This window comes from Hippoglossus hippoglossus, chromosome 6 (genome assembly GCF_009819705.1).
Source record: "Hippoglossus hippoglossus isolate fHipHip1 chromosome 6, fHipHip1.pri, whole genome shotgun sequence".
In the NCBI taxonomy this organism is placed as follows: Eukaryota; Metazoa; Chordata; class Actinopteri; order Pleuronectiformes; family Pleuronectidae; genus Hippoglossus; species Hippoglossus hippoglossus.
The window spans coordinates 19,971,153-20,115,331 of record NC_047156.1 but is presented as its reverse complement, the minus strand read 5'-3'; the positions used below and the strand labels follow the sequence as shown (position 1 = coordinate 20,115,331).

Sequence of the window (144,179 nt, the reverse complement as noted above, 5' to 3'; positions counted from 1 at the left end):
TTTTCTGTGTGTTTGGCTCAGACACACACCCATAGAAGAAGAGAGGAGAGAGAATGAAAGAGGAAAGCCACTGACTAGCTGCTGGCGAGCAATCTTAATAGCCTGTCGGTTTTGCTGGTTTCTTCCCTTTTTGCAGCAGCTGTATGCAGCCCAGCTGGCAAGCATGCAGATCTCACAAGGAGCCAAGATGACTCCCCTCCCACAAGCTCCCAACTCCTCCGGTCCCCTCTCCCCCTCTGCACTGAAGAGTGAGAGGCGAGCGTCCAGTCCCATCACTCAGATTAAGGTAAGCCCATTATTGTAAATGATTTTGAAGAATGGTTCATGTGTAGTAACAGAATTGTTTAAAGTGTCCAAGTTATGCTTTTCAGGGTTTCCCCTTTCCTTTAGTGTGTCACAGGTATTTCTGTAATAAGTTACAATGGTTAAGTTGGCACCATAGTGTGTCCTTCTCTCCCAAAGAAACCTTGTTTACATTCCTGACTTTTTTTCATCAAGTGTCAATAGCACCAAGTTAACATCACTTAACCTACCCACGTGACAGGTAGATTGAACTGACGCCATCGTAACCATGGTTACAGCTGTGTTTACAGCTGTGACCATGGTTACAGCTGTAAAAACAGCATACAGTGCATATTGACAGCATGTAAACCTGTTCAGGTAGATCCCCTGTAAACAGCCAAAGTATGTGATTGACATATGTATGGAGGATATGCAAAAGCAAGGTGGACACAGTTTTGCATTTCAGGTGATGGGTTTATGTTCTGATGAGATTTAAGATAACAGCACATGGAGAAACTCTGACCACAATGAAGAAAACGAAAAAATCACTCAAAGATGACAATGTAAAAATGTAAAATCGAGAGGTTGGACATTTTGTCTTTGAAACATCAATCTGTTCACGGCCCTGCACTCCTCACCGTTCATTAAAGAACTGCTTATTTAAAAGTCACACACTGATACACACACACACACACATGCAAATACACAAACTGACACTGGCGCTGGCTGCTGTTTGGCAGGAGCCCAGATCCCCTCACTGAGAGCACACGCCTCGCCTTTGCTCGACGATGAGGCAGTAATGGAAGCCATATGTGTGCATGGGGCACAGCTGCAACCGGCGTCACAATAGACCGGCGTCAGAGCTCACCACACTCAAACAGTAGTGCTGTGCCCTCCAATCTACCCCCAACCCCCCCTCCACACATATGGTTAGCCCCCCCCACCCCCAATTCTGCATGCCACCCGCAGCCTAAGCCCTCTTCCCTCCTTCTACCAAGCCCGTCCTGAACTCCTCAACACCTCCCTCAGCACAAACCAGCTCCACGTTCAGTGAGCGTTTGCCGTCAGCGGAGGAGCCCCAGACAGGCTGTGTTGATGTGCAGGAGTAAACTTCTTTTCAAGGTTTCCTTACATGAATCAGTGTGGTCATGAACCTTTGATTAGAAATACTGTAGAGGTCTCGCAGAAACAAAGGTGCCATTGTTAAGAGGAGAAGGTAGGTTACAGGTTTTTTTTTCTCCTGTCAAGTTCACAGAAGTAAAGCTGTGTAATTCATTTGTCGAAGGGCAGAAACCCGATAGGGATGACTGATCACTAAAGTACTGACAGCTCTTCATATTTTGGACAATAATTAAATCCAGGGGTTGTGGTCAACTTGAATCCAGTCAGTTCAAATTGCACTTGTAACACATTTTCACAGCAGACACATAGTGTTGTGAAAATATAACTTTATACACAATATCTGCATCACAACGGATACGATGAAAACCTTTAAAGAAAGTAGTCACAGTTGTTGCTGCAACGCTACATTTCTTGGCACGTCACTATCACTGCATGACAGTCGCTGGAGGAGCATGAAACTCTTTATACGACTGTGTATCATTCACAGACGGATACAACGCTCATGTATGTACGACTCTTGAAACCATAACGCCACCAGTGGCCAAATCCACAGGGTATAGTTCTGAGTGACTCTGAATCGTAAACATCGCAACGTAATTAATGCCAGACCCGAAAAATGCATTGAGTGATTGAAAAGGCTTATTTCACTACCTCTTTCTTGGGGGGGGGGGGGTTAACCCGCTAAAAAAGGGCGATTGACTCCTTTCCCATTGCCATTAAAGGAGTTTTTTTCCCTGGTGAGTCATGTTCAAATTTTCATCACTTTACCGATCAGAGCCGGAACTAATAAAAACCAGTGTCTTCTGCAGAATCATTGAACCAGAGACTGAATGACAATTGTATCAGTTCCCATTGCAGACAAAAGCCGGATGTTTGTGGGTGTTGATTGGTTTTTTGAGCAGTGGAAAAAGAGCTTTCCACTTAGATATTAAAGACTGTTGCATCTGTTCCACTAATAGGAGGAAGGATCCACGCAGCCATTGAACCTCTCAGCCAGACCTAAGACAGCTGAGGGTCTTCGCTCCTCAACGTCCCCAACACAAGGTCTGTTCTGTGGAAACAAGAACAGCCCCACAGGCATGGGCAAGGGCCGCATCCCCAGTCCTACCCCCATCATGGGCAGGAACTCTCTTGGTAAGTAACATCCACGTATGTGCACTTTAACACCAGTGATTCCTTTACCAATAGGGTGGACAGCATGGCCAAGAGGAGGTACAACAGCACAGGCTTCACTGACTTGTTCAATAGGAATCACAGGGCATTGACGATGCTTTGCCAGCCAAGACATAAATCTTTGGGGAAACACTGGACACATACATAATGTCTCACACACAAACACACACTCCTACTCTTTCCTACATCAGCGTATTGTTTCGCATCTGTACTGTACATTCGGAGTAAATACGTCCTCGCTCCAGTGTAAAACGTGATCTTCCCCCTCAACCGGAAAAACAAAACCATCAGCCACCCAAACACCTCCCTCCTCCCCGCCACACACAGACAAACCAAGCAGCGCTGCATGCGGCTGATAGGCTGCAGACACCTCAGCTTCATGGGCAGACCTGTGTGTGAGTGTTTGTGTGTGTGTGTGTGTGTTTGCGTTTTACAGGAGTCCAAAGCCCTGTATTTAGCCCCAATGAAAACCCCAGCAGCGGAAGCAGTGAAACCCAGCACACGTTATTTGGTTTTTTAAGAGCTTCCTCACATCATTGTCTGCCTGCGCTAGACCTTTTATGCCCCTACCTCTGCTATCTGTTATTAAGGCCAATCTAAACCCTCTCATTATATCCCTCCAGAAAACAATTTCACCAGCTCCTCTGGAGTGGCTTTGAGGACGCGTCGCTTGTGTTCCCTGCAAAGTTATTTTTTGCCCATTTTAACGGCCACCCAAGCATGCAGTGCTTCCTACTTGTGTGCTAATTAAACGAGGAGGGCAACGGAAACTTTGCATCCTTTTATTTCTTCTCTTTTTTTTCTTCTTCAAATGTGCACCAGCTTAAAAAACAAATGCGAAACAATTAAACAAAGGGAGGAGATTCTGTCGTGTTTACTGGAAAACAACTTTAGCAACATTTGTGTCTGATAAGATATTTTCATCAATTTCTTTTAGATGTTAAAATTTAAATTATAACAGGAAATGTGCATTACTATGATGTATTTTTTGGTTTTCTTTGTTTTTAAAGATTGTGTAACATATATTAAGGGTCACAAAATCACAGACAAGCACACAACTGGGTTTAAACAAAAAAAAAAACTGGTTTATTGATGCTGATAAATAAAATAAAAAGATGCTGGAGAATGAAAACATAATTCAAATACCAATCTATTTTATCATTGTGCCTTATAGTGTAAAATCTTAGGAACAATATTCTGATACCTGTTTTCAAAACTGCATATATATTCATAAAGAAGTTTTTAAGCTCAGTGGAAAGGGGGCTATACATTGTGAAGAGTTTCCTTCCAGGACATGAAAAAGTTTGGTTATGTCACATACGAGATCTCCCAATTTGTTCGGGGCTCCTCAGAAAAAACAAGTTATGACCCATCAGAATACCGCAACATTTGAGTCAGAATACGATGACAGTTGAAAAGTTTTTGCTTCTGCTGCCAGGCTATCGTCAGTCAAACCTGACAAAACCACTTATTCTGACTTTACTGTCATGCCAGACGAACTGACACTCAGTTTCCCCTCTCTCCTATCCTGTCCTGCCCTACCAAAGACATCCTGTCCAGCCTGAACCCCACAGCGCTGTTTGGGGACCAGGACGCAGTGATGAAGGCCATCCAAGAGGCGAGGAACATGAGGGAGCAGATCCAGCGCGAGCAGCTCCACCAGCAGCAGCAGCATGCAGGACATCAGAGTCTGGAGGCCAAACTGTCCGCCCTCAGCGGCATGACCCTCAACAACGGCAACAAGGTTAGTGGCACAGACAGCCAGGTCACATGTGACAACATAAGAGGACAAACTGATAAGATCTATAAGAATCACACAGTTTCAATGCAGTGTGTATTTCCTCATCCTTTTTAAGTATCTCAAGAATTCACAAACTTCAATCTGTAAATTTGTGAAAAAAAGGCAAACCAACCAGGAGTAATCTGCCACATTAGGAGGGATTGGTGAGACCTTTAACAACAATAATACAGCCCATCATTTGGAAAAGAGATTTTATACCTCGACTTAATTGGGGCGCTGCTTCACAAAATCCATCTATTTCACATTTTATATGGTAAATGTCTTCCTCTAACTGTTGGAAAAGGATGAGTTGCAAAATTTGCAGCGCAAGGGGAAAAGCTACAGGCTTATTGTTCTTGCCCATTTTTGTGAAATTTGTAATAGAAAAAAAATAAAATAGAATAAAATAGAACTATACAGGACGTATAAATAAATAGTGACACAAAAAGTACAGCAGTGCACAGAAATCAGGGCAGTAGGTACATCCACTAGTGATGTGCTTGAGCTATAGTGTAAACCATCTTTGCATTATGAGATAAAATTCCAAAATGCTATTTTACATATTAGCATCTCTAATAACGATTAAGAACTGTCAATGTCATACTTTCCGAGATAGGGCTTCCATCAGGGCTTTTATTTATTTTAAAGTAAGACACATCTCCGACGCAGAAAATTCAACAGTTATACAACAACAAAAAATAAGTTATATTCAACTTCAGCCAAATTTAACACTTAGGTTAAACATTCAAAAAGACTATACTATTTGGAAGTACACTCTTACATTCTACTTATTATTGCACTGATTATGGCCTTTACTAGTAAACAAGTAAACAAGTATTTTTACAATGTGGTATCACAACTTCTCCTTCAGTAAAACATGTGGACACTTCATCAGAGCATGCAGACTAATGTGGTGAGGAGAGAAGGGTGGGGGTTAGCATTTTTATTCATACATGGCATAAAGATCCATGTAATATCACACACACACACACACACACACACACACACACACACACACACACACACACACACACACACACACACACACCTCAGTACGTAGATCTCCTTGCTCCTTCGTGCGTCACATTTTGTCCAGTATTTCATTTGCTGGCTCCTCAAGGTTTCTTCTCAGCTCCTACACAAATCTTAAGAATATTCATGGATGAGATTTGGTGTCGTTTGGCTCGAGCTGCAGTTTTTTCGAAAACTTCTCTTTTCTCCTCTCATCTCTGTGGCCACCCAGAAGCTAACTGCTTTGAAGAGGGAGCAGCTGGGCCAATGACAAGTGATGGTTTTGGCGTGTGAGCATGTTTGTGTGTCTGCCTTCACTGAGACCGAGTGGGTGTTTTTTCGGAGGGGAGATGGTGTTAGCTTCAGAGTGTGTGTGTGTGTGTTTGCGTGTGTGTGCACGTGTATAATAGAGTCCGGCTCTCTTCTCTTGTCCTGGAAGGGGGGATCCCGGCCTCAGGGTTTTAGTCCAATTAATGGGCCTTTCTTAGGGAAAGGACCTCTCCCCTCCACATTCACCTCGTCATCCCCAGCCCATCTCCCCCTTGGGCTGAAGGAGACAGGGCCTTTGTACCAGGATCTTATATCCAGAGGGAAATCCATATTCCAAAACATCTTCAATCAGTCTGATCGGCCAATCACACATTCGAAGGATCAGAATTTCAGTAAAACGGGGAACATGATTAGACGGGCTTTCCTGCCCAATTGATCCCACGTTACTTGCGAGGCTGAGGAGACGGAGGAGGAGAGGAACTCATGAATATTTTAGGGGTGGAGTCTTTGAACCCACCAACCCCAAGTAGGTCATGACTGGTGCACTCCAAGGATAGGCTGTTTTTGAATTTTTTGGGACTTGTTTGCATCTTCAGGAGGAAAACATCCACAAATATGGGAAAATATATATCTCTGCTGCACTTATCCTCAGTCCCAAGTTGATGTTTTTACAAGTCATACTGAGAAGCTCATAAATATAAATTATACAACTGCCTATACTAATAATTTGTTGATTAAAATTTAATGTGACTTGTCTGCTGCAGGTCCGGCAAAAAAATCAGAGCAATGTTTCCAAACAAGTTTGTGCTTAAAAGAGCTTTTTTACAAAAAGTGGATTCTGAAATGATCACAGATTAAGGTGAGTGTATTGCAGGGAGAGCCCGACACTCTTCTCAAGCTCTATACTTTCCAACTATAGGAACAAAACCAAAGCAATGCAGTAATTTGGTTTATAGCTCCATGTCTCCTAATAAAAAGCTCATTTGGAAAGTCTCAAAGTAATTGTTTCCGGTTCGAAGATGACAGCAGGCCTCGGTGTTTGTTGTCAGTTTGTTATTCGTTCCCTAACAACAGCAGCTCAAAGACTCTTTCTTTTAGCTTTAAATACATAAATTTGTTTTTGGGATGGAGAAGGGTTTTTTTTTTTGCACGTGTGTCTCTTTTTTTCTGAAGCTCTCAAAGGCTTTGCTCTGTCTTAAACAATTCATGGATGGAACTTGCTGGATACTGTGAGTGTGACTCACCCGTTCCACCTCGGGAGGCAGCGAGACCGGCGCTTTCTCTTTACCTTGGATTTCGGTGTTGTTTTCTGCTCATTGCATATATTTGTTACTCACATCTTCCCCTTTGAAACTTTAAAGCTGTGCCCAGGTCTTCTAGTTGTACTAACACAGCGTATTCAGATTCTTTGGAATGAGACAACTGCTGTAAACAGTATCTTTGAGAACATTGGGCTATTTATTGCCTGCGCTGATCTGACTCAAAGAGAGTCGTCGCTGTGTCGTGTGTGTATGTGTTTATTTCGCTTTCTGTTTGTGTATTTTTGTCCCACAGCATTCATTTCAGGCATAGACGACATAGACATTTCTCTGAGAGCTGAAACAGAACCCGGACTCCCTTGTGTGTGTGTGTGTGTGTGTGTGTGTGTGTGTGTGTGTGTGTGTGTGTGTGTGTGTGTGTGTGTGTGTGTGTGTGTGTGTGTGTGTGTGTGTGTGTGTGTGTGTGTGTGTGTGTGTGTGTGTGTGTGTGTGTGTGTGTGTGTGCGTGCGTGCGTGCGTGTGTGTACTGGCTCTGTACTGGCCTTGGCCATGTTAATGTCATTATAGCCGGTGTACACACAAAAGACCTGGCCAGTTAGTGGCATTGTTGAGTATCACCTTACGCTTACGTTGCTTCCAGCTGGCCTGCGGCTGCCAAAGCTCACTGAAATAGCCACTGTGTATAACTGTGTGGGTGTGTGCATGTATGTTTTTGTCTGTTTGCCTTCATGTGTGTGTGCAAAAGGCCGAGGACTTTTTTTCTGAACACCCACAAAACACTCCCGAAGACCACTTGAAGGAAAACATTAAGTTTTGGAGAGGTTGGCACAAAATTCACTTTTCATGTCTGGAATAAAAACTCCAAAATGTGCCATGTGTCCCCGGTAAATTCTTTATAATAGAATAGAGTCCAGCTCAGATTATAGTGTGATAGTGTAGGGCTATGCATTACAATGGAAATACACTGCTTTGAATAAGGAGGGACTACTATTCCTGTTTCCGTGAGCTGAACATTGGGGGTTATGGCAGACGGAGCTTAGGTAAATCTACAGGCCACATAACAAGGTTTTTTGTTTTGCTTTTTCCACAATGGTCCTGCACACAATCACTAGTACAGTATGATGAGGACACACACATTGTTCTCATAACTTTAGTCGACCAAAGAATTGATCTGCAAAACTGTAATCAGCTGCACAGAGATGAGGCTGAAGTTTGGACAGGTTGAAATGTGAAACGTGAAATTTAAAAAATAAAACAGACAACATAAAATTGTATCACTAAACCTGACATGTTTCATCCTTCTTTAAGTATGTATTTGTTTTTATATAATTCACTTATTTATTCATCAATTAACTTTTAAGTTACTTTCAATAAGTTTACAATCAGGAAGATTGTCTTCTTAACCTTTGTATTCTTAAGTTTTGAACTTTGCCAGATCTCTCAAATTTTGATCATCTTTATTTTATTTTGTCCCGTGTCTTTTGTCTGTATCCTGTTAAATGAAGTCGGTCAGCACGCTTGCAGTTTCTGTTGGTGTAGCGGAAGACGTCTGGAAGGAGGAGGGGAGGGAGGAAATGGTTGTATAGACGTTTATATTGGCTGCGCAGGCGAGTTTGGTCTTTGTAGGAAGCGAGCTTGTGAACCCGACAGCTCAGACGGTTCCAAGTCTTGATTAAAGGTCGACGTAATGTTGCTGTATTTGAGGGCTGAATGATATATGTACACTACAAAGCTGAGTCTGGCACCTGCAAATAGACTGTTGAGTGTCTACTTCTTGTGGGATTGGAGCCTCAAAGGGTGGAGGGTTGGTGTTGGGGTGTTAAGGGCTATGAAGAAGAGGAATGGTGAAAAGTAGATGGAGGGGAGAAAAAAAAACAAAAAAAAACTGCCGGGGCTGACTGACAGCTCTATCGACACACAGCGAAGTCTGGAGAAGGAAATAGAGAAAGAAAGATGAAGAAAATGAGAGGAGAGAGGGAAAGCTGGGAGCAGGGAGGGGGGTACAGACAAGGTTGCCAAACTTGATTGGTCCGGGAGGAGACAGTAAACGGTTGCGGGTCAGTTGGAGGCAGGCCGTGCTGGCGGTAGGCGAGTTGTAACTGTGGTAATGAGCTCAATACGTTGTGGATTAAAAAAATACAGTGAAGTTTAGAGTGTCGCCCTAGCAACAGTAGAGAAGCAAATGCCAAAGCGAGGAGAGACCAGGCGGAACAAAAAGAGTCGAGTGTCTCTTAAATTTAGAAATATACATTCAGCAGCAATATTAAGCTCCGGACCCAGTGAAAGGAATAGTGTGTTTAAAAATACTCGAGCAGCGCAGATGTGATTTGTTTCTGCAGTACTTGTTTGTACTGATTAAAGGGAATGCTCCTCTTTACTTCTGTTTTTTAATTTAACTTGATGTTTTTTAATTTATCTTCTCCTTGGTTTTCATTCATCTCTGCTCATGCTCGTGTCCCTCATTGTGTTTAATTAATTATGTCCTTGGTTAGTCAGCTTCCAAGTTAAGTGCTCGCTAATTCAGACCTGGCTTAAATAATAATAGAATATCAAACGTGCCGTGGGTGAGTTTGACTGTGCCAAAGCCAAAGTGGTGCCAGGCGAAAGTTTCCCCTGTAAGCAGTGTTAAAGAAGTGGAGCCTTATTCAATAGTGCAGACAATACAAATGGAGTTTAAAAAGCTGCTCTGTAATGTTGGTCCAAAAGGCAACTGTCCAGTATCAGACCAGCAGGCAACATGAGCCAGACCTTTTCCCATTTTGCCTTAACAAAGCAAAGACAGATCCTTATTGCATATGCCACCAGGACTTTCAAGTAGACCAAAGTCGACCCACCGCAGAGAATATTTGCAAATTGTGACCCAGGTCTGCTGTTAATCTGCAGTTTGGATCGGTCCACCTCCAATGAAGCTGTCCTGGTTCATTTTTCCAAAGTCCTGACTTTATACTCTGCATTGGTTTTCCGTCGGCCTCCTCCCATTCACCAGCAACCGTCTCAAAACTTATTATAGGTTTGAAAAGGATGTTTTGTGGTGCGACGGAGATTCTATGCACAATTTGGTCATTTTGGTTAACATCATTTTTTAAGCTAAATTAATTCATAATCTAATTTAACGGAGAGAACCAAAGCTAGACTCACTTCCAGAAGTCAGACAGCATCATCATGAGGGGACATCTCTTTCCACAAGCTATTGTTTAGCACTACAAGCGTTTAAAGGACTTCTCATTCGACTCCGAACCCTATTCTTGTCTCTGGACTATAGTTTTCCATTCCACTCCTCTTTCTTTTTTTCTTTTGCTCCGCTCTCTCCATCTCATTCTGTCATTCCCTCTTTCTCTCGTTTCTTTAGTCCTTTGTTAGGCGGTTGCTTCCTGCGGTGAGCATGGCACTGCCCAGGCACATGTTCTGTGGTGGGCCTGATTACAGCCCTGCCGTAGTGCTGACATTGGCCCGCGCCGACTCCTCATCTATAAACACAGACACACACGCGCGCACACACACACTCACATACACACCAGCGCTTAAGTTCCACCAACCCTGCCAGCGGCTACCGTGGCATGACTTCATCCGGCAACCATTCCTTGCGTCAAACAAAATGCCTCTGTCACCAGAAAAAGGAGGAGAGCTGAGGGGGAGGGAGGGAGGGGGGGGGGGGGGGGGGGGGGGGGGGGCAGAGGAGAAGACGGGGGGAGAGGAGAGCAGAGGAGGAGCGTGGATGTGCGGTGGCTGTGCGGAGGGTTCGATGTTTTCCACCACAGTTTGGGAGTGTGGTGGGGTAATTTTAGCTGGAAGGCCCTGAGGCAGGCTGCTGGTAGAAGTTATTTGTCTCTGAAGCGAAGTGGCAGGCAAGAAGACAGAGACACAGGGAGGTTCGGGAAGACGCTGATGATTAGCACAGCTTTGAAGCAGCTATGACTTTTCTATTAGCTAATGGCATAACCAACATCATTACTCATTTAGCTCAGATACAGTAACAAAAAATGTCCTCCATGCCAATTCAAACCAGCGATTAGTTATATTGTCATCGCGTTTAAAGTAGTCCGGGGTCACCCAGATGAACAGATGCCAGACATGTTGATCCAGACACTAAATATTAAGAAACTGATTGAAAATGAAAACTTCATAAAAATGTATTTCTGGGGGACATTTATCAAGCACTCGTTTCAGATTCTCAGCTTGCTTGTGCTAACCCCTGGAACCTCTTCTTGATTTGCAGGAGCGGCTGCACTATGAGACGCTGAGCCAGCACCTGGGGAAGCTCGGAGAGGATGCTGGGAAGATGGTCCACCGGGTCATCGACCTGACGAGACCAGAAGATCTGGATGGTGAGCCCTTCTGCTGCCCATCTGTGTTTTTATTGCCCTTCCCTTTTATCCTCATCAGGGTTTTTTTTTTTTTTGTGGACATTTCTCTGTCTCTTGCATTTTTGTTCCTTACAATCTCGGTAATTTAGAATTATAAAAAGCAGGACAGATAATGGAAGCCTAGAGGGAAACGAGTTGCTGGAGTATTGAGGAGCCTAGTTAGAAGCAGTCGCATCCTGTTCAGACTAAATTAATACCAGTGACCCTTAACTCAGTGGGCCCCTTAGAGAAGAGGCCCTACTTCTAGTGACTTTGTATCATGGAGCTTCGATGACGACGAAGAGCCAGAACATACAGGTATTTAGCAAGTACAAATATTTATTGTGCTCCTCAGGATGCTAGGAGGGACAGGAAGGTGAAGGACACCCTCCACAGCTAAACAGAGTGCTCAATGTCAACATTTTACGCTCTTGACATTTTTTTTTTACACTGTTATTATTCCTTCGAGTACACAAGAGGCTGAATTCTCCTCCTTTTCTCCACAGCTAGTGTTTGTGACACAAGATCCCACCCGGTACAAATATGCAAACAAAAGCAGGTGAAGACAGGCGAGTCTGTAATGGTCAAGAGAGTTTAGTGCAAATAAGAACTATGTCACTATGTCTTTCACTGAAAGTGGTGTGAGGACACTGACTGTTTCCCTCCACCCATCTGTTTCTCATAAAGCACCACTGTTTACAGGGTTGAGGAGTGCTCATCGTGGTTTAGTTTAGAGTCAGACAAGTAAATATGGGAGCATAGGCATTGAGATACCGTCTGTTTGTGCAAACATGTTGAGGGCATCCCGACAAGACCCCCATCAGACTTTTATTATACATCCTCCTGCAAGGAGGCAGAAAGGGGCCTCAGGAGGGAAGAGACAAACAGGAAGAGCTCATCCTTATCACTGCTGCATTGAACATTTAAAGTGTGAAAGTATGTGACGATGACAAACATGTAGAAAATGACATTTCTTTGTGTCCCACAGGGAATAATGTCACAGAGGCCCGAGTATTCAGGGAGGCGCGAGGCAGGAACACCGCCGAGCCCCACATCAAGAGGCCCATGAACGCCTTCATGGTTTGGGCCAAAGACGAGAGGAGGAAGATCCTGCAGACTTTCCCCGACATGCACAACTCTAACATCAGCAAGATCCTCGGTGAGATTTTATATCTTTATAAGAAAGAGCATCATCAGGAAATTTCTCTGCGGCGTTTCCCACAGAATTATTTCAACCTATGGTGGTACGGGGGGTGCACGTGCACACGCACAAATGACGCTCTCACACGCAACAGATTCTGGGTGATAGGTTCACAGACCAAAGAGTGAAAGACAAGTTATCACGTGACAGAGACATGTACGTGAACAACTGCAGCTGAAACTTTGAGCTGGATACACACACACCTTTTAAGATGATAGTGCAACAGAACACACAGCAAATAGGAAGGCACACAGCTTAACAATGTAGCAGCAGTGCAAAGCAGCAAGCTAGAGATCTGTTATGTTATAATGAGAAGTGTCAAAATTGTTTTGGTTCATTATGAAACTGTGGCAGGACAAATTAGAACATGGTGGGCTGCCACAGTCTAGATAATTAATGGGAAACACTGCTGTGACATGGGATAGGGGATTAGCCCTGGTGGAGGTTTGTGCTCTCAGAGCTTCTAACTCATTTGTACATGGGGTAAAGTAATTGTGCTTTGAGCTTAAAGTGTTCCTTTTGGTTATTAAAGTAATTAAATCTGTAATTTAGTTGTTTTTTACTTACAAGAAGAACAAGGGGACAAAATCAACACCCCATTCGTATTATCCTCCCCTGTGTGCTCCAACATTTTGCCACTTGATGCATTTTCTGAGCTGCTCCAATGGGAGTGGAGCTGAAGCATTTTTTATTAACATCCAAGATGGCGGCCTGATGTGGAGAGGTCTGTCGAATCCACCATCAAGAGAGACCCATTTGCAAATGTGAATGAATGATGCCAGACAAATTGAAACACTTTTTGGATAAAAACAAGAAACAATGTTGTCACACGCTGCACACCTCACAGATGCACTCTCACAAACACTTAATGAACAAAAATCGTTGGGCCACAGAAGTGCTTTTGCATCCTTCCATTATCTTGTTCAATGACAGTGCTTCTGGCCGCTGACGTCCCCTCGAATCTGTGAATTTCTTTCAAGGTCGGCCTCTCTGCTCATTAGCTCACTCTGCCACTATTTTCTACAGTTCACAGGGTTTTCTCACCAATATTCTGCGCACTATAAGAAGCACCAGTGTTTTTCGACCTGGAACACTCCGCACACAGAGCTCCACTGTGTCGGCCTGACTAGTGTGATGGATGCATTCAGTTAAAAAGCAGCCGTGTTGATACTAACCTCCTCGACACAGATAGCCATTCACACGGTGCGGAGCGTAACGTTTCTTCATGAAACGCTCCTAAGGCTTCCACTGTCCGGCGCAGGGCTCCAGTGAACTTGGGGGTGGCTGAATGTAAATGCTCCTCCTGAGCAACGTTAACAAAGTGCTTTTTCTTAGGTGGGTCTGTCGTACTGACTTACAGCTTCGAACGGGCTCTGATAAGGGAAGGTTTGTGTCGTGTTACAAAAAAAGCTTTTTCTAATTTATAGATATCCAAGGATATATCAGTGACAGGATTCAAATTCAAATGCGATATGTCAACTCCTTCGTTAGTGAAATGATTTGTTTAATAGCCGTGATTACAGTCAAATACGAACAAGGAGCTCCCGCTGGTATGAAACACTGATCATTTTCTAGATATTCATCAAGCGTCTGTGGCAACACTGGAACAAAAAGCTGAACTCAAAGTGCAAAATTGTGTACTTGAACATCGCTGCATGTGTGTGTGCACAATGTACGTCTTTCCAACATAATAACACAGCTGGATGTCCGGGAGTGGTTCGCTTAAAAAAAAACACCTCCCTGTTTCCTGTGTCAGAAAAGTACAAGAGCAGTTTTTGATAAACCTTGATAAACAGAGGAGCGAGGCAGCGTGTATAATGACTTGCCGGAGTGCTTCGCAGATGTCCTGCATTCCTGCAGTAATGGCCCTGTCCACTTGTTCTGAAGGTGCTCTCACCAAGGAAAATAACAAGTACACAATGAATCATTCTTCTTAGGCGAAGAGGGAGCAGAGTGTAATCCACTCCTGACTTTAAACAGCCTCCTTGGTTTGAGAGTCTGTTCACATGATAATTTTCCACCTTAATAAACCAGGAGAAACGCTGGCTTTTGTGTCTCTACCAGGGCCTCTGTTGAATGATTGAAGTAATGTGCAGCTGAAATGACAGTGTGTTAGTACTGCCGGATCACTGTTTCAGGGGCCATTTCATCTATTTCACCGCAAACTCACATTCACAGAAACTGTTTACAAAAGCTTGTCAAAACCTTTTTCAACACTCAAAACTCAAAGTCAACTTTTCTGTCAATTCTGCCATATGGACAGGGCATGGATAGGGTTGAAATGTCATTTCTCCTTGAAACCCAGTGTAAACATTTTAGCAGACATATAAGTACACAACATATGTGTAACGCAATTTATAAGTACACAACTATTATTGCACAGGGTAGATATGAACTGCAGTGTATCATTTAAGAGCAAACCGGAATACTATAAAATCGATTAAGCAGTGCAATACTTAATGACTAATATGCAGTTAATATACAGATCATATTGTTTTTGTTAATGTGCATAAAGTGTATTTCTTAACACACAGATATAGCATGTTTTAACAGCATAGCTATTCAAAGTAAAACAACACCAGAGACTAAATGAACATTTCAATCCCTTGCTCCAGGCTCTCGCTGGAAATCCATGACCAACCAGGAGAAACAGCCGTACTATGAGGAGCAGGCCCGTCTGAGCAAGATCCACTTGGAGAAATACCCCAACTACAAGTACAAGCCGCGGCCCAAGAGGACCTGCATCATCGACGGCAAGAAGCTGCGCATCGGAGAGTACAAACAGATGATGAGGTCACGACGTCAGGAGATGAGGCAGTTCTTTGTGGGGTGAGTAGCAGTGGGAGACGCTGTCCCTGAACATCAGGTAGCTTTTTATATAAGTGCTCACACTAGTTTGACAAGAAGCTGCAGTTTTTTTCCCCCTTTGTGTGGTTTTAAAATTGAATTTTAAACAAGGCTAATTTACATGGTTGGGACCTTCAAATGGCAGCGGAGTGTAATAATTTCGGTTGTTTGATTTATATCCCAGAAATAAGAAGCCACTCATTGAGCATATTTCTTCACTCCTGGTGACTGACTTGCTGAGGATATATATAGAACCGAATTACAGCACAGTATCCTGTTAACAACTGAATTCTCTGTATTACATCAGTATTTTTTTTAATACAAGGTCTATTTTCTCAGACGTAGCTTGTCCAGCACACGTTGTCCATCACTGCAGTATATGCATAAGAAATTTGCCCATTTCACAGACCATTGTGCATTGACAGACACGAGCCTTGGATCACAGACTGGCTTTGTGTGTTGCTCAAGAAGACCATGGCTCTCTTACTGCACCTGTGACCTCTCAGTGCGGTCGTCTCTTTAATAAACAGACCTTCCTGTCAGCCTCCTTGGCCTGAATAGGGCTATTTCAGAAGAAAAAAAAAAGAAAGAATTGCTTCAGATAAAATATGAAGCACCAACATGTATTTAACAATGTATTTTCCATTTTTTTTTATTCTGAGATTTTGCTGGGTATTGCCCTGTTCCTTCAATTTTTGTTACTTATACATTTGTTGGAGGCTTGTGGACTGACTATCAGGGTTTATGGAGCCTTTATGAAAGGTTTTTCTCTGAGCCTCCTGTGGTTCTATCTGCAAAACCCTTTAAACGTTTTCTGAAGAGCTTTACATTTTTTCGAGTGTAGCGAGCGCGGCGAGGGGAATAACAGTGGCATTGTCTTAATGGGAACCAGCCATGGATGTGTTTAAAGCCATCACAGTGGCCTGTGTTTGAGATGGATTTACCAGAGGCCACGGCTTTGAATAGGAGCGATTTTTAATAGCTTGTCATTTATTAAATTAGGACAATGCCGGGCGCTTGCGGGCAGTGAAATTGGACACAGACAGACATAGTGGAATATGAAATGTAAGCAGATGTTTGAGAGGGAACAAGAGCGAGGCAGACGTCACAAGCTAAATGCCACATTTACTGTGTGTGGTCAAGTAAATGCAAGAAAAACTGGGCTTATGATTCTTTAGGCCTGGACATTCAATCAAAGTTAAATCACCCAGCGTCTAGGAGCCAGTACACAGCAAGGCTCTGGCGCATTCCATACAAGTAATCCAGTGTTGTTTTAATGTGCAAATGGGTCTGTCAGGCCGTGCGGCGGTAATTGTTTCGGGAGACAGAGGAGGGAGAAGTGTGAGGTGAGAAAAGTGACAGCAATCTTCCTGCTTTATGCGTCTCATTTGAGTAGCCAGAGGGCCTGTTTGAGTGATGTACGTTCACCCTCACTCCGTCCGTATCTTAACAGGTTATTTAGCTCCATGCTGCTGCGAGCCGGCAGAAAGAGCTCTGTGTCGGGACATGCCCGACCAGATGAGAAGCGTCGCTGTTAACTTAAGTGGCCTCAGAATTAATATTTTGTTGAAAGGGCTTTGCTCAAAGGTTAGAAAAAAGACTCGTGAATCACAGTCCGATCAGTCAGAAGCTGTCAGCCTTGTAGCACCATTAGCAACCGATCTGTTAAATGCTACTATGTCTCTGTATGCACCGAAATAATATAAACCTAAAAAAATCATTCCAATGTGTAACACACAAATGAATTGAATTTATTAAACCTAAATTTAGAAAATGCAATTGTTAAATTTGTTTGAAAGAACTTAATTGATTTGTGTGTAACCTATTATTTTGAGTGAAGTCATTTTTGTCCCCCCTTTTTGCAATGCTCACAGTATGACTGTGGAGATGGCAGTGTTGGTCAGTCAGTGCAAACTGACACATCTGTCAGATATCACATTGATTGACATGAAATTATATACAGAAATTCAAGTTCCCCTGAGGATGTGTATACTTTTTTTATTTATATTTTTTTATTTTTAATTAAATATAATTATTTTTGTCTAATACCTTCTTCTTTTTCTTACATCCTTCCTTTTCTCACTTCCCTTGTTTCCCAGGCCTCAGCCACAAATTCCTCTTGGCAACAGCCCAGGAGTGGTAGGACTTTACCCCGGTGCCATAACCATGGCGACGACAGCCACGCCATCCCCACACCTGACCTCAGACTGCTCCAGCAACTCAGCCAGCCCTGAACCGGCCATCCCCGTCATTCAGAGCACATACGTGGTAAAGTCCGAGCCAGTTGGAGGCAGCAATGGCGGCGGAGTCAGAGCCTTGGCTCTGCCCAGAGATCCCGCCAATGGAGACGAGGAGATGGACATGTACGAAGACTTTGATGATGAGCCGAAGTCAGACTATAGCAGTGACCGTGAGACGCGGGAGGTCATCAGTGCCAACTGAGTGTTCTCAGGGTGTGAGTTGTAAAAAGAGAAAAATTAAAAACTCCCGTTATACTCAGAAACACTTTTTAAGAAAACATAGTTTATTACAGAGACCTTCAGGCAAACATTTAGGACACGCTGCGTCATGCGCTGAGCGTGCCCAGACAGGACGCACACTCAGCGGACATGCTCAGAAAGTTATGGACAGTTTATTGATGGATGTCAAGTTGAAGAACAGGGCTGAAGAATGTGACCCGGAACACAAGCCGAAGAGACACTCAGACATCCAGCTGACGACGAACTTCAGTTTTCCTACACGCCGACAATCTTAACAGGAGTAAACAAGAGCTAGGAGAGCGAGAGTGAGAGAGAATGGGACACAGAACAAATGAACGACAAACACATTGCTGTGTGGTTTGTAAAGAGCATGCATGGATTTTGAAGCATCAGGAATTGGTCTTCAAACGCTATTTGGTCTTAAATGTTTAAGGAGTGAATTAGTTGTTATCATTATGTATTTACATTTTTGTGTTTTCTGTTGTTTTTTTTTTCCTTTTTGTTTTTGTTCAATAGACTTTTTTTCTGACAGGTCACTGCCTGTACAAACTCTGGACTGTCGGAACTTGAAATTTGAAAAGTTTAATATAAATCCTAGCTCTCGTAATCTTATAGTCTTACTTTTGTTTTCTTACATTTACAGTGCATCGACATCTTGTTTCTGACAAACTGCTTACATAACTGTTAGATCTTTTTTTTTTAAATATCCCAGCTCAGGTATGATGTGCCAGCTTGTGAATGTGTTTTTGTTTTGTTTTGTTTTGTTTGTTTTCATATAAAAAGAGTGGTAGGACTTCTTAGACTGTCAAGAAATATGGGGAGCAACATCCCTTATATATCTATTATTATTATTATTATTATTATTATTATTATTATTATTATTATTATTAGTACCCAGACATTGTACGGATTTAATTCAAATGTGCCAAACCTCCATTCACATTCACTCTGGATGTCGTAGTCTTAACTTCCAATGCTGCAAAAAAGTCTTATACAATCAGCTGTCTCTATCTGATGAGATGAGTTCCTGCTTGGTACCTGCTGGCTTCCCTCCTCAGGGAAGATTTGTTTTCATCGCACTGTCTCAGTCATTCACACACATGCACACATTTCGTGTCACTCAGTGGCAGACCCTCCGGCTTTTAGAAGAGTAGCATTGTATGAGTCTGTTCCTCTATTCCATTGTATTAGTGCTTTCAAGAACCACATTGCCCATAGTTCCTCGAGGCCAAACACTTACCACGATGTGCAACAAATGCAGCGCAGTATGGTGTACTGAAGCCCCACTTTGATCATATGTCAAGTCATGCTATGGTTTGATTTCTACCTTAATATACACTTAATATATAATAATAATTCAGTCTTAAAAGTGAACCTTCAGCATCATAACGAAGGGGAAGAAGCAGCCCCACGAAGAACATATACTGTAGGATAAGAGTTATTAACTGTGTTTTCAATCGGTACAAAGATGTGCATAATGTTAATATTTGTATTAGTTTGTTAATATTTTTTTAACGTCTTCTCTGCATCATGTGGGAAAGATACACCAAATAGTTTTTAAAAAAAATTATATAGTTGCAAATAAATGGTACTAATAGGTCTGTTATTTCGAAAAGGGTACCTTTTTCTACACCGCATGTATATTTTGAAGACAAATAAATTATTAAGAGAAGAATGGAGGAAAAAATGGTGCATCATTTTCTCTCAGTCGCAACCTTTGGTCGGATCACACAAGTTTTCCACAGTCTGGAGCGAGATGTTCCTCTCTCGTCGTGGCGAGGCCCAGTGGTCAGCACCACGCTGGGTTTGAACGGTTTTTTCCTCCATTTTACTCAGATGTCACATTCTTTCTCTAAAACGTCATTTTTTTCTTTCTTTTTCTTTTGTCTATTTTCACCACCCTCTCTGCAATTTGAACACGTTTCCATTTTGGACACCTGTGACCTCAGGTGGTTTCCGGGTGCTGTGTTCAGCTGCATTCTGACTCCATATAACTCTTTGTGACCATATTTGGCAATTTTTACATTGGTTTTTGCTCACGGGGAAAAGCTCTCATACATATAGATTTCAGTTAGTGTCATACACATCCTAAGCACTGGATATAAATAGTATGTTGTTTTTTTTTCTTTTTCTTTTCTTTCCAGTATTGACTAATGTGAAGTTGTTGTTTGATTTTCAACATGCTAAATTAGAACAGTCAAAAGTCTCTTTTGAGGAAGCCTCGTACATGCCAGGCACCAGTATAATGCCATTTTCTCTAGAAGCATTTCATTTATTTAAACAAACGTTGTTGCCTAAAGTGGTCCCATCACCTCTGATCTCTTTCAGGTAACCTCATGCTCTTGTCAGTTGTGACCAGCAGAAGCAGATGACGTCTTTTGGTCACACACACATTTTTATGTTTTTGTGATGAGTATTGTATTTGAAATTCAATTGTGCGTTTTAACATTTCATTGTATTTATTAGCCAGCTTTGGCTCTAAAAAGTGTCAGTACAAACTTGGTGAGAAAGACAATCAAAAAAATAATAATAAATAAATAAAAAGTTAAGGCGACATTTTCTTTACTAAAGTGCTTCTTTGACTTTTGTGCAACATTGAGAAATGAACATGTCATGAAACCGATTATTTGTGTGTGAAACACTTGTGTCTTTTGTGTGTGAAAGTGCCGTGCACACGTTTCAGGTAACTCTGCATGAATTCTTATTTCCATTACTCTAGATAATGCCCTCACTTTCCAAGGATCTAATAATTTCCAACACAAGGATTTCTGTTTTTAATATTGAGCTGTTCCATTTGGTCTTTATATTTTGGTGGCCCATTACCGTAAATGTGGCCTATTGTTCCATTGTGTGTGTGTGTGTGTGTGTGAGGTAACGCCACACATTCTGACTGTGCTGTGGTGTATACGCCATGGCGCCGGCACTCGCTGCAGCCAATCCCAGTATTTTCAGAGAGAGAAACAGAGAGCTCAGCCATATGCAGCCACATCATAAATCTAATTGTAATTCCCAAATCAACTGTAGCGTCACCCTGTGAGGGGCGCCTGCAAGTTTGTCACACACTCCTTTTATTTGGGAGGGGTGCTTAAAATCATATTTGTGCTGTTGCAACGTTAATCTCATTAAATAAGTCATCATAATTTACATTTCCTTTTCCCTTTCTGCAGGATGAACATTTAGCTGTTTGCAAGTTGACAGAATGTTTCTGTGTGTGCTTGGTTGTGTCCGCACATGCAAAGCTTTCAGCACCTTAAACTAGTTCACTGCAGGGCAGTAGTGCTTTCATTGCTTGATACTCACATCCATATGTATAGTATGAGCTGCACATACAAACTTCATTAATCTCCGAAAGAAACTGATGTAATCCTCAAGTTCCACTTAGTTTCCCGGTTGTTAAAGCTACTGGCAGCTACATACAGTTTAGGTGTCAGAACAGCAGAATAGTCATGTTGACCTAATGTCATAACTGTGGCTTCAACACATTTTGGTTAACATTCCATTGAGCTTGTTTTGACACATAAACAAAGTACTATGGGTTTTCCACCAAAAAGTTGAATTACTTTGTTAAAAATGGAAAATAAAACATATATTATAAATTTTCCCTGGTTAAAAAAGTTTATATACACAGGTTTCAAACTTCCACATCCCACTTTTGTAAGTTGCATATTGGACTCAAACCTGAGCACAGAGAAACATTCCCCCCTCAGCCGATGAATGTGAAAATAGTCTACATGAGTCAAAGTGCACACAAGTCATTCTGCAGAGTCAAGTTCAAACATCCATCTAACAATAAGCAGAACATTTTTGAGGGAATTAGAACTTTAAAGAAGATGCGACCCTGTACTTATCATCATTGGACCAGACTTGTCTTGTTTATGTAACTGGACATCAAGACAACAAGACATTGCCATTTTACACAGACATCTTAAAGGGATAGTTCACCCAAAATACGGCCAAATCAAAAACAATTGTTGTAAATGGCGACCCCTTCTTCAAACATTAACAATCAACAGGACAAAAACATTGCAGCCTCCACACTGCTCCTGTGGTGTCATCCCAGTGTCCGTAAGCCCCAACATTCAAATCCGACTCCAAACAGCACCATTTACACCATGTTTTTAGCCTTTCTGTGCAGCTTTCTGGAGTTCTCACGTTAGCTACAGCAGTAACTAGGAGGATATCAGAGGTTTAGACTAAAAACATGGTGTAAATGAAGCCGTTTCAAGTCAAATATGAATGCCGGGGCTTACGGACACTTGGATGACACCACAGGAGCAGTATGGAGGCATTTTAAATTTTTTTCCTGTTGATTTTTTACGTTTGAAGAAGTGGTACCCATTTACTTCAATAGTATTGGATTTGTCTGCAACGCAGTTTACCCCTGAAACTCCAAAAGGCTTTTGAGGACTCACACACTTCAGCCACTCCACAATCAGCATAGTGGTGATTAGATAATGAGTGAATTTTCATTTTTTCATTCTTTAATGGGGCTGTTGCTCTAACCTGAAAGAAGGGCAACCATAGCTCCATGTGCCTGATGACCTAAAATATATATATATTTTTAAATATTGTTTGGTTACATATCGGCCTCTACTACCCTCACTTGTACCCGTTTGATGTGTCTGATGCTCATCATGCTCTCCATCACAATCTGGCCTGGAGCCTTGTGGTTGTCTCTCATTTTGAATTGAATTATTAGAATCAGAATTCATACCAAATGTCAACAGCTTTTTTAATTCAAAATTGCCTGCACACTGTAGAACTTAAATCTTAAACAGGAGGTACCTCATATACACTTTTTGTATTCAACAATTCCCATCCTTTAGATTCTAATCATCGAGTTGACTCATAAATTTGTATCTCTAACAAAAAAAGGGCAATCGCAGGTGACGCCCAGGAATTGGACAGAAATTGGCTGTGGTTTTATATATAAAAAATATGTACTACAATATAGAACTATTACAATACATCATATAAGATTTAACATATTTTCTTGCAATATCATCATATCCCACTACTAAACAGAGAACTTCCAACATATAATTTAAAATAAATAAATAATTTCAATATTCCCTGGGATTAAATATATAAAGGGCAACTTTCTGATAAGAAAAGTCACCAATTTATGAGATCTTGTGCATCAGTAACTACAACTGTAACTGGTTACATCTACGGAAAATTCTAATAGGATTTATAACTTTCTCTAGAGCAGTTTTCAGACATGACCTACGGGTAAAATCTGGAGAATTGGCTACGGAGTTCACCCAGAGTTTGCATTTCACACATCGCACAACAAAGCGGGAGGTTCTCTGCACAGACGTGTTCACAACAGCATCAGATCCTCTGCGTTATTCAGGTGAGAGGTGGAGCAGCCGGTTGCGGGGGATCCCCTACTGGATTCACACTTTGACTTCTCCTGGATTTCTACAGACGATATACTAGGAGGTCTGGCGGATGAAGTCCAGTGCGTGTCTGAAAGGAGCTTAGGTAACCTTTATTTCCTTTAGCTTGAGGGCCACCTCATGTTTGTCTGCTCGACTCTCGACTCCACTGGTTCTCTTGCCGTCTGGCCAGTGATACAGTCCCGCTCACAGCTCAGCTTTCTTTGGCTCCATCTTGCAAACCGCTGTTCCAGTTTTGCCTTCAGCCTCCGCCTGCCAGAACCCTCATCTCTACAATCAATCTTGAATTAATCACTTGTACACACCAAGCATTAGCGGCACAGGGAAAATTTGGGTTCAGTAACTTGCTGAAGAGTATCCTTGGATCCTTTGGCAGCTCAGCAGGTCAATGGGGTGTCGCCGTGGGCAACTTGAGCGCAGCCTTGTGCAGGTCTTTGCTGAGACCAGACGAACAAATAAAAGAAAAAGGTTCAAACTAGATATTGGAGGATAAAGAGAGAGGGTTTGCCTTGTTATCAGGATAATAGTTTTTTCTCAAGTGAGGAAGACATTGACATTAGTGATTAATTGAGCTGTAATTACAAAGGCTTTGATTTCACCTTTCTTTTCTCACAGGTTTCTGGCATGTGTGGAGATGATGAGGCGTAATGACATGCTTTCTTCATGAAAGCCCGGTTTTAGATGGAAGCCCCAGGCAAATTCCCTTTTTGACTTCTAAAAATCATCTTGAAGAGTAGAGAGAACAAAATCTTCTTTTCTCTTCTTACCGATCAGGCCTCTAGATCAAGAGAATCACAATTTGCTATTACAAAGGAGGAGCCCTCTTCAAACGTGTTGGGCAGGCTCCATCTATGAGGCATCAAAGCCACACTGTTTATGATCATGGAGGCTCCACTAGTCATTAAATCGCACTGACTGGTCACAGTCATCCTCTTTGAGCTGAGAGCTGATGATGCTTAATCATTCAAATGATCTTTATTCAAAAAGGGAATAATTGCCCTTGCATTTGCCTGGAGCAGATAAATGTGTCAGGATGAGCACTGTGTGTTTGATTTTACAGGTAAAGAGTAGAAGTTTGCATTCATTTATCTAGGCTAAGTGGTGTGATTGATGGATCACACCAGTTCATACTGTACCAAGCATCGTTCTCGAGTGGATCTTTACTGCAAAATGACCCCAAACCTTACGAAAATGAGGTTGAAACAATTCAACCAAAGGTGGAACATGAATGCAAAAATCCTAAATCATTAAGCTATAATTAATTAAAAATATCCTTCAGTGAAATCCAGCCAATATCACTCAAACCCGCAAATATCCTCCTCCTGGTGTTGCTCAAGGATAGATCAGGTAAAGACTAAAGTGAGTATCTTCTGGGGACTATGAAGATCTGCAAATTAAATAAATAAATACACAGCTATAAATCTAATAGGTATTGAGATATGGATCACATCGGACTGACAGGCAAACACACTGGCATCGCCTTAAAGGTAGGGTTGCAAAATTGCATCTGAAACACTAATAATAACTTCATTTGGACCGGATGAAATAATAGGTCAGCATACTTGTCTGTCAATACCCGACCTGCCTGCCCACATTCTCACTGTGCGTGGCCAGAGTCTTTACAGTCATATATGTCGATATGTTACAGCATCTAACGAAATTATGAATAAAAAAATCCCCCATGCTAACATGCTAGTTTCAGTACTAACGATTGGTTAGGTTCATTATGATAGAGTTAAATGTTTTCTTAGAGGTGATTCACACACGGTGTAGTTGATGTCAAGCTCCTCTTTGCTCTCTCTCCTCAAGCCGGTCTCTAGCAGTGGTCAGTCAGTGCACGTTCATGTTTTTCGGGGGCATAGCTATTACAAGAGGCCTGATCAAAGTGCAGCCTGCTTTGGCTAGCTTTTCCAGTATTACAAACCCTAGCTCTAAAGATAAATACTTACTTCAAGTAATTGCTTCAGACAAGTAGTAGAAGTTCAAACCTACCTGCCTTTGTGTGTCGTGATTGGTGGTTGTCTGAAGCCATGTTATCCACTGGCAACCTGAATGAGATGTACCCCGCTTCTTGCCCAATGTCAGCTGGCCGTGGCGCTCAAGGATAAGCATTATAATTAAGGGATTGATAAAGCATGTGTTTATTGTATCCCTGAAATTATACAGTGTGACCAAAATATTTCTCCTCATATACTTGCACTGCTAAACTTATTACTTTATTTTTGAGAAACACTATACTTTATGTTAGCTGTATTGTAAAACCTCCCCTTGAATGCATTGTTGGACAATTCTTAGCTAATGAAAATTGACAAAGATTGTAAATTGGGATGGGGTTCATGAAAATCCCTAGGGTCAGTAGCCTTGGGAGGCCTTCAACAATAACTAAAAAGCTAAATGAAACACCTGAATAAAAGGAAATCGTTGAAAAAAAAAAAAAACTCTTTGAAAGGAGTTGCTTCAGCTGTGTCTGTGTTTCCCAGTCTTTGAAACATTGCATAAAGGACTATACTTCTTCTTTTAATGCAGTTAGAAATGAAAAAATAAAAACCTACAGCCCTTATTCAGGAAAATGGGCAACGGACAAAAGGCCAATTTTTTTCCTTTTTGAGGCAAAGTCCTTGTCATTTTAAGTGCATTAGTCCGCAAATTAAATATTATGTGTTTAACGAAAAATGCCACTTTGAAAGCAGTTGGATTGTTTGACTCAAAGACACGGCTGCAGCCTTGATGAGTGGAACTGTGTGCGACCATGAAGAGGTAAAGAACGCCATTGTTGCTAGTGCGCCCCTCATTTGACCTGCTGTCATCCTTTTGTGCTTTCCTCAAAGATGAAGACACTAGACACAGTCACGCAGAGGAGGAAACTTAGACATTTCAGAGCATGTTGCATTCATTTTGCATGCTCTAATGTGTTTATTTCATTGACTAGACATCAACGTATTGTTCATTATTCTAAATGGTGTCAAGCACTACAGGCTACCAGTTTGTAGACAATCTCAACAACCTTGGATTATGTATGTTACATCAACCCTGAATCTCTCTCCCCTGACAACAACAGCATTTAAACACACTATATTTTCAGTTTATATTAGCTGTTTGCGTTATTTCATCCTTTTCTCTAACGAAAATCAATGCTTTTAACCCCTAAACCTTTACTGCTACTATTTCTCAAGCGATTATGTAGAGGCTTTATACTTGGAATGTGAATGTTCGAAGCAAAGTTCGAAATCTGGTCCAATCAGGTCTGTGTCTCCCGGCTGGGTTCAAGATGTGTAACCATGGGTTGGGTTCGGGTGGAACATTTCGGGGTCTTTTCAGGTTTGGGCACCAATTTCTGAAGCCTTGGTGAACTCGTGGACAGACATATGCAACTGTAACGTCAGACTGTGAGGGAGGCTCAATTAAAATGGTGACACATTTTCTCTACTCACATCCTGATTATTCAACAATATGACCCCAGTCCTGCAGTTGAACTGTGGCACTCTGACAGCCTCAAAAGCCAAAGACCTTGTGGAGCACCGACCTGAGAGGGAAGTTGTATTTACAATGAAATTTAAGTCGTGGTAGGTTGTGTATATTATGCAGCACTGCTAGCTCACAGCCAGAGCAATTTTCAACACTTTGACATGCGGGCGAGAGGGTGGGATGTAACAGTTGCACATTTTCAAAGTGAACTCTTTGAATGTACTCGTTGAATCAATTGAAACACTTGATGTTCTTTAACCTTTTTGTTTTCAGTAAATCTCAGTCTCTTTTGAAAGGTAACTTTACAACAAAAAAAAACTGGATAATTATAAGAGATAACAAACCAAAGTCACACTGACACAAACATGGTAGAAATGAGATGGTTTTAATGATCATCTTAGTATCAAGATACTCAGAACTATTATTCATGTCTGGTGATAAGGTTGTCTTCATCTAAAATCCCATTGCAAATGGGCAAACTCCATCCTCTGATGAAGAATGTCATATGATATGATCAAAAGCTCTAGAAGAGCTACTAAACCTTGAACTGTGTGGGGAGTTTTTGTCAACTTCTTTTTCCATAGTTAAGAGTGAACTTTCATGTGCCGTTTTACTGTCTAACGTTTTCATTTGTTTTCCTTAAAGTATCCGCTGTTGGCAACTAAAGCCTGATTAAGGGCTTCATGATTATGTTTAGGCAACTGAAAGCACTTGGTTAAGGTTCAGGAAACATTGTGGTTATGACAAATATATCACAAGGTTAGGCAACCAAAGCACTTTGTTGAATGTAGAGAAGGGTTATGGTCTTGGTAGAATATTGAAAAAGTCAGCGGTGATTTGAAGGATTAGACTGTCGAACTAATGAGCTTTGTACCGTCTGCATCCACTCTGCCTTCCTCCCCACAAAGTTTCACTGGAGTATAACATCACTGTGTCCTGCACAAGAGCAAAACCCTACATAATCCAGGTGGCATTACATTTCCTACTGAACGTCGTATGAAAAACAAGTTTGAGTATGATTCATAATCGACAGGATTTTAATGCGAACTTCACACAACACAGCAGGTTTGACGACTATGTTAAAGGACATATATTGCTCATATTTTGTTGATGTGCTCGGTTACAAGTGGCAACTATTCCACTTCTGTCCATCCTGGGAGAGGGATCCCTCCCTTGTTTGGGCTTTCTGTGTTTTTTAACACGTTTTGTTTTCTGGTAGATTTTCCTCACCCTAGTCAAGGTTTAAAGACGGAGGATGTCAGACCTCGTCCAGATTGTTAAGCCCTATTAGGCAAATTGTGATTTGCGAATATGTTTTTTAGATCAAATCGTAAAGTTTAAATGGTATTAGGATTCATCATTTTAATTTGGGTTATTACTTGAAAAGGTCTACATGCTCTTATGTTCAGAAGACACATCACTGTCCTCATACTGTCTAGTGCTGCAGCCCCTCTTTACATCCTCTGTCTGAAATGCCTTGTTTTAGCTCCTGTTTCTTTAAGACCCCCCTTCCTCTAAAAGCCCAGTCTGGTCTGATTGGCCAGCTTGCCCACTCTGTTGTGATTGGTCAAAAATATTCCAGTGCATGTAGGAAATGCCTCACTTTACCTGGCTTTGTCAGACTAGATACTAATTGTGAAAATGTAGGGGATTGTGATGTCACATGACGTCATGATGATGCTGATGTATCATACATGTTGTTTCAGGAGCTTCAGAACTTGTGTTTTCTAATGGGGAGAGGAGCTCTCACTTTTATTATAGCCTTAGATCACCAAGTTAAAAGTAAAATTTGACAGATGTGAAACCTATTAATTACACTGCTCACTTCTGTCTTTTAATGTCCTTTTATCTGTAATCGCTCAATTTGACGTAGGTCTGAAGAAGAGGAAAAAGAGTTATGTTGCAGTGTCCACTTTGTCATTGTTTCAAATGATGAGCACTTGAATCTATATTTGAAAAATAAGAAGCATATATTGTGACACAGTATTTAAGTCGTCAGTTTATTTATCACACTTAGTTTCATACTTGAGTAAAATATCAACACTTACACACTTGGCCTTGGAGTTGATGTCTCGTGTAGGCTACACATATTGTTCCAGCTTTCAGTTCGCAGAAGTTACTGTCAGCCATATACTGCCTGGAGCAACTGACATTTTCTTTAATTTGTCATGCTATGTTAGCACACTGCACAGATAAGAGAAATGTAAATAGATGAATGAGTGTAACGAAGCATTGACATGTGAGTTCCTCTTAGGTGAAAACCAGACAATCGAGGGGATTCAGGAACACACACAGTCCAGCCTCCTCTGCCATCAGTCTAAACATGCAAAACCTTTCCAGCCATTATAGATGCATGACTCAATCATTAGCCTTTCAGTTACACACTGAGCTGAATGTTTTTTCAGTTTGGGGGCCCGTTATACATGCCCGCTCTTTTAAAAAACCTAAATGAACCTTACTGGTGCCATCACTAATATTATAAAAGATTCCTGTACTATTCCTGCAATAACCCAAACCCCAAGTCTAAGTATTTGCCATATAACAGGCTTCCTGCACTGTAAATCCTCTATATCTGGTTTCTCAATTAACTCAACTTAAAGAATTAGTTCAAGGTCTTCTTATACGTCAAAGTTAGTAAATTAATTTAACTTGAAAAAACAAGCTCTATAAACTCAAGCTAACGTGAATCAATAACTGTTCAATCAGACTGAAAAACGTTAAAGATAGCTTTGGTTTCTGTTTGGCTCAAAGAGTCTCCAGCTGTTGCTGCTGTTGGACCCACTAACAGTCCACAGAGAACAAACACGACATGCTAGGCTGCCTCCAGTCACCTTATTAAATTTAAAACAAACTGCTTAGACGATTTATATACACACCATTATATACACACCAGCTTAAACTAGTCAAACACTGTTTTTTAAACACTCTTTTGAATAATGGTTGATACATTTGTAAAAGATTTCAAAATGTACAATTTATTGCGTGCTTAATGATCATCTCATGAGGTACCAAGAAAACAGCCTCATAACAATTTGTTAGGACAGAGACAGAACTAAAATAGAAATTCAATTAAATGAAAACTTGTTTTCCATCAGAATTGTCACAGGCACCGAACAAGGCAGAAAATAACCCTGTCATTGGTTTTATGATCAGGATCAGTATGTGTGGCTTTGTGCGATCCGACTAAATGTGGGAACAATTAATGTGTGTCTGGCGTGAGCTTCATCTCAATTTGCCAAATATCCTTATTGGTATACCGACTGTGGTAAACAAATATTTTAAAAATCACAATGATAGCAAAACATATTAAGTCACGCTGCAGCCTGAAACAACAAACAATGGGGAGCACTTTTATAAGCTCAGTCTGCGCCTTTTCATTCTGCAGTGGATATTGTACAATGCATCAAAGATGGACGGGGTTCACATCAATGAAATCTACCCTTGGATTAACAGAAAAGGTAATGCTGAAATGTACTGGTGCCTCTGGTTTCCGTTCCTAGCTCGCTGTCAGTCCAAAATATTCCTCTTTCTTCTCAAAGTAGAAGGTGAGTCGTGCCGTGGCATATCTGGCAGGACAGCAGAGGACAGAAGAACGTGATGAGAGAACATGGTCATCCTCCACATTTGCACTTTGTAAATATTGCGACATCCACAAAAGTAATCGGTCCTAAAGAAGGCACCATTTTAAGTGTCTTATTTATTATACTTTACACTCTCATAGTAATTACTAGCTTGTTACTTTATACAACAAAAATATGAGTCAATCAAATGGCAAGAATAATGTGTATCAAGAAACATTCCTTTATATTTAATTTGATACATCATATAAAATAATGTCCATTATCAAATGCAATCCACACAATATTGCAATAACATTCAATATATACAACAACATTAGAATTTAAGTAAATTGATCTTTCTTGGAACTTTAAAATGCATGATCACATGTGTCTCAATACTTCACACATATGAAACATATTGAAATACTAAATGTTAAATGGGTAGAATAAATTTAATGTGTATTTCATGTTTGTTGCACTAGTTGAAAATCTCTCTGACAGCCTCATCTTGCAACTAACAGCTTTCAGAACATTCATTGAGCCTTGATGGGTTTTTCTAGTGTTCTCCACAGGTCACACAGGAGTCCCAGCTCACAGCACAAGGTGCTGCTGTGTTTGTTGTTCGCAAAACCTGAAAAACATAGCATCAACTCGCTCTTAAATAAAGCACGTGTGTCTGACTGCTCTGCCAAAGCCTCAGCGCATTTCAGAGCTTAACTGCAAAAAAAAAGTGATTTTGTATTTTTTTTCCCAACCATATTATTAATGCTTCAATAAATCTGATGTCTGAGTATGCTGTTGCCCTTGGCTATTATACTCTACCCTTTGAAATTAAGTGAAGTTTCAAAAGCACAGAAAATGGAGGTACAGAGAGGAGTTTGTCCTTTAATCAGTGCTTTCATTGAACTCCTCAATGCAGAATCCGTTTTCTCTCACTTATTGCTCAGTGAGACAAAAAATATAATTCAGACACATGCCATTTAGCTACTTGTGTTCCATCACTCTGTTCCTCACCTGTGTCTCTGGGTAAAACTGCTCTCTAATTATTGTGTCAGAGTCTGGCTTCTCTTGTCTGCTGTATGCAGTTTCTCTAAGGAGTCGTTCCTTTCTTGTGCTTTCTTCACTTACGGGTCATGTTGATAGAGATATGTTGTACAGTGTGTGTCTCCCTTCATCCCAGTCCCCTAGAAATTTTGTTTTTATTCAGTTACACATGTTGAGAACATTTTAGAGGGGTAAAAATCCCTGGTGGTAGCCGTGCAGAACCAGCACACAGTTTTCACCTCGCTCATTGTGGCTTGGCAAACTGAGATACGTGTTTTCTCTGGACAGTCGTGATTCTAAGTAAACCTTGTGCTGCAGTGGATGATTGACAGCTGAGTCCTGACTGGACAAAAGCAGCACCTGTTGGGCCGTCGCTGAGGAGGGTTCACTGCAAGTGTTCTGCTAAGAACATCACTTTTCTCCACGACGATTTTCAGTCTCTTATTATTAGTCAAAAGACTGGAAGAACCAGTATCTACTAAAATAAACTCAATCAAATGCTGATCCTGTCTGTGTGTGTGTTCCGTCCACATCAGCCCCCCCCCTGTTGCAGCGCACTCTCTTCTACAACAGCAGATTGCTGCAGTTTGTGTGTGAATGTGGAAAATGATTTGATCACAACAGTGGGTTTGAGTGACACAATGTCTGATATCCAGATTGACAAAATACAAATATTTGCTTTACTTCTTTCTTTTTTTAATTAATAATTAAATTTTAAAGCAGTGCGTTCTGTATTTTGATGAAGAAACTTGGGAATAGATTCGATTTTTTAAAATGTAGTAGTTGTAATTTTTTTTATTGGATTGTTCAAGACACATTAAATCCACATTTAAATAAATATTGGATCAGACTTAGGATGAACACAATGTTAAAAGAGCCAAAACCCCTTATTGAGGTTTGAGATTTTTAAGAGATGGCCTGGTTTGTCCCTGTAATCATTTTCAAACTTGATTTCTCGGTAACTTTGTCCGATTTAAACATGGGATTAAAAACCTTGTGAGATTTGTGGCAGATCCTGTAAAGAACAGACGGAAAATGTCTTTTCTACTGAGGTGTTGGTTTGCAGATAGACATCAAAATACAGAGTCTCTTTGAGAAATTTGATGTGAAACAAACTCACTATTCACTATTATTCTATTCAATATAAGTTTTTATCTTTAAAATAAGTTATGATCTGTTTCTCTCCAGCTCCTCAGTAAGAAATGCATTAAAAATATTTGACTTTTGAACAAAACACAAAATGACCTGCCCTCTCTCACATTAATTATAGTGACTAATAATTGTTACACTAGCAGGATGAAAAACAATGAAATACCACGTGATGAATATAAAACTCATTAAATGGACATTCACTCGGGTAAAGTGAAAAGAGTTTCAGTGTCAGCTTATCTAGAAAAGAAAACCCCCATAAAAAATCATTGGTCAAAGCCTTTTGTTCTGTTGATCTAATTAACTGTCACATCTACACCCTGCTTAAGTGAAATTATACTTGAGTATAACCATTTAAAAGGACAGCGACCTTCACAGACAATCCCATTCAACCGTGTTTTTATTGAGGTCGACACCTAAAACTGGCGTGCTTTACGTTTATCCTCATCAGAGATGAAACTGAGATGTTTTTGTATTTAGCAGGAGTAGGGGAAAATGAACTCCCTTCCATACAGGTATTCCGTTTCACAATGTGCTTTTGTGCACGATTCCCCCAATTTTGCAGTGAGGCTATTCCAAACAGTGGGCCTCCTCCTCGTTCATTTCCTCATAATAATGTCTTTGTCGAATAACGGCTCGCCTTGCCAACACGTCCACAAATCTAAACCGCTGACTCGCAGACACTTTCAACACATGAATAAAATCATACAAGGAAAGTAAATACGGACGGTGGAGGGAGGGCGGGTTGTGCATTCCCCTTGTGGCTCCCTATTGTCACATCTACATCTGGCCCTGGTTAAAGCACAAGGTCTGGGCGACGCCTGTCACTTGTTGGGAAGGCGGCGGATATTTGGCTCAGGGGGATAACAGTGGGAGGAAACACACACACACACACACACACACACACACACACACACACACACACACACACACACACAGAGAGAGAGAGAGTCTCACTCTAACTTTTTATCTCTTTCCTCAACAGAACTTGTTTATCACAAAAGCATAAGGCAGCAGCGTTGTGTGTTTTTTTTTCAGCAGATAAGGGAAATAAAAGTACATGGATAAGCTCAGGGAAAGCTTGTAGTCCTAACAAGTAAATGCAGTTAAAGCCATTATTTTGTAATTACATTAAATGAATGAAGGAGGCCTCCTGCAGTGATTTTCCAACAGATACTTGTTACCTGACTCTGCACAAACCTTTTAGCCTCCTTCAGCTTGTTGTTTTGGTTTTACAGTTCAATCCTAATGCTCTCAACATCATTCCCAGCAGCAGCAGGCAGTAAGGAGACTTTAACGTTGTGCATTCAATGTTCAGTAACTCACCAGCAACAATCAGCTGAGCAAAACACATTTGTTCATTTAGGAAGTTAAACAAGAAGAGCAAGATGTTTTGGAATCTGTCGGCTATGGTAAGTCACCATTTGCAACACGAACAATCAAGAAACAAAAACGATTTTTGATCGTCCATGCCGCAAAGAATGATGCAGATGGAAACAGTCTGTTTTGCTTTGATGGTGGGTTGTTCAAATGGCATAAAGCATGAGTGTTCTATTAAGGAGGTTGGCAGGGTAGCGATACCTTCAAAAGTTAGGTCTGCTTCCCCATCGGTGCTGGTGCTCTAAGAGCTCATTTCATAGTTTAACCCTCCAGTTAAAGAAGCGTAACCCGACCCTCGCCGTGCACTTTAGGACAACCTCAGCCAGCAGCTTAGGGGAGCAGACGTCTAGCAGGCGAACGTGGCCTCAGCCAGGGATGAGAGACGTATATGTAAGGGAGGACCGGCGGCACAGGAACAATAGTGCCTCTGTGCCTCGGCACCCCTCTGGATCACATTTCCTCCGAGGTCCAGATCGAAATGAGGCGGGGGCCCTGTCGCTGATCTAACAAGTGGGCAGAGAAAGCCACACAGAGGGGAGGGTGCCGTATGTCAATAGTGATTATGATCACCATCACAACTGTGGCGGGTGTGGGGCGCACAGAGAAGGGAGAAAGGGAGAAAAAGAAGGGGTGGAGGGGAAACTTTTTGCCCTCCTGAACTTTATTGTCTGGTTGCTGGTAGTGAGGAATGTCTCCTGGACTTGTTTAAAGATAACCATCATGATACACTTAGAAATAAATGAAAATGCTTTTTTTCTGAAAGTCTTTGTGAAAGCTCGGCCTTTCATCTTTCCACGATGTGTGGTTTAAGAGTGAGGAAAGAGAATTTCATGTGTAAATATTTTGTCTGCATTTAGCCGTGACAAGAGGAGTAGAAGACGTCTGCTGATGCTGCCTGTTTTACGCCAAATTCAGGATACACACATTCTTAAATCACGGCTGGAAAAAAATGAAATATATCCACACTCGAGTTCAGTTGGGCTCAAGTTCTCGACCTTTTATTGGAATTTCTCTGCCAACCAATTATTTGAAGCTCCTGTTTTTCTAAACATTGTATTAAAATACTGAGAGCGTCTGCAGGATGCATTTTTCCATTTGTGCGCATTGAGTGATGTATGATTATGGCATCCTGCAATAAGTTGGTCCAATGAGATTCTGAGGTTATAACTTTCATGGTGGTTTCATGTGTTTCTACATTTAACAGTTGTTGAGGTGGTGTTAATGTGAAGGTGGTACTTCATGTCAGATTTATATACTGACAGTTTGTTACCTATTTGTTTTGTGCAGCATCAAGCAGGAATAATTATCAACCATACAACAGAGTTAATGCAAAGTTTCAACCAGACACACACACGCATGTTTCAAGGGAGCTTTAAGTTGCTGGCGTGAGGAGTACAAACCTTTGGAAGTCAAAGTCGATAGAGGAGAAGTGTGACTGCAGGATGGCCCAGAGACCCCAGAAGAAGTTGGATGCCTGAAGGAGGAGATAGAAAACATCAGAGCACCACATCAGTACTGCTGACTGGCTCTGACAGCATGTTGTCTAGGTGGCTGTTGTCAATCATCAAAAAAGAAAACGTGCTTGCTATAATCTGTAGCAGTGAACCTCACGTCGGCTTTTGTCACTGTCAAAGTGGCAGAATAATACATGGAAGTACTGATTTGAAAGAAAAGAATTACACAGAGCACTACAGAAACAGACAGATAGCCCAACACAAGTTACATGTGTGAATGTTTTTGCTTGCCTTCTAAGTGAAGTACTTTATTCTGCATTTGTTTTTTTTTACATTATTGTGGTTCATTAACTACAGCCATAACATAAAGCCAGTGGTGTAGGAAGTGCTCACACATTTACTATTTATAAATAGACAAACTATTTGCTCATATATGTAGTTGAGTAAAAGTGAGAAGTACCTAAACTGAATCTACTTGTTCAGATAAAAATTTACTTAAGTACCGTGACTATGGAAATGTACTTTGTTCCATCCCACCACTGCATTAAACATCACAATGTAACGATGTTGCAATTCTCAGGCACCCTTTTAATCTAATCTTGAGAAACCCACTTCTTCTTGACCCCCTGCAGGGAGGTCACAGCAGGGTCACATGTCTGCATCTTGCTCAAGAACACTTCAGCAGGGCAGGTGCTCGCTCACACAAACTGAACAGGAGCCATCTAATTAAATGACAGAATTATTAAGTACATGCAGTATGGGACTGGAATGTGTTTAAAGTGGTAACATCTGGCTTGCGTTGGTGGTATATACGCTGTGGCACACTTATGAGAATTTCTAGGGAAGATTTTTTCTCTCGCGGTGTCTAATTTTCTTTTAGGTAAATATCACAGGTGCTGTGTGGTTTCACTTATATCTGTCATGTTTTGGTACAATTCTCTGTGCTACAGACCAGAACTGTGAAGCCACACTCCAGTGACCTCCAGTTGTTGTGTGATAGCTGCTGCTTCCAGACGCATGCTGCTCCGTCAGAATGACAAACCTCCGCATTGAATGGTTCCCTCCTTAATGGCTTTGCTCACTTAGGCTTGCGGACTTCCATGCCTCCATAAATTTTTGTTGTTCTCCACCCTTATTGTAAATCTTCATGGTAGGACCACTAATAGCGAGTCCTAATAAGATCCAGACAGGCCTCTGTTTTGCGGCCCAGTGATATAATCACATTTTTATTTGATAATCAAATAAAGGGTGGAATGAAATATTTGAAGAACGATGTGCGGTTTCCCCTTGGCTTTCTTCCCCTCCCTGGCAGATTTTCATCTCTAATCTCTGTCTTTAGCTGGAGAGAGAGATTGAGCGTGTTTCTATTATGATTAATAACTACTCTCCATTAAGAGAGCATTAGTCTAACACTAAGCAGAGGCCGTCGGTGACAGGGAGCCATTGAGAAAAACGAGGATGAGAGACGTGTGGGGAGAGTGACATCACAGAGCCCTAGGCCGTAGCCCGAACATCACAGGGGATCCCTGCGGAAGACAGGATGAGTGGTAAAGACCCCTCGGTGTCTTGGCACAGTTCACCCAGGATTTAAGTGTTGGCATCTGGCCAGGCTTTGTCAATGCCGCACAGCGGAGCCACACAGCTTCCCTCAGAGCTCACTGGTTTCCTTGGCTACTCAGTTTTCACCATTCACGTGTTTTATCATCTACCGAGACGGAACTACTGCGTGAATTCAATGTAGTTTGATTATTACGAGCAATTACATAGTGACACCAAAGGGACACAAAAGGATAAAATTACATTTAATCAAATTCATAAAAGAATGATCACAAAAAACACATAAAAACCTAAAAAAGACAACAGATGGAATTAATAATTACGGCTGGTTTAAAAATGATCAATGTCGGTTAAACATAATGAACAAAATCTGCTCTCACCAAATGTGATGAGAAAAATGTTCAAATCTAGTGAGATCTCGTATGTGGAGCAAATTAACTGTCAAATACTGCACGGACACGACTTTCGCTGCGTAAAAGAAACACAGGCTGCAATAGCAATTATTTTCAGAAGCAATTAATCAGAAAATCCACTTGATTTATTGTTTGATCTTTGTCAATGTCAGAAAAGAGTGAAAAATGTTCGTCAGTTTCCAGGAGCCGTCTTCACATGGCTTTATTTTCATAGGGAAATCTGTTGAAAACCTACAGGCATTTAATTTACCGTCATAGAAAACCAAATATTTCATTTGAGAGGCTGGAGCCAGTAAATTTTGGGCATTTTAACTAAAAAAGAGAAACATTTAATTGATTCTAAAAACTGTTTTCAAGTCATCATAATATTTGGTATTATCATAAGATGAGAAGAGAAACAATAAAAGGGACCTTGGATATTTAGTTTCTTTTGTCTCTGGACGTGCAGAGGACATACAGTGTATAATTTTACATTAACTCAACATTTATTGGGCGAAATTAAGTTATACATGATTATTTTTAAACAGAAACGTTCCAGATTGAAACCATGAAAAATACACCCTATGATTTTCTCAATTAACCGGCTCAGTATCCCTCCTTTTGACACACGGCTCGTCAAAACGAGTGGAGCTGGAAACTTGGCTTGTTAACCGTCAGTGATCAATTCCCCAAACATCCCTTGGGTCCTCCTCGGTTTGTCATAGAAAATCTGACTTCAATCAGCGTGATGTTATCGCTTCTCTCCCTCCATTCCAGGGCCGTATTTCTTTCCCCCCCCGTTTCTCACTTCTCCCTCTCTGTCTGGCCGAGGCACGGGTTATTTTAAAAAGTAATATGCTTCCTCATCATTTCTTGGCTATTTCAAGAGACATTCACACCAGCCCCAAATTGGTCGGACAATTCTACATATTGTGTTGAGTTATGGAAGCACTTTTTAGACGGATCGCTTGGCACCACTTGAGCCACCAAAGAATGAAAATTGTGGTAATGAGAAAAAATAATTTTGGCTGCTGTCTTTCACTTTTCCCCTACGGCAGTTTGTAATCACGTCAGATGGAGCCCACCAGACTCTGAGCAGCGGTGTGTCAGCTGTGGATCGGTTTCCCTTTGAGGAGCCTTCTTTTTTTTTTATTTGCTGGAAAAGTAAATTGTTCAAATATGATGGTGAGGTGTCATTACGTTACAGAGGTCTGCACACATATGGATATAGTTGAAATGTGCACTCTAATCTCATAATACAGAGATATTTGAGGCCATCCGAGAGCGAAACTTAAAAAAGGGAAATAACTGTTTAGAGATTTGTCGCTACAAACTGCCGAGGTGCTGCCTAATGACACACATTAGCATTTCAACAGAGTCGACGGGAGCAGACACTTACCAATGAGAATTTGCAGACGTGGATGTAAAGCTGTGTAACTTCTGCCTTGGTAACAGTGACCTCACGCCCTGTGCTCTGCTTGTAACTCTCCAGATAGGCCATCAGCCAGTCCCTCTGCAGCTCCCGGCTCGGATACAGGCTGTAGTTAACGTCATTCACACCTTCAACACACAACAAACACAGACATACATATTTTAAAAGAATTTTTCCAATGTAAACTTTAAAAAAAACAACACAAAGCCTCCCCCCCCCAAAAAAAAACTGTGAGTTTTTAAGATTAGCCACAGAAATCCTCTTTTCAGTCAAATAGAGAACAATTCTTTAATTTGAAACACAAACATTGCCGAACACAAAAAAGCTGAACTTCAACTGAGCACATTTAACTCATGGTAAATGGTCTATGTTAATATAGATTTATGTTATATTTATATTATAATATTTATACAGCACACTATGAATCTTGAGATTGATGTGGTGCAAATGAAAAGTAAAACATGGGCATGATTATTTAATCTTCATTCCTTCTCATTCTGGTAGAAATAACTAACAGCTGGTGATTATACCTTCACAATACTTTGGTCAAATGAGAGAAAAATGAGAATCTAACTGAATCTAATTGAGTGTTATTATTGCAGTAAGTATTTCCTTTTTATTCTGCTACGGTACCTCATTACTTTAAAATGAAGAGTTTACTTATATAATATGCATTGTTATGATAACTACTCAACAGTATGTGTTATGGTTGAATTAGTTCAACATTAGTTCAACATTGACCAATTGCAACAGCAATTACACTGATAATGTATTACACTCACTGGGACATTTCCATGCATTTAATTTAAATTGTATATTAAATTGTAAATTTAATTCATAATGCTGGACAAAGTAATCTTAAAATGTGTTATTGCTACTTTTACTTGAATAAAGACTCTACACTAAAATAACTATATTTCCTTTTTACATTTTAGCCAGAAGCAGAGAGTAAGAAGTGTGAGAATTGACATGTGCACTTTCAGTTGAAACCTGATTTTAAAATCTTAGTGTAACCAGCAAGATTTTAATTAAGTATAAGTAGTAAAATAATTATATAGCTGTATTGTCCCTTCATTAAGAAAATAAAAAATAGATACTTGTGTTACAGAAAAAGTCCCCATTTATGAATATTTGTATTTGTCTTATTCCAGAGATAATTTGGCATCAGCATAGGTTTGCTTAAGATAGACCTTTCTTCAGTTACAAGCATTGCTATTGTTTCCTCTTGCATGTGAGGATAACTCTAAATTTAATTAAAATTAATTAAAATATGCTGAAAATTCCAAAACAACATTCCATGGACAATATGTGTCTGTTCCTGAACAACAGAAACATGTCTCTTCAGTTTCGTAAGATTTGTTTTCAATTAGGAGGCACAGCATCCTTCACCGGGACACAGGAGTTCTCGAAACCCACAGATTGACATGTTTGCACACGAGGATTAACTCAGTCAGTATCATGCATCATTCTCCGAGGTCGGACCAAGTCTGTACGGCACAGCTTACTCTCAGATATGACTTCCGTTGCAATCATTTGAAGATGGCAAGCCTTGGCATGAAAACTTATAATATAAATGATTATTTCACAAATGTTCAAATTGATAGTGTGGAGCGTTAGTGTGACACAGCTGATACATCAATGTCACTTTTATCCCCAGGTGTACATACAGAATAAAAATAATATTTGTCAAGAAGGACAGGATTCACGCTACAAATAAAGATAAAATGATGTAATAGTTTAAGCGAGAGCACAAACTCAAACAGAATACACAGCATTCACGGCATTAGCCAATCTTACATGTTCTGTTCCTCGATAAATGTTTCCCAGAGAATTGAACCGCCACAACCACAGCACACACCTACCGGCAAATTCGTTGAAGTGATTGCCAATATCGAAGGCCTGGTAGTTGTAATCTGCGTACTCGTAGTCGATGAATTTCACCATTCCTGATGGAGGAGGAGAGGGAAATCAGCAGCTGTTAGCACGACATCATGACAAACACATCTCAGGGAAAGCTGACTCCTTTTCTTGAAAGAACAGGGGCCAAAGGAATCTCTTTTGAGCGAGAGTCACCGTGGACTCTCTTGAGAAAATGAGAGAGGAAAATAAAAGCATAATAAAAAAGGAGCTACAAATGAGGGGGAACAAATGTGATAAAACACATTTTCAGTGATGCAAAGGTTTTTCTTCTGTGTGTAAAATAAAGGGAAGTGATATGAAAACTGATGAACAGAGATACATTCTCTCACTTTAATATTTTTTCCAGCTACAATTTTAGAGTGTTGAATGAGACAGTCTTTTACTCTTGACTGTATTCACCTAATTTTATTCTGATTGATGAATATCTGCTGCATGTCCACATAATATCAGTTCATTTCAGCATTCTATCCACAACCCTCTCCACTGTCGCTGATGTGCGGAGCTGTTCCTCACCCTCATTCTTGTTGTATATTATGTTTTTGGTCAGAAGGTCGTTGTGGCAGAGGACAGTTGGCGAGTCGATCTGCGAGAGGTGTCTCTTCAACGACTCCATCTCCACTGACAGAGTGTCCAAGCTGGGTATCTCTCCTCGAGCCAGCGAACTGTAAGATACCATATCTTGTGGACAATGTTTCATGAATGAGCAGAGTATTTGATTCACAGCTGCAAAAGGCAGTGGGCGAGATCGGCCACCGAGGTTCAACACCTGAAAGTCCCTGAAGGGAACTCAGCACATTCACGATTATCAAATCAGCCACATGTCATGCTTTGAATCCCAGAGGCAAACACATACACTGTGAGATGCACTTAAACAAAGAGGTAGTTTAAGTGGAACATTTGACACAGTGTATCCAATACAATCAGTCAGTATTCTTCACTTCTAAAAAAAGTGCAGCTTCATTGGTAGATTTTTTTTTTAACTTAACAATGAAGGAAAAAAGAAATTAAGCAAATAAATAAACATTTAAAAATACACCCCTGCATAATTGTGTATCTAGCTTTTCTTCCCTTGCAACCCTGGTGGTTTATTTTACAGTGGATAGTGGTGAAAGATAAATATCTTACTTCACTGGAGGTTACAGAGTAAGATGATCTTGCAAGTTACATATTTTCCTTCACTACAGGATGCCTACCGACATTTTACATTTTGATCGATGCGCACTCTTTTCATATAAAGAATTCCACAGGTAAAAATCCTGGATTCAAAATGTTACATTGTTACCAGTTGAATGTTGGCAAAATTAAACACTATTGCAGGCAAATGGCCCCATGATTGTTACAGTGTTACAGTGTTGGATGTTTTAATTTTATCGACACTACACTGTGTACTGTTGGAACGTTTAACCTGCAACAATATTTCCTATTTTATGAGCTGATTAGTGTAAGTAAAGTGTGATCAGCAAACTAATCAGTAATTGTGGTTGACAGGTAATTATGAATTGGAGTGAAAAAAGAGCAACATTTACACATTATCTCGAAATGGAAACTCTGAAGTAATATACAAGTTCTTACATATTTTATTGAAACAGTTCTTATTGGCAAAGATAGTTTTATTCTCAATCAAACTTAATGTCAACTAAGCTAAAAAATACATGATTGAAAGAATAAGTAAATGAACTAGAAAAACCTTTTGAAAATTCTCTGCCTCATTGTCCACTCCTGTCATTATGCTTTCACTTTAGTTTCCACCTAAGTGAGAATTTCCACTGAAATGCTGTGACTCACCTGCACTTAGAAACGATTGAGCAATAAGGCCACTTAAAGGGAAAAAAACTATATCTGAGATTTTGAAAATTAGATGTCGTAAATTTACAAGAAAAGAAGTTACTATCATAACTTTGGAAAGATTGTGTAAGTAACTGAGTCTGTCCTGAAGATAGAAGCACACAGATTTAGAGGAAATTGCAGCTTTTGTGGAGAAGGAAATGTTTGGCTGACGGTGAGGCTTTCATACAGGTCTTTATTCTCATATTATTATGTCTTTATTCTCGAAGTCTCTGATATTTTTACCCTTTAAGTGGCTCTAATACTCTGTCAAATGTAGGAGCTGTTCCACCCTAAAATAAATCTATTTGAGGGAAAAAGTGGTGAAAGTAAATGTTATGGCACAGTTGGAGGAGGGAGCGATAAAGTTTGCAGAAGAGTAGAAGACCAAGCTTGTCATGAACTCCTCACTTTTCTTCTCTGAAGATATTTGTAAACTGAAGCGGTTCAGGGACCCTTGTAAGGTTAGGCCTTGTTTGCGCTCTGTTGATTACTTGATGTATCAAAGAAGGCGCTAATGCCCTTGGACATCAGTGCAAAATGCACGTGGTAGAAACGCTGCATAACTATTCCACTCCTAATTAATTTTCGTGTTTCTCTTTCCAGTCATCAGGCCACGACAAGAGGGTAGAGTAATTTAAACACTGCCTATTTATTCAAATGGGAACAAAGAGACGCTCCGGTATTATACACACCAGCAGACGTAATTTAGTGAGGCCTGTTAGGAATGCACAATAAAAGCAGAGGAGCTGAGTCTTGTTTATAGTCGTGCCACCGAGGCTACGCAGCCTCCTCCTCCTACACATCTGCAACAAGTCATTTATGTTTATCATCTTCCTCCACGTCATTCACTCATCCTCTCCTCCTGCTGTGGGTAGACAGATTGAGGGGAGACTAATTAAATGAAATCAGGTTGGGATCCAGACAATGAGATAAACTTGACTGAAGCTGATTTCTATTTTACTTTTTAATATCGTGGTTCCTGCTCGTGTTTTAATCATTTTTGTTACATTTACTGCAACTGTTATTTTACTCTACTAGCCAATGAATGATTAAAACACAACAATTTTTTTTGACTCACATCTTCTCACCTACGAAATTTTGAAAGCGACCCGCTCTGACATGCATAATTTACCAGCCTCCTCTCTGATATGAATTAAAACACTTAGTCTAACGGTGAATAACTCTGATTCCTTTTCAACCCATTCATTTTTCTAACTTAAAAAACTGACTTTATCATAGAAACCCTCAAAAGCCAAATGAAAGACTTCCATTGACTTTAAATGGTCGTCTTGCCATCAGATCTTTTTCCTCTCTCTTTTTCTGTCCTTTTCATGGAGCATACTGCATCAAGTACATTCGCCTCCTGCTCCCTGTCAAGTCTCTGTAAGGTAATTAGTGGAATATCCTCCTCTGGCGCTTCATTATCAATGTGCCTTATTTACATATGATTTCAAACACCAGCCGAGCTCTGCTGACTTTTCTTTCCTTTCTGTGGTTTTACACGAGTCCTGGGAGTGTAAACGGGAGACATGGCAGGGGGCCTTTGGAGGAAGAAGAAGAGGTTGCACTCTTGCTTTCCATTGCTTTTCTTTCTTTTCTCTCCCATCTCTGACTTCTACTGTGCTCCCTCTCTCTATCTCTCTCTCTCTCCCTTCGAAACCTCGCAGCTGCTGGAGCCTCTTTCGCTCCCTCTTTCCCCCATCTCTCTCTTCCTCTCTCTATCTGTCTCTCTCTTTTAGCACAGCGGGTGGCTTAAGAGCTGAAGACCTCCTCTGCAGGTGCAGCCTCTTCCTGCTCTCGCTCAGCCTTTCTTTTACCATTTCCTCTGAAGATCACATTCATAGCAGCACTCACACATGCTCGGGTACAAAAGTTTCTCTGATGCCTGTTTAAAAAGCCTTTTGCTTGTTTTCCCCCATTCTTGGTCTTTTCTGTCCGTACTTCTTACCCTCTCTCTCTCTCTCTCTCTCTCTCTCTCTCTATCTGTGTGTGTCAGTATTTATCAGTTAAAGCTTAGGTGTAAGTTAAGGTTGGGGTACGGGTTAGGTTTAATTAGTTATGCTTGGGGTTAGCATAAACTACAGGAAATTGATGTAAGTCAATGTAATGTCCTCTATAATGTGCCTTGGTGTGTGTGAGTGTGTGTGTGTGTGGTCATGTCACACAAATGCAGACTCAAGAGGCCAATGAATGTGCAAACACACACATCATAGACCTACAGTATACGCTGTAACCATAAATAAACCTCTAAAATCTCTTATCTTGAATCTTAAATCTAAAAACATCTCGCTGTAGCATTCCTCAATCTCTTTAGCATACTTTTCTCATGCTCTTTACTATTATTCATAACCGAATAGATAATATTTTCCAGATCGTTTTGAGTTCCTCTGCACGTCTCTCTGTGTTTCAGCAGCAGCGGACTGTGTCAACCAACCCACTGAGTCACACAAATGTCTCACAGTATAGCACCATCTATTGGGCCTCTGAATCTGGTGCAGTTTGCTCTTGCAGATGCATATTTGAGTTTTCCTCCTACGTAACATCTCTGAATAATACACACACTTGTTGCCATTGCCGTGCGATATGCAACAAAAAATGACTTGTTATTTTTGTTGGAAAGTTTAGTTTGAAGATAAATCTTGAGAATCAGTTAAATGGAAACGTGGTAAATAAAATGAATTTCCTGTTTCTTCATTTAGAAGGCTAATTGCTCATTATTTTCTGTGCTCCTTTCGTTTTTGATACAGAGATCAAATATTTAAGTGTTTAAGATTGTTCGTGATGTTGAACTGAACATTTTTGGTTGAAATGTTTGGTGAAGTTGACTATTGAGACTATTTCGCACAACTTGAGGTAACTGCAGGTTGCATTTACTAAAAGCACCCCTGAATAACATCCAAACACAAAAACAAATAAAATAGAAGTGCTCAAAAATGAAGCAGATAAGAAAGCAGATGCAGCAGAATATATTGCCTGGGAACTAACATATCTGCCTGTTTCTTGTCTTCCATTGACCAAGAAGTTGAGTCACCCTCGTGTTCTCTTAGATCTTTGTGGGGCTTTTGTCTTTCTGAATCCAGGAAACTTCTTATCATAACAGATCATTTCCTCCACATTGGCTCTCTTTATGGATGACTCAGTCTGAAACAAATTGCTTTACCCACTTGCTAAAATTCAAGGGAGAAACACCAGTTCTTTAAAACAGCAACTCGGATACTCCTGCTTTGGTTTGGGTCGACTTCCGACCTCTTCTCTGCAAACGTAAACAAGGTTGAACGTTTGACCGATAAGGGAGAGCTCTGCAGGAAGCTTGTGGCCAAGCGTCTGTTTCTTTGTAGTGTCTGGAGGGCCCTCTCACCTCTCACCCCGTGACCCCTGTCAGGGATAATGCAATGTCATTGCCACAAAGGCCACTCCCCCGCCTCATCCCTCTGACCAATGACAGCTCGCAGACAGCCTCCATCGAAACGGTGAGAGAGGTGAATGTGCCAACAACTTGAGCACAGACTGTCCAGTTACTTGTAAGACAATAAATGGGTGGACAGGAGCACTGTGGGCAGGTTTGAGAAATTTGCCTTTGGCATGTGAGAAAATGATAACGCATCAGTGGAAGTGCTGTGGCCTAAAAGATAAATATGTGGAAAATGTGGCTGGTTTCTATCATAGTGATGACTTCAAAAATACCACTGAGGTAGCCTTGCAACAACACCTCGATAGGTATTTGTTTAACCCTTAGAGGCTGCTCAGGCGAAACTCACCTGTATCTTAATACTAAAAGAAAATAACAGTTTTACAAGGATACATTTTTAAAACCTGAAACTTCATTGCCTTGGCTTAATTTCTTTGAAGAACGTGAAAAGCTTGTGACAATTTCCTCACATATGTATCCCCTTAATACAAGGTGGAGGTCAATTTGACCCACATAGAGATGTGGACACACAGGATCACATACACTCACTGGCATAGGCACATTGGCATCGTGCCTTCCCGAACCCTAAACTTAACCATCACAACTATATGCCTAACCCTAACCTACACCTTATTCTAACCCTAACCCTTAAAGAAAGTCTTAACCCTCAAACAGCCCATTGAAAGTGGGTCAGACACACCTGCCACATTGTCACAATGCAGGCACAGAGAAGTCAACTGCTTCCACTTTCCCCTCCCCTCCTGTTTCTTTTTCCATCTTTACACAGTTATTCCAAAACGCTGTCGAATTTTTACTCTCTCTCTATTGCACAGCACCCCTCACACTTGCACTTCAGAAGGGGACAAAACAGATGAATAACTCAGCACAGGTGCGTAGGTCACTTGAGCTACCATCCTCCACCAGCAATATGAGCAAAGGATTCTCTGCTCAGAGGGCCTTGGAGCTAATATTGGAGGAGAGTGAGACACATAGTAAAGTGGAAGAGGAGAATGTTTCAAAAGATGATGATAGTGTAGAAATAACTTGAGGCAAGCACGGAATGCTAAATATCTTTAATACGACAACGTGTGTAAGACCAGGCTAAAAAGTGCTAGTTTTGTATGGTATGGTATTGGAAGTGTTTAGAAAGTTTTCAAGAGAGGGGCGCCCCTGTGTTGATAGCATTTGCTAGCTCATTGGGCATCGTTTGATTTGAGTCAGTGGAGGTTGGTGACTACAGGAGTAACATGTGACAGTTTAGGCCAATTGGAGACCAGATGTGCCGCCAATTTTTCGGTACATTCATGGATTTCGCTTTGTATGAAGGGAAGCTTGCCAGTGGGACATATCAGTAGTCGAGACGGGTGATAACCATGGCCTGTACCAAGAATATGACAGCCTACTGAGTCAAGTAAGGACTAATGTGTCTTACATTGTATAGTACAATGTTGCCCGACTGGAAGAGAGATGCAACATGGTCAGAAAAGGATAGCAAGTTATTAAACAAGTTAGTTTAATTAAACATTAAGCAGGTTTCTAGTCACCTTGGTTGGGGTGAGTGATCAAGAGGTAACTTCGATGTTTATATTGCGCTATTGAGGGATTGATTGGCTAAGAGTTCTGTCTTTTGTGTGCAAAACAAACTGTGTCAAGACTGTGGTCCTCCAGTGTTAATGCCAGGTCTAGTTGGGTGTCATCTGCATAACAACGAAAAAGAAGCTTTGTAAGCTGTAATTGCACCAAAGAAAGAAGCAGCAGCATGTATGAGGGTAGTTATTAAGAAACTGATAGAGGTACTTAGTCATGTGTTCGTAGTCCTTGGAAGTAACGCTACAGTTTGTATTAAGCTTGTTAGTTAGACATGGTAATGGTTCGAGCTTATTTGCACCACCTCCACAAAACATTTTGATTTCTCACACAAGTTCAGCGTGTGGACAAATCCACAACTTGACAGACCTGCCCTGCTTGGTTTTAGCTGCTATGGCGAGATCGGGAGATAGCCGTTGAATGGATGGGTTTGGCAAATGGTCAGTTGGCTGTAACTCTTCTTGGTTTTTGCTTCATCACTGCCAATCATAAACACTGTCACTGTCTTGCTTTCATCGAATCTGACATAATAAACTAGTTAATTCTAGAGCAATGGTAAATTGTATATCAATAAAAAACTGTTTGCTGATATAATCCAAGAAAATCACTAAAAACGAATCAATTATCCAAACTTAAATTTATATGTTTTAAATACGAGTACATTGAGATAATTTTGTGATGATCTGTACCTTTTTGTGCAGCGCTGCTCCGCTGGGCTGCTGTTGATACTGCTCTGCACCAGTGTGAGAAAGTGGGACACTTTTGTCCAGAGCAGAGGTTCAACAGACACACCACATTTTGGCTGGATAGAGTGGATTCTCCCCACCTCTGCTGCTATCAATCTGCAGAGGGAAAACATTTTCTCAGATGAGCCGGGCTGATGCTGTTATTGCACAAACAATCATTATCAGAGTAGACACACAACTCCCTTTCCATTTAGCATTCTTATCTTGTTCTTCTTTCCGAAAAAAAAAAAAGGCTATGCTGAATTTGTGACCTTTTGACCACTTGAGTGCTCATTCTTTAGGCATCTTAGTGGTGACATCAAGTTTTCTGGGTATTCCCCACAGAGGGTATCAGGCAAAGCAAGGTGATTGATGTCTGTCATGGCCCCGGCTCATCAGCCTTGGTAGACTGTGTTGTGTCCTACTGGCCTGTGGTGAGAATAATGATGCTGGCCTGTTATCATCAGAATGATGAATGAAACAGGGGCCATGGGTAAACAACATAGCTCAACACAAAACATAAGTCAACGGAAATAATCAAGAAAAACACCTGCATCAGCACAATTGAAATGCCCAACACACACACACACACGCACACACACACACGCACACACACACACACACACACACACACACACACACACACACACACACACCCAACAATGACCTCTTGCTGTTTTCTTACAAAACAAATGTTCAAGGTTTCACATCATTATCAATAAACCTGTTGAACTTTGAACACTTTGAAAATTATATAATAATATGCAATATGTGCAGAGTAAGTGATATCTTCATATTTTCACTTCTCTTAAATATAAGTTTGATTTGATTTTGACAACAATGAATTATGGATAAATAATATATTATATGTCTGTATTTTATTTCACCCTGTTTTCCTTTTAATCTCAACTTGTTGCACTGGACAATGGCCACCATATTGCTGCATGAACATGCTGCAGGACTGTAACCCTGTAAGAGCACATACAATCTCAGCACATCGTTTCTGACCAAATCAACTTCGCAAAAGAAATAAATGTAAATGTTGAGGGTTTCCTGGCAGAGACCTGTAAATGGAGGGTTGTCGGAGCAGCTCATCATCCAGGACCGTTCCTCTGACAAACTCGTAGCAGATGCCGTTCTGGAAGCTGCAGTAGATCTGCGGACCACATCCGTGGGCGTGGAAGACCTGAAACATCTCCACCTCCTTGTTTCGGTTCACATAGAGCTCCGTCATTCTGCCGTAGAGTCGCACCAGAACACAACCGGGCTCCTGAAAAGAGCCCACGTGGCAGCCGATCAGCTGGTTGGTGATGCCCCCTGTGAACGTCTGGAAATAAGGAAAGTCAAACTTAATGATATAAAGAAACTCTTATTTTGGAACAAAACAAACACATTTCTTATAATATGGCATACTTTTCAACAAACTGTAGATGTAACAAAGCAACCAGAATACTTAACACGATGCTGATTTATAGAAAACATTGTAAAGTGGTGTTTATGTGTATTTTTACGGTTCAGTGAAAATACAACCTCTTGTAACAAAGGGGGAGGTCTTCACTGTCATGTGGACAATAAAATTACATCACTAACTCTTCTATATGTAGTTTATATGACAGGCAGTGAATGTAATTACTTTGTAAAGTATAATGAGTCACTCTCCTAAAAACACGGTTTCAGTTACTGTTTATCCATAACAATCTGGGACAATCACAATAAACATGGAGCTTTATACGATGAATAAATGAACAAGTGAACAAATGCCATATGTTTAGTTTCAGGAATTAAAAGCTTTTGGTAGAATATCCTTTAACAGGCCACTCATGTATCACTGTTATGACTCATTACTTCAACTTTTTCACCAAGCTGCCATCCAAAAAGAACAAGAAAAGCAACAGAGACCTAGAGATCATTTAAAAAAAGGACTTGAATAGTGTACTTAGCATAAGAACACATTTTATCCTTAATTTTGCAAGTATGCAAAATGCAATGGCCACCAGAGAGGGAGGATTAGCAGTTTTGTAAGAAATATTAAGGGAGTATTATTATATTATCATCATATCGTTCCCAAATGTCCAAGAGTGAAAAGTAACATAACAATACGCATACAAAGTACCATCACCTCAGGAATTCACACGCTGCATATTTCTGAACAAAAAATAGAAAGGGATTATCACTTTAATCTGAAATATCGAAACACCTGTCACACATAAAGGCTTGCACAATGTAATAAAGCACAAGACTACTTGTTGGACTGGTATATGATAAAGCTGCTGTTGTGCAGTTTGCATTGTACTTAATGGGAAGTTAAAATCTACAGGACACATAATACAACATTTTGTGATAGAAGGTTTTAACAAGCAAGTAAATCAACCAAAACCCAGATTCATTTGTATTACCAGACAAGATTTTATATATATTTAAATTTCAGAACAAAACAACATGAAATACATACAGAATAACACGTTTGGATCTCCTTTATTATTGAAATGATTCTTCTTTCCTCCAACCTGAAGCAAAAAACAAGCAGTAATATATAAATTCTGATTAAACTGGTACGCATAAAAACAGAATCATATGCACAGATATACTCATACAGTATGTTAATAACATCCAGCTCGAGCTGCTGCCTCAACTTGTTTTTTGTCTTTAAAGATCACACTTCCAGCACACTGCTCCGTGTGTGTACACAACACTCCCACATTGACCACTGTTTGCCTGCCAAAGCCTTGTCACACATTTGTTGTCTTTCAGTGGTTTCTCTAAGTCTCTGATTCTCTGCCACAGTCTCAGAGGCATTTTCTGAGCCTCAGATCGGACCTGCAGACAAAAGGTTTTCATCTAGATGGAAAATGAACAAACAGGCCCAAGAATGAATGTCGAGGCTAGAAGGGCCCCTTTGATCCTTTCCACCAGCTTTGACAATTTTATTAAAATCATTTTTGTCTACGATTTGGAGCTATTGTATATATTTACAGGAAAAATAATTTAATTTGACTGTATTTATAAACATTTATAAATAATGTAAAACAAATGTAAATGTTATTATTTCCATCTCTCTAAAAAATGTTTATATTTTAAGTAGGTATCATCTTTGACAATGCCTCCAATGTAGTGTATGAAACACTCAAAATTATAAAGTGACATTGCCCAGAGTTTGATAAATTGTGTCTTTGTTTGTATTACAATGTGTGTTATGGCAACGCATTGAAAAACAAGAACAGTGAAATCTCTGAATATTACACAATGTCCCCCCCGGGGATCAATAAAGTCATTTGATTCTGTCTTTGATCCTGAAATATGAATACAAGCCATTAGAGAGTGTAATTTGAAAGAAAGAACTAAGATTTAAAAGCACAGGCACAGCAGGAGGACGTGTCTGTCCTCCCCCTGCATATTCCAATCAGATGAACACAATACATCATTAAAGAGGCTGCTGCGACACGAGGGCTGAAGGGAAACATCTACTCCTTTGTGTACATTACTGGACCTGGTGTAGATTGAGAGGTCACCCGTCCAATGTGCTTTCACCTAACAAACATAAACCCAATTTCTCTGAAAGATTGGACCTTGTGTTTGCACATGGGACCAGAATGGGAATATTCTGTTCTGAACAGATGCTCTGACAACATCTACACATCTGTTTCCAGGGTTTAAAAAAGAAAAGAAAAAAGAACTTACCTTGGGTTTTCTGCTTTTGTACAATGTTCAAAGGTTCTTTTCATTAAGTGCAACCTTATGTAGGATATGAGACATTAGATGGGTTATTTTTATTTAACCAAGAACATCAGTTGTTAGGAGTTTTCAACACAGAAACCTACAGTATTATCTCATGTTAATATATATTATAAGACAATTCCAGCTATCTGTAATCTGAGGCCACAGCTTTGTTAGTGTGTCTCACAATATCTTCTGATTTCTACACCAATGGCTCTCAGCTCCCAACCCAATCATCCCAGTGGTTTCTACTGAAAACATAGATCAATATATATATAGATAGATAGATAGATAGATAGATAGATAGATAGATAGATAGATAGATAGATAGATAGATAGATAGATGGACTCCTAAATAATTCTGTCATATTGTTTAAACTGTAAATATGAGGAGCCCATTGGGAAAGCCCATACTCATCAGCCTCTGACTTGTAATTTTGACTTGTAATTTTAATATATAGATAGATAGATAGATAGATAGATAGATAGATAGATAGATAGATAGATAGGTAGGTAGGTAGGTAGGTAGATAGATAGATAGATAGATAGATAGATAGATAGATAGATAGATAGATAGATAGATAGATGGACTCCTAAATAATTCTGTCATATTGTTTAAACTGTAAATATGAGGAGCCCATTGGGAAAGCCCATACTCATCAGCCTCTGACTTGTAATTTTGACTTGTATTCGGATTTGAATTCAGTGTCTTCATGATTGAGACACAACTTCAACAACAGCGTGCACATCAACAAACTTTAGGCAGAATGGCTGCAGATGTACGAATGCTGGCATTTATTTCACACTAAGATACAGTATCAAAATGAAAGTAGTCAATTCCATTAATTATTTAGCATACCGCATACCTCTGCTAAGTCTAACGTCCTATCTGCTATATAAAAGAAACTGAAAAACATATTCCAGGACCCTTCTATTAAAAAAAATTAAGTTAATGTTCTTCAACTCTTGAACAACCAACCGGCGAAGATTTTACAAACAGAAACTTACAAACTTGATGTTTTCGTAAAAATGAATGACAGATTCAATAAATGCCAGGTTACACATACATTTGGAGAAACAAACATTGACTTACCTTCATCTGAATGTCCTGTGCCTTCCAATGAGGACGGAGTCTGCTGAGAAGCTCCAGGATTCCTCTCCAAGGTTCAAGCTCATTGATATGGATGTCCACATGGAGGAGCCTTTTCCCAGCACCAGCATCCATTTTCAGCAAAGAAATCTTGATGTCCAAAACTACAGACCAAAGTCCTTCTCTGTTCTATGTCCAGCTGAGTTATCGGTGAAAATACACAACCAAGCGCGAACATCTACTTCATCACAACTATTCAAGAGCAGTCAGTGGTGTCTGCAAGTCACGGAAATTGTCCTCTTGAATGACGAGTGACACAGCAGCCGCCCAGCTTGCTTATCAGGGGCCAATGTTCCTATGGGCATCTTCACCCCAACTGCTGCACAGTTTACATATTAACCACCGCTGGTTGGAGCTCTGCAGCGACCAACGTAAAGTGTTACACTGACACAAATGTTCAGTTTGACTTCTGGAATGAAACATTATTTTTTATTTACCTGCCTAACTACTCTATCATGCTGCATCGAAGCCATTCCAAGGTGCAGTTAACATGGGAATGATGGAGACAGTGCTAAATGAAATAAAGACCACATTTTACTGAAAAAAATGTAAAGAAGTCAATGAAAACAAAAAACAATATGTAAAATAAATCAGTAGAAAAAAATCCTTGAGTGTCCATTAAACCCGCCACACACAAACAAAATAAAGGACTGCAATTATTTCACTTTTCTCCATTGCTGGTTATGTATTCAAACAAATGGCAGTTTGCAGTGTGATAGCTTAATATTCTCTCCTAAAACTGAACTCTCTCTAAAGTTAGCACAGCCCCACCACATCCAAACCGAGTACGCTGCAAACCTCTCTACAGCGTGTCAATGCCATATGCAGAATTTAGGTTACAGTTTACTTCATTTAACTCAATTCAAGCTAAAAAGCGAGTATATGCCAAAATCAGGCCAACAAAATGACTTTTACGTCTCTAAATACTTTGCAGATGTGTTTCATTTGGCTCGTGTGCAGCAGCAGTGACTCAGGGTGGAGTCCATTGTCTGACCTGAGTCATCGTGTGATCCAGAGCACCCATTTCAGTATCATACAATTAGTTGATTCAAACATGGCCTTTTATCCTCGCGCAATGCCATGGAACATTTCAACATGATCACTCTGTAAACACAAAACGAATTTCATAAACATTGGAGCAGCATGTTTTCGGTTGTTAAATTATTTAGAAGTTGGGCCAATGTTTACCATTTTGCATAATTGCCTAGAAGTCACGAATGTGGTGATCGACTTGAACTGAATGCTTTGCAAGCTTTTAGACGCAAATGAAATTCACTTGCCATCAAAGAGCATCTCATCATCAAAGATGTTGTGTATTGAAAGAGCGATGAGTGTCTCGATTAAAAATGTAAGGGGGCAGGCAGCAGAATAAAATAGTGGAGTCAGTGTTCTTGTTACAGTATTTACTTTCAAGTACATCTTAACAAGAGGAAGACGACAAACACACACAAATACACACACAATATATCGTCCATGCAGATACATCTATATACTGTTATGACACTTCTCTGTCTGTATGTGTGGCTTCTCTCCTTTTTCTTCTTCCTCACTCATTGTAATACGGTGAATGCAAACATTAACATTGAGCCTTTGGGCCTTGAAAATTAATCATTTATGAAAGGATCAACAAAGTAGGCTACAGTACGAGTTAATGTTGCAGGAGTTTTCTCTTGACTTCTTAACTTTTCCTAGACTAAAGGTCATGAGGAAAAAGAATCATGAACTATATCTGTTCAGCAAAGTGTTGAAGTAAAGCAATTATTAGGAGAGGAGAGTGCGATTTAATTACTTGCAGTTTGTATGTTGTTGCTGATAAAATATTATATTCACTCACTTTAGCTTCATCTGGAAAATGCCTTAAGGTTTTTGTCATTTGTACAAAAAGTTAAGAATTTGAATGTAACTCAATGTTGGCCTTAGATAACAAGTCAGGTGATACAAAAAAAGTAATTAGGATTGATCTGTGGTGCATTTCCTGATGATCCATACAATAGTTATTTACTAATGGATCTTTCATTCAAATTCAAAAGTGTCAACTCAAACTCAAAAACTTAAACTACCTGGCAAATACATTCTGATGTAGCAAAACCACCAATGCGCACACCAATGGGATGGCACTCTGATTGGTTTCTTGCATGTTATACACAAAACACGCCCATGACTAATGAAGAGACTATACAACTACTTTTCACCATGCACCTAACAGAGCAACCTTTTTTTCAACGCACCGTTAAACTGCATAATGTGTATTTGGAAACATCTTGTGCCAAGACCCAGGAGTGTTTCAAGGGACTTTTGAACGTCATCATACATGAAGGACATTCTAGTCTTTGACCAAATCTCTAAAATTTGAAGCTTATTCAGAAAGCTAGCGGGGCTGTGTCAGGTGGTTTTCCAACCATGGTGTTGTTGCCCTCTCCGAGCTGATCATTGATTCTTCAGGGGTTTCCAGAACATTGTCGTTTCTGTGGACTGCCATTGTTTGGGGTCCCTCTCAGCTTGGGGCCCCAGGCAATTGCCTTCTTTGCCTACCTATTGCAACACCCCATGTTATGACCACACACTTAGATATTAAAAATAACCCTAATGTTAAATCCGGCTGTTTTCGTGTCACTTCTGATAATTAGAATGACAGAAAATAAAAGATTTGAATTGTGAAACAGAAAAAGGAAAAAAAAAAAACATCATTTGATTAAAACATTTTTTTAAAGTAATATAAAAAAATCTACAATTTGCTTTTGAAGTCACACAGGACTTGTACTGGCTAATATGCTGGGTGTGTCCTGCAAAGAAGAATTTTGTGTGGGCAACCTTGATCTTTCAATAACAAAAGTAGTCCTGTCCAGTTGTGAGTAAATATCCAGTCACATTAAAATGTTGTGAATGTTGATTATTGTTTGACATCCTTTGGGAAAACTTCTTGAAAAGTTTTTAACAACTCTTATTCAAGGGAAGGTCAGATTCATTAACACCAAAACAGACTCTTTCTAATGGAATAATGGTTATTAGAATACAGTGGAGGTGTGTATTGAAGGAGAAGGTTGCTTTTTGTGCATGTCATTAGTCAAAGTATGAACCTATGTTGTCCCCACATAAAAATAATGTGTGCAGATGAGATGCCAATGTGTTTAGAAATGTGTACACATCTTCAACGGAAGTCTCTGAAAGGAGAGAAAATTCCCTTTTATTATGAGACAAACAGTTGCTGGTGTCCTTTATCAAACAGCTCTTTGGAGAGAAAAAGATAGAAAGAGCTATGCAGACATTTAACCTTTTTATATAGTCTTACAATTGGGGCTCTCAAGGCCTTTCATTTGTAAAGTTCCTGAGGAAAAATCCGGGAGGTTGGACTCATTTCATCTGCCGGTACAGTATATTTATATTTCAGCTCAAATCAAGGATAGCAAATATGCCATCCCTATGTATTTTCCCCTCTGAGCCTTGCCTCCCCACTATAATTTCCACCGACAGTTTGTGTGCAAATGCAGTAATAGACACATTTATCACATCAAAAGGGATTCAATTTTCTTTTCAATCATCAATATGAATAGCGCCACATCCTTTGCGGCCAACAATGAGGGGCCATTACCGTGAGCCAAAGGATGGCTTCGCCTTCTCTATGTATTCAAGGGGAAAGTGTGTCAAACTGTTCGGCGACGCCAACATTTGTTCTAGGCAAATGGAGACAGCTTTCAGACAGGTTAGTATCCAATTTTATTGTCAGACAAATGTCATTTTTGTGTGGGGCCGCGGTAATCATGGGGCTCAGACACCGGTGTTCCTCGACGATAAAGCTGGCAGTTAGTCCATTTAATACTCTAACTCTAATGTCTGTAGCACATTGCCAAGTCCAGACATGACACCCTCTGTCTCTTCATTATGTGAAGAGGGTGAAAAGCAGGATTCAGGCCTCCGCCCTTGGGAGAGGGGGCTAATTGTCCAAGACATTGTTTATGTTCATGGGGAAAGAAAATACTCAGTAATTGTTTGTGGATGGGACATGTGTGTGTGTGTCATGTCTCGAAGGAGCCGCAGGATGCTTGTTGTGCTTGTAGTTCCTGTTTGTCATTTAAGTGACATTTACTTTGTCACTTCCTGGGAGGAAAAAATCACCTCTTTAGTCAGTTCACTGTAGCCTTTTGTTTTTTACCACAATTTAGAGTTTTGCTGATAATTAATAAAACCAACATTTATTGATTACTGATTAGTTTTAATTTTGACAAATTTGTTTCAGGTTTGGTTGATGGACAATATCCTGTATATCAAACTTTGTTGGGAATAGACATATAGCCATCATCATCCCTGTCCAGTTCACTAATCTTCATTAAGACAAATATAGATAATCAATGTCTGAGAATTACAAATATAGAAAGAATTAACTGTAAAAAATATCCATAAAAAACTGTTAAAATGCTGCAACAATGGCGCCAGATGTCCACTGTCGAAAAATGGCAAACTAACGTTCAATCATTGTAACAGTTAGTGTATGTACCACAAATAGGCTACCGTGTATGGCTGTCATTTTATAGTCAATGTTTTCTTTATCAAGGAAATAAAAAATATATTTTTTTGTTTTTATAGTTTAGGAATTTACCTGAAGAGATCAGATAAAGGAACATAGATGATATTATTCAAAATCAATTCATAAAAGTGACAATTACTTTATTGACACACTATAGTGAAGCAGTTGGGTGATTAAGTCGTTTTGCATATCTCTCTGTTCGTTGACTTAATTTAACCAAATGAAGCATCTAAGGATCAGACTGACACCAGTGTCAGCACCAACTTTTTTTCTTTTTGCAGAAAACGTCTCTGCTGTGCTTTGTGTCATGCTCTGCCACAGCTTATACACGGTCCCTCGCTGCCAAACCACACAGCCGCAGCGGATGAGGTCATCTGTGTAGCCAGCACCGGACGGGCCCTGAAAGCTCTGCTTAATCTGATATATTGGCAGCGAGACGCTTAACCAGCTCCATCTCTCACCACAGTATTTTTGGGGGTGTTCACCATCCAACAATGCTGTCTTGTCTCAGCCTGCATGGATTCTTAGAGGCGGCTCATAAAGCTGAATCAAATCTCATAAATTTGAAGTATATATGAAGAGCTGGTGCTTGTGATGCCGTTTGCAGGCAGCGGCGTGGTGGTCGGGCGGCATTAATAGAGCAAGGCGGAATAACTTTAATGGCTGAAACGATCTAGAAATGAATGAAAAGAATGAGCCACAAAACCACGTCAGCACATGAGGCAGAGGGAGCCCATTTTACTTTCATGTTAAGTAGACTGCATTCTAATTGTGGTCTGGCTACTGAATTGTGTTGGAAGTAAACAATCATTCTCTGGATTTTGCCCCCGCATAATAAAAAAAACAATTTCTTATTAATGACACATTGAAAATGATAAATAATGCTGTGTAAAGATGCTATGCAGTGATTTATTTGACTGGCTAATTTATTCCACAGGCCAAAATGAGCAACATCGGCTGTGGGCGATATTTAAAAAACAGTATAGCCCAAGATCCAGCCACATATGAATGTTCACATTCTGTCTTCCTCAATTAAATATGTAATGCATAGGCTCGGGCCTCTGACCTTGGCTTTGGAGAGAGCTCGTATCATTTCATCTTGAAATAAAAAGAGAGACTGGCAGCAATTATAGCATGTTAATTACATATTCACTTTCATCTGCTAGAAAATCAACAGATCTGCCCTCAATGCTGCTGTTGGGTCTCTTTTGATGGAAGGAAAAAAGCACTGCACTATATCTGAAAAGCAGCTGTCAAGTGCCCTTTCTAGTATCTTCTGGTCCTTACCTGTTTTGATAACAAGTGGTGCTCAGGTTTAATCTTTCAGAGATGTGGGGGGAGCGAAGTTGATGTTGGTATGACATACCTGAAGAAAGTGATGAATACTTGAAGGAATCGGTACTAACAGGATACATAATAGACATGTTCCCCTTTTATACAACATCTGCAACATCTGTGAGGAAATGTTAATCACGTGAAATACACTCTCACACAGTCACACGCTTCCTCTCTTACAGAAAGACTCTTTATTCTGTCTATAAGTGCCTCTGATAGCCAAACCGGTGCTCTGTTTAGCGAGTGTTGTAATTTCCCCTGTCAGGGTGAAGAGGACGAGGTAGAGGGGTTTAACAAACATGCCGCCCCGTCTATCCCACGTACCCCCCTCGCCTCTGTGTCAGAGAGCGATTAACACGGAGATGGTAATGTCGCTGCCTTGCAGGGCGGCAGGGCAGAACATCTCAGCGGAGGAAGCAGCGGAGCTCAAGAACAGAGACTTTTTACTGGGATATATTGAAATATAACTGCATTTGTTTTACAAAGCAAGAGCTGGGAAAACAGTAAAATCAATAACCATCAGGTATTGGAAGTCAAATGGTTTTTAAAAAAGGTAGGAAGCTCATGTCAGAAGTTGAATTATGCTCTCAATAATTTAATAAAATGGGGACCCTTATTTTGAATTTGACAACTGGATTCTTTTCTCTCGATTCTTTTATGTAACGTTCCCACTTTTATCTCTTTGGCACCAAATGTATTATGTAAGCTTTCAGTCCCAATGACCCGATGACTTTCCTAGAAAAAGCCTTTAAGGTTTTTGGACATTTCTGTTTGTTTAAAAGGTTATGTAATGGTGCAGCTGTATTCTGTTTCTCTCTCTATTCCTGTTACGATGTATTTAATTCCTGGTATGAGGTATTTAACATAACAATACTGAATGTTACTATCAACATAGTTAGGAAGTGTTACAAATGTTAATGAAACTTTAACATATTCAATAATAATCGCAATCTTTTAATATGATCACTCATTATAAAGGTTTTTTTTTCCTCCTTTTTCCAGGCTCTTGTTTTGCCCCGTGTTCCAGGTTAAAGAAGTACATGGTCAGTCTGAGTCTGATTCCAATATATAGAGAAATTAAGTTTTATCAGTTATTCATCAGGACAGTGTCACAAACACATCTCTATTTCTTCTATGTGAGTTCTTGATGGGGAAATGTCTGCACACACAGTGACACACACACACAAACACACACACACACACACACACACATATGTTCAAACATACACTCCAAGAGGGCAAACACTATCAGCCATCCTTTTTAATATTTAACCAGCAGTGTCATTTAGGGTTACAAACATAAAAAAAATAAACTGGCATTATTATGTGCGTCATTTAAGCATCCAAACATACCAGTAAGTATGAAAAATGAGATTCAAGCTACTTCAAAGCAAAAATCATTCAAATGCTAAAGCAAAACCAACTCGGATAAGGAAAAAAGTCACTATACCATAAAAAAATAAAACATGGGCATATTTGAGCAATTGGCATTCAGTGAAGTTTTGGAAAACACAACATGCCATTCAAAGTATAAATGCCCTCGAGACCAGAAATGGACGCTGCCAATCCTAAACTGTGTCAAACACACTCTGGCTTGTTAGACTTGTAAAACCTAAAGGCTAGGAATTCTCGAGGCTGTTACATGATATACGCCGTCATAACTGTGGACACAGACAGTTAACACACACAGTCCAGCGGTTTGCTACCGTCTGCAGTCATGGGCAGCGATACAGAAAAAACAAATACAATTCTGCTGCCTGGTCGTCTGCAGGAGAAACAATCTCTCCACAAATCCCCAGAGACAGAAAGGAAAGAAGAGTCTGCGAGTGTGTACGTGTGCAAGGGGGGTTTGGTTGGACGGCAGGAACTAAATGGAGAAGGCGTGCTGCGGTGGCCTGTTAATGAAGGGGGGGGGGGGGGCTCAGAGGACCAGAGTGGGATGAGTGTGTGTGTGTGTGTGTGTGTGTGTGTGTGTGTGTTTGCATAACTATCCAGCAGCAGATCTGGCCATCCTTACACACTCACCAAAAGTGGACCAGTGAGCTGGGAGAATGCGGATCCAGGCCTGCTTGGGTAACAATGGTGTGGAGGCACAGTGCTGGGCCGACGCAATATTTTCCACGACATCACCCCCTGCTTCTACCTCTCCAGAGGCTAGAGCAGGTCTTGACAAAGGTCAGGATTTGAACCACCACGCTTCCAAGACCCCTTCACACTGGGAGATTCTCTGTCAGCACTTCTCTTACTGTGTCTCAAACCTGACATATGTAGTAGCCTACACAACACAGCATACTCGCCGGCATAGAGTGTGAATTCTCACTGGATCCTAAATCAAACAGGACCATTGTACGAACATTTTCACAGATTTGAAAATACATTGGTGGACCCTCTCTTTCTGCTACATAGCCCAGATGGGCAACGTTGTGTCCATCATTTAACACCCAACTCTTGGACTGTTTTGAGTGCACCAGGTAATTATACTGCACTGAACACACTTAAAATAGCAAGTAAGAGTTTGGAAGAGCGGTCTGTTGGACATTGCACCTTGACATTCAATTCTCCTCAAACCAACAATCCTTGAGCACTCTCACAAGCAAGACTTTCTCTACATCTTTCTTCTGGGTGTATGACAATAAGTTGCCTGAGGATCAACCCCACAACATCTCAAATACTCACTGCTCTGCTCCAGTCCCTTCCCATTGGGATACCATGACCTGCAAAAGGTGATCCCAACTTTCTCTTTGAACCGCACCCTAATGATAGAACAGCTCTAAGAAAAATAATGAAACAGCTTTCAGATAAATGACTCAGGATGTGAGAGGACTGATCAGATCTGAGATTCAATTTTAAAGTCCAGCACCCAAAGTGAAAACTTTAAGGCTGGAAGTGAGGCAGCTTGTATGTTTTGGTTTTGCTCACTTGAGGTTTGGAGGATGACGTTCAAATGAAGGACGCAAATGTTGCATCATTGCTCAACATTTCAGAGGGTCAGCAAAAACATCTGAAAGAGACATTTTAAAGAACAGAGAAACAAAATCAAATCTTTCTGAATAAATAGATGGTTATATCGTTGGAGTTAAGTGAGGAAATATTGTGTTGTAATTTGGGTAAATTAACCATCAAGTTCTGTCGCAAAAACATGATTTTTACGTTGTAAGGTGTCAAAGCATGATGGTTAAAGTTTAAGGACTACAACAAATTTTGTCACTAAAACCTCATCAGTTTAAAGGTAAAAAACTATGTGTGTGTGCGTGTGTGTGTGTGTGTGTGTGTGTGTGTGTGTGTGTGTGTGTGTGTGTGTGTGTGTGTGTGTGTGTGTGTGTGCGTGTGTGAGTGTGTGTGTGTGTGTGTGTGTGTGTGCGTGTGTGAGTGTGTGTGTGTGCGTGTACATTAGATGTTCAAAGCAGTTTTTCTCTGCTGGAATTGCTCCAGTCCCGAAAGAGTAGCGGTCTCTCTCTGCTCTCTTTCACTCACACACACACTCACACACGCACACACTCACACACGCACACACTCACACACGCACACACTCACACACGCACACACTCACACACCCACACACACACCCACACACCCACACACACGCACACACACGCTAAAATGCAAAAATACAGACTTAATAAAAACAGCCTTTGAAACTATCAAGACTGTGGGTGCTCAAATTTTAATCACCACATTTCATTAATTCATTCCTTTTTTCCACGAGCTCTCTGTCCAATAAGCTACTGTACACCACGCTCGAAAATTATTTTAGTGCAAGAAAAAGATTGAAACTGTTCATTTCCTTTCTCTGAAAATTAATCACCTTTGTTTATCTTTTACTTTACAGTGTGAAAAATAAATTGCAGCCCTGAATGTGCTGAACATTTGATCAAGGCTGCATGTCTTGAGACAAAAAGGAGCTGTTTTAGCCTTGGTGCGCTGCTTTTATTTGAGAGTCAATTCTGACCCACACAGAGCGACCTCCCACCGTCCTGCCTGCCACAAACAAATTAAGGTGCACTCAAGCAACAATTGAACAAATTCATGGCAGTCCACCAGGAATTCTGTTGGGAAAAAAAGTGTTTTGTTTTACCTTGAATGTCTGTGAAAGTAAAGTTTAGTGTAAAGCACATACTTACTGACTAGCTTTAAATGGTTGTTTCAGCACAAATTAATAAGAATAAGAATAAGAATAAGAATAAGAATACATTGTAGTCATACATCACCTTTCATACATAAAAATGCAACTGAAAGTGCTTTACAATAAAATCAAAGACATGAAATGAGATAGATCAATAAGAACACGTTAGCAATAAAACAATGATTAAACTAGAAAAGGGTATAGAGATCTAAAACTATCAACAGAAAGTAGCTTGTCTGGTGTGCGGTGGGAGTGTGTTCTAAACCTTTGGTGCATAGCAACAGATTGCTGCTTCCCCAAACCTTTTGTAGTTCATTTTTGGGATATTTAGCAAGCCCGCTAAATATCCTAGACCTTAGGGAATGGTTAGGAACATTGTTTGATAAACAATGCTCATACATTGTTCCACGCTGGAAAGGCAATTTATCATTTGAGCATCAAATTCATCTGGCGCTATGGATAGATATAACTGAGTATCATCAGCATAACAATGATAGTACACACTATGATCACTAATAATTTTTCCCAGTAGTAACATAAATCAGCAAAATAATAAGGGACCAAGAATGGAACCCTGTGGAATGCCGAAAAGGTTATCATGCTTTTGTGATACATGGTCACAGAGGCTAACAAAATGTGTTCTGAGAGTAAGGTATGTTTTGAACCAGTTTAGAGCTGTGCCTGTGATACCAATTTGGGGGAAATTATATAGCTGAAATGCACATTTTGTGATTTATTTTCTTTTATATTATATATATATATATATATATATATATATTATATTAATATTTTGGGAACTAAGGAGCAAAGAACAGAAAACACAGTCAGAATTTGTAACCAGAGCCGGGAGAATATGACAGTGAAAATGCCACAAAATATGTATCTGTATATGAGGCCACAAAAAAGTCTGGATCACAGGCTGAGCACAGGTGTCTTTGTTTCATTGTTTACATCTGATCCTGTTAGTTTTGTTTTCATATTGTTATTCAGGGCACGGACCAAAGACATTTGTAAGACATATCCTGTCATCATCACCTATGTGGGCTGTTGGGTTACTACCAGCAAAAATGAACGTCCTCGTCATTCAAATCATATATATTGAAGATTGCATGCAAATCCTGTGACCCACTCCCTCTTCTTCTATTGTTTAATGCTGTTATCTTCCAAAAAATTGTTTTTACACTGCAAACGATCTGACCCATGGTTCAGTTTGATCATGAACCACCTCTTTTGGCTAAACAAAATTTGGTTCCATGGTTCAAAGCACCTTTAACACCTGTTTTTTTGGTTCTGACCAAACTGAAAAGTCTGAAGGACTGGACCAGACAAGGTAAGTGTCAAGGCGACTATAATCTTGGAACTGCCTTTTATGGGTAGGTGATATGACCCCCTGCAGAGCTTAATGTGCACATATAGAGCAACATCTCCTTGTTATGTTTTCCATATTTCCCGTTGTTCCATTCTTCCATCAGGGTTTTCAGCCAATAACAATAATCCAGAATGATTTAAATGTATTATTTCATCGAGATACTTAGAGATATACACGGATGGTGGTATGTTTAGTGAATGTTTAATTAACTCCTGCTACCCCTCTTAGCAGCAGAATTGGTATAGAAAGTCCCGGTTATTCAGACAGAGTTGGTTTGTCTTTTATTGCATAAAAGTTTATCTGTAGTATTAAGACACACAGAATAAAATCATGAAAGTGGAGTTCTATGGTCCACTGGGTAATAAGATGATGTGCTAATGCATGGCAGCTAAAGGATGAATCCATATGACCACTATACACAAGCCTCAGTACATTTTTGGCATTAAGCCTTTACCCTTCACTGACTTTGGCCAAAAGTTGCGAGCACAAAGTGCTGATATTAATTTACACTGGGTGTTGTGCTTGTATATGAGCAATTAAAATCCCAGTGGGTCCTCTAATAGGAGTCAGCTGGGGACTGGAGCACAGAGATCAGTAAACTATTAATTGGCTGTCCAACAGGTGTCTGTGTGCTGTGAGCTCCTAATGTAGGATTAGTGTGTGAGTGTGAGTGTGTGTGTGTGTGTGTGTGTGTGTGTGCGTGCGTGCGTGCGTGCGTGTGTGTGTGCGTGTGTGTGTGTGTGTGTGTGTGTGTGTGTATGTGTGTGTGTGTGATAGAGACTCCAAAGTCACAAATGAATCCATTTGTTTGAGGCCTTGTAAACTGAGGTGAATATCATCTCTATGTTGAAAATGTTCCACCTGTGGAATATCAGCGTTTGCTTTATGAGAACAAGAAGAGTCAGAGGTCTCCAGATGAAAAAAACAGAGAGTACTGGGATAACTAGTTACTTCTGCCAAAGAAGTAATGCTTTTGTCAACATTTCTTTGTCTGTCTGTTACTTAGCAGGATTAGGCAAATGCTACTGAACGGATTATCACAAAACTTGGTCCAAGGGCTGGATTTATACATCATCATTTTCAAGTCTGGATGTCGACTCAAAGCACTTAACAGTACTGTTTTGCCATCCACACACATTGGTACAGTAAATCTATTTGCAGCACTTTCTCTATTCATCAATCACAGACTGATGGAACAGCTGTCAGGAGCAATTCGGAATTCAGTCTCTTGCCCAAGAAAATTCCAGTACGCGGAATGGGGTAGACTGGGATTGAACTGCTGACCCTCTGTTTAGTGGATGACCCACTCTACCCCCTGAGCCACAGCTGCCAAGCAGGATGAAGGATGCACTTTGCTTGAGGAAGGAACCCATTGAACTTTTGTGCAGATTCAGGATTTCACTTTTGTTTAACACTGTAATTTATTACAGGTATTTTTTTTTATGAGGACACTAATACTTGTGAGTAATTTGGTGCAGATCCAAATAAAAATCAGGATCAGGTGATTTCTTATGTACTTTTACAAGGGGACTGTTGAGGCATTCTAGTGTTTTCATTGCCAATAATCCATTTGTTTGTTTGTCTGTTCGGAGGATTATGCAAACATTTCTGAAATGATGTGAAACTTGGTGGAAGGGCGGGGTATGCGCCAAGGAAAAAAAAAAACTTTCTTCAAGATTGTGAGATGTGGTGTTTTGCTGCATCTTTGGAAATATTCCAAGAAATAATGCAGACATCTATATTGTATGTCAAGGATATTTATATAAGATGATAGTTCATTAATAACAGTAGGACAAATATTTGAAATGAGCTGAAATGACACTTCGTTGAGACGGTCATCAGATCATTCTGCATGTTGAGCTGAGCAGACTGAACTCAGAGCCAAGACGACAGGACCGGTCAGTTTATTGGATAAAAGCTCAACTTAATTTGATGGATGCATTACAAATACCACAAATGGGCAGCAAAGTCAATATACCATATATGGCTTTGGAGGTTGTGGCCTCAGTGACCCTGCCATTGATTGGATGGATTCATACTTAGCCAAAACAATCCAGATCTGGTGACTTGAAATGTGGTTTCATGAGGGGACTGTAGGACGTTGGCAGTGGTATGCACTACTGCTTCTAGTGTTTTCTCTCAGCAGGATTCCACAAAATCTACTGAAATGATTTTTTTTTTTTTCAAACTTGTCTGAAGGGTCTGTTACAGTCCAGTCCATCACAGTTAAAGTGGAGACAGAGATCTACAGTTCTCTGTGTGCCTCTTAAAAATATGAGTCTTACACCACCTTAAATCTCCTAGCCAACAGAGTTTGACTTTTAAGTTTGGCCAAATTACTTTATACTAATTTGTGAGTAAAAGTAAAATCTAATGTATCAACTTCTGAAAGCAGTTTTTAAGAGGAGGACGATATTTCAATACATGTTTGGCCCCCTGAAGTTATAAGAGCAAGACAGAGAGAAACTTTTCCAAGTCGGAAGCAAAAGATGTGACGCATAAAATATTAAAATCTCTGGAGGGTCACAGTGAAGTGTCTTCTTCAATTAGACTACAAGTCCTCAGATCCTTTTCTTACACAAAATGCCTCCGATTTATGGTCAGAGACACTGAAGATGACACAAAACCATTCTGTACTACAACTAACCCTTCTTAAAGACTAATGAAGTTTATTTATGATGCAAATTTCCCATAATAAAACTGGTAGTGATAATATATACACTCTGAATTTCCAAATTGTTCTTTTGTATTATGTATCTATCAATCTATCTGTCTATGTATCTATCTATTTAGAGTCAGAATCGGGTTTTATTGCCAAGCAGGTTTACACATACAAGGAATTTGCTGTGGTGTATTATGTGCAAGTATAAATATAAAAAATATAAAAAATAAGAAACAAAAATTGGCAGTGAGTGAAAACTATAAGGATAACAACAACAGACGTGAATATGGAGCAGGAGGAAAGTGAAAGTTGAAGAGTCTAGAAACTGAGAAAAGCTGAAAACTCAGAGCTGCAACACTTTGGTCGTGGTCGAACCAAAACAATATCAAAGGAACCTGTGTTTTTAGGCCCTCTGTTTAGTTCTCCTCTGCGTCCATACATATTTCATTGGGCCTCAACAAAGCGAGGCAGGAGCATATTCTATCACAAAGGCCTCTGAACACGGTCCCACGTGAATGCTGGACAACACACGCGCGTGCTCACAAAGCAGCTCAATTGTCCCGACACTGGGTAAGAGTGTAACAAGTCCAGGCTCAGCGTGTGCCCTTAGGTGAAAAAGAAGCTACAGAGAGAGCGAGAAGGCCCTCAATTGTCTCTCCAAGGAGTGGGAGGCTTATGGAGAAGAAAAAAACCCTGAGAGTGTTTTCATCAGAGAGATGACAATACGAAGGACAAGTTTCGCAGACAAGCCCTCACATATTGCTTCTGATCACCTTCTGCATCTTGTCTCAGTCACTAACATGTCGTACAATAAAAAAAGATCCTGCAGCGCGTGGGCTTGCAAACTCCTTTTTCAAAGCTATCGTGAATCAATGCATGAGTTCTCGCCGTGAAAAGCTGACAGGTTTTTTTCTAATGTGCACAGCAGCATTGTGCACTAGTTACTCCTCCCGACGAGAATCAATTTTTCGGGGAAAGTTGGAGGCTTAAATAGCAAATGCCCTCGGTGGTTCATGCAGCACCAACAGGGCCCACCTTCTCTCAGGCTCTTAGCTTCTTTCTTTCTTTGTGAGCCTCTTTCAAAGGCTCTTCTCATCCCTGTGCCTGCATTTGGGACAGGACAGATGTGACAGTGTAGGTCCTCGAAGAGAGCCTCAGGTCATTGGGGCCTTCTGTGGGACTTTAGCTGCATGGACCCTGACCCTGTTTGGCTGCTGTACAAGTTGTTCAGCACTGCTCTGTGTGACCACAGTAGAGATAAGCACAAGTTGAACCTCAGACTCTTTTGCAATGGAGTAAAACTGTGGCTATACCTATAATTGATCTGGCTATTGAAAACAGTAAGTGTGCATGATGCAGAAAACCTACAATTTCTTAGAGTGTTGGCCACTTGGTTCAGCAGAAAAAAGGTTGTGTAACCATGTCATTGCTAGTGTACAAGTAGATATAATAATATAATTAGCAGCGAGTTGATAATTTCCACATCCAACAGTTGTGGAGCAACATTGTAATTTATCTAGAGTTGTGTTTCTGTCCATCTGGTGAATGTTAAGTCTAATACTCTGTCTCTAACCCCTGTTTTGCCGAGGGACATGTCTAACTCTCCAGCTGCTAGGAGCTATTTGATGCTGTAAACAGCTGCATGCTGCTGAAAACGATGCAACGAGAGCAGCAGAGCTAAAGACAGACCGCACACTTAAATGTGTTCTTTTGAGCTTTAAACTAAATTAAATCACTGTTCTTTGATGAAATACATCAATGCTGGGTTTTAATATCACATTTATTACCAAATTGGTTGAACATGGCTCCCAAGGCCACCTAGTGTTTAAACTGATCTTGGACCTTGCAGTGCCAATGCTTATGCAGAATCAACTGTGTATGTCATGACATTTATAGGCGTGTCAGCCATTACATCACAAAAGCCATGAAAATAAGACTCCAAAATAAGATTTTAAAATTAAGTTTTATTTAATATTACTGATGGCTCAGAATTAACTCTCAGTAGTCTCCTTTAATTCAATCAAGCTGCACCATCAGCTCATTGGATGTGCCAGATGTTTTCGTCAGATCCATGAATTAATCTCTGGGAAAATGTTGAAAATGATAAAACCCATCCAATTTTGCAATGTTAAAGAAAGTGAAAATAAAATCCTGGATCCTGGATCCTGGATCCGTGATCCAGATCGACACCAAGAGTTCTTTGTTGGCCCGTGTCTCATCCTTCCACCAAGTTGTGTGGAAATCCATTGTTATTTTTGTGTGATTTTGCTTACAAACAAACCAAGAAACAGATGGACAGGAGTGGACCTAATCTCCATATACCAGCCAATGTTCAGCTGATCAGTATTCACTGAGCCTGGAATCTACCTACAGCCTTTATTAGTAAATGATTTCTAATATTGTGAGAATAATGTGAGCAAGTTAGTTATTATCATCATCATCAGTACTATGCAATTCAACAAATCCCTAAAACGTTTATTCAATCAAATTATTAATGCGTTCCAAGGTATTGCCCAAAGTTTTCAATTCCAAAAGTAAAATGCACATGTTCTCATGGAACATTTAAAAAGGCTTCATAAGGCAGTAATTGACTATGATGAAACACACTGAGCTTTAGATGGATGATTGCCTTTATTCCATGTATGGCATACAATAATGGTAATTCTATTTAAATAAAATGCAACTTTATATTCAAACCAAAGACTTTTTAAAAAAAGATTCATTTTCGAGTAGCAAATATGTCATGATTGAGATTATGGAAAATGAAGTTCAACATTCCATTCAAAGCTCTTTATGAGACAATATGTTCCACACCAGGACAAATAGACCATGCTTCAGTTAAAAAATTAAATACTAATAGTGCCTTGTCAATTAATATACACAGATAACATACATACTGAAAACACATAATAGTTCTAACTGTAATAATTTAGTTTTAAAGAGTTGACTGAATAAAGTGGCGGCTGATTGAAAACATATTCTTTACAAACCTGCTTATGAAGAGTTAAGAGGAAATAATTCAGACCAACACCATCAATGGTTAATGCTTCAGACGATGAACGGAGGCATTTTACTGTATTATCCACTTCGCTAAGTCGACATCGTCCCCTGTTCTCAGATAGTTGAGATGCTTTGGATACAACATCTTCAGACAAGAACAAAAACATTCCACAGTGGTAACAGATAAAGTGTTTCATTCACAACAGGTTGTACGTTCCTTTTGCAAAGAGTAGCACCCACTCATACACAATAATGACTGAATAACCACTATCAAAAAAATAACTACTGAACTTGCACACATTCCTTGGATTTAATGTAGCCACTGAGTTGCACTCGGCTGAACGTGTCTGTACATTTTACATATCTGCATCCATTCAAGCTGACATGCTGCAGCTTCGCTCCGTTTACCCAAATCCAAAGGGTCCAGGAGGAAATTTGGGGGAAAAACAAATTCTCACTCAGAATGTTTTGGAGTGAACCTGCTCTTTAGTCGTCTCTGTGTCATGAAACATTATATGTACATGATCTGGTACACGAGCTCAGCACTCCGCTCTCTGTGTTGAGTGTGCAGGCTGTCATACAAAGCTCTCCTCCATGTTAGAACACAGCAGGAAGGAGTCGACCAGCCGCGGTTTGATGAGCTGCTGGTGGTCCGCTGCCTCGATGCTGTCTGGACACCCTGCTGCCAGTCTCCTCAGGGCAGCCTGGAGACACACACACACACATGTCAGTGCTAGTGCATAACGACAAAAAAAACACACAGACATACACAGAATGCGATTCACAGGACTGCTGTGTGCAAATATTAACTCATTTAGAAACATATGCAATCACACATTTTTACAACCCAGGAGATAGAACTGTAACTGTACAGGTTTTATAGGTTAAAATGATCCTTTATTTTAGCAGCAAAGAACCAACTAGTAATACTGTTCTACCTGATGAAACTGTAGAAATGAGTTCAGTCCTACTTGACCAGAAGCTCTGTAATGCAGCGTGATTTTTTTCAAAAGCAGATGAGTAGCGCGTGTGTGACGTCTCGAGCGCATTCAGTCAGGAGAACCTCCAACATTTACATTTAAGATTACAAACGATCTGTGACAGCTCCGTGTCCTTTGAAGATACAAATTCAACACCTACAAGTGTACTCCTTAACCCTTGGCTAGAAGGATAAAATAGAATCACATTAATTTGAATAGACTGACAAGTGTGGTTACAGTGAAGACGAGGACATTGCTCAGCGCAGCGAGGCAGCCCAATTAAGCTCCCGACCATTATGCGCTCCGCATCCCCTCAACGGGCTTAAGAACTGGTTTTAATAATCATGATCAGATTGAGGGAATTATACGTACGAGCAGGGATATTATTCATGATATGTACATATTTAAACATACGACATTTGAGATGATGTGAATCAGTCAGCTTTCTCAAAGTAGCTTAAAGATACTGAGGTTGTGATATATATCTTTTCACTTTTCTAATGTTACCCTGTGGAGGTAATTAAATTGGACAGTCAATTGCTACACTGATGTTACACATGCAGGCCTGTGGTATAATGCCCCCAGTTTGTTCTATTGAAGTCGTAGCAGCGCAGCACAGTTGAACATGTTGTTTCAGGGGTACAACTGAAATAGACAGTTTGAAGGTTTAAATTACACATTTGTATTCTGGACATGGAGTTATTTATACATATCTGAGGGTCTGCGCACACACAAGCATATGGACACACACACTGTACACCCACCAGGCAGGCGACCAGCACTGAGTCGCTGTTATTTCTCTCAGTAGGGGAACGACACAGCTCAATGAGAAGAGGAACCGCTAAGACAAGAGGGAAAGATGTTCAGTTAAAATCTTGTCACCTTCTCAGATATTGATGTCAAATGGATGTGCAAAGCAGTTCTACTTGTTTACAGGAGGTATTTACTGTAAAAGTACTGTGTGTAATTGTGTAAGTTTTCAGGTGCATTCAAGTTCTGCGATATTATTTGCTTTTACGTTATTTTCTTGAACAAGAGTCACTCTTTTCATGTATGACTCGTTATGGATTGTAAAGTATGTGAATCTCTGCGGATCAAATTATGAGGTTTCATCAAGTATTTATACAGAGCTGCTTCCCAGGAGACGATAAGGTATGCAGGGGAATGGACATAGTACATACAGTATGCACAGTATGCACAGTATGTCGGTGATCAGATACAGACCTCTCTGGCCCTGTGAAATTATTCTGAAAGTTAGGTAAATAAATATTAATACTATTCATAATATTAATATTATGTATAGTAAATTGTAAATCTTCAAGGGAAGCTTTACCATTAGAATCAGAGAATTCTGTCTACTTGGTAATTTTGTATATTTAGCCTCACTTCTTACAAACGGAGCACTTTTCCAGGCTCCATTCAATATCCACCTTTATCGTAATTATGCTCATTGATCCTTTTGCCTTCTCCTTGGTCAGATTTCCGAGCATTCCAAATGAATAATTTCCTCCTCAATTAAAATAAACTATTTTATGATAAATGTTCCTTGTTTTGTCTCTCATATTTGTAAGCTTAAGTCTTTATGGACCCCAGACCATAATTTAATAGATACAATTAAAGTCATATAATACATACAAACCAAAATTAAATAAACAGTGACAAAGACAGATGAAAATATTTGTTAGAATTGAATTTGACATATGTTGTGCTAATCCTTCCCAATTAACATTTGTTTTCTGTGTTGCTCTTTATTTAGTACTTAGCGTACCTGTGTATATAAAACTAAAAATCTGCAGTACCTTTCAGCTGGATGGCTGTTTGGGCCACATCAGGGTCTCTGCTAAGACGGGCCAGAGTGACGGCAGCTTTCTGCTGGACACGCTCGCAGGCGGCGCCCTCTGATGGACTGGAGGAGGATGGTTTCTCTCCCAGCAGCAGCAGCAATCGCTCTGTTCCTAAAACACAATAATGCAAAATACAGATTAGCCAAGCAAGAAACCAAAGAGGCAAGGATATCAGGAAGGCCGGAGAGGAACAGAGGTACAAGAAACAGCACAGATTGGAACACAATACCATAGGAACACATTTTAGATTAGCGTTGCAAATGAAGGCAGCAAACAGATAAGAAATAAGTTAGATACAAATAAGACATAACAATGTAACACAGTCGGAACCATAGGAACCAAACACAAGAAACAGATCAGCTTGAAATTCGCCATCAAAGATCCAGTGTGTAAGATTTAGGTGAAACTGGATTTATTGGCAGAAATTGAATCCTAATGATGTTTTTACCAGTGTGTGATCAACTAAATTGTAAAAAAAATTGTTTTCTTTAGCCTTGAAGGAGCCGTTTATATTTATTTATTTATCGGGAGCGGGTCCTCTCGACTGAGGCCGCCTTGTTTTTTAAAGTAGCCCAGACTGGACAAACTAAACACCTTTTGAGTTTGTATGACGACTGAAGACTACCACAGGTTCTCTTTCATGTTCGGAAGGGGAGGGTGAGGTGAGGGGAATTCAGCTGCAACATGCAACTTCACCACTAGAGGTCACTAAATTCTACACACTGAACCTTTAAGACATTAAGTTACACGAGACTCAGAAAAAACAAAGTTCCCAGGTGAATTAAAAAGGAGACAAACATTACATACGTCATTTTTAGAAAAATATCTGAACTAAAAGTGCTGCTACAAAACAAGAAGTGTATCATCCAGATTACAGCAAACCAGCCAGGCCTTCAAGTGGTTACCTCTGCCGGGGAGGTTATGGATTTATCAGTGCTTTTTTGTCAGTTACCAGCATTACACAAAAACTACCAGACGGATTACCATCAAACTTGGTGAAAGGATGTGGTATCGGTCAGGGAAGAACTTTTGTCGAAGTTTTAGACAATAATTCATGGATTATTTTTGATGAAAGAAAGGCATGTTTGCAGGACTGATATTTATGAGAGTGTGAAATTTGGTGTAGATCTAAATAAAAAACTGGATCTAGTGCATTTAAATGTGGTTTCATAAGAGGACTGTTGGGCCTTGGTGGAAGTAGTGTCATTCTAGCTCACATAAATTTGGTTCAAGAAAATTGTATTTTCAATTGCTGGTACAAAGATAATAACAAACTGATATTTAAATAAATTGTGCAGAATATTAAAATAAATTACAGTACAATAATGTTAATAGTAATCTTGTCTGTTCATTACATATACTGTATTTGGAAATACTAACTGCCTGACAAGATGGAAGAATAGTAATGATACAGGCACCATCAGGCTATAACTCAATGATCTATCCATCTATGTATATGAAATACATAGCAGAAAATATACATAGCAGAAAATATACATAGCAGAAAATATAAACCTTTAACTTGAAGAAAGAAAATACATACTGATTATGAACCTGCTCATTGGTTGATGTATTATTTTAACACTGCTTCACAGATGTTGCTTGGTGCTTCCATCTTGAGGATTAAAGAAGAATTACACAAACTTTTTTCACTCGTCCTCACCTGATGGCTGTTAATGAGTAGTTCAGTTGTTTATCATGTATTTAAACAATTTTGCCTAATATAACGAACTATTATGTTACATTCCCCTTAAAATTTTTGTTGCAAAACTGTTTACCTTGCTCCTGCAGGACTTCAGCTGCACACTGCTCTAAGACTGAGAGGTTTGCCAAGATGGTCACCACCTTAGATTGAAACAACAGTGAATACAAAACAACATGATGACATATACACATACAGACGCCATTGAAAATTCATGATGTTTTGTCTCACAACAGTTTACTTGTATATTTTAATTTAAATAAAATTGTGACATACGGCGGACTTGCTCATGTAAACCACTAACTTGAGTTCATCCACACTCACTGTCCCTATGAGCAATAAAGAAATAAAAGCTGAATGCACATTTGCACCTGGTCTTTGGAGTAGGGTGTGTCGACCCTCTGTCTGTCATTGCAGGCCTGCAGCAGGATGTGGACGGCGTTGAGCTGCAGGAGAATCTCACAGGCCATGCTGTCAAAGAAGGTGATGTTGGCCAAGGCTGCGGACGCAAGGAGGAACACCTCACCACAGGAGGCGCTCTCACACAACTCTGAGGGAATAAACACTCACTGTTCAATCAAAAACAGTAACAAATGTAATGCCAGGGAAAACTTGACACATCAGCCTCAGCCTTGAGGTGTACTGCCTGAGTACAATAGTCTTTACATCAGTTTGAGGCTACTCACTCATTGAAAGAAAACAGTTAATTGTACTTGTGTTATTACAGAATATCAGATTCAAGGCAAATACCCTGTTTTTTAGGTCTAGCAAGGTAAAAGGTCATTCTTGTAGTAAATCCTGTGTTAATGTATTGAGTTTTTAATTTGAAGATCACCACCCCCTGAGATTCTATTCGGTTTACTCTGCTCTCATTGATAGGACTGAGTTGGATCATTCACTGTATATAAAGATGGATGACATGTCTCTGCTTCCTCCCACTTTCCAGAAATGAAGCCACAATATCCTGCTGAACGCATCTGCCTGGTGCATTTGGAGCCAGAGTCGCATGGACATAATATTTGAAACGCTTCTCAATATAATACAATTTAACAGCACCACAAACTAGAGGCTCGTATTCGACTGCATTCGTTTTAGATAAGTGTACCTAATAAACTGACATCTGGGTTACATATGAAATAGCGCTGTGAACCTCTGTTATTATGCACTCAAATTAAATATTCCCACACTAAATCCCTACTAATGATAAGGCTGCGTTAAAAAATATAAATAAATAATTTAACAACCCTATCATTTTATTTCCTCTACAATTAAATCTCAATGATGGTTCTTTTTTGTCAAAGTCAATGGTCAGCTGTGACATCATCAGTGCCATGTCCACTCACTGATGAGCGAGGTGACGATGTCGTGCATGCTCTCCAGGAAGCTGGCGAGGTGCTGCGTGGACGTGTGGTGAGGCGAGGTGATCTGAGCCACGACCGCCGCCGCCTCGGCCCGGGCTGCTTCCACGCTGCTGTCATCGGTCAAGATGTCCGCCAGGCACAGGATCCCATCCACCTGCAAATTAGATAAATACACATTAGGCACCACATCATAATTTACCATGATCTGTTATGTTTGAACAGTCAACTTATCAACTTATCAGCCCATCTTGACTTAATTACATGTTAGCTGTAACTGTTTCTGTCCGATTATTCTTTTGAGATATGTTGAACAATACGTGGCATCAGACTTCTCTGGTGTGTGTGATCTATGTGGAAAGTAAAGTTAAGAGCTGCACTTCTTCTCTACACATTTACTAAAAAGCAAAAAGCACAAAACGATTAATTACCCTCCTTACACCCACTAATACCACCACCTCAGACAACCTGCTGCAAAACATTTTACTGAGCACGAACACAGTGGTGGATATAGGATTTTTCTAAATAAGGGGCCATAAAGTGGCCACAATTTACACAGAGGGGCCAATTATATGACCAACATCCATATACAGTTCCTGATTCAGTAGGGTGCACATTTAAGTCATTCCCTGTTTACTGTTAACTCTATAGCTTTGAGAAAGCCACACAACATTGAATATATTTAGAAATTTGTTCCTTGATCAAGCACATTGTGAACTTCAAAGAATCTTAGAAAATAAGGAAAGGGGCACTTCAGGGGTCAATCAGATTTCAGATGGGGCAAGTACCCCCTGGCCCTGCTCCTGGATCCACCCCTTTAAGAACACATGTTAAACAAATGGAGCGACGCCTGCGAGCTAGTTCAGGCAGCCAACTCGAGCTGCACTGCTCCAATCATGTGACATACATCAGGTGACATACCTCACTGTCCACAATCATCTTTAATACACACCCACCTTATAAGGCGGGCTATTTAAGCAGAGAACATTTCCCATCACTCCCTTTGCTTGCCCCCACTGCTGCGTCAGTATTGCTGCCAGTTGCTTCAGCCCCTCCACCACCTCAGCGTCCACCTGTAGGCTCCGACTGGGGGGGGGGGGGTTACAAGTATTTGCTCATCCCTCCCATGATATCTATTTAATCATATCGGGGGGGAGTGATTAAGTCGGAGCCTAGACACCAAACATGAACCTGTCCTACTGTTGTAAAAAATGTTTGAATGTGAGTTGTCTGACTGAACTCACAAAAAAAGGCCAAACCGGAGAAAGCTCTCTGTTAGCACTGTTGTAAACAGACTAAATATGCTAAAAAAAACTATAATGAGAGACAGATCATGGAGTTGGACATGAGTGGAGGGTGTATGGAATATGTGACTATACATGACATCAGTGCCTGTCTGAACTGCTGAGCCTCCATTTAAGTCTGATGTCTGTACTAGTTGGAAATTTCTATATTGTGAGAAATTAAATGAAAGCCACAAGTTGCCAGGGTGGTGGAACTTTATTAATATATCACTTTACTTTAGTATTTGAGTGCAGTGTCAATGAATCACCAAGACCATGATTGCAGATTAATACCCACTAGACCAGAGCCAGTGTTTTGTTTGCCTTTATGTTTTTTGCCAACATGGACATGTATTCTTTGGAACTGTGTGAATGTGGGCATATTTGGCTCGGATGGAAGAGTGGGTCATCCACTAAGCGACGGTTCGATCCCAGTCTCTTCTGTGTGTCCTTAGCGAAGTGTTCCCTGATGGTTGTGCTGCCATTGTGTGATTGGTGTGTTATAGAGAAAGTTCTGCTCATACTTGCACTGTATGAATGTGTGTGTGAATGGGTGAAGGGCAAAACTGTACTGTAAAGTACTTTGAGTGATCGTTGACACTATAAGACTTTAGTATATATATATATACCATTAACCATTAATAGTGGGTCTTCTAACCAGCAACAAGCCACTGTATTTGTGTTTAATCATTGTGATCATCTAAATGATTTGATGTTCGAGTGTCAATGCTTCAGAAAATGATGGAGCTGTAGAACAGATATTTATCCACTTGGGGACAGTGTTGCACAGTTCATACAATCTTTCTCACTGCTGCTGTTTGTGACCCTGCACCATGAGCAAGTCTTGCATTCATGCATTAGTGTGAAAATCAGCACATACTTTGGAAATGCTCCAACAATTAAAATTCATAAACTATCATAAACTGCAGGGTGGTGATCTCCAGGGAATGAAATGCATCACCTGCTGCATGACATTCCTTTTTATAACACTGACTTCTCCTCTCATTGTCATTATTGATATCATTTAGTAATGAGAACATTAAAACCTCTGGTGCTCTGTCACCAGCAGCCAACTCAGCTGAAACATAAAAGTTTAGAGACAAACACCGGTCAGCTCTCAGCTGCCACACCTAACAGTCTTAGAGTAGAGTGTAAAACTTAAATGTCCCGGAGAGGTAATTTGTTTTTCAGTCAACAGTCATCATATAGTATAGGAAATAATGATAGGTATCTACCTACTAATTCCACAACTGTATTAGCAATTTGTCTACAAAGTGAAAGCACAATGTATGTTTTATTGCTGTAGTGCAATAAAACTAATTATTTACGAATTAGAGAGCTTTTATTTTGAAAAGTTGTAAACAGGGGTTTGAAGATTGTGTCTCTTGCTGGGCAGACCTCTGATATAGCCGACATGAATGGGAAATAACTCAAACTTCTATATGAGCCACACACGTGAACAGTAATAAATCAAATTCAGTAACATTTTATGAAAGTTGTTGAGGGTAAAATCATCCTTGCAGATAAACCAGGTAGGATAAATGCAATGTTTTGTAACTTCTCTCTGTGCCATAGACTGTTTAGGAAAATTAAATAAAGACAAGGAATAATTCTGAAGTAGCTCCGGAAGGAACAAAGGATAATCTGTATCTGTTGGTGCTTCCTTTAAGTAGAATAAAGCTTCCCCCTGACGGGAGCATCTGAAACTCAACATTTAAGGTCCTATACCTGCTGATGGGCACCAAGCTTCACAGGGTCATTCCCTGTTTTAGTCTGTGTGGACGTCATTGGTACTATGCCAGCACAACCCACTGACGTGGAACAATCCACTCTTCACTCCCTCCCCTCTTTCCCTCTTTCCCAAAAATAGAATGTTCCCTATACCTCCTCATTCACAGCACAACGGATGTATCTCATTCACTTTTTGTCAGAAATAACTTTTCTGCACTTTTGAGAGTCAAGAACCAAAGTGCAGGATCTTAAACATAGACACACAAAAGGAAAATCTGTAACTTTTCCTCTACGTCAGCTGAGATTCACCCCAACCCCCCTGAGGGCCCTCAGATGGATAAGCGGTATGATGGATGGATGGATGAACACTTGGCAGAGAGTTGGCAATTGTGGTCAAATAACAAAGTAGTTTTTTTGTTGTTGTATCCTGAATGAGAGGTCCAGCTATAATTATACAGGCCATCATCGCAGATTTAAGCATTAAGCCTAAACATTTTTCAGAAAGGCTTTTATTTTTCGACTTCTTCTCCAGAGTCCTTGTGCTTTATCGTTGCAGATCCACATCCTGGATGTTATCTGATCGTGGACTATGATTACAAGTAGACTCCTCAGATATACAAAATACCTCGCTCACATATAATACTATTACGGTTATTAACACTGTCATTACAATTGTGTATTTGCTGCTCCCTTTATCTCTGTCAGACCTTTTAGTACTTTAAACATTATTCAACCATACATTTATGAATTCATGCATTTTCCATTTATACACAGTCTTTTGTCATGAATTTTGTTAATATTGTTATTTTGTTGATTTGCTCTGTTACACTCAGCATCTGTTGCTCTTCTGTCCGTCCCTCACATGAAGCACTCTCTGAGGTTTAAATTATTATTTTGGGGTTGTTTTTCTCTTGTCAAGGGTTAAAGACAGAAAATGTTCCACATTGTCAGGCCCTATCAGTCAAATTGTGATTTGTGAATACAAATGATTCAACACTAAACAACACAACTCAAAGACGGTGTGTGTTGCACTCTGATACAACATCAATCCTCTACATCATCTAGGGGGTTATTTTTCTTTGTGCATGTTGCTTATAATCAATACTTTCCTAATTCACCATGTTCAGATTGCATAATGTTCCTGCAGGGAATTAAAACTAAGTAGTGTGCTGTATCTTTACCAATGAGCAGTGCTGGTGCACACCGGCCCCTTCAACAGTGACAGTTGTGTTTCTCAAGCCTGAGCGGCCGCCGGTGAGCGCTTGGTAGCGCAGACTTGCCTGACAGCCTCTCCCCCGGGGGACAGGGCTGCTAATCTGGGGCGGACTTTGGTTCCTGTTTAAAAACTTTTCACACTTGGATGATTCATGCCGTCCCAGCTGCTCTATATGCGAACACAGACACCGCTGTGGCATCATTATTCGCCGGAATCAGGTTATATTTGTCTCTCTGTAAACGCTTGCTTGACACAGGTGCGTCTGTTGTTTATTTTGGTTGAATTCTCAAAAGGGAACAGACAAGGACAAACAAAGAAGGCTGTATCATTAGTTCTCTCGCTCTCGCTGCCTCACCCCTTTTTTTTCTCCTCCCTCCACGTACACAGACACAGCGAGGAGTCATGCAGGTCTAAAGGGTCAGCTCAGCGGTCAGGAGGTCCGGTATAATAATGTCATCTCTGCATACCAGAGCCTCACTGTAAACCATGACTCATCTGTGTGTACTGTAGAATTCTGTCAGCAGGGATAGAACAACACGTTTGACCTTACATACTGAGAAGTGTTTTTTTCTTCACTGCCTCCCATCCTGAAATTATACAGTGAGAGTTTAATGGTGGTTCACCAACCCTGAGGTGACTGGATTTGGTGAAGTCATCCATTCAAATAAACAGACAGCTGGAAAACTCAGCTACTGTTGTTGGAAGTTTCTCAAAAACAGAGGTAAAGTAATAAACCCATACAGCCAGTGTGAGTCAATGTTTGTCTCCTTAACAATATAAAGGAGTTAAGTGATCAATTATTCATTATGAGAAGACACAAACAAAAAAAGGCTTACGTTTGGCAAGAAGATTCTACACTGCATTTTATAACCAGAAGTAACTGGTAAGATCACCTGCAGCATGTGTGTGTGTTAGTAAAGATGAAATGACCACAGAGGATACGTCCTCCTGCAGTAATCAGAGAGGGTTTAAGAAACGTGTACTTACTTTAGTTAAATGCTACCATCAGCTGCACAGGTTGTCTACCTGCTAATTCCACAAACGTCAGTCTGTCTGTTATTCTGTCTGTTAGTCTGTCTGCGTATGGAACATGTATCTCATGAACTGTCCATCTAATCAGTTTCACACTTGCCATGAATTGCCAGAGACAGTGCAGTGCCGGGTTTGATGCGATTTAGACGCATGATATGTTTAAATATGATCAAAAATGTAATAAACAGTAGCAGTCAGTGGGGGCGGGGCAGTGCACCTTCAGTCTGCGGACTGAGTTGATCATGTCTTCTCCTTGTCCTCTGATAAACAACAACAACAGGCAGTAACTGAGACAAACTGCGGGTCACAGACATTCATGGGAGTCGATAGTGATGATCTCCGTAATGGCAACAACATTCATAACAACACTTCCTCTATAGCAAGTTGTCTTCAGAGTAAAAGCTGAATGCTCATTTTATCACTTAAAACATTTAAGTTGAATTACAGAGTTTTTATTCTGAAAAGTTGGGAACTTATGTCTGAAGTTTGCGTCGTTCGCTTAACAGACCTCTGAAATAGCCGACATGTAATGTATGAATAAATAACAGGAGATAAGTCAATCAAATAATCTTATATATAAACCACATACGTGAAGAGTAATAAGGAGAATTCTGTTTCATTTTTTGACTATACATTGACTATAAAATCCTCACTGCAGATAAAGCTTGTAGGATGAACGCAAGCGGTTCTGACTTCAATCTGCACCACAGACTGTTTATGAAAAGCTCTGCACACAACGTCCAGCACACAAACAATAAAAAAAATAACAGTATATTGTAGAACTGTGCGAGGAGGACTCTGAATAATTCTGAAGTAACTGTGGAGCATTAACACAGGTTAAGAGCACAGCCCATTCCACTGTTCGCGTGTATAACAAATCTTAATAGGATACTGTCAATTAAAAACCTAAATAGAGACTTTAAATACATTTTTAGAGAACATTCTATCACAAGTAAAATATGATTTAAAAATAAAGTTATTTTTCTTTCCCAGTTAATTCTTTCATCCAGCTGTTACATGGTCACACACTTTATTTCCCCTCCTCTTGCTGCTGCTTCCATCATTGGCACACATTCGACTGGGAAAACAAACCTAGCTTCCCGTATCCTAGCATGAGTGGGAGCGGGCCTGAATATGTGCGAGACAGAGTATACTGTGCTGCTGGGAAGAGGAACAACTGCCTGTCTGAGCTACAACTTTCAGCTGATTAGTGTAAATATAATCAGTCTGGACTGGAGGTAGCCAAGGTATTTTACTGGAAGTACTGTACTTACTTTTGATTAATGTCATCTCTCTCTTTCTCTCCATCCCCCCCCCCCCCTCTCATACATATCCAAATGCCGTTTTTTTTCTATGACAAGAATACTTGGATTAGTGCTCTTGAAATGTACTCCCTTTACTCCCACTGCTTGTATTCCCTTTCTATTTCAATTGATTTCTCACATCTGGCCATGGACTTCAGATGACAACTTGCCTTTAAGGCCAAGCGTGGCTCATTTATCAGTGCTCCGCTGGCATTGTCCCTGGTTAAAACCTAATTCCATAAAAGAATTATGTAATAAGCAGTGATTAACACAGTGCGTTAACGTTTTAGGTTGACTTTAAAACTTGGCTATAACCTACCTTGTCGAGTTGGTTGATGCCCTCCTCCACGCAGCAGATGGAGGCCACAGTTCTCAGAGCGTGAGCATAGAGGTCTTTAAAGCGGTCCTGCCTGCAGATCTTAAACAGGGCCACCACAGCTCCTTCCTGGGGAGGAACAAAATCCAACGTTATGTTTAATCCTTTGGAAATTAGGCACTAGCCTATAGACACCATGCAACATGTTGAGGTTAAGGTGACTTTGAACAGGTAAATCCAGCCAGATCCTTTGTTGACCATCAGTTCTATTTAATTGTAAAATGACAAGATCTCTTTTTTTCTTTTGGACTCTTTGTCAATACATGGTTAAATGTGAATATGGATATGATGCAATACAGATGAATTATGTTTGCTTTCAGTATTATTGAATGTGGTTTACCTCACCCATAAGTATTCATTGTTCTCACAAGCCTTATGTGATTAACCTTACTGGATTTGTCCTCCCCTTTATGAGTAAATACACAAACCGTATCAACAGGTTTAATTTAGTGTTTTTTATGAGGTAATTTTTTTTTTATTCCAGCAGGGACACAGTGAGAAACTATAACAGACTTGAAGGGACTGCCTCTTGTTTTTTTTATTTATTTCACTTTACTCCATTTCTTAAGGCCAAGGATTTGGCTGTCCACAAAGAATGGAAGTCAATGCAAAGCCCTAGTAAGGATACATGTGGGGTGGTGGCAAAGTTTGTTTATTAGGATAAACCTTTGAACGGCATCATCTCGTTCTCAAGTGTGTGTGTGTGTGTGTGTGTGTGTGTGTGTGTGTGTGTGTGTGTGTGTGTGTGTGTGTGTGTGTGTGTGTGTGTGTGTGTGTGTCTTTAAATTAATAAAAAACGACAGCATCAAGACTATAATAATTTGCAGTGCAGTGCTGTATTTCTTCAGGACAGGCAGGTTGGAGTTAAGTGTGTGTTAATCCAGTCCCGCTGTTTAACAATCACACAACATTAAACAGCATTTAGCCTGAGGTTGAGGTCATACTGTCCCAAATTTCCCTGTTGCTGCTCTACTTTCCATCCACCAGCATTGTTGGCTTGACTTTAATTTGTGGTTGCTACCTCAACTTGATACAACCTGGCTCACAGCTCGCAACACCCACAGTTTACATGCCCCAAAACAGGTCACATATCCCTGACACCTGGTCCGGGCAATGTGTGTGTATCACATTCATACTTGACGTTTTCCCCTGAGTTGCTGTTCCATAAGCAGGTTTTAGATTTGTTTATTTGTCTACTGCAGGAGCTCCCAAACTTTCCAGCCCCGACCCCGAGAGTTATTCTGCCAGTGACTTCAGAGAAAGTGTTCACAAAAAATAAATCTCCTTTGTGCAAACGTCGCACTGTATCATGCTCTAAATCTACCTGCTGCAACTGATGCTATGACTAATCTGTCATAATCACCAGGTTGATGAAATATCTACCAATTTGCATGGTTTTATCTTAACGTTGACCTATTATTAGGTTTAGTAACATAAAATATACTTTTTTTAAATTGTATTTGAATTTATGGAAATCAGTTCACGCGACCCCCATCAAGGTGTCTCCTAGTTTGGGAACTGTTGGTGTAGTGGACAGTGTTCACTGCAGTTAATTCTGTCTATGTCTCAGGAGCATAATTAAAAGCAGGACATGAAGAAAACAACTTTCATTTAGACTTCAACTTCTCGGAAACTTTCGGAGGCCTGACATTAGGATTCATGCCACCGAATGATCCACATCACAATCAGCTCTTGTCTTGAAGCACACGTGATTGTACAAAATGATGGATCAAATTGCTTCATGCTAGACTGTGTCGTGACATTCATCAGGTCCCACAGATCTAAGCCAATAGCAGCACGGTGGTTTTAAAGAGCCCAGGAGACCCGAAATGACCGATGGATTTGGCCGGCTTTACGCAGCGAGCCTGCCAACCCCAGAGCCTATCAAATGGCTCAAGCAATTTATCATGACGGATAAAAACGGCCAAAATATACACATTTCATGAATGGAAAACATTGAGCAGGAAAAAAGATGATTCGCTAGCCGTAATAGCTGAGCATTTTCTATTTTCTGTTGGATTATGCCGGTGTAAACAAACAAAAATAGCTCTTGTATTGGCTCCATGTCTACACTAAAGCATCCCTCTGACGAAAAAACACTTGCAGGTATTGAAATCTATTCACTGTGCAGAATTACCAGGAGGAAGACGAAGCCGGTAACTACCACCATTATCCTAATAAGGCCATTATACTGGGCTGGTATGTCTCATGCTCTGCGAAGGCCATGCTGCCGGGGCTTGGAGTGGCTAATCATTGTGCTCTCTAGCCTGACCGCGCCTCCCTGTTCCCTGCCTACACAATATTGGCCCGGCACACCAGGAAGAACTGCCAACACCGACAGACACTTTTCAGTGAACCTCCGGAGAGAGAGTGACGAAGAGGCTGTTGATCCTGATGTTTTCATGTGACGCAAATGTTGCTTTAGCTTTCAAAAGTAAGTGAGTCTGTGGAGAAGCTCAGAATGAACTGATACACATTTTTGAGACTTTGTCATTTTGTTCAAAATATGCATTAATACATTAACTGCTCCTGGAAATTAGAGATTTCCAGAAATATATATGACAGTAACACCACCAGGTAAAACTTGACACCTTTGCATTTGTCTAATTTAAGGATTCTGCACTTTCATTATATCCTTCCGTCATGGTCAAAATACTAATTAAATAAATTGGAAAACCTTTACATAGTCACGTTCAAGCTTTTGACAATGTAATATTTCATGTATTATTTTCCACACTTAATTTTAAACTAAAACATTTGATCAACTCTGGGATGGACTACCATGAACTTTGGTGCAGATGTCCATACAGTGCACAGAGCATGGTTTCTTCACACTTTCCCCTGACCTTTCCTCTACCGTCACCATGAGGTTCACATTTGTGGTTTGGAGTGAATCACTGTGGACAGCTGTTGGATGGATTGCCATGAAATGTGGTAGACACATTCTTGTTTCCCGTAGGATGAGTTGTAATCATTTTAGGGATGTTGACTTTTCATCTCATGCCAATATACTTTGGTTTAGGACAAAACACCTAGCTGCAAAAATAAACTATTTTCACACACATCCACACCCAATTTGCGAGACATTTTCTGGAGTTTTATACACGAAGAAAGCAGCAGGAGAGAGTCAGATGGGGTCACATCAGGAACATGTCCAGCATATTCTGGCAGGGGGTGGGGTCGAGCCGAAGGCAGAACATAATGTTTAAATTCCACTGTGGAAATCAGGACATCAACACTGGCGTCAGTCGTCATCATCAAAAGCTCTTCAATCTGGTTAAATCTCGTTGTTTTTCCAAGTTAACATCTTCATTAGCATCTTCTACATTTAAGGCATTTGTATTCTTTTTATTTTTGTTTTTTTCAGTTTTGCATCACCTGTTGGAAAAATCTTCAACACGCCCACTGGATATTAAGCTGGGGGGGCTGGCAGGAATAGTTCTGGCGAATGTCCACAGCAAATGACTCGGACACTTGTGTTCTCGCATACAGGGCCTTTGGAAACTGTCCGAAAGATGTCTGGAGGTATTCCAATCAGCTTAAGTTGTACTGTGCTACAGTTTGTGTAATACTAATGTTAGTATGCTAATACAACTAACAAACACTACAAACAACATGACAAATGTGTTACCTGCATTCACATGTTCACATTGTCATTTTGAGCATCTTGTTGGTGTAAGCATTTAGCTAAATGTATTGTTGTACCCAGTCGGCCTGTTTGGTCTCTTTCTGAACGGGCAATACCTCATCATGGTGTTTGAACTACCGAATTTCTTCAGTTGTCTGATTGGATCATTTAGCTACAACAGCATAAGACATATGGGACGTGTGTGATACCGCTACATAAACCTGATCAATGAAAGTTAACATGAAGTAAACCATCAATAAATGATCGTTTACACATCAAGACTATCTTTATAATCCTCCTTAAATAAAAAAAAATGGACCTGAAGGAAATCAAAGCCTGACACAACGAGACAATCTGACTTTCTCGTGTGTTTCCTCTTCACAGATGGTTGGACTTGTCGTTGGGCTTTCCCTTCTCCGTCAAACAACTTGCAGTCTATTGTTTCCACTGACTTCATACTCATCCCTTGAACGAAGCCCACAGAGCACATTTCCTCTCACACTCATGCATTTTGTTACTTGCTGCACTAACATCATCATTTGAAACTTGACTACTCATCTATAAATGCTTCTCTATCCGTGGGCTTGCATGTAAAGGCCTACACAGCGTGTAATTTCTTTCCATCTCATCATTTTCTGAAATTCAACTCTGTTTCTGCTCACACAAAGCCAGCAGTTTCTGGAGCTGCAAGAGGATGCAGGCAGTTTAAGTCTGGATTTGAAGCGAAACCATAATGCTTGCCCAAAAAACTAGGTTCATTCCTCTTCTTTTGTTTTATTTCTAAATACCTCTTCCCTCTCTACCCACGTATAGTTCTGATGACAGATTAACTGTAGGCCTGAGTTACTGCCACATCACGCTGCCCCACACCCTGCAATCTAAAGAGACAGCAAGGACACACACATGAGGAGTCTGCCATGGACACATTTAGATCAGTATCCACCGTGACAGTAGGTAAACACTCAAACTCACTTGTACATCATGACACAGATGTTTGTTGCTGTTTTTGTTATAGAGTCCAGAGATCAGGTGAAAATGATTCTATGAATATACGGTAATTTCTATCATTTGTTTGTATACCAGATGGCTGCAGTTCATTCAGTTGTGACAAATCCTTCACAATTGTGTTATTACTCAGTCTGACAAGCTGTCAGTTGTGTGTTTTATTCAAACCTCATATATGAGATATATGATAACATTAGAATGAAACACTAAATGTTTTGAAATTATGAAGTACTATGATTCGAGATGGAAGATTTCACAAATCCACAAATAATTAAAATGTAAAGCTTGCAAAGCTGTGAGATTAATACATGTTGAATATCTGTTATATAAAGCAACTGACTGTCACTCACTTAAGTTTTCGATAATTTTCAGCTCATTTTCTTGGTTTTTTGACCTATTACACTTTTTTTTATCACAGTTCAGTCTCAAAGCTTTCATCAGTGATGATTCCCATAACAGACAGTTGTTTTCACCTGCTTAACTCCAAAGACCAGATGGACAGAGTTAAAGACAGGCTGGTGAACATAGTTATCAGTTGTTTCCCCCAGGAGCTGGTTGAGACCAAAACAGAGCACAAAGAGACTGAATATTCGACTTACATTCATAAGATGTACGTACAAAAAAAGTTTATTAATGCCAGTGCTCAGTGTTCTGGAGTTTTTCACATGTGCCAAATGTGTAACAAGACAACTGTTGTCTAATGAGTTTGTTGAAATAATAAAATGATGCCGATGTTGTTCTTAAAGGTCTTTGCTGATGCCGACAAGTGTCCAAAAATATACTGCCTCAATTCTAAGCACCCCGATTTTTCATTTAATTTGGTTCACGTTTGACAGTCCTTTGACAGGATGATTTTGAGTTTCTTCTCCACTAAACCCAGAGAGTCACTTTATGACCTATGACAAGCCTGTCATACGAGCTAATGTATGACCAACAAATAACAAGCCAAGTGAGCAAAAGTGATCTTCTGTCGTCATCATGTAAGCTGGCTGTAAATTACAAATTGAGACATAAATATGACACCAGACTCATTTATCCTAAGGAGTTGCCTCTGCCTTAAACTGTCAGGTAGCCAGGATGCTGTTTAATGTTGTTAAAGTCCACCCATCTGGTGCCTTGCAGCAGAATGAAATCAACATAATAATACTTCAAATCTACCCCAGTCTGGATATCTTAACAATGATTCATCTCTCATTTTCATTTTGTCTGCTTCAATACCACATATTAAACCTATACCTCCCTTCTGCTCTCCACACCCGCACACTCCTCACTCACTGAGCACTGTCTGTCAACAGCAGCACAGTTAAAGAGGTAGAGGAGGCAGACATACCCGGTCCCCCACCCAAGCATTTAAACGGCTAATTGCTGTTACTCAAAACAAGTGCGTGCAAGCTGCGGAAAATGATAATGAGTGAATAGCTTGGATGAGAGCCAGATGATGCGCACCACTGTAGATGATGTGCACGGGACAGTGTGACAGACAGCCTGGTGCATGGAAGCTATTTAATTCAGATGGCAGGTGGACGGTGTATTGTATTGGGTATTCATTAACAGTTCGACCGGCGGAGCTAAAGAGAGAGGTCAATTCAGAGCGGACTGAACGTCAAAGACGCCTGAACAACCTGCATTTGTGATCAATGCTTACTCCTAATGGGAGCTGACAGAATTGATCTAACAATCTGGGACCAAAGAGGTGTGTGTGTGTGTGTGTGTGTGTGTGTGTGTGTGTGTGTGTGTGTGTGTGTGTGAGAGTGTGTGTGTGTGTGTGTGTGTGTGTGTGTGTGTGTGTGTGTGTGTGTGTGTGTGTGTGTGTGTGTGCGTGCATCAGGAAGAGTCTTATCAAGATTATCCTGGAAGCGGGCAGCTAACTAATGGATAACTGAGACTTGCTGTCTGGTCCGTCTTATCTCACAATACTCTAGCTCTTTAGAGGCATGCATAAAGAGATAGCTGCTGTTCTGATGATGGTGAACTGGAGCTGATCATAACGGGGGTGCAGCTAGAAAGATGGAAGCAAGACCAAGTGTTAAATGAAGTCACCTCAGCCAAAGACTCTGTGGAAGGTCTGACAGAAAAGCATAAAGCTAAGAATAAAATGCACGCTGCTGCTGACGTATCACTGACGCCACGGATCTCAGACCTCACAGGTTTCAGCACGATCACAGGCGTCAGTGAAGGAGCATTAATCACAGGCTCACATTTCAATGAAGAGACACACTTCAATGTAATGGTCCCAGTCGTGAGATGAATTTCCACTCAAATCAAACCCCTAAGCAAACACAGTATTAACGACGGACAAGACAGGACAGATTCCAATAGTGTGTTCACAGTACCTTGGCAATGATGCTGCAGAGCTGAGGTCCGTCCTGTGTGAGGGACAACAGGTTGCTAATGGCACTGCCGATGATGTGAACGCTGTCCGACGATTCGATCTGTTTGATCAGGACCTGCAAGAAGATTCAATATTCTGTGTGTTTCTACAAATTTATTATATTGTGTATTTGTATTGGCAAACGTTTGAAAATTCATGAAATCCAGAAACTAGAACGGCAGGAGAGTGCAACACATCTGCCAAGGCCCAACAGTCCCCTTATAATTTACTAGATTCTGATTATTACTTGGATCTGCACTGAATTGCACACACATCACACAAATCACCCTATCTCACAATGTTTAAATGAATAAATAAAAAAAAGCCCGGATCTGCCCCCTGATATGGATCCACACCAACATTTAATGGGTTCTTCCTTGGGTTATGTCCCACCCCAATTAATAATAATTCATAATTTGTAACACTGGCACCACAGAGGTAGTTTATCCATGATTAGATAAACTACCATTGTGGTGTTAAAAATAAAAAAGTTCTCCACACTGTAAGAAAGAAATCTTTCTGTATTTCATCCCATGAGGTAAGATAATTTGGATATTTGTTTTCCACATGATGTCAGGGTGAAAAGGTTGAGTTTATTTACCAAGCGTCTCACTGACTCATCAGTGGTTGTTTTTCCACTCAGCTATGTGAGCTGCATGTGCTGGCTAACTCATATGTCAGGCAATCTTCAAACATTAGACCTTTAAATAATGATAATTACATAGTGAGTGCATATAAATAGCTATTGACCCACTGTACAACATCCAGGATATGAAATCCAATCATCCATCATCTGACTGAAATAATAAAATAGTCGTCCCCTTTACCTTAAATCTCCAAGTCATACAACGATGATGTAATCATCCATTAGCGCAGCCCACACAATGCTGAACCCATGTTTGTGTTTCTACTCGACCGTTTCATGTTGGTTGAACTGGGAAACACACTCATACATCTAATTCTGACTGAAACCCCAAAATAAACCAAGCACAGACGCTTCAACAGTCCACTGGAGGGGCCAAACCTCCCTTTGCAAACAGCAGGTGATAACGTGGCACAAACTCCTGTACGTTAACTGATCCTAAGAATATAAACCTTGTGTCTATTAGAGCCATATGTGGCGTGTACAGATTACCTACCCTGATCTCATTGGCTAAGGCCATGTCGATCATGTTGCTGAATGAGTCACTGACATCAGTGAGGATCTCATGAATGGCCTCTCTCATGGATTTAAGGAAGAATTCATCATCGGTGTGAAGGCACCTGTGGGTGAGGCAGAGATTAAACATTTAGAGACATGCCGTGCATCGATCCACTTTTAAAGTTTTTTTTTCTTATTAGTGTTTTACCTCTCTGTAATATTAGTCAGCTCCATGCACTTCTCCAGTAAAGTTGTTTCATACTGCAACAAAAGAAACACACAGAAAAGAAACAACCCAAAATGAATGGCAGAACATTTCTCGCTGTTGAATTACAATGAACATAACGAGGCTGTTTAAGCACACTTATGTAGACAACGTTAAAGTGTACTGTGGCTTAATGTGAGTTCGGCTCTGATTCATTTGATTCATATTTTCTTAATGTAAAACTGCAGATTAAAAAAATAATTCAATTTATCATGTGTACATAAAAGTACAGCAGAGGTTTAAGGTTAGACAGATACGTTATTTATATTATTAAGTTTTCATCTTAACAAAAAATTTAATTAATCTCTTCTGAAGGTAAATTTCTCCCTGGAAGATGACATTTCTAACCTCATGATATTCATATGCTCTGTTACACACAACATCTATTTAACTTCTGTCCATCCTGGGAGAGGAATCCCTCACTTGTGAAACTCTGAAGTTTCTGAGTTATATTCCCATTTTAGGAGAGAGGGTTTTTTGGATAGTTTTTCCTCACGAGTGTTGAGGACAGAGGTGTTATACGGATACATTTTGATTTCTTTCTTTCTCGTCATTGACTTAACATCATCCCCTTCCTAAGTCAGATTTTTCCAGCCATCTTTGAGATCAAAAAGTTGGTACAAGCCCTAGAGGAGTAATAATTATTCATCCCCAAAGGTCTGATCACTATGAGATTTGCATTTTTTTGTCCATTTTGTTATTTAGTAATTGATGATGTGAGAAACTACCATACTTGTGGAATGTTGGGGTCCTGGAGAAGTCTACCAAGGCCTCTATTAGTGGACTGATATGAATGGATCTAAACCTAAAATCAGGCTTTTAATGTAGCAGCATTAAAATGTGTATACCATATTTAATTGGTGTATCAGGAAGTCTTCACTATATCATAACTTTCCTTCTTAACTCTAAAAGCTGATGGTACATTGTACAGTTCAACCTCCTCAAAACCTCCCAGTTACCTTCTGCATCTCAGGTGGGGTACTCCTGGCGGCGCTGTACTCATGCACCAGCGAGCGAACATGGCAGTTGGCTCGTACGGCCGTGCTGTGGACCCTCTGCCAGCGTCCTTTCTCCAGCCGCTGGAACATCTTGCCGAGCTCAGTGCTGACCACCAGCGCTCGGCGGAGGAGTATCTGCAGGTTGTTCCTGGCAACATGGTCCCCTGCACCGAGCCCAGCGCCCACGATCAGCTCTCCTTGCTGGGAGTCCTCCTCCACCCCGATGGGTTTGGCCTGGAGGACGCACATGCACTCCACCTCCGTCATGTGGCGGAGGTCCTCCATCCATCGCTGCACAGAGTCGACCTGGAGAGATTGAATCCGGGTGCTGTGGGAGAAAGCAACATTAGGAGCTTATTAACAAAGAAAGGTTTGGGCAATAACCGACACATGGAAATAATGTGATTTACTAGCACGGATTTCTGTCAACCAACCAACTCACAAAGACGACACAGAATTTGTGCAGAATAAAGCTCGAGCTGATTTTTTCGGACAAAACGTTAATCGTCTTTGTCCTCTCCCACAAGAATTGACATGATTAAGTAGAACAAAATGAAGGAAGTGGTTATTCATAAATCTAAACTGCTTGTTTGGGTGATCAATGACAAAGTATTTAACTGGCTGTGCCACCCTTGTCCTCTCATTACAATTCCTCATTCTCTTGTCCCTATTTCTTAATTTTATATCAGAGTGTAGGTTTGGCCTTTTTTTTTTTAGCCAGCAGTCATTTCATATGACAGAATCAAAGGTCGCCAACTAAAAATGAGAACCCTGCTTTAGTCTACACTGAATTGAAGGCTCCGTATAATTTTTTTTTACCAAGAACTTGAATTGGTAAATTTGCCACCAGTCTTAATAAAGACTTCGTTATTTCATATCCTACCTGAACAACAATGTTTTAACATAAAATTTTAAAAACACAGTTTTGACAAGTGCCAGTTTGCATCCAGTGTGTGAGCTAACGTCATCATTTCTGTTACTGCATTACTGCCCCCTTGTGGATATTCTAGGTGGTGAGTATTTTTCTTATTTTTCAATTCTCCATTTTGTATCCAGTTGAACAAAGCAGCTATCTCTATTTGTTTGAGTGCTTGGAGTAGATATGTCTGTAAGTAAAGATCTTGATTATGAGGAAATTGTTCCATGATAGAAAATATAGGTAGTATGTTGAATGTGCACTACACATGCTGCACCTGTTGACTTTTCAGGTAGCTGGCTAACTGAGAGAGGCTTTATAGAGATTTGACTTAACAGATTTTTTTGGTTTTGTATTTTATGAATTCATCTCCTGGATATTTTTGTGCTACTACCCAAGTTTCTTACTTGCTGGATTTTTAGGGTGTCATTGTCCGCACCTTGGCTGCCCCTGAGGGAATGTGTTCAAATCTATGAATCACTGAATGGTTTGGCATTCTGGGTATGTGTCAGTGTGTGTATGAATGGTTTGGCAGGTCTGCGCATGGGTGTGGTTTCCCTCTGCAGGTCCCTATAGCTGGCACGCGGTCGTATCGACTCTGTATTGGCTCCAGTTCTATATCTCTGTCTCAGTGCTCTGTCTGCCCTCCCACACTCACTGTCTTTGCCTGCCTCAAGTCACTACCTGCCTGCTGGTTAGTTTGCCTGCCTGTCCACCAAAAACCTCATCCAGAGCCCACCGGGTTTTATCACATCACACAAAACCCAATGAGCAAGGACAGAATATAATCTACAGTCCAACCAGATGATCCTATATTATATGAGCCCAAGGTAAAAAGCCATTAATGCCACGTTATAAAGTGTTGATCCACAGCGCACAAATGAGAAATGAGCATTACTGAAATCAATGATGTGTACTGGAGGTCAATTATCCACCAATTAACACTGTCCAACAACCCTAAGCCCCCTACCCCTAAACCACACACACTTCTGAGCGGCTTGAGGTGGGGTTAAGGGGGCAGCTCAAAGTCCTGCGCCCGGTGAATCCAAACTCCCTGAAGTGGACAGGTCAATGGCTACAACAGCCACCTCTGCTCTGAGTCAACACGCAAAAAAAGGGTTTCCAATGAAATATCAAATTTCCCTGGTGACTAGTTACTGTCAGCAGTTTATAGGAAATGGCAGCTCATCTGAGACGTGTGGGGTTATTGCATGCGTATTGAATATTGGCTATTCCGGTCTGAAGAGAAGCATTGTGGTTGTGTGTACACTCAAAACAATCGTTTCTCATTGAGCAGCAGCAACCAACATCATCAATATCCTCAAGCCAGGTATCGGGTTTCAACTGTATGTCAGAGCTGGCCAAACAGGTCATTAAAAAGCCACAACTTCAGTGATATCCAATCAAATATCAAAACAAGAGCGGGGAGGCTGTTTGCTGAAGAAAATTAATATTTTGTTTTGTTTAGAAAAAGGTCTCATTAAAAGCTGAGGCAGATTAAACCATCTGACAACTGAAGGCATGAACACAAAGCCTCCACTTTCATTAAGATGAAAAAACATTTTATAAATACTTACAAACTGACATTAAAGAAACTATTTAATAAAAATGTTTAAACATAGAAAGAAATATATTATAATATATTAATGTAATATCTATATGTATGTAAAATTTGTTTTGCAATTCAAAAAAACTTTAGCAACACATTGTCTCCCAAAACAGAGGACAATTTGTTCCCGAAAATTGCATATATGGCACAAATACATATACTTACACAGACCCACGCTATGCACATATGTACTGCATATAAATTGCACAGTGAGTCGATCATTTGTCAGCGAAGGAGGTGACCTAACAATGAAAAGTAGCATGATCTGCTGGTTACAGCATGATGTAGCTCGCAAGTTCAAAACTCTCCAGCAAATAAATCTCCCTCCATCCGGAAAGAGGATCAAGACGTAATTAGCTGTGAATGTAGACTAGAATAAATAACTGCACTGTGCTCCACTGTGTGCTCATCATTAATGTGGAGCCTGTTCTGCTAAGTGGGCTAAATGGCTCCATGGTGATCTTCATGACTTCTGAAAATGGATGGCATACAAGTTTTAGTTTAACTCTAAGTGATTAAAGAAATTAATTTCTCCTATATGTTCCTTGCAAAAAAAAATACTACTGAACTCAGCTTAATTTTCCTTTTTTTACTTCACAAAAGAGACAAGCTCTTAAAACCCACTCCACTTCTGAAAATATCTCTTGTTCAAGATTAATAACTCACGTAACACTGACTAAAACTGAGTGAATCAAATTAGCCACAAAGGGCTTGATTGCCAGACAAAGGCTCGGCTGAAGAGGAGATGGAAAGAGCCCTTTGTTTATAATTGGCATAATTTTCTTCCATGTTTCCCCCAATTAACCTGTAGCGTCTCTTTGTTTCTGATGACAGATCTGTGATATGTGTCCCAACGGCCCTCAAGGGACTCTGAAAACTCATAAACAAACAACCAAATCAATCTTAGGGATAAAAATGTCCAACAACACGTCACATTCTCCTCATATCAGTCCCAATGTGGCAATTTTAAACCATAATTTCCCCAGTTATATAACAGGATTACACAAGGATGAACCGATGTTGATTTACTCGCCAAACACGCCACACAATGCTCCCCTCACCACTGTGGAAAAAAAAAAAAGATTATAATAATAGGTTTGTTTTCCAAAGGAGGGGAAGCGGTGCACTTCAGCTCACTGGGAATGACAAATATTTATATGCAGGGCCAAGAGAAGGGTCAGGCGACAGCGGCTCCATTATCCCAGACAGGGATTCTGTGGAGATGAAGCACCGCTCGTCCTCATCAGCTGGTGGCTGACACTGAACCGAGGAACAGAGGCAGACACAGAAACACGAGCCGCTTCGCAGGAGATGCGCTTGTTTTCTTTCAATAAAATATATATATGTATATCTATAATCCGGATACATATTTCGGGAATTTGTGGAAAGAGGCTATTGCAAAAATGTTGATGTTTTTTGAAAGATCCAATGTTTTTTCTAACTGTGCTGTTCTCTCTATGATATTGAATTAGATGTTAAGTGAGTCTTAGTACTGTACTAAAAACATATTAGACTTGTTGTGTTGTTTTGTGAATCAGGATCAGTTTAGATGTTTAATTTATTCATACTATAATATATTATTAGGGGTTATTTTAAAGCAAGGGATTAGTGACATTCTCAGTCACCGGTTTTGTATCCTGCAGCTGTGTAAGGGGTGTAAAGGACATTATACACAGAAAGTGCATACATGTATTAGAAGTACTAGATGTTGTAACGCATATTAGGTTTTTGTCTTTCAAAGAAATGCTGCGATTTGCGTTCTAAAAAAGTAATTACATGTTAAATAATGATGATAAATAATGAATTAAATTGAGATGAAGCTGCTGTAGCGGCCAACATGTTCTATAACAAACATAAACCTAGGGGGGAAAATATTCCTGAACTTGAGCAGTGAAGGTTTGCCGGTATAGAAATGATATATCTTTCAGATGGAAACATCTCCATGCAGCAGTTGGCTGCTCAGCATCAGAGACGGTCGAGTCCCACACACAGATCGACGTAAGGAACCCGGTGTGTGTGTTCAGTGAGTGTCACAGAGAGCTCACGATTCCTGTAACACATCAGGCGAAATGATAACTCAGGCTCTTAGATGATTCCTTCTTTTCTAACACATAGAGTTGTTCTGTGGGATGAGTCACTGAGACGCTGCTGCTAGAGAGGAGAGCACTGTGTGTGTGTGTCTGTACTTGTACAGGTATCTTTGTGAGGACCATGTTGAGCCCACAACTTACAGAGGGAGGACATTTTGGCCTTTCCTCACTTTCTGACCCACTTTCAATGGACTGTTTCAAGGCTAAGACTTGGTTTTAGGGTTAGAATTAGCTGTTGGTTAGGGTTAGGCATTTAGTTTCCATGGATGCATTGTGCCAATGAGTGTCCCCACTAAGACAGATGTACAAACATGTGTGTGTGTGTGTGTGTGTGTGTGTGTGTGTGTGTGTGTGTGTCAGATTTAAGATCACACTTGGGTTGAAGGTTGAAGTCAGGGTCAGGTGAAGTAGTTAGTTAGACTTTAAGTTGTTGGGAGGAGCAGAGATATGGGCATATACATTAATACTTAATAATAACGTACTTAATACTCAATTAAGTAACTTGTTTAAGTAGTGTAGTATTTCTAGTAGTTTTAGAACAGATACATTCTAATCTGCTCTCTACAGATTTGTATTAGCAGGCTACTGTTGAAATTTGGTTTAGTACAAATATTACTAGAGTAACTATTGCCTACACTTAAAACAATTAAAAAAGTTCAAGCAGCTGCTGAACAAAAACTGTAAAATAAATGCAAAACTGTGAGTAAATGATACTTATTCAAATAGACAATTTACATTTCATTAAATGTTTTGCAGAGAAACATCATTATTTTACACATATTTCCTCAAATATTACGACCTTTGAGTCAGTGATAAATTTAAACTTAAGTTACTATACAGATGTTTCTTCATTTATTCCCATCAAACTCAATACATTGCAAACACATGCTCAAGATTGTAAGATAAGCCTTTACAAATACTGTATGAAACATATTTAGTAAAAATATTACTGTTGTAACTGTCAGTTTGTGTGGTGCAACCGCTTTTAATTTCATGATGTGTGAATCTCATATGAATATAACTAACCTATAACTAGGCTAAGTTTTACCTTCACAAATAGCGGGTGAAACCGGCTCCAGACTACCAAGTGAAAATTCTGGAGATTTCCCATTTTCATGCTTAAAAGTTAAAAACTTAAAACGGTTTGTCATTCGTATGAACCAAACGCCAACCCAGTACATTTTCAAAAACCTTCGTTCGGTGACATCCGGCCGCTTTACAGAGGGAATCATCTGCTGACAGCAGCTCGGTGCTGAGGGGAAACCCTCGCTGAGCAAAGAGGAAGAAAACACAGAAGCGACACTTGATGTGGCGCACATATGAAGCTCTTAGAGAATGTCTCATCACACGATGTGAGTCAGTTTGTTTGAGGCTAAAAACAGCAGCTGTATCCGCATGAAAACACACTGTGAGCATTCATCTCCTAGCGTGTGCTGTCTGGGGGTCATTCACTGATCGCAACATGAAGATAATGAAAATAAATTACAGTAAACATGCACTTTAAGCCACAGTGACAGTCGCACGTTTGCCTCACTCACTGCATCAGCTAACAAAGTGGCGTAGTGCTTGTTAGTTATGGTACCACACGGTTACAGCACCTGTTGTCACTCAAGTGAAGCAGTTATTGGACAGCAGGAACTCATTTGTTCTTCAGGGGTGGTTGCCTATTACAGGGCTTGTTCATATCGCTAGAGGCTTCTGGGGAGTCAGGTACGAGGAACAACACTTCACACATCTCGAGCACACCTCTCATAATGTCTCTTTGTCTTGGGTCCAACACATGTTAAATGGTGTTGAGTGAAAGTGGAGACTCTCTGTGTGGCTCAGGCTGGTTAAAATAATCCAAAATCCAAATATTAAGATCAGACAAGGACCTAAAAATACAATGGGCTCCATGCGCAGTTGTGGATAGTTATGGTGAACAGCAGGAGTTTTTAGAAGGGTATTGTGGTAGATTTAAATGTGACTTAGCTGAAATAATTAGTTGATGAACTCTTCAGTCTAATGACAAAACAAACTGTTGTCATAGTAATGACTGTTTCTGAAGTTTGTCAATTTATATCAAGTCTTGTATGGTGATAAAATAAATAAAAAAACAACCCTATCTTTAGGTTTTAGACTGTAGGATGAAATGCACAGTTTGATGACTTCCCTTTGGAATTCAGGAGATTATGATCCGTCTACTATTTTCTGATACTTTACAGGCCAAACAATTGATTGATTAATTAAACAGATTTAATTGCCAATGGGAATGGTAATTGTTGCATCCCTGATTAAAGAATTCAAGTGATACGTTTGAGCCATTTAACTCTGACTTGGTTTCACCTCAGCTCATGAAGACATATTTGTGACTTATGATTTTTTTTTAGACATAAACTCAGGACTTTCTCCAGAATTTACCTTTCACACATGAGCGAAGCAGCAGGAGATTCCTGCATGTTTGTTGGTGTCTTCAATGTGTACCTCGTTTTCATCCTGAGATGTTTACATTTTTTTCAATTTCTTTTTTGGTTTTGCATGCGTCAAGCGTTAGAAACGTCAGCAACACACCCACTCGCTAGAGCTGAATCCTCCAGATAATCACTATACTCTCACATGGGCTCACTTGAACATTATTCTGAGTTTTATCAAGAGGGCTGGCAGGAGAAAGTCCAATATATGAATATAGATCAAATTGATTATTTAGTTAAATGAGATATTCAGACCGAACTGACTAAGTGAAATTTACCTCTCCTTCATGTGAATAAATCAGATTAGCTGTTAGCTTGTGACATAAGTCTACCCACTGACTGTATGTGCAGAGTGAAGCTGTGTGTCTACTGTATTTCTGTGACACCTCAGACTTAAACCAATCCCAGTAGTTACCATTCTGTCATTTTCCATCAGACCTCTCTCCTTTATCTCCTGTATGTTGATAAATCAAGAGTCAACGCAACTTTGGGATTTGAATATCTTGCTCAGGTGAAAGACTTTTAACTTTCACCCACAGATTTTGTCTCACAACTTAAACAAACTTGTTCAATTGGCCAGAATCAGCTTGTTTTTTTCACGTTGTGCATAAATGAAAATGTTGTGACCTTTTGTGTAACTGCCTTTGTACAATCAAACAAAAACATTTTAATTGAAAACAACAGTTTCTGTGGTTTGATCCTGTATAAAACTATAAAATCCATATATAAAATTGATATGTTCAGTGTACAGCACAGTGAGGAGTTTTGGACAAAAGCTTTTTTCCAAAAGGTTTAAAATAACATCTGTAATGGTCCGCCAGCTGCGAGCAGCACCGTCCAGTCAAGCAGCGTGTTTGGACAGAAACATGCTTTTCTTTCTGCGTTGGATGTGACTGCATTGAGTTCAGAGTGTTCTCTCCACGTTTCATTTGCGTTGTCATTCAGCACTAAATAGGCAGGAAGGAGCCCTTCACTGTTGTCCAGTGTTTGATTTGCATGACCGTGTGATGTCTGATGTCACGTATGAAGAAATGGAAATATTTCTCAGATACCACAACAGAACCACAGTCCAGCCGAGCACAGTGAATGGAAATGTGGGCAGAATGAGCTGTGAGATTTGAGGACCAGACCATTGTGGCTTTGGCTTCAGCTGACAGAGGAAACAAGGACGCCCTTGTCCCAAAAAGAATTAAATATGCAAGCGTATATACAGAAAGTCCAAATAGGGTTTAATGGATACCTCTTCTGCTCAACTCCAGGCTACAGATCGACTGAAAACTCGCATTACACCGCCTCACTCTGTTAAAAGATCCCATATGAGCTAAGAAAATGGTAAAAGAATATAGTTCATGGTACTTTTTAGGGAACCCAAGCCTTGGTTTTTTGGGTGGAAGTGGAGTCTTCGCTCCTCCTGAAGTAGCGCAGGGTAAGAGGATATTGTGGCAACAGACGGGCACACTTTACTCCTGGCAACAGGGGCAGACATCTGATTTCCAGATGTTCCAGATGGCCTCTGATGTGCAGCCAAGACCAGATTCACCTAGAACAGCAAACACCAACTTTGTTTCTTTCTTTCCCAGTCGTCGAACCTCGCTCTCTCTGCCGTTTGTTCTCTGTCTGTCTGATTCACCTAGAGCACGTGCACGCTCACACGCACCGTAGGCATTAAAATACAGACATTGCAGGCATATGTGCAAGACATTATTCTGTGGTTCCACTCTGTGTCTTCATGCGTTTCAAACCACATCCAGCTGACTCTTCTGGTTTGCTCCCTTTTTCCTCTCTGTCTCTTTGCCTTGCATCAGCAAATCCGAACTTTTGCTACTTTTCCAACACTCCTACAGGGGTGTGCAAACAATAAGCAGCAACATACACAGACTAATACACTGAGTAATTGACGGCACAGAAATCTGGATTGCCAGGCTCACCGTGTAATGATTCTCCAGCCATTTTCAGACCGTAACCTGAAGCCCAGATTGTCCAGACAAGCCGATCATGGTCAAAGCACTGGTTCTGTTGTGGAGATGTTTGTCAGCTGAGTGCACGTATGCTTTCCATCTGTGTTTGCAATTTATTTTAATACAATTCAGTCATTTGGCTTCTTTCCTCATCTGATTTACGACCATGTGCAGCACGAATAGGATGTTTGGGTGTGTGTATGAGAGACAGAGAAATCAAGTAAGAGATTATCTGTTTGTGCGTGTGTGTGTGTGTGTGTGTGTGTGTGTGTGTGTGTGTGTGTGTGTGTGTGTGTGTGTGTGTGTGTGTGTGTGTGTGTGTGTGTGGCGTAACAGCTCGGCTGATTTGATATGCACGGGCATTCACTTTGCATCCTCTGCAACGCTGTGTAAGCATTTGTAAACACAAAACTGTCAGAAGATATATATTCAAATGTATTATCAGACTGAAATTACCGCAGATGATGAAGATAATTTTCCCTTTTAATAAGAAAGATCAGAATGTGGAGATTTAAGATATAAATCACTGCGGTGTGATAAGCAGTTTTTGACTGTGTGTGTTTCGCGAGCAACAGTTTATCTAAAGATTGGAAGCCATGAAGGTTTGAAAACACAGAGTGGGTTTCAGTTGAGTTTTTCAGAGAAAAAAAAGCTGTGAAATGAAATTAATGACAAATTTCTGCTTTTATACTTGAAAGACCTCAAGCTGGTCAGGAAGGCAGAGCAGTTGATGGATGCAGAGTGTCCAGTTCAGGTCAGCTGGCAGGTTTGTGCTTCCTGACAACTGTTCGTGACTGCTTGACAGTGTGGAAGCACAGCTGCTCCGTATTTCCTTCAGTGTCTGATTGTTCAGTCTTTTTTTTTTGTATCTTGAAAACATGTGTCTGACAGATTTTTTAGGTTTTCATTTGGTTGCAATTTCATGTTCTCCTGTGTTGATGTGCAGCTCAAACAAGGAACAGACTGACATCCCGTGTGTGTGCGTGAAGAGGGAGGGAGAAGGTGCATGTTGGTGAATGTGTTTGCATTGTCACTAAGGTTTTGACCTTTGCCCCTCTAGCTATTGACTATCTCTCACGTGTTGATCTAGAATGGTGACTAAGACTGATGTATTGATTTGGGGATGTTGAACCAAATAATCTATTGACACATTAGCCGGTAAATATTTCCCCTGGCAGTTAAGGGGAAGGTGAGGCTGCTTAATAAGAGCAAGCAGCCCCAGCCTTTCTCCACATAATGAAGAATCGAGTAAAGTTCATTTGGTCTCAGTTTTAATTCGGTTCCATGATGATCGAAAAATAATTATTTAAATAAAGTATTATTATTGTGTGCAGTGTTTGCCTTTCACAGATGAAGACGTGTTCGCATCAACACCAAAATCTGTGGAGCTCTCAGGCAGGAGTGGCGCAGCACGCAGGACATAATGTATAAATTCCACTGCGTTGGTCACGTGAATCTTATCCTTCCAAGTTGACATCTTCATTGCTGTCTTCTAAGAGTATGGCAGCTCTTTGTCACCCTGAGATAATCTGGTCTGTTACAGTGTCTCTGCTGGAACATTACTGTTCTCATGAACAGCTCTGATATAGCTGCAGGCTACCTGAGCAAAAAGTCACCAGTTAGTGAATATACCATTTGTCAGCTAAAGAGCGGGGCTAGTTCCCTTTCAAATTCAGCCCACCAAAGACATCTGACTTACATTTGCAGGGTCACCAGAACCGCGACTCTGAATGAATGTTAATGTTGTGTGGTTTGTGCTGTGTAATGTGGAGCGACGCAGGGTGATTGTGTGGAAAAAATGCAGCGGCTGTTGGCAGCTAAACCGAAAGATCTGAGGGTAGCTCTGCTGCTGCGTTCTTTGTGGATTTCTCTGATTACTGATCATTCCTGAATTTTCCTTGTAAATCTGTGTGTGTGTGTTTCTGTGTCTTACAACTCATGAACCACTTAGAAACCAAACCTGACCGCGACTGGCTTTACCTCGCATTGTTCTAATCTGTTACCAAACATCTCTGTGATTCATCATCATACATCTCTTCACGAACCACAGAGGATGACTGGCGACACAACAAGACCCCGTCACCTCTGAAAACCACTGCCCCAGTCAGAGCTGCCGTGACACCAGTGTCTCTCACACCACAGCCACCATTACGGTGCATTACCAGAAAATTGTGGGGTTATTTCTTGCTATCATCGTTTTTGTCAGCATGTTGTTTTAGTGTGTATGTGTGTTTTTACATGTATGTAACGTGTGTCTGGAGGGTTGTCCAAAGAAAATGGCTTTAAACATGGTTCTGTAGAGAGCAAGTTAAAAGCTAAGAAGCTGAAGCCCCATTCAGAAGGAGACTTTGAAGCTGCGAGTGGATAACGGATATGGCAGAAGATATTGACATCCCACTGGAGGACACCACAAGGAATTTTGGAGAGTTTGAGGGAGAATTACTGTCTTTACAAACCTTGCATGGCACTATCAAAGGTGGGTTGCCAGTAGCATCATTATCACTACAATCTGACATCAGACGCTTCGCCAACGAGAAGCAGTTGAAGAGATTATTGTAACCCAGTAATTTAGTGAGGTCCTCTGGGATGGCATAAAATCAAAAGTACTTGATAAGAAGGGTACTGGGTTGTGTTGTCTCAATTCAAACATGGCCACTGTTACCTTTACCAGATATGATGATTGCTACACCTGACCGTGAAGATCACCCATCAAGATACCAGTTGCTTCACTGACTTGACTTGTTTTAGTATTTTAGTTCCGTGTGTGCCCCCTGTTTAATGTAAAGACAAGAAATGTCATCAGTTGACTTTATTATCCTCCGGCTTTTGTCTGAACTCCAGAGTTGCACCATCTAGGTACTGGTGTACTGCACGTTGCCATCCTTGTCAGTGTGAACATATGTCTGCACTCAAAATATCAAGTGTTATGTATGTATGTAAATAAATGTGCAAACTCAAAATGGACATCAGCTTTTTTTCCTGCAACTATCCTAATGTACATATTCTCAAGAGGATTTGAAAAGATATATAACAAATCAAGAACTACTTACTGCAATTCTCAGGATATTTCATTGCTACTTCTCACCTAAGATTGCATTTGTAATGACTTTGCCTATTCTGATCGACCTATTCCCCGATTAGCCACTGTACTGATGGACACTGTCTTGTGTATGTGTGTGTCCACAGTGTTCAGACTACTGCTTCTACTTGCCTCATGGGAGATGAAGAGAGCGAGCTGCTCTGTCTGGAGCTGCTCTGAGGAGTCGCCATTCTGTCAGAGGCCATCTTACTTCAGCTCAGCACCTGAAACACAACACGTGCAAGATAAAGATCAACACTGCGGGATATGAATGTGGTGGCACCTTCCATATCAACTTATTCTCCTGTGAGAATATGTTTGGGGGATATGTCCTATTTTATTAAATGTAACAGCAACATTCAATATACACACTTTGAACGCAGCATCACTCACAGAGGAGCGCACACTTTGCATCCTCCTGGCTGCGTTGCTTGCCTCTGCAGCGTTATCCACTACAATATCGTCTTATTGATCCGCCTCCAACCTTTCTATTCTTGTCTTGTCTTTTTTTTCCTCCAAGTAATTCAATTATCAATAAACCTCCCTGTTTTAAATAGCTGCAAGCCGCTGGTGTGCCAGTGGAATAATATTTCTTATCTTCTAATTTATTGGCTGGCTGCCAGCCAGTGACTCCCCTCCCTACTTTGAGCCTAAGAAAAAGAGGCTGACGCTCTTAAGTGCCCACAACTTTATTCCACCGTTTTATTGATGTATCCCATTTAGATTAGTCCATTTTCAACCGGGACAAGCCATGGATGCCCTCCTGCCTGAGCCACACTCTAATCCTTTTAGTTAATGATATCCTGCAGTGCTGTGGTTACAAATTTGATGTTTACTGTGGAGTATAATTAGCAGGTAGTTACAAAGTGAGACTATCTGTCTCCCACGATCACAAATGCACACACCCTGCAATGCAATGCAATGCACAATGCAGATTTCAGCTCTGCATCCCTGCTATTTACCAAATGCTTCATACATAAACAGGAGGACTCGCAATAAAGCAAGTGAGACCAGAGTGCTTCAGGCGAGACGTAACTCGTTCCATCCCATGTTGACCTGCTTTTTAAGTGCTACGGCTTTCAAGCCGAGGCGCTTCGATGACAGAACAACTGATCCCTTTTGTGGAGCTCGTTGATGGAAAAGATCCGACACAGCGGTGCATCAGAGGAATCACCGATTTGGTTTTACTGTTTGCTTCAATGGCTCCGAAACTCCCCGTGTTACATAATTATGAGTTGCAAGGGAACTATTTGATGATGGATAAAGAAATACAATATTTTTTTTTAGGCAGGGTCTGATTGAGCCATTGACTTCGATAAAGACACACCCAGACGGATGAATAGGTGAAGAGATAGTTGAATGCAGGCAGAAAAAGAAGAGGGAGAGAGTAGGGAGAGGGAGATGTAGGGAGAGGGGGAGAGGAGGGGGTCCTGTAACTGCAGTCTTGGCATGGCTCCTCTGGGGCCATTTTCAGAGAGAGCATCACAGCGAATCAGAAATTATATCAGTACTGTGCCCGGACAATGGAAGTCGGGAAGACTGACAGTAAAACAACTGTCTTTGGGGAAAAGCCTACATCGAACACTTGCAGTTATACGTGCATAATAGAATTGCACCATTAGACTATTACAATAGAGGTGATGATGAATTACAGTAAATCATAATTGGACACAGGGTCATAGCCAACGAGACACAGATCCAGCAGATTCCATTACATGTGCCTCCAGCTCGTTACAGCGCTCTTCTGCGGATTACCATACAAATGGAGATGAGTTGTCCAATCAAGTAATTTAGTCCTGAGCACTTTGAATGCGCCACTAAGTGCCGTGTTAAGGACCATTTCACTGGAGGTGATCTCTGTCCTTCGGCTGTGAGTGGCCTGCAACTGCAAACGATACATGAGGGAGGAGAGAGAAAGGCTTTAGTCAAAGATCACATCTCATCCTCTGTGTCTCTGAGACGGTTTCCTTCACAGCTTCCCGGATGATTGTGGTGCAGGAATGTGTTGTAATAATTGATGTGATGTAACTGTTAAGAACTAAAGCTGAGCCATCTTGTTTTAAGTGAACATTTTCATGGAGCTGCAGGCACAACATCCCCCAAGTGCTCCAGAAACACGAGTTTCCTCAGCAGATGGTCAGCTTTGACGAGATCCTGGCTAATTTTCTTGCTGTGCTCGACATTTCTTCTCATGTCTGGGCTGAAACCTGAGTTGCCCTGCGGGTTACCCCATCGGTTGCCGTGGAGAATGTGTCGGTAGTAGGTAAGCCAAACAAAGGACACCTCTGTCTCAGCCTCATGTCACACACCGGGTAAAATAACAACCACTCAGTGACTTGTGTGTGTAAGGGAAATCACTTGGGTGTGCGTTCCAGATTTACTGCAGCACTGGTATTTATTCCTTACATGTGTGCAGAGGGGGATTTAAATGTCGATGTGTCTTTGTGAGCATGTTTCTGTCACTTGCAGTTTTCCAATGATATTTTGGGTGATGCCTGGTCCCAGTTAGAGTCATGCTAACTTTGCATTAAGCAAAAGGATATATCTGATGTGAGCCCATAAGCCTTCACATACTCTGGTTGTGTAGTTCAACAGTCTGACTAAGCATGGTAATAGTAATAACAGAGGGCCTAAATAGTGATGACAAAAGTTACACAACATCCAGGACTATAAATATCCCTATCACCACTCTTTCTCTTTTGACAGGATATTAGGAATGTTTTATGTTTTATCAACTTGGGTGAACTCATGACATGCCACAGGTTAAATGATAACAATTTCACATCATGGGGTGGATGGTGGAGATGGTAGCGACGCAAACAACTTTGGAAACATGTACAAACTCAGTGTGGCTGTGTAATTACATAGTTGTTGGGGAAGAGGTAGAATTACTGTGCATTGTCTATGTTCATCAAACTTTGGTCTTTGGCTGATGTGAGTTGTTCATGATTGTTGATATCACCATAATTCTGATGTTTATGATTCGACATAGACACAGCATGAAGCCAGGCGGATTTCTAAGCTCTGCAAAGCAATTTGCGGTAGTCAAACCCCATAGTCCAAATGTAGCTGTGACAATGGCACACCTTCAGACCTTTTCCTAAAAGGCAAAGTTTATGCACAGTCTGATACAAGCCATGATGGACAGAATGACCATGCAGTTTTTAGAAAGCTAACCAGCAGCTGATTGTTGAGCAAATAGTAGCCAATCCGTAGGGCGTTGAGGGGAGATGCCATCCGCTTTAAACCAAAATAACAAAAAATTCACCCCCCCTTAATAACCCTTCAATTCGGCCTTCCCTCCTTGGCCATGTCCTATGAGAGAGAGAGAGAGAGAGAGAGAGAGAGAGAGAGAGAGAGAGAGAGAGAGAGAGAGAGAGAGAGAGCTGTGTGTGAAGATAAAGAACAGTGCTCTCTCCTCCTCTCTCTGTCACAGTCAGGTCCTACCGCGTTAGTTTTCGTTAAAACATCCATAAAGATGTGACCTTCCTTTGCAGGCAGGCAGGATTCACAATAAACTCACTTTTGTTTTTCACTATAGAGTTCTCTACTGGAGAGGTGTCATCCCACACACCCCAAGACATGACCAGTTGGCTCCAAAAGTTGTTAATCTGGGAAAACACTCCAGAGTAATTCTCACACTAAATTTGGTGAAAATCACACACACACACGCACACACAGGGAGGGAAACACCAGGGTGCACAAGAAGAAGAAATCATTAAATCGTCTACTGGTTATTAGTATTCAATTTCTACCAAAAGATCCCCCTAAAACCTACATACTGGTCATTTAGTTTTTTATTTTATGTCTCTAAATGCTTCTTAAATCTTAACCACTTTTTTTGTCCCAACAAATAAAATGCTCACATGTGCATGGTAATGTACCACCAAGATTTCATTGTCCACTGAAATCACTGTGTGTGTGCTCCATAACTGCACAGTCACTGGTTAAAATACATTTCCAGAGCTTTTTATAACATTCTGCGGTGAAGCAGAATGCCTCTCACAGATTCTGGGCAAAACCACCAAATGAATACAAAGACTGGTCTGCAGAAAACAAAGCAGCACACCACCAGGGCTTAGCTGTGTTGTTGTGCCAAAAGCAATACATTTTTATTTGACAAAAACACAAGAAATCAAACTGAGGAGAAACGGGAGAAACAAGCGAAGCCACTCACCCTTTTGAGGGGCCAAAACCGAGTGGCGTCAATGTGATGGAGCTCAGGATGGAGTGAGTTTAATATCCATGTTTTTTCAGCAGTGATTCCTTATGGTTTGGCTTGATTTCAAAACTGCTGATTAAGTACAAAATGTTTCTCCTCCTGCTGCCGTCCTAACTCACACAGACTGAAGAAAGCTTCTACTAAAGAAGTCGTCTCCGGCCTTTGGCCTTAAAATACAGTCGACACGCTCTGCGTCTGCGACTTGATGGTGCCCCACTGCTCATGTCCTGTCAGTGAGCTGGAGACTGGGTTCACAGGAGGAGACACGTCTCACCACAGAACTGTCATGTGGAGAGGAAGGCAGAGCAGGCTGGGTACCACATGGTTGGGTGGTTGGGTGGGAACAAGCTGGAAGCAGGCTGTGCTTGAGCCATGGACCCAACATTCCCATCCCACACAGAGTGGGTTGGCTTACACTTGGCTCTTGTGCTTGGCTAGAGAGACCCAGACAGGCCAGCATATAATGCCTGCTGTGAACTGCTACTGCTTGAGTGTGTCAGTCAGTTCAAGTTTCTCCTGGTATATTACAATAATAAAACTACTTTTACACTACACTAATTACTTTACTATGTCATGGTTATTACATTACATAATATTTCCCTTTTGATTGATATTTTAGAACCTTATAGCAAGCTGTATCATAATAGCTATGATAATTGCTAATATACTAAGATAACCTGAAAAATGGATGGCGATAATGTGTACCAGCTGAGAGCACAATATTAAAGGAGCTGTGTCAGCTAACATAGCATGAGCTAACGCACACTTAGTTGACTGGAATTTACAACCAGCGTCTATGATGAACATCCTAATGTTACAAAATGCATACATTGTTAAATCATGCATCCATGTGTTTTTTCTACACTGAGCCAGACTTTTCTCTCCAGACACAACAGCACTCTTACCCATTATCTCAGTGAGTCTAAATGCAGAGCATTCCACAGATAACACTGGCATGGGCAATTTATTTTAAGTTTAGCTCTTGTTTTGCCAGGCTGACACTAGCTTTGCTAACAAAGTTAAATAAATATAACGTTAGTAATTTGGAGAATTTGAACATGGGGTTTTTACCTTTTGGGTTGTATTTGTCATGTGGGGTCAACAGACCCTAACCCCTTAGCCCTAACCCTTTTTTTATTGTATGTTAGACAAAGTTTTTTTATTTTATTGATTACATTTCATTAATTCATGTATAAATGTTTCTATTGTAAGTGACCACAGTCATTGTTTGACTGAGACCATTTTTGACCCAAGCTTAAGTGCACTAAATGCACCATGCTGTAATTTTACAAAACTAGCAGCAGCTCCTTGTAAAATAAATTTCCACCATGATGATTTTTTTTCACTGGATATCATTTTAAAAGACTATCAGACCAATCCATGTAATCTGCTGTAAACTATATCCAAATATTATATTGAAAATGAGTCCTGAATCAAAATGGCAATTGCACCATTTTTAGCATTCCCTCTGACATCATCCAGGTCTTCTGGTGGTGTGTCAAATTTAAACATCCTTCACACTTCTCAATGATTCCTGACACCGGAGTCTAACACAATGGGAACCACCACTAAAAACCCTGAAAGCTTCCACAGTTATCTCCAGGTTCATCCCATGTGTTTTGTTTTAATGTGAAGACGTACCAGACCCCGAATATTACATTCAAAGCTGTGTGTTGTCTCAGTCTGCATCATCTTGTAGCTCTTGTAGTTCATTTAGAGACACTGAAACATGAAATAATCTTGAAAGACACACAGAACTATATTCCACAGCTGTGTGGCTAATGATAGAAAAACAATGTCACTATCTTGACATCTGGCTGACGTCTCAGGGTGATGGTGACGGGGGCTCAGGAGCATCACAGGTTTGAGTGAGTCAGGAATAAATATGTAGGCGGATGGAGAGGAAGCACTGCTTCCATTTCCATAACTTTTTACTACAAAAAGCAGCTCTACCTTGTTTGGAAAGGATATTGAAGCAGTCGAAAGAAGTGAGGAATATGACAAGGGGAGCTGTGGGGGATGGACTGTGGGTATGGGGCCGCACACTCCTGTTACAATAGCCTTTGTCCAAATAGATGGGGTTTTCAAAGTAAAGTTTTGTTAAAGACAAAATATTTCTTCAGCATGAGAGGTTCAGATGCGGTATACTTGCTTTTAAGAGTCAGGTTGTCTTTGGGCTGTCTGGCTCTATTCTTCACATCACAATAAGATGTACTGTCATCTTTATATTTTGAATATTTCATAAGACGTTGCCTCGAGGGGCCTCCTGGTGACTTTGGTGTCTAAGATCCTGACATCCTTAAAAGCCTCAGGTTCCTGCTCAAAAGTGAAATAAGACAGGCTTCTACTTCATCTTTTGTATCCTGCAGAAAATCGGGTTTACAAACACATAGATCTCAAGATTGCACATGACAGCTTACAACAAATATTATAATTAGAAACTTCTTTGGACCGCAGTTGTGTCGTGCCTTTATTCAAAGTGCTTTATAATTTGCCTCTTATTTGCAGCAGCAAGTCACCATGCAGTGCATTCCATCATACCACTAAAAGGACTCGCCTAACTATCGGAATTAGTTGGGATTCAGTGTATTTTTTTATACACTTGGATTTGCGGAGGATGAAGACCCACAGCAAATGTATAGGGCCACATAACGTTGAATTCTACGTGTCAGTGGTTACAAGAATATAGAGACTCTAGTGTGCTATCTAAAGCAGATTTGAGAAGATTTTATTGATTACTTTTCTCCTATCATCCTATTGCGTATTTCCATCTTACATTATGTGGAGATAGGCAAAGCATGTGGAACTCCTCAAGGCTCCATGTTTGGACCTCATCTGTAACTATGTAACCACAGTTGTGCAGATGACAAACAAACCTACATAAGCAAACTACCAGGGGACTAAAATCCTATACAATTTTCGACCAAGTGCAGTGAACAAATGAAAGATTGGATGAGCAAGAATTTTCTTCAGAAGCAAAGATTAAAATGAAGTTATAGTTTTTTGATACAGGGAAGAACAATTAAAATTCAGCTCTCAACTTATACAGCCACATTAAAACAATTACAAATTCAGCTTATTACCACTTTATAAACATAACGAATAATAAAGGACTTATGTCTCAGCAGGATTTGCTGGTCTCCCAAAGAAATCGATCAGAAGGTTGCAGCTGATTCAAAATGCAAAACACAAGACAGTGGACCATACCACTCCAGTTGTGAGATCTTCACACTCGCTGCCTGTGCGTCACATATTTGACTTCTCTTTTTAATTTCTATTCATAAATTCCTTTTTGTATTGTTTTATGTGGCGTATGCAATAGATCGTGATGCCTTTTATATTTTATATAAAGCACTTTGAATTGCCTGGTTGTTAAAATCTGCTATACAAATGAACTTGTCTTGGCTTGCCATAAATACCTGACCTTTTAGTACCCTACTCACCAGTTCATAGCTTGAGATCCAGAGGTCTGCTACCTGTCACAGCGACCCGATTGATAACTGAAGTGGACAGAGTCTTTACAGTCGGGACCTGAGGCTCTGGAACGATCTGCCTGAGAAAATCAGGTCAGCTAGCAGTCCATTCCTCAGACATACTTTTATTGGAGAGCCTTTTACTTGAATTCTAATTATCTTTGGACTGTCTTTTAATGTATGCCACTATTCTCTTCACTGCTGATGCTGCTTTCTTAAACACCTTGTGAGAAAGACTACTTTTATTATAAAGTATACTAACAAGTGGTATTGGTCCTCTTTCCAATGATTTTATAGATTAGATGGATTATGATTTAAAAATAAATGATGAGTGAATTAGAGGTGATAGAAAGTTTCTACTGCTGACGGTTTTGGAACATAAAAGTGTAAAAACTGTTGGAAAGTGATGGTGGAGGTGCTGAGAAAGTATTAATGTCTGACAGTCATCATTCAGCATCTGTCAGCAGCCTCTAAAGCGAAGATGGTTGACATATGAAATGCTCCCAACCGCTCACCTGACAGCTTAACTATACCTGGGTTACTCATACCTGTCCATTGTTAACAAGACTGTAGAGCAGCTATAAATGCAGCTATAAATGTTCCCATCATTTGGAGCAATCTGCACGAGTCTTAACACAATGAACCATGTGCTCAGTTACAAAATCAACACAACAATCAACTGATGAATTTTACCAGCAGTCTGCGTCAACATGATAACAACAGCATACAGCACAATGCTTTTTTTTCTATCCAAACAAAGGACACACAGAGGTGTATTCTTAGCAGTGCATACAATAAAAGCACTCTATAAAAAAGTTAACTGGAAATTTTGGTTTTGTCTCGCTAGCCTTAATTACCCTCGAGTCTCTGTGTGCACTGGTTTGAGATATGAAAGCTTTGGGTAATCCCCGTCACACTCCTGACTGGAGGAGATGAGGAGATTCCCTTGTAAGGCCAAAAACTGTTCAATCTATTTAGGGTCTGTGGGCATTCTCTCCTTTGGCATAATAACATGGAGGACGAATGCGCTGCCCTCGTGGGGTTCCTAGGCAACCAACTTAGTTTACGGAGATGAGATCAGATGGAGTCAAGTTGCACACACACACACAAACACAAACAGACCTGTAACCCCAAGCATGGTCCAAGATCACCCACCCTGTTTAATGTCACACTAATACAAGTGGACAGATTGCTCTTTGCAGTTCCACTTCAGTGCAGGAGTAATCAGACCAGCTTCTGCTAAATCCCCATTCTTCTAAAAGGAGCCAGTGACACATTTCCCCCAGAAAACATTAAATTTAGCTGCATAAATAGTAACACTGCTTTACCACAAGCCTGCTAAATGCACTGTCGCATTGGTACTTTATGGTCAGCTATAAAAGTACACGTAATTCTCATTTTCAAGGGAAAAAAAGAGACGATAGCAGCACCATACCTCCTCAGAGCTCAAATAGCCCCAACGTCACGCCAAGAGAAATATCCAAGTGCATTTTAAGCTTCCCGGCTCGACGACAGTTAACCAAATGAATACCGGGGAAGAGACGACATCCAGAGCTAACAAAAGGGTTCGGAGTGGAGCGCCGTGGCTTCAGGAGCAGCTCCAGCAGGTCACACAGACTGGAACTGGATCCTTGCACAGTGTGGTTCAGTGAAGGGGATCATGTGGGTACCTGAAACCGGAGCGGTGGCAGCCAGCTAAACATCAGGAGCTGCTTAATAACGAATGAGTAAGGCCTGCAGAGAGGCACAAACACACACCACATGGCTAATGGGGAGTCAGACTGACATAATTGGAGACAGGCTCACAGCATGGTCAGGTAAAGTAATGCGTATGACTATAATCAGTTGGAGCAACTTGACACATGTAGCTAACGAAGTGTTCTGTCATCACCCTTCAACTCTGCATGTAACACACGGCAGTTTACACTAGTCTTGTAAAACCTCCTTTTTACCCTTTGTTCCATTAAGGTTGAGTGTGACGGCAGTTCATAGAAACAGACGTGATGTTAGAAGTCAGTAAGTTAAAACCCAATGTGGCGTCGAAAATAACAAAATGAATGGGTGTTGTCATGTATGACGGAACTCTAACCCCACCCACCTCAGAAAGAGAATATGATTGGCTGAGCAACACTCAAAGGAGAGGGGAAAACCAAATCAGAGATGAGCAGCCGCCAGCTCCAAGGAACAAAAGTAGAAACCGCTTCTCCCCTATGAAACATCAGCTGAGTCATCTTGGAGCCGGGAAAGTATCAACAAACACTGAGGTTAAAACCAGGAGACAGAAGTGCATCAATTTGAAACTCTGTGGTTTTACTGACTGGGCTTTTGTCAATACCCAGATTACGCTGACGCAGGATAGCAAACCAAAACTGACCCAGCACCAAATAGAACCACAGTCTAATGAGAAATGTGGCTGGTGTTTTGAACAAGTCGATATGTGTTAAACATAATATAATGTTAGTTCCCCGCATATCTTAACATCATAAGAGGAATATTTATGCAGTTAAGTGACAGAAAGATTTTGCACAACACAAAAGAGTTGGTGTTTTTACCCACTGCATGTATACACACAAACCTCGGTTAAATGGTGGGAAACCACCATATTCTGGTTGTGGGAAACCTAGATGAAAAATCAAAATGACAATTGGACAGAAAACTGGAATGCTAATATGCATGTACATGTCCTCATCTTATCCTCAATTGCTCGTGCATTTGTTTGTGCAGTGAATTTGTACAAACATGACACGTTCTATTCAACAAAGGCTTTTTAATTTCAGAAAAGTAAATGACGTGTAAACATGATTAACTCTACCTTTTGCGTATTTGAGTGAGCGTGCACATGGACAGCATAATTAAATTAGCATATTTAATGCCCCAATGATACCATATAAGGCCATACTTCCTGCCCCATGTCAGAAGGGTTCATTCATGAAAATGGCATCAAAGAGTTAAATGAAGAACTTTACGAGTTCAGAGGTTTAAGTCCTGATTTCTGAGATCCAGAGAGGAAATTTAGCAAGTAGTCAAGAATATCAGCAGACTAATGACTCCTACAACAGGTCAGGACCCCTCATAAATTCTGTTGGGAACTGTAAGAAATCTCAAAATACGAGAAAATTGGTGAATGCTGTAAATTCTCCTATATGTCACGCTGTACGTCTGTTTGTACGAATGGTTCTTGCATGAGGCCCAATGTGTTGAGAACGAAAATGAAAAAAAGCTAATTAGGTCTGTAGTAACATTGACACTACCTGTCTGCTGCTGTCTCTTCTATCTTCTATCTTTCATCCATAGACCGAGTCTTTCATCTACATCCATACACCTAGTCTCAATAGGAAACAACATCCATAAAGTTCATTAACTGTATCCATTATCTTTTCCATACTTAAAGTGTTTTCGTTGTGTAGCCCTATCGTTTCTATGTTTTATTTGCCATAGCCACAAACTTTCCCCACATTTAACCGTACTGTTGTAGCCAAATGACCAGGTGAGGTCCCACAGCTGAGTAAAAGCTCAACAGCCACATCTGATTTCTACCTGAGTGGTACTATCAAGGGCCACATGGTCTCTCATTTGCTTTTGTGTAGCTGCATGAGTTCTCCATAAAACAGCAAGACCTTGTGTAACCTCAATGAGAAAACTCCATAAAAACAACCACAGAACAACGAGGCTCAGCCGACCTTTTGTTTCGTTCCAAACCACCTGAGTATTGAGTTTATTTGCTTTTTTTAATTATACTTGAATAAATGTACTGTCCAAACCAAACACATGGTTTGATCAAGGTCAAGAACAATCTTTACACATTTATCTTGATGTCTCATTGTTAAAAAGAGATTTAGACTCATTTAGTTGTTTTTATGTTTTATGTTATAAGCTATGTTTTGAATCATTTGGGGCTGCTTTATTATTCAGCCATCAGTACTATAACATGCGTATTGCATTTTCAACATTGCGTTTAAAGTTTTAAAGTTAGCGATAAATTGTTAACATCAGCTTGCCGGTTGGACCTCAAGCATTTGGCCGAATCCTTTGAAGCAGATTCCTGACAGCAGCAGGAGCTCTCCACCCTCCAGCCTCATTGCCTGATCTTCTCCTGTCAATCATGCAGTGAATGACCTCACTGGCATTTATGTTACGCAGGTCCTTCAGTTAGATGGAGTGCCTTGGCAAAGGCATTTGACCAGTTACGGCCCAGCTTTACATGTCAGAAAGACCACGCTACGAGGAGTCCAACACGATCCATACGCACGATTTATAGCCAGCTGTCTCTCTATCCATCTCCGCCCACGCAGGCACCTACGATGTAAATTCATGACCTCATATCCAACGTGTGGATCATAAATAAATCCTCGGATGGATGCTTGGTGTAGACGCCACATTTGGGCCGGTGAGTGACCTGATATTAGGGGCCACACACAAAATGGTTTAGAAAAGGAGCAGGCAGGGAAGGGAGGAGGGCGTAATAGCAGCAATTCGTTGCAAGTCGACTCTACAGCTGTTTGACATTAGGAGGTGGGAGTAAATGAGGTGGGCTGGGTGCATGTGGGTGGGTTTAGGGGAGAATGGAAGAATAAGAATCAAGGGTGGAGGATAGGTCTGCTGCCCAGATCTAAGCCGAAGAACACAGGCTGCACTTCAGGGCAGGGTGGAATTTTTCAAGGCGTTGTCCTTCGACTGTTATTCCACCGCTAGACTAAGGCATATGGTTAATGAGATACACATGGGGTCAGGGTGATAAGTAAATATCGGCTGCAAAAAAGCCATTTCAGTGCTATTTTTCCACTTCAAGCACAAAGTAAACATGAGGGTTTTCTGGGTAATTAGGTCTGAAAAACAGTAATGCAATGTCTCATTTGAGATACACAGAATATCCTCAGAAATAAAACACTTTAAAAGTGCGATTTCAAAATAAGATATGAGTTATTTTAAAGGTGTATTCATCGAGCCTTTATACTTACAACACATTTGACTGTTATTGCGTTAAAGGGAATGAAAATAAAAGACTTTGCAGTGAGAGTAGAAAACCTAAAATGGTCGATTCACCACAGACACAAAGGTACAAAAGATATTCAAAGAGCTGAAACAAGTAGTCAACTAATCAATTATACAATCCACGAAAAACTATTTTGATAATCAAGTAACTGTTAAAGTAATATTTCATTCAGAAATGCGTTCAATTGAGTGTTCAAGTGAGGATTTGATGGTTTTAAAGTTAGTCTTACAAACAGAATCACCTCGGCTTGTTTCCCTAGTTTGTGAGATATCATAGACTGAATAATCAATTCATTGAGAAGATAAATAATAAATGAATCTGTAATTTAAATAATTGCTGGAGCTCTTTATGACAAACTGAATTATTAAAGTAAAGGTAAGGTTGCTCTGTAAGACTTGTAAACAAAGAGATGCAGTTCTATAAGTTAGAAACCTAATCAAAATTGACTGTGTGGATGTTATAATTATCTAATACCTTCCAAAAATTCAATGAAAATGTTTGGTTTCACATTTATCTTCTCCCTCACTTACTATTGCTGTTGTATGAAGCCGTACGAGCCAAAGTAGACAGTAGTAGTGATGGTGTGGAGGTTACCCAAACAGAAAATGACACCACCAGAGAGAAGGAGTAGTAACTCCTCAAGGCTCCCTGATGTGCTCTCAACAGCATTAAGACATACACGTGGGGAGGGAGTAGTGACCTTTCTATCTTCTGTGGATCACACAGCAAACAGATGCACAGATGTACTGAAGCCTCCATTTCCTCTCATGATCTCCCCAATGAACCGTAACAAGGGCCACAGAGCAAATGTGTTAGATGGCAATCGCAGAGAAGACAGATAAATTTACTGAAGCCCACAAAGCCATGACCTCCCTCCAATTAGCAGATGGAGATGTGTAGAACAGAAAAGAGCAAAGAAAAAGAGGTCAACTCAAGAGAAGCTCCGAGCTGACACTCTAATTCAAACCAGTCTGATATTGATTTATCCCCCAGCCTTGGGCCCCAGAGTGGCTGCCATACTGGGCCCACCTACGCAAAAATTTATACCTGCACTCTCCTAATTGAGTCTCCACTCCGAAGAGAGAACCTCCACTGAGTCATGAACGCCACTGCGGAGACGTGTCAACAGCCACCATTACCCACAGCAAAGCAGCGTCAAAGATGCACACGTGACGCACATGCAGCACCTATATTTTGTGATGTAAGGAAGATTAAAGTGGAGCTTTCTCGTGAGATTCATGGGCGTTGCTTCACATTGCGCTCCCACATTATTTAAATGCCATGTCATCATTTCTGCCAAGCCTGTCAGAAATATCCACACTTGCCCACAAAAGTCCGCTGACTAATGTGTTCGAAATTTATAATTATAACATCTTTCTCATTACTATTTTGAACTATTCTTAGATTTTTCTTTGATCACAGTTGTTTGAAAGGGACAAAAGCTGCCTCTGTGATTAATGTCAAAGACAGGCGGGTGGCCCCATGTGGAAGAAGATGTTATTCTGTACTCCACCAGGGTCAAAGGTCAGCAACTCAATGGTAGCAGCCAGAGCCACTGATGCTGGAGCCATGCAAAAGCAGAAATGTAAAAGTTTTTGTCACAGAATGTCCTGGCTTGGGGGGGACTACTGGTGTGTAATGACGCTCTCTGTCAGTTTTCAGAATAGTTTCCTGCCCGACTGGCTCGGACATTTGCGTTTCCACATGCTGCCGCTCTAGAAGATTTCAGATACATGTCCAGAGTTCAGTGCATGTCTGAAAGCAGCCTACATGTCTGCAATGAGAACTCACTGCCACATCCAGCAATAGAACAACAGGTAAGTTTGTGATATTTCACTTGGCAAAACTTCCAATAAATTCATACATTTACCTACTGAGACTGTTTTTAGCATCTTAAAAATCACTTTGAAAGTCTGCCCACTCACTCTGAAGCTACTTGTATGATTTTCCATTTGTTGGAAAAAAGTAAAGAAAAGTACAGGCAACATAATAATAATAAAAAAAAAGAATCTTGACGCTGTTGTTTTCCCTGAAGAAAATGCAATTAGTCGGTCTCTGGATCGAAACAGTCTGAAGACTGAGGCCGAGTTGTTTGAGAAATAGCGTCTGGGGGACTTGTGGGAGGAGAACCAAAATGACCCAGCCCTGACTCCAGCGAGGCCACACAGGCACAATGAGGAGGGAAAAATAGCAACAAAGAGAGAAAGAAACCACATCAGCCAGACGAAAGAGGCTACTAATGCAGAGAGACAGACACTTGTACAGTTCCAAGAGTGAGATCTCAGCCGTGTAGAGTCCTTGAATGTGAATCAACCCATCAGCAGCTGTCCAGAACTCTGGAAAATGTCCAAACAATGGGGTCCAGACATTGTGAGGAGTTTGTCATCACATATGAACAACGCAGCAGGAGATTCTCAGATACTTTCACAACTGAATAATCTTCAGAACGTTTAGGTTTTTGTTCCTTGTCTGTGTCTTCTATGACCCCTGTTTTTCATCCTGTACGTCGTATACATATTCCTTTTTTGCTTTTTCCGTTTAAACATGCATCTGTCGTGTGATGGAAATGTCATCAAACGCTCTCACAGTGAATCCTCCTGATAATCTCCTGCTGTTTTCTCACATGGGTTCATTCGGACATTAACCTGAGTTTTTACAAGGGGACTGGCAGGAAAACTCTGGAGATTGTCCAGAGCAACTGACTGACATTTGCGTTCTCACTCTGGATAATTTCAGGAGATCATCTGGAGGTTGGTGCGTGTCTGAAAGCAGATATAATGAGCATGAAGCCAATTCAGTGTAACCAGTATAGTTTCAGTAGACAATGCTTTGGCACTTGCTCCTCAAAACCCATAGTTGTGTGGAACCAAGTGGAGCCTCGTGTTTCCAGTTATAATTGTAGTCACAAAGTCCAGTTACACCCTCAGTGGTACAGTCACTGCACTCTTTTAACATCTCCAGACAATGACTGCAGGAATTAGAACGAGGAGAGCTCAGTCCTTAACAGCGGAAACTCTGAGATTTCGTGCCTCTGGAGAAAAAAACAAATTAAACAGTTTGACGGCACAGTGAGGGCCACACCTGCATGTGCGGTTTGTGTTAACCACGCCACGCCCTCCTCAGCTGTTCACCAGGCAGGCAAGAGCAGAATGCATGGCAGAGTCACTGTGCATCCACATTTACCCTCAAACAGTCATGTATTATTAGACAGAATTGCCATACAGATGTTTAAAGGAAGCGGTTGTCACAGCTTGTCATCAACTGACGTTAAACGAGCCGTTTAAACCAGTTTCACGGACGGACCTGTTTTTATTTAACTTAGGACAAGTGATGCTACGTTGTAATTTGCTCTGAGAAATTAGGCAAGCCGCACGTCACGTTTACTGCATGGCGTCATGTAGGGTTATTATTATACCTAAATGTTTACAGCCATGTACTAAAACTTGTGTGAAGCATTCAGTCACTAAATTGAAGGCTTGTCAATGTGTAAGGATCAAGACAGGTCAAATAAGAACAGAGCAAGACAGTGGTGATGGTTCAGCTGCTTCTTCATGTAAAGTTCATGTGTCCAATGTTCTTGTCATGTCCCACAAGTCTTCCAAGGTCCAAATCCCAACATGTGATTGATCTGACACACCAAATGAGAGTTTGATGGAAGGTAAAATCCACAGATAGCATTTAAATATGCCTCAAACTTCCCCAAAAAAGGAACATGCAAAGATCAGCATGCTACCATCCTCACATTGACACCACAATCGTGCTTCATCCTGCTTTACCAACATTACCCGGTTTATTTTGGCATGACAGCTTGTCAATATTTGCTATTTAGCAACTCCAAGTACAGCTGAGGCTGATGGGAACGACATTAGTTTTGTTGAGAACTGGATATGTTTTTGAACTGATGATGAAAATTTCCATTTTTACACTATGTCCAGGGGGGACTGAAAAATGTGAACTCCGTGGTGGAATTGGAGCAGGGGCGGATCCAAGAGAAAGGGGTCACTGGCCCCAGCTGAAATCTCATTGTCCCCTGAAATGCCCCTGTCACTGGTCACTTACTAACAATGCTACCAATAAATATGAAATGTTAAGAATTATTATTTTCTAATCTTTTTTGAAGTTCATAATGTGCTTTAACAAGGACCATTTTTGTATATATACAGAGATGTGTGTTCTGCTCAAAGCTATAGAGCTGACAGTAAACAAGGAATGACCTAAATGGGCACCTTACTGAATCAGGAATTGTGATGTGCCCCTGTGTAATGGCAACTTGCGAAACAGTTGTCAAGTTATCTCAATGAAAAAATGAAAATGTCAACCTCATGGTGGCATTGGGGGAGACTTTCAAGGATCTCCAAAGTCTGTAGTATTCATCCTACAGGGAACAAGCATGTCTGTACAAAAACATTCAGTGTCTGCCAGAAATATTTATTAGAGTGGCTCCAGCAGATCCCAGGTACAACATCTGAAGCCTGTTTCCAGACAAGCGCAGTCTTAGGAACAGCTAAGACACTGTGCAGAAGCCTCAAACTCCTAGAGAGTTACAGGTAGAGGTAGAGGATCAGAGTTTGAGAGGGAGGACATACCGCCCCATGTGGGGTACAAGGGATATATATTTATACATATATATATAATGCAATTATTTACAGCCTCTCCTGCTTTTCCACTTGCACATTTTCGCTGAAATAACAGGTGTTGTCAGTCTAAGTGTGTAAAGGATCACTGCTTGAAGAGCAGATGATGGACTGGGCAAGAGAAGTGTCAGTGAAATGATGAAGATCAGATGTAAAGATCTGAGTCTTATTCCCTCACATGTGTAGAGACTAACACTGTATATCCATTCAAATGTCTAATTTCTAACTGTCTGATATGCACACTGAGCACATGTGGAGAAAAACATCATCTCTTAGCTCTCTTGAAATCTCTAATTGTCTCTCGCTCTCACACACACATCTCTGCAGCACCACATCACACACACAGAAGCCTGTAGTAAAGACGTGTGGGAACTGTGTGCTCATCATTACCGTCAGCCTCTTTGTAATCTTTCTTGTTTTCTTGTTTTCCACAGTCTCAGCTACGACCACTCCCACTCAAACCAGATCAGCCTTTACTCCAGTTATAGCCACTATGGTTTTCAGCTCCAGCATGACTCAGAACAAATGCATAACATATTTTCCGACTGAGAACACTGAGCAGCATCCCCAAGGGACCGTTCATATTTACCTCCATAGCATCAATACGAAAGAGCAAGTTCTCACAAGATGGGTGTTTACGACCGTGTACCATGTCAGTGATCAACACACAGGTGCATTCAGCTGACATGGTTGAGTGTCTGATAGAGAGTTAGCCAACTAACCACACAAGTATAATGTCAGTGTTTCAATGTTGTCACTGGGTTTAAGAGAAGGAAGTGGCTCTGCAAAATAAGTTGGTAGAGTCCTTTAATAGTAAAGGCTTTACACAACTTAAATGTAGGGTTGCTAAGTTGTTTATGAAAAACGTTTTATCTTATTTGTTGAAATCCACTTCCGGATAGACATCAGTAACTAAAGTTGTCTGAAAGAAGAAAAAAAAGATGGTGTCTGTGGCCCTTGCAGGACTGTAATAAACACAACCAATCATTTCATTGGAACAGGTTGAAATGATTGGCTGCCGTACCTGTCTGTCACGAACTGAGCTTCCTGTCTGCAGTGCTCTCACTGCACATGACTGGAGTCCTCAGCTGGAGAGACACACACCACTGAAGCAAAGACCATGGTCAGAAGTTTGCAAGGGACTCACGGAAAAGTTGCCTTCTAGCAGTTCTGCACATTTATGGGTTTTGGGGGTCGTAGCTTTAACAAAAGGGGTTGGGATGTTTAGGTTGCATCAGATGGGTCAGTGTAGCCTGATCTTGCTAGCTTTGACGCGGCATACTCACATTACCCCTTTTCCACCAAGGCAGTTCAAGGGCCGGTCCAGAGCCAGTGCTTTATCTCGAGCCAGTTCTTTGTGTTTCAGTAGCCAAAGAACAGACTCTCACCCAGACAAAGTGGTTAGCCTCTGGCACCAACACTTTGCTGGTCTTGAGAAAGAATCACTTTTATCAGGGACTGCAACAAGACAATAAGACCAACGAGCGTATGCTTATGACTTGCATCGCAAAGCCAGGTGCTGAACTTGAAAAGAGACGCTGTACATGACTCAGCAGTTTTACCATCTTCCAGCTCACTGTTTTGGCAAACTCTCATCACCCTCATCATATCCGGCAGCAGAAGGTAGCTCTTTTAAACCCACTGCATGCAACCAACCGATCAGACAGACAAACTTAGCAACTAACAGTAGACATTGTGGAGCATGCTAGCAGCTAAAGAGACAGATATTGGACTCAGGAGTTGGTGGAACAGGTGGCCGGAAACACCATGTTTGCTAAATGATTGCCATCGCAACTATGAAAGATGGTGGTATGCTATTGTTGTGTTTAGTGTTACATGACCTCATTTTCACTGAAATATTACCCTCCATACTAAAGATTTGAAATTATTATCACTGGCATCAGTTCGTTTCTAACTTTACTGAACTGTACTGCCTTTTCTTTTTATTTGTTTTACTCCACTCTGTACAAGTTGGTTTTATAATTGTCTTTTATTATGCTTTTCCTGAACTTCATCTGCAAGGTTGACACTGTAAAGCATAAAACTCAAAAGCCTCTTGAACTCAAACAAAAATAACGAGTCCTGTCCAGAGGGGCTCATATGACCTTTAAGTGTCCAGATGATCAGTACCGCTGCCATCTTAAATCACAAGCTTTTACGTGAGAATGCTACTGACATCTTTAGAAAATCTTCAAGGTTTATGTGGTAAAAAGCTGAGTTGGACTCTGGTCAAGAACACTCTCATGAAGAAAAAGGGCTTTGACATCAATTTATTCACCGCCCATTTACAGTAAATGCAGGGGTTTTGAAAGCACTGCCAGCTTTTAGCACAACAGAATAACTAAATCTCCAATTAGAAAATACTCGGTTGTAATGTCTGTCAGCCCCTGGACCAGTGGACAACTGCACTGAGGAGGTTTGGATGACTTCACAGGGATATCCTGTATTATCGCTCATATATTTGAATAAAGTGCTACATGCTGTACTACTGAGTTATGCATATTAAGTTATCTGAAAAAACGTTGTTATCCAAAACTTATTCACGGCATAATTTCCCCTTTCCCAGAAGTTGAGACAAGACAGAACTATAGTTTCCAAACTTACCCATTCTCGTGGTCGGCCACTAAAAGATTAAGTGTTCCCAGGAGGGTTCATAGTTTCAGCTCGAGGTTCTTGTCTTCTCCGCTTGCACACTGTCTGTCTCTGTCCTCTCTTTCACACACTCTGACTGCGTCTCTGACTTGCCCTGCAGTTTCCCTTCTTGGAGCCCAGCTGGGGCCAACCACCACCGAAGCCTGCCGGAGTAAGACTGCTCTAAACGTCTAAACGTAACTGGCCTTAAAGGTTTTTTCTACGGGAGAAAAAAGCTCACATCCCACTGTCAGTCAAGCAGCGCAGCATAGTTTCAGCTGGGCCGCCATCCAAACAGACATGAAACTATTCTATTTCGGTCTGCCATATGAGCAGTGGTGCTGCTCAAAGAAGAGGGGGGGGGGAGAGAGATTCTGTGGTGCAGCATGTAATTGCAGAGTGACCAGCTATGGCAAGATGTAATTGCAGACCTCATCAGATGGAGATGCCAGCAAGACAAGGTAAAGGACTTTTAAATAAGACTTTAAAAAAAATAAGAGAAGGAACAACACAGACCACATAAATAAATGGGAGGCTGGGTTCCAGATGTGGCTGCAGAGAGAGTGAGGGGAGGAGAAGAAGAAAGAGAGGGCGGGACAGAAACGTGGGCCAGATTAAGGAACTGCCGTGACAGCAGAATGAAATCCCGTTTCTGACACGGCACAGAGGTGTTTACCTTCCCAGGAACAGTCGCAGAAGACGGGAAGGGGGATTGGGGTAGGTGAGAGGATGTCGGGCCCGGCCTTGTGTTGTTTCTGGCCCTTAACCATGAGTGCTCCCGGGTGTCTGGTTTCACGTCAGCCTTGGAAATGACTACCTTATGGAAAAATTGGGAGCTTTAAAAATGGGGAAGGAAAATGAAAATATAAACGCCAGTCGGCTGTTTCCCATCATGAGCAAGACTCAGCTGGTCTGTGCCGCTGCAGTTAATATCGCTGCGTATTCTTTAGTGAATAGTTACCGCGTGATTATGTGTAGGGGGCTGCACCACACACTTTCTCCCATGTGCACACAAGGGCCTGTTACAACGTATAGAGTCAATAAATATTAGCTTTAGCTTAAATCGGAATGAAAACAACTAATTTCCTGACAAATGTTACCTCATTTCCCGGCAAAAGCATCAAGGGAATGGTCATGAAGGCTCATTTCCATATACCTGATGGTAACCCTTTGCCAGGCAACATTTGTATTTATTTTATTACAGAGATAGATAGAGGAATAGAGAAAAAGTCCAATATTTTGGAAAATAAAGTCCTGACAGTTCACTCTAGCCTCCCATCAGACTTTATTCTGTATATTAATACCACAGTGAGGTAATCCTCCATGAATTGGATGAAATGGAGTTTGGCAAAAATAATTATTTAAACCTGCTTGGACAAAAAAGTAATTTATTTATCGGTTTAGACTTATAAATAATAAAAAAATATTAATGTTCCTTAGTTTTTCTAACAGTAGATGATTTGCCGATATCAAATTGGCATTCTGCTAATCAATGCTGATTGGTCAGTTCAGGAGCTAAACATTTTTTATCTCACTATGTCAATGAAAACTATGAAAACTTTACCTCATGACCTAATTTAAGAAACACAGACCTACGAGGGGGAACACAATGTGTTGTCATGGTTTAACTCTTGATAGTTAAGGGATTATGGGAATAGTTTATGATAGAACCTGATAAAACAATAATATAACACGAGTTTCCTTGCAAAAATATATAGAGGGCAACGAGATCCCAAAGATTAACTATAAAATCTTGATTTCAGATAAACCGGATGAACACAAAGTTTTCTAATTTCACTCTGTACACAAAGTAGCAGTCAAACAATAAAAAGTGACAGTATATCACAGACGTGTTTGGACTCACCAACAAGAAGGAATAATTCTAAAGTAGCTCTGGAGCATTAACACAAGAGAAGCAACAGGGACTGAAAGAGTGAGATTTGGAACCAAATTAGAGTAGTTTTTCTACTGGTTCTTCTGGTTTCAGTTGTCAATAGTAAGTATTACAGTTAAAGCCAGTTTGTCTGTGGATAAGGAAAGTAAAGTCCTGGGCTGATGAGAGGGTGGAAAAGAAGCCAGTCTGGATTTGACTTTCTATTCTCCCCAAAATGTTTAAACATTAAAAAGGAGCTTCTTCCAAAGCCTCAGGTCTTAAAAAGCATTTGTGGTGTACATTTCTGGGAACTGGACTAGTGGCAAATCTTCTCTCTGGAGATGGGGGGCTTGCTTCTCAGTTTTCTCTTATACGAACCATCTAATTTCAAACTTGAAGGGCCCCATTCAATGCAGCTGTGTATCATTAGGGCTGCTTTGCTCATTGGCATAGTAGGATTGTTAGAGTACCGCGGAGAAAGAAGCTTAAAACCAAACCAACCAACGAATCAGCCCCCAAACTCCCGTACTCCTCAATTATCAGAATATGGAGGGGGCAGGGGTTTTTATTTCTTCCTTCTAAACCATGCAGGAGAAGTTTCCATGTGGTTTCCAGCATGGCTTCATATTGTACGCCGAGAGAGACAGAATGAAAGATAGTGAGACCGATACATAGATAGATAGATAGACAGACAGACAGACAGACAGACAGACAGACAGACAGACAGATAGATAGATAGATAGATAGATAGATAGATAGATAGATAGATAGATAGATAGATAGATAGATAGATAGGTAGATAGATAATAAGATAGAAAGATAGACAGATAAATAGATAGATAGATAGATAGTGAGACAGACAGACCATCTGCATGCCGAAGTGCCCTTGGGCAAGATACTGCACCCCGGATTGCCCCTTATAGAAAACAGTGCTGTCCATAGATGCACTGAATGAATGTGTGTGTGAATGGATGAATGGCAATAAACTGTACTGTAAAGCGCTTTGAGTCGACATCAAGAATATAAACACAGAACATTTAAAAACAGACAGATTAAAAGATATTGAGACAGACATCTAGACAGATAGATAAGTCAGACAGACAGATCATGAGACAGACTGACAGAGAGACAGACTGACAGATAGTGAGACAGATAGATAAGTCAGACTGACAGACAGACAGATAGTGAGACAGACAGACAGTAAGACGGACAGATGACTGCAAAGACAGTAATACTACTGATTGATTAGGGTGTTAAGGCCTGATGGGTAATAGAGCACGATTAATTTTTTCTGTTTATATTCAAAGAGCACAAAGTTCACATATTAGTCACACACATCCTCTCGTCTCATAATTAATAAGTCATCCAGTGGAACACTTCATAACCAATCAGTTGTTGCTTTAAGTGTGTGTGACATGTGTGGTGTTGATGTTTGCACTTTTCATCTGAACTAAATATAATGTTGTGCAGAAATACACAGTTTTTTTTCCTAGTGCTCACATTTCTTGTGTGCTCGGTTGCGTTGCACACAGTGACAAATATCCTGTATTTGCTCTGGTGCGTGCTTGGCATCCATCCGTGCAAGCAAATAGGATCAAGTGCATCCTGTTTTTCACTTTCACCCTTATTGAATGGGCTCATTATACCCTCAATTTTCCAAATGTGCATCCCATATTTTGTCATCCAAAACTGAGGGGCTTTAATTTATCCTCCCTTCAAGTGATTCTTTAGCTGCCTGTGTGTGAGTTTTTTCTGGAAACGCGGTACTTAAAATAATTTGAAACCACTGGCTGTGCATACACGATCTGATATTGTTGGGGAATACATAGAAACGTGTAATTATGTAGTAGTGCAAACAACATCTTGAACATGAAGAAAGTCGTCTTCTAGCTGAAGCGGATGAGGGTTAAGTGTACGTCAGGGATTTCTTCAGCTCGACCATGCAGGATTTGACGTTTTTTTGCCCAGAGTGAAGTCTGTGTATTTGACGTGTTGTGTGTGTGTCGGTTCTTTGTGAGTCACTGACTTGTAGGAGTTAACCGTCATGCAGCCACTGTCTGCATCGAATAAAGTGTCCGCTCCTTGAAGGCAACGCACTTAATCGAAACCCGTCAAAACCGTAATTCCTTGTTACGAAGCACATGGGGGACCATTTCCTTAATATGCCTCCTATAGAGCGTTCAACAGGCCGTTGTGTTACACCTCACTTGATACAGCTTTTATTTGTGTTATTTTACTTTTATTTTTCACTCTTTTGAAATTAACTTTTCCAGCAGTGAGAATGAACCAAATGTGACAGCATCGCAACACCTGCTGAAGGGGTTGAAGAAAAAAGCTGGTGGAAATTGCATGTTCATCATCGATGGAGACTGTTTTTGTGCTTTTGTGACGTGGGTCGGACGAGTGAGACTCTGCAGTGCTCCACTGTAACTTTAGTCAGGATAATGACATTGCCACCTATTGGAGTGCTGCTGTAAAAACAAGAGAACCCCCAAAATGTTCAGTCATCCTGGATCCCGCATGGGGCTGCACATTTTGTGATTAAAAGTCTGCCAATTGACGAGAGTGCAGTATGTTAGGGCAGCTTGAGCGATGTGTTATTCTATGAGAGTGTGTGTCCTGTCAAACTCAAATAATTGTGGATGTCTCGGTGCCAAAGAAAGACCATCTTTTGTTCAACGTTTGCACTCATATGTGAAGAATCTATTCATGTAAATGGGAATACTTTGTGATTCAGATTCATATGAGTGTTGTGCAGTAACCTCCACTGCAAGAAGAACAAGTCTGACAGCAGGTTTGGCTGCTTTTTATTAAGAATGAATGACCCATGCAGATTATTTTCCCCTATGTATCTTAACATATCCATGCTACTTTGTGTCAGGTAGAAAATACTGCGAAACAGCAGAGTGTGTGACTATGGATTTCATTTTGCCAAATCATAGATGTGTGTGACATATTTATATGTTTCTGTCAGTGGAAAATATTCTCAAATTATTAAGCAATTAATCATAAATCACTCTATCTCTGTGAGGTTCTATTATAGTTTATAATGAATAGACCATTTTTTATTAATGCTCCAACATTTCATGTACAAATATAAGCTTTTCAGCCTCTCTATTACTCTGTTACTTTCTGCACGTCAATGCTTGAAAACCTTTGAAGAACAACACAAGTACCCCAAACCCGAGTGTATCTAAAATACATTTTAATCTTGCTGAAATTTGTTTTCACAATATTGTTTACAATATTAATCTGTCTTCATTCTCTTCATCCTCGCTCGGGTCTTCTTTACCGAACTGTACAATCATGTTCATGTAAATTGTTCTACATCAAGGCACAAGACAACAGCCGTTGTGGGGGGGCCTTGGGTAGGCTGATCTTTAATGGCGTCCCTCTGGCACACAGAAAAAACAGGGTACCCTCGAGAGGAGAGGGGTGGGGGGGGGGGGGGTGGGGGGGGATGGGAAACATCGCAAGGAAGAAATGTGCTCTAACGAGGTGAGAGGAGGAAAATAATTAGGTGATAACCACTGCTGTTTTCATTTTATTTTCCAATGATAGTCATGTATAAAAAAAGAGGAACCATAAAGGATGCTTTTTTTACTTCAGGATTTCATTTGTTCATGTACATAAACTAAAGTGCTTTTTTTCTCATTTTTTTCTTCTCTTATTTGCCAAAAGCAAAAGATTTCACTAACAGGATGGAGATGGGACGAGACGTCCAGTGGTGTCTTTTTTCCATAAGAACGTGAGAGTGGATAAAGGGCCAGTTCAGAGTTTATTTTCTGCTCGATTTTGTATTTGTTGGTTTCTGTTCTCAGTTTTTTTTCAACCTCTGAAAGACAGAAAGACAAAAAGACAGTAATTAAATTCAAACGACAAATTTACCCAAAATTATGTGAATCCATTCATAATTTTTCAAAAGTAAATATTCACGGCTAAAATTTCAAAATTCACAGATGGAGAAATATTTTATTTTGTAATGTCTGTATTTACCATTTCCATGAAGGTTCTTGGGTGCTTACATCTGGACGCTTCTCCTCCGCCTGCCGAAGGCCTTGGCGCCGACGTTGGTGGGGACGAAGTTGCTGTTGCCCATTCCTCCCGACCTGCTGAGGAAGTCCGCCAGGCGATGAGTCACGCAGGTCGCTGTGTTGCAGGCTCGCTTCTGTGCTGTAACGCTGCTTCAGAAGAGCAAACAAGGTATTAATGCCAAGATCTGACTGACATTCATATACAGATCTACACACACACACACACACACACACACACACACACACACACACTTTTATCAACATTATCTTCACAGAACAGAAACAACACATTTTAAGACATCAAACATGTAAGGTTTTGCATATTTTCTGTTTGTTTTTCTTACCTTTGCACTTGATGAGAGCTTCAGAGAACATGTCAGGGCTCTATTAGTTGTTCTAAAACCCTATTTATGTCCATTTCATCCACATGTTTACCCACTGCCTGTTTTCAAGCACCCCTAAGAATGAAAATCTGCTAACGCTTCCTGGTAGAAAAATACGTTTATTGAACAACAAACATGGTGTCGCATGAGTGGATCATTTATTAATGGTTTAATTAAGTGATCTCTTTCAACTCCTAGATTTCAGGGGCTTTTGAATTGCCATCGAATGACTCCACGCACAGTACACAAAGATGGACATCTGAACCGGCTCCTGAATTACATTTATGAAAACTAATTCTGATTGTCTGAAATGATGGGGACAAATCATTCTCTGCCCAAAACAAATAGAAAAAAAGGGAGGGGGGGGGGTTGCAGTTAAAGGACATATTCTTCTCATATCAACCAAGCAGGTAAAATCAACATGCACTTGCCAGTCCAAAAACTGAGAGGGAAGAAACTGGAAAGAGAAGGTGGAGAGGGGGAAGAAAAAGAAAGCGGAGAGGGGAGGAGGAGATGCGGTGAAGGTAAAAGTATGAGGAGGGGTTAGATGCTGTCAAATGTCTCGCCGTAGCTTGCATAGCTGTCGCTCTCAGGCGCACTGCGCTTCTTGCCGGGCGTCCCTGCTCCGACGTTCGTGCGAGGGAACGTCTGCAACTTGTGCAGCTCCTGAGACAGTTTGCCCAACACGCAGGTGCTGAGGTTGGAGCAGCGCTTGGTTAGGGGCCTGTCCATGCTGTCGGGGAGGGGACACACAAAGACACATGCAGAGAACAGGCTCATAGATTCGGGACAAACATGCAGGTAACACTTCCTTTACCTCTGTCTTGCTTTTATCATCCATCTACACACCATTTCTCACACATGCATTTCTTCCTCATGCCATCAGAGGTATCGAAAAGTAAAAAAATAAATGCATTTCCCGACCAGCACCATGCTTTTATCCCCTTCGCATCATTCAAAGAACTTGTCATTCGTCCCCTCATGCACAGAAACCTCCATCCCCCACCCCCACCCGCAGTCAATCCCCTCTTGTCACATCTTTTACACCCACAGAACAAACCAGTCACTTCCTACTGTCATGCAACTCCACTTAATTGACATCATGCACACTTATTCGTTCCGTTAGGCATACACTGCTCACATGCCCGGCAGGCAGGCTGGAAATAGTCCCTTCAAACAAAGTTAAATCAAACTTATCCATGCAGGAGCAGGGTCATGACAGAGAATAGGGATTTTCTTTAGTATTAGCATCTATTCTTGGAAATGATCTGTTTTCCCTCTCTTTTATTTCTAGTTGATAAGTACATACCTCTATGCCTGATTGAAGTGGGGCCACTAAAAAGACGCAACCTCAGTGAAACCAGAAAACAGTACAGTTCCTGAATAAAGTCCAGCACGGCAGCCCAAAAAACGAGCTGTGAGTTTTACCCTTTTATTTCAGCCAAAGAAGTTAGGTTACCTTTCTATTATTTCTAGCCTCCAGCAGCTGATTCTGTGCACGGAGAGAAGACTCCATTACAAGGGGGTTCAAATAAATAAGAGTCATCCGTACCTGTTTCCTTCAGTCGCCTGCTGTTCCAGCTCCTCTGCTGTCATCTGCACAAACTCCTTCACGATGGCGTTGAGTAACCTTCGCGCCTCGTAGTCCGTGAGCGTGACTCGGTCTGACATGGACTCTAAACCCGGTCTGTGCAGGGGAGGGAGGGATGGCGGGAAAAGGGGAGGTTTAGGGGTCAGAGGGGTTGGGGGAGGACAGGCATTGAGATCAGTATTAAATCCTTTGCTAGAATTATCACCTGCAGTTAAATGGAGGGGAGGGGGGGGGGGGATGTGCAAGTGGGTGTCAGGGTGGGGTAGGGTGCTGGTGGACTGCACTGGCTGGATGGATAGGACGGGTCAGGGGGGGTTGGCTGGGACGTCACCAACTCTGAGGGGGATGACGTCTGAGTTGGAGGGCCCCCAGCCAAGGCGGGGAAACAATCTGCAGAAAGTGCCCCATCCGAGAGAGGGGCCGATGAGCAGCCGGCGTTAGATTTATTACTAAATCGATAGCTTCATAGGAACAGAATGAGGAGTGGCTTGGACGGAGCTTCTTATAAATACATAGGCCGTATTTATCTCCGCATGAAGTCAATTATACTTTTTGTCCTTCATCTTTTTCGACTTTTTCGATTCTATTTGTTTTTTTATTTATTCAAACAATTAAACTGAGATTAGATTCATCCGGTCAGATTACAGGCATAACAGGATATACAAACTCTAAACTGGAAAATTATACTTATGAGATTTACATTTTGTTATAAACGTATATGGTTTACACACATTTTAACCTAAGCAACTGAGCCTAGAATTTAGTTTAATGAATGATTAATATTAGAACACGCAGGCTATACTTAATGTGTGTGTGCGAGCATATTATTTCTCATTGTAATACCTGCTGTAGATACTTGTATGTATTATGAATGTGTTTGCACCTCTTTCTGTCAATCTGTCCCTCACATTCATTCAAAGACAAGTGCTTTCCCCAGTTCTTTAGATTTTTCTAGCAGCACTGAAAATAGTTGGGGGGTTTTTCAAAAAAGAAAGAAAACTCTACTTGAAACCCTCAGAAATATTATATATATATATTTTTTTAAAAAACACCTCTCCAATCCCTCCTTTGTAATTGTAAGAGAATCAGGATTTTAAATCTAGTCTACATATCCATGCATTTCTCGTCGCTGTAAAAAAGGATGTCGGCTGAGAATGTGAAGTGTGACATGTGAATGTTGAGCATCTCTCACCTGGCAGGGGCGGCTTGTGAGCAGTACATCTGGCAAATGACCAGGGCGTAGGCAACAAGGAAAGCAGAGATCTTCAACATAACCATGGTCCCCTACATAGTGAGAAAGACATGCCCGTCAGCTGCTTATGTTCACACTCCACACCACTGAAATAAGTTCTCAAGTCACCTTAAAGACACACGACACGTAGAAAATACACATGCAAGTGGCTGGTCCCCTTTTCGGAAGAAGTTTTGCGACGAGAAAGCAAAGAAAAAGCTCTCTGTCACTTTGCTGAGAGGTGAGCTCAGCTCTACCCACATCTCAGCGTGCTACTTTTTAGCTCTGGTCTCCTGCTGAACCTCCTGACTTTTACTTTAAACTCCGTCAGACCTGAGCCGGATAACAGTGCCCCCTGCTCTTCTTCTGCAAAACGCACTGTTCCTCCAAAAGCTCCAGCCACGAGCACAGGACAGGTAGTTCTCTCATGCTGTACGCCTCAGTACTCAGACATGTCTGCGGGTGGGAGCAAGTGTGTGTGTGTGTGTGTGTTTGTGGGGGTAGGTGGTGGGTCCTAACTGTGTGATGCATGTAGCACTTGCTATAGCGCTAGAAGAGGAGGGGTGAAAGGGAGAGAAAGGGATGGGGGGGAGACTCCAAGCTCGCCAACTCCCTGAGGGACCAGTGCATTAGTGTAATGAGCTGCCAGCACTCTCTCTCTCTCTCTCTCTCTCTCTCTCTCTCTCTCTCTCTCTCTCTCTCTCTCTCCCTCTCACACACACACAAACCTGGTCACCTCCATCTCTTCCTTCTCATCTTTTACTTGCTGTTCTTCATTTCAGCTTCTTCTCATTTTGGATCCTGTTCTCCCTTTCATCCCCTTTCTTTCCCCTCTGTATCTCCCTCTTTCTCAGTCATTGGGCTTCTGCTCTAGGTGCAGACTTGACCCTCACAAAGTGGCTGCTGGTGTTACTGGTGACCCCAGTGGCCACGCTCCAATCTCATTACCAACACAGTCACGTCACCGCGGTGTAACGCAGTGACTCTGTGGCCATATCTCTCCGGATCCACACACACATGCAAACAGTCAAACAGTCATCCCAACACTTTGCCAAACCCAGTATACAAAGTCAACACTTACCTTCAGCGATAATCACCCAGCAAAAAATAAATAAATAAATAAATAAATCTATGTATCTCTATGCAAAACACAATAAGTTGACTTTCTCTCAACTTGCAGAACAACTCTTGATTCTGTTGCATGCAGCGCCAACGCACCAGCCTATATATCCCACCACTTGGATTTGTGCATTGACTGTGTAGGTGTTTAATTATCCGCCGGCAGCCAATCGCGTCGCTCTGATGCCACGGTGAACCAATGGGACGCCTTCTCCTCAGTCTTGGCTCACTATAAGGGATATGGGCTCTGCGCTGACGTCATTCCTCAGTCACTAAGTGCTCCATTCACAAAATCCACCAGTCATTTTGACCATTTCCTATCCCCCAATTTGCATTGATGTCATTAATTAAGTAGGAGGCAAAGGAAACTGGTGGTTGTGGAGAAGCATCACCAGCAATAAATATTTTTTTAAAAACCTTCCAAAAATGTTACATCGCATGCTGCACCTCAAATGCCAAATCGATAAGGTCCCCACCCCAGCCCCCCCAACCCCACCACCACCCTCCCAGCTAAGCACTTGCAGGCGGGGCCATCTGCTGGGGAGGGAAGTATACTACACAGTGACGCACGCCCCGGCTCTTCATTCATATAATGCTATTTGGATGGCACCAACTCCAGCACGACACCCACTTTTCTTCAGCTCAGTATAGACCATCCACAATCCGCTTATGTAATCCGCTTGTTATTGATTTGAATTTGCAGCAATATGATGTGATTCACTGCACACATTGAACTTCTGGCACTTCACATATGAGTCAACTCTTAAATTACTTTCAAAACTACAAAGCACTGAGCAGTTTTCATCTTCTCCAGCTCACATTGTCTTTTGTTTATTAGAGCTTGCAATAAAACTTGAGATAACCACGGCAGGCTCCCGCCCCACCACAGTGAAACATCAAACCATATTAAGTTAATAAAGTGATACCACAGTCGGTCCAGTAAATGATCACTGCTGCCTGCCTCCACCCACACACCGAGTAAACAAGTTGTCCTCAGCAAGGATCAATCGATGACAGCCTCTGACAAGAGCCGTTTCTCAAAAGCAATTACACAACTGTTTGTCGTGCACCATCGTCTCAATTGCATTCCTTATCATTAGTGTGCAGGACGCCGTGTGTGCGTGTACATATGAACCAACCCCTGTGTGCACATAGGCGAGTATGTGTGTGTGTCTGTGTCTATATGTGTGCACTCAAAGTCTCTGCGCGCTGCACAAAATGAGAGGATGTACAGGAGGTGTATGTGTGTATATGTGTGTGTGTATGTATGTGTATGTGTAAGATTACATGTAAAAGAAGGGGAGGGGTTGCCTGTCCTTGTCTGCGTCATAGAGGAACCCCATTAGACAGGATGAGCCTTTTAGTGCTATTGAGCCACAAGGCTTACCCATGTCAGACATTAAATCACTGCTGAAAAGACAGCTGCTGGGTCTCCAGCCATATCTACATACTGTACCTACAGCACTTCTCCACCTGCATATGTGCAGCCAAACTTATTCTGGACAGCTGGAAACATAGACCACAGGCTCGTCATAGAATTAGATGCTTCTCTAAACTTCCCATTCCAGCTTCAGCTACTTCAATTTCCATCCAAAACTTTAAGCTTTGTTTTCAGTGTTCAACCAGCAGGTAATGGAAAATTATAAATGAATAAAGAGAAATTGCTTTCTTGCATTCCTCCATGCTTTACTCGTTTCTTTTTTTTAAAAGTTCTTTTTAGTCCTTCAAGCTCAAGCCTCAAGTAAAACTAACACTCAAAGTGTCTTTTGCGTCACTGCTGCTAAAATTACTGGTTTATAAAATCCATTCTTTCATTTTCACCGAATAAGCAGAGGAAAGTGTTTCTCGTGCCTCTCTTGTCTCGTGCCTACATTTCTTCAAAGCTCCTTCTGTATTTAACTACAGGATTATGAAACAATGTTATTAGCTCCTGTCTGTAAGTCTGTAAGATATCAAGTATTTTACGAAAAAACATATTTTATTTGCAATGTCAAGGAGAAAAACTACACTACCCACCATCCTCAGGTGTAATAGCTACAGCGGTGATTGGTGAAGCTCGCTGTTACCATGGAAATGTTTACTACAACCGTAAAAATCATGCCGGCTATGATCAGAACAGAACAACCATGATTTTCTTTCTAACGAGTTTAGAAATGAGGAAAAGAGTCCAAAGGGTGAAAATCACTTCAAATCAAAAAAAATTATGAAGACGCGCTGGAAGTCGTTAGAAAGGCATCATACGCAAGGGATCACTCTTAAAATAATTATACAGTCCAACGCTTTTGTCTTTTATTTTGCTCCAAATTAAATGTTTCATGGTCAAGATTTAGCTCGTAACTGGTCGGCCTGGTCGGTTCCAGGTTTAAAACTCTTTTTACAAGGACTTTCTGAAACATCAATAGAGAAAACGAATGGGAAATTTATTAGAGCCGTCACTGTTATATTGAGGAGTTCTGTTTGAACTTCAGCTGAGGTTTTCCGTCTGGTCTTTAAAAATCAATCGGATGAAGACAATGTGGTGTGGCTGCGTCATGGTTAAACTAAAAATGAAGTTGTCTATCCTGGTGCCATTCATTTTGAACTGATATTGTGTGTGTTGTACGTCATCTCTGTGTGTGTATATGTTGTATTCCTGTGTGTGGGTGAGTGTATTTAATGCTACAATACATGAGCTCATTTTGTTCAGTGTGGGTGTTCCTTTTAGGTCATCTACATCACACTCCCCCCAGGGAGCTGCACAGGCCACCCTGACTCCTCCAAAGTTTTTCACTCAGCTCCTGAAAAAACTTTGGAGCTCTGAGTCGATAGTGTAACCTTTGAAGCCCAGCCGCCCCCCCACCTGAGATCAACATGCCCACTGTAGTGTAAGTTATTAGTGGGGACACAATGACGACTATGTCTGCTGCTGCTGCTGCCGCTACTGCTGCCGCTGCTATGCCATTATTGGATGCACGCAAACGTTGTCATCTTAATGGCTCAGCTCTACTGGGCCAATCAAGTGTCTCACGTGTAAATGTGATGCTGACACATATGAATGGTGTTATTGACTCTGCTGGATGGGTAAGACTGCTGTGCTACATGTCAGCATAATAAACGAGCTCATTAAAGAGGTGGTGTATAGGTATGTTTCATGTCATGCACACACACATGCACATTAATCACACACACAAAGGCATCAGCTCATGAGTTCGAATGCTTTGCCACTGTCAGTGGCTATTAGAGTTGTAACAATAATTTGGTTAATAAATTAGTCAATTAAAAGAAAAATGATCTGCCTATTTTGACAGTAGTTACGTTTTCAAAATACTGATTATTTGCTGGCTCCAGCTTCTTCCTGGTATTATACTGTATGTAACCATAACTGTCAAAATTTGAGAAATTTAATAAGGAAAAACCTTTCAGGTTTTTTATTTCAATGATTAGAAGAAGCAAAAACGGTAGTTTAAAAGTGTTATAAGTGAGTTAAAAATGATGTATTTTCTACTTTGCTATCCTGTTAAATCTATGGGGTTAATCCCAGAACAGCTAGCAAGAGCAGGCTACACTTTGAAAATATGCATCCGATACATCCCACCACTTCCATTGGCCCTCACATCAAAGCTACGCCCTTAAAACACATGAACATGCACTGACTGACAACTGCTAGAAGACGACTTTTCTGTGACTCGCTCGCCAACTTCTCCTTATCGTCTCTGTGGGGTATGTCTCTCCAGCTGAAGACTCTGGTCATGCTCAGTCAAAGCACAGGCAGGCTGCAGGTAGGTTGGTTGATTAGTCACAGATAAGTACGCCACCATTTGGTCTGAAAAAAATGATTGGTCGTATTTGAACTTTGTTTTCAGACAACTTTATTTATTGATGACTGTCTGGTAGAGGATTTCAACAGATACGATTAAAAAAAATCCCATTAAAGGAAGGGTTTCAAGAGGTCCAAGACCCAGGTTGGGGACCATATAGCTCTCACATGCTCTGCTTCAGCTCCAGAACATAGCAACGTAGTGGTGACCATACAAATATTATGTGGCTTCAAAATAACCAGCCAAACAATGAATGAATGACATCACAGTCACGTAATGGAAAGGTGACCCAACAGTTCTCTCAATAGTCCTCAATGACCTGAAGCCACAAAACATGCTGTGTTTGTTCACCGGACACGCCTCAGTATTTCCCTGCTGACAGCTGCTCTTATTGCTCTCTCCACCTACCAAAAGCAATTGGAGTGAAGTCAGATTGATATTGGATCGTCAATGCTCAGTGGATAATGTTGTTTTCTGTCAATAACTTAAAGCAACCGATTAAAACCCAACTAATACACGTGTTTGTGATTCTTCAAAAAGGGAAGTAGAATTTACAAGCTTTGGTTTCAGTATAATACTTTCTATATATAACGTGCTGCCCACAGACAAATGGCAGCTGTTCACATCAGATCTCCAGGGCTTGATGAAGGACTTTGTGGGAATAGCAGGAAATCACTAAGTAGCCAATCGACATGGCTGATTAACCATAATACTGTTAAGGATGTATCTTGTTGTCACACTGATTATTCTCCATGTTACTTACTTGCTTGTTAACTGCTTATGTTATTATTCCTATAACAAGCCCATTTAAAAATATATTTATGAATTAAAAACATAATGATCTGTTTTTATACCCTCCGTGTTAATTGTTACTTTTATTACAGTTCCAATTGCAACTCTCATCTCATGTTAGTAGTAGTAATTGTTATGTTTCATTTGTAAATGGTAAATACATTCAACTATATTTTCATATCAGTGTTTCAGCTGCATTTATTAATGTTATTAATTCAGTAGTAGTGGAAGTATATGAGAAAATGGATGTCACTTTTTATGCAAAATCAAAAGGACTGAATAATTTATACAATTTATCTGTAATTATTGACAAATTTCAGAATTTACAGTGTATAATTACTACAGGCAGGACATGACTGCTTGTTGCCGCTCCATGGCCATGTTGTCCTTGCCGTTGCAAGCAGCTTGTTACGAGCCATAGTTACGTTTTATAATTGGGTACCCTCTAGTGGCCATAGTAAATATGACCGGAGCAAACAGCAATGTCAAACAGAGAAAAGTAACGGAGAAGCTGGAACCAGACAATATGTAGATTTTCATAATAATACTTTAAAATGGCTAAAACAATAAATTATCAAAAGATATTATCGCAGATTAGTTTTCTGCCTCTGTCTGATGTATTACTGGACCAGCTCCAGTCACTCAGCGTGTCAATCTAAAATGACACAGGACAACTGAGACATTATAGACACAAGTGAAGGACAAGAACAAGTGAAAGTAAGATCCCATCTAATAAGCTGTGAATGTAACCAGTATTGTAATGTCATACTTTTCCATGTACAGAAACCACAAATCACCATTGGAAGGACAGAGAATGTTGTTAGGGTCAGAGCTGGGTGATATGATCTATGAATGGCACTGCTCACCAATGGGCACCTCCCAGTTAGTGAAGGCCAGGCCCATCCAGATAAATCACTTCCTGCAGAGAAAGGAAGGCGAAACAGCACTTAAGTCATTATCCAACCGCTGCCTCCTGTAATGGCTCTCAATCTCCAAATCTAATCAGTGGCTTGCCACCACAAAAGAGGCTCGCCACCTGATTAAATACAAGTTCAAGTGGTGGAACTGGTGTCACTTTGTGGTTTTACATTGAGGGTCAAGTGACTGTATTCAGACATGAGGGATGATGTGTTCACTGGGATTAGTAGGAGCAGGCGGGAGTGGAGGAAACGTACCTCAAAGCAGGTGTTAGACTCTTTTGTCCGTCTAACCAACAGGGCTATTGGCTGAGCAGAAGGTTCATGCTAACATTTCAGGAGGTCATCAGTTAAGGAAGCATGTAAAATGTCAAGCAGCATTTTCAAGCGTTTTCCGTTGTTTATCCCCGGACATTAGGGAGATTACATTCAATCGCGTTGAAACCTTAAAGCATCAATCAGCAGCCTTCAGCGGCCTCCTGGCTCTGACATCACTTTCTACGACCAGGCTTGCTTGTATCTCCTCCACATTCATTCAAGAAAAAGTAGCAGACAAGAAAAAGAGACGTCTCAACAATCGATAGCTATACACTAAGGAGGGTTTGTGCTTCCGAAAAGGGTCTGTTAGGAGTTCTATTTATCATGATTACATAAGAATGAATGAAGTGACCTGACTAGTAATTGGGTTTGAGTTGAGGAGCTTGACTCTATGGAACATTAAAAGAATCATTCAATCATTCACTCACATTTTCATCCGCTCACTTCTTCTAATAGAATTAAAATACTCCTGCAGTTGTAGACAATGAAACACAAACTCTGTACAGAACCTTACAGATGAATGCTGAAGCTTTCACCTCACCTACGTGTTGATATATAAAAATACTGATCCTATGTCCCATCAATTTTGCATTTCCAGCATACTAAACTAAATAACTGACCATTTCCCAAACCCCTCTCCAATTTGAGCTGCATTCAGACATGCACTGAACTCTGGAAAATCTCCTGAAATTATCCTGAATGTGAGAACGTTACTTTCAGAGTCAGTTGCTGTGGACATTCTTCAGAGTTAGGCCCCCTAGTAAAAACTTTTCTTAATTTCATGTCTGACAACGGGTATGTACAGAAGGCTTGATGAATTTTTTTGAAGCAGTGTTCATTGAGCTTATATGAAAAGACATACATGATAAAACTGAGTGCTTCACTTGCACATACATGCATGAGAATATATAATATAGACCTTACATACATTTTTATGTCAGATTTGATTTCTCAGCTTTAAAAACTGTTGCTGGCTAGATAATAGACTTTTGTATAACTGTTGGAAATTGACGGTTACATTGTTAAAAAAATAACAATATCTCTGATGGTAAATCTACAGTTATCGTTGTAAACTGCATAAGTTACAAGAACAGAACACTTGGCATAGCAATAGTAATTAAGTAATTACGTGCTGGGCTCAGCGAACAGTCATCTGAACTACTATGCCCTCTACCAGAGTCCAACTGAAATTAAAACGATTATCAGAATCATGATGGACAACTTGTAAATCAATATTTCAGGACATTACTCATCCACACTAACAGCTGCCCTTTTAGGATAACAGTCATTGTGGTGATGCCGTTATTTTGCCGGAATAACTGTGATGCACCTTAAGAAAACCATGGAGTGACTCAGGCTGCTGCCCTGTCAAAAGCTGGGCAGAGGCAAGCGGCTCCTCTGAAGTATCTTAAGGAAACTTGGCTCTCAGCTTTGGAGTCATTTCAGATTCAATCACACTTGATCAACTTGGACCACGTCCCGTGGTATTTATAGAAAGTTAAACGTTATGCGGTTATAAAGCCTGGCCCATGTCCAAGAATCTGCCATCATTTCTGCCCCTGCAGCAAAGCTGAGAGTTGGACATTTCTGCTCCCAAGTGAGGCTCAAAGATGCTCAAGGTGCAACTGAGAAGCAAAGTCTTAATTAATGGGATCTAATATGTATCTGTGGAGGATTAATTCTTTCATTCTTTTATTCATTTTCTAACAGTGGCTTTCAGCCAACGTCTTCATCGTCATTTATTTTCTTTAGTTTTTGGAGTGCACTGAGTCCTACACTGAGTTTTTCTTCTTTTTTTTTTTTGCAGAGGCTTTTTTTGTGTCATGTCCTGTCATTATTTCTGTCTTTTTCATGGTTCTTGTTCCTCCTGCTGCCTTAGACAAGCTTTCCTTGTGTCTCACAAAAGAGCACTCATCATCCTTTGTAGAGCTTGTTCTCCCTTTCAAATTGGGAAATATCTCAAATTGAGATCCATCAAATTCCTGACCCATGATCCTCTTCTATCCCTGGTTATGTCACCCTCGTTTACGTAATTGAGTCTACCAGTTAATGGTTCAGCTGGCATGGCAATGAAATTAATATGGTGTGTTCATCCATTGCATTTTTTTATGCTCACCACAAATGGGACAGTTTTTCCAATCAGTCAAATGCTCTTCACTCGTAAAAGGCCATTACTGTGACTTGATGGATCCTGAAGCACAAGTGGCCATTAAAGGGATTTAATGAATAGATTTGGATCATCCAGGTGTCTCCAGAACAACACTTGATCACACACACCCACCTAAACTTTGCCACCAAATTGTCTTGTGGCCATTAGATGCTCTAAGTCATGCCAACTTCACTTCACCAGTTGACAGCTTTTTATGAAAATACATTTTTGCAGGCAAAACAAATCTGGGCGCATAATAGAAATGGTAAAACATGTTTTCCAAAAATGAAAGTTGATGCTTTGGAAAAGCCACCGAACATATGCCCATACTTTAGTATTTCATTGGATTTCCTAAACAGCCAAGTCCAAGAGTCAAATACCATAAATATCAAACTGAGCTAACCTTTTGCAATGAAGCAGAACATCTCTGTGCCGACTGCTCACTGGTCTCCTACAACTCCTGAGTATTGATTGACAGGTCTCCCTGTCCTCATTTGGTGTCATGTTTGCTCCGCTGTAACCAATGATACGTACTTAATGTCAAGATAAATCCTCCCATTCAACGTGATCACAGAGCAATGCCTCTCACAAATAAGTCAATATCTTTTTATAGCCGCCTGTAATCAGTTGAATCGGCCATGCATGCACTGACTAACCATGAGCTGTCATATACATTAAGCACACAAAGGTCACATCACATGACATTTAAGGGGATGATTAGAGTAAAGTTCAGAAACAAAGAACTTTACAGTTTAGATTTCAAAACAGCAGTCTTTACTAAAAACATTCTTACACAGGTGGTCTTAATCCAGCACAAGCAAACAATAGCAAGCAGGGAGGAGGCAAACGTCCAAAAACCAAGAAACATCTGCAAGGTAACAAACCATGAGGGCAAACGCAATGAAAAAGCTGGGAAGCCAATGCACACGCAAGGTGTTACATAGAAAATCTGGCAGAGAATAAAAGGGAACAGTGGCAGTAAATAAAAGGGTTGAACTGGTGGGAACAGCAGGGGAAGGTAAGCAGGTGGCCACCAGGTGAGGACGATCAAAGAGGCAGGAACTGAAACAACAGAGAAGGTTTTTACAATAAAATCAAACAATGAAACAATACGACAAGGTTTTACAGGACCTGCGTGACCTCCAGTGTCAATTCCATCATACTCTGGATCACTGCTCCAATCAGACACTGGCCAGACTGTGGTGAGGTTGTTGCTTACGTTGTCTTGTTTGACGATTTCACACAGCATACCATTCATCCAGGCCTTAAACAAAGATCAGAGATAGGTTGGAGACTGGAGTGTTCAAAGAGTTCAATCGAAGGATGGGAGCATCAGCCACTGTCCCTTCAAAAGTCTCCAATTCACTTTGACATGTGAGCGACTGTCGGACAGCGTTGAGCAGTTGCGAGCACAGAGGGAAGGGCGAGTTCACGCTTGTCTCAGCGCTGTGCTCGTAGAACACGGAGCAGAAAGGCTTACTCGCTAGTATGCCTTTCGCAGGTGTGGTTTTTGTATACGCAAAGTTTGAGACTATGTAAATGTCATAGTTGACAATGCTGCTTGTGACCTCAGCAAAACATCCACCATGTTTGATTTCGATCGGATGAGCGGCTGTCGAGAAAATCGAAGGACAGAAAGACAGAAGAAAGAAGGAAAGAGATTTCTCCATGTTTTTCTATCTTCTGTCTTTCTGTCCTTCGATATTCTCGACAACCGCTCATCCGATCGAATTCAAACAT

The 144,179-nt window shown here is 40.7% G+C and overlaps 4 protein-coding genes across 22 annotated transcripts in view; 1 reads left to right on the top strand and 3 right to left on the bottom strand.

The window, feature by feature from the left end:
- LOC117763653 (transcription factor SOX-6-like) overlaps positions 1 to 20,333 on the top strand; it is a 106,358-nt gene extending 86,025 nt beyond the window's left edge. For 9 of the 13 annotated variants that reach the window (XM_034588979.1, XM_034588969.1, XM_034588966.1 and 6 more), the window contains 7 exons: positions 137 to 286; positions 2,364 to 2,538; positions 4,125 to 4,321; positions 11,111 to 11,222; positions 12,229 to 12,399; positions 15,057 to 15,270; positions 17,388 to 20,333. In XM_034588979.1, the coding sequence (XP_034444870.1) occupies positions 137 to 286; positions 2,364 to 2,538; positions 4,125 to 4,321; positions 11,111 to 11,222; positions 12,229 to 12,399; positions 15,057 to 15,270; positions 17,388 to 17,730 (1,362 nt within the window). In that variant the 3' untranslated portion in view covers positions 17,731 to 20,333. The remainder of the gene's footprint in view (positions 1 to 136; positions 287 to 2,363; positions 2,539 to 4,124; positions 4,322 to 11,110; positions 11,223 to 12,228; positions 12,400 to 15,056; positions 15,271 to 17,387) is intronic. The other 4 variants (XM_034588978.1, XM_034588970.1, XM_034588972.1 and 1 more) reach the window with 2 other exon arrangements.
- A 9,335-nt stretch (positions 20,334 to 29,668) lies between these two features.
- Positions 29,669 to 53,247, bottom strand: zgc:113516 (uncharacterized protein LOC541449 homolog). The gene is made up of 8 exons (XM_034589029.1): positions 52,879 to 53,247; positions 49,136 to 49,398; positions 48,036 to 48,188; positions 41,037 to 41,185; positions 40,466 to 40,549; positions 38,571 to 38,731; positions 35,169 to 35,242; positions 29,669 to 30,201 (listed from the first exon to the last, which is right to left on the bottom strand). Exons 1-8 carry the CDS (start codon positions 53,008 to 53,010, stop codon positions 30,132 to 30,134), a joined length of 1,086 nt encoding a protein of 361 aa, XP_034444920.1. The 5' UTR covers positions 53,011 to 53,247; the 3' UTR covers positions 29,669 to 30,131.
- Positions 53,248 to 69,930: 16,683 nt separating this feature from the next.
- LOC117763659 (protein inscuteable homolog) lies at positions 69,931 to 124,636 on the bottom strand. Of its 3 annotated transcripts, none has more exons than XM_034588986.1 (13): positions 124,209 to 124,636; positions 104,415 to 104,506; positions 92,142 to 92,508; positions 91,126 to 91,178; positions 90,916 to 91,039; positions 89,739 to 89,852; positions 82,716 to 82,841; positions 75,816 to 75,987; positions 74,844 to 75,022; positions 74,549 to 74,615; positions 72,726 to 72,881; positions 71,691 to 71,767; positions 69,931 to 70,650 (listed from the first exon to the last, which is right to left on the bottom strand). In XM_034588986.1, exons 2-13 carry the CDS (start codon positions 104,486 to 104,488, stop codon positions 70,522 to 70,524), a joined length of 1,638 nt encoding a protein of 545 aa, XP_034444877.1. In that variant the 5' UTR covers positions 104,489 to 104,506; positions 124,209 to 124,636; the 3' UTR covers positions 69,931 to 70,521. The 3 variants fall into 3 exon arrangements, with proteins under 3 accessions (XP_034444877.1, XP_034444878.1, XP_034444879.1); XM_034588987.1 differs by lacking the exon at positions 124,209 to 124,636 and adding an exon at positions 113,413 to 113,599; XM_034588988.1 differs by lacking the exon at positions 124,209 to 124,636 and adding an exon at positions 108,460 to 108,795.
- Positions 124,637 to 129,291: 4,655 nt separating this feature from the next.
- LOC117763699 (calcitonin gene-related peptide) lies at positions 129,292 to 134,584 on the bottom strand. Of its 5 annotated transcripts, none has more exons than XM_034589059.1 (5): positions 134,429 to 134,583; positions 133,309 to 133,400; positions 132,078 to 132,212; positions 130,105 to 130,289; positions 129,292 to 129,943 (listed from the first exon to the last, which is right to left on the bottom strand). In XM_034589059.1, the coding sequence occupies exons 2-4, from the start codon at positions 133,392 to 133,394 to the stop codon at positions 130,130 to 130,132; spliced, it is 381 nt and encodes a 126-aa protein (XP_034444950.1). In that variant the 5' UTR covers positions 133,395 to 133,400; positions 134,429 to 134,583; the 3' UTR covers positions 129,292 to 129,943; positions 130,105 to 130,129. The 5 variants fall into 5 exon arrangements, with proteins under 5 accessions (XP_034444950.1, XP_034444946.1, XP_034444947.1 ...); XM_034589055.1 differs by lacking the exon at positions 134,429 to 134,583 and adding an exon at positions 133,477 to 133,774 and having other exon boundaries at positions 130,105 to 130,292; XM_034589056.1 differs by lacking the exon at positions 134,429 to 134,583 and adding an exon at positions 133,477 to 133,756.
- Between the last annotated feature and the right edge of the window lie 9,595 nt (positions 134,585 to 144,179).

Bases quoted from the DNA above. Each gene is read 5' to 3' on its own strand.
- zgc:113516 (XM_034589029.1), bottom strand. From the start codon at position 53,010: ATGGATGCTGGTGCTGGGAAAAGGCTCCTCCATGTGGACATCCATATC. The intron at 48,189-49,135 runs GTCTCTGCCAGG...TTCCCTCTGCAG, and splicing joins CGACAACCCTCCATTTACAG to ATTGATAGCAGCAGAGGTGG. The intron at 41,186-48,035 runs GTACAGATCATC...GGTATCTTACAG, and splicing joins GAGCAGCGCTGCACAAAAAG to TTCGCTGGCTCGAGGAGAGA.
- LOC117763659 (XM_034588986.1), bottom strand. From the start codon at position 104,488: ATGGCCTCTGACAGAATGGCGACTCCTCAGAGCAGCTCCAGACAGAGC. The intron at 92,509-104,414 runs GCAAGTAGAAGC...TTTCTCCCACAG, and splicing joins CTCTCTTCATCTCCCATGAG to CACCCGGATTCAATCTCTCC. The intron at 75,988-82,715 runs GTAGGTTATAGC...TCTAATTTGCAG, and splicing joins GCATCAACCAACTCGACAAG to GTGGATGGGATCCTGTGCCT.
- LOC117763699 (XM_034589054.1), bottom strand. From the start codon at position 133,509: ATGTGTATTTTCTACGTGTCGTGTGTCTTTAAG. The intron at 133,401-133,476 runs GTGACTTGAGAA...CTCACTATGTAG, and splicing joins ACGTGTCGTGTGTCTTTAAG to GGGACCATGGTTATGTTGAA. The intron at 132,213-133,308 runs GTGAGAGATGCT...TCCCCTGCACAG, and splicing joins TCACAAGCCGCCCCTGCCAG to ACCGGGTTTAGAGTCCATGT.